Source organism: Daphnia magna, unplaced genomic scaffold (assembly GCF_020631705.1).
Source record: "Daphnia magna isolate NIES unplaced genomic scaffold, ASM2063170v1.1 Dm_contigs103, whole genome shotgun sequence".
Classification (NCBI taxonomy): Eukaryota; Metazoa; Arthropoda; class Branchiopoda; order Diplostraca; family Daphniidae; genus Daphnia; species Daphnia magna.
The window spans coordinates 114,565-250,452 of NW_025533124.1; the positions used below are offsets into that span (position 1 = coordinate 114,565).

The 135,888-nt window shown below is 38.7% G+C and overlaps 8 protein-coding genes, 4 long non-coding RNA genes and 1 pseudogene across 20 annotated transcripts in view; 6 read left to right on the top strand and 7 right to left on the bottom strand.

Annotated features, from left to right (window-relative positions):
- Window positions 1–3,939, bottom strand: part of LOC116915306 — an 11,844-nt gene extending 7,905 nt beyond the window's left edge. Inside the window, exons 1-8 of the mRNA XM_045166840.1 lie at window positions 3,799–3,939; window positions 3,589–3,738; window positions 3,426–3,523; window positions 2,834–3,179; window positions 2,403–2,482; window positions 2,233–2,339; window positions 1,956–2,107; window positions 1,694–1,848 (exon numbers count right to left, since the gene is read on the bottom strand). Of these exons, the coding sequence (XP_045022775.1) occupies window positions 1,694–1,848; window positions 1,956–2,107; window positions 2,233–2,339; window positions 2,403–2,482; window positions 2,834–3,179; window positions 3,426–3,523; window positions 3,589–3,738; window positions 3,799–3,939 (1,229 nt within the window). The remainder of the gene's footprint in view (window positions 1–1,693; window positions 1,849–1,955; window positions 2,108–2,232; window positions 2,340–2,402; window positions 2,483–2,833; window positions 3,180–3,425; window positions 3,524–3,588; window positions 3,739–3,798) is intronic.
- A 17,562-nt stretch (window positions 3,940–21,501) lies between these two features.
- On the top strand, window positions 21,502–22,369 carry LOC116916834. The gene is made up of 3 exons (XR_004390860.2): window positions 21,502–21,576; window positions 21,644–21,789; window positions 21,849–22,369. It is a non-coding gene; the product is annotated as an uncharacterized LOC116916834 (long non-coding RNA).
- Window positions 22,370–46,005: 23,636 nt separating this feature from the next.
- On the top strand, window positions 46,006–49,074 carry LOC116915304 (annotated as a pseudogene).
- Window positions 49,075–70,984: 21,910 nt separating this feature from the next.
- Window positions 70,985–75,105, bottom strand: LOC123466574 (secreted RxLR effector protein 161-like). Its single transcript, XM_045166835.1, has 3 exons — window positions 74,979–75,105; window positions 72,173–72,242; window positions 70,985–72,082 (listed from the first exon to the last, which is right to left on the bottom strand). The coding sequence occupies exon 3, from the start codon at window positions 72,062–72,064 to the stop codon at window positions 71,291–71,293; it is 774 nt and encodes a 257-aa protein (XP_045022770.1). The 5' UTR covers window positions 72,065–72,082; window positions 72,173–72,242; window positions 74,979–75,105; the 3' UTR covers window positions 70,985–71,290.
- A 13,633-nt stretch (window positions 75,106–88,738) lies between these two features.
- On the top strand, window positions 88,739–90,585 carry LOC116916764 (MOB-like protein phocein). Of its 3 annotated transcripts, none has more exons than XM_045181021.1 (5): window positions 88,739–88,757; window positions 89,652–89,815; window positions 89,873–90,082; window positions 90,142–90,253; window positions 90,297–90,585. In XM_045181021.1, the coding sequence occupies exons 2-5, from the start codon at window positions 89,676–89,678 to the stop codon at window positions 90,450–90,452; spliced, it is 618 nt and encodes a 205-aa protein (XP_045036956.1). In that variant the 5' UTR covers window positions 88,739–88,757; window positions 89,652–89,675; the 3' UTR covers window positions 90,453–90,585. The 3 variants fall into 3 exon arrangements, with proteins under 3 accessions (XP_045036956.1, XP_032777997.1, XP_032777998.1); XM_032922106.2 differs by lacking the exon at window positions 88,739–88,757 and adding an exon at window positions 89,282–89,592; XM_032922107.2 differs by lacking the exon at window positions 88,739–88,757 and adding an exon at window positions 89,303–89,592 and having other exon boundaries at window positions 90,312–90,585.
- A 9-nt stretch (window positions 90,586–90,594) lies between these two features.
- Window positions 90,595–91,484, bottom strand: LOC116916786 (ribonuclease P protein subunit p25-like protein). Its single transcript, XM_032922139.2, has 3 exons — window positions 90,953–91,484; window positions 90,772–90,888; window positions 90,595–90,698 (listed from the first exon to the last, which is right to left on the bottom strand). The coding sequence occupies exons 1-3, from the start codon at window positions 91,225–91,227 to the stop codon at window positions 90,596–90,598; spliced, it is 495 nt and encodes a 164-aa protein (XP_032778030.1). The 5' UTR covers window positions 91,228–91,484; the 3' UTR covers window position 90,595.
- A 310-nt stretch (window positions 91,485–91,794) lies between these two features.
- LOC123477705 lies at window positions 91,795–96,629 on the top strand. Of its 4 annotated transcripts, none has more exons than XM_045181023.1 (5): window positions 91,829–91,937; window positions 92,677–93,011; window positions 93,084–93,201; window positions 93,267–93,296; window positions 96,332–96,629. In XM_045181023.1, exons 2-5 carry the CDS (start codon window positions 92,692–92,694, stop codon window positions 96,503–96,505), a joined length of 642 nt encoding a protein of 213 aa, XP_045036958.1. In that variant the 5' UTR covers window positions 91,829–91,937; window positions 92,677–92,691; the 3' UTR covers window positions 96,506–96,629. The 4 variants fall into 4 exon arrangements, 2 of the variants coding, with proteins under 2 accessions (XP_045036957.1, XP_045036958.1); XR_006652698.1 differs by lacking the exon at window positions 91,829–91,937 and adding an exon at window positions 95,323–96,128 and having other exon boundaries at window positions 92,869–93,011; window positions 93,267–95,258; window positions 96,267–96,629; XM_045181022.1 differs by having other exon boundaries at window positions 91,795–93,011.
- Window positions 92,502–94,195, bottom strand: LOC123477706. Its single transcript, XR_006652699.1, has 2 exons — window positions 94,062–94,195; window positions 92,502–93,997 (listed from the first exon to the last, which is right to left on the bottom strand). It is a non-coding gene; the product is annotated as an uncharacterized LOC123477706 (long non-coding RNA).
- A 2,893-nt stretch (window positions 96,630–99,522) lies between the features above and the next one.
- On the bottom strand, window positions 99,523–101,364 carry LOC116935005. Its single transcript, XM_045181025.1, has 3 exons — window positions 101,020–101,364; window positions 100,843–100,956; window positions 99,523–100,781 (listed from the first exon to the last, which is right to left on the bottom strand). Exons 1-3 carry the CDS (start codon window positions 101,225–101,227, stop codon window positions 99,538–99,540), a joined length of 1,566 nt encoding a protein of 521 aa, XP_045036960.1. The 5' UTR covers window positions 101,228–101,364; the 3' UTR covers window positions 99,523–99,537.
- A 7,065-nt stretch (window positions 101,365–108,429) lies between these two features.
- Window positions 108,430–110,329, top strand: LOC116935671 (mitotic checkpoint protein BUB3). The gene is made up of 9 exons (XM_032942952.2): window positions 108,430–108,674; window positions 108,785–108,932; window positions 108,989–109,058; window positions 109,114–109,195; window positions 109,284–109,537; window positions 109,641–109,761; window positions 109,820–109,880; window positions 109,946–110,113; window positions 110,189–110,329. The coding sequence occupies exons 1-9, from the start codon at window positions 108,628–108,630 to the stop codon at window positions 110,216–110,218; spliced, it is 981 nt and encodes a 326-aa protein (XP_032798843.1). The 5' UTR covers window positions 108,430–108,627; the 3' UTR covers window positions 110,219–110,329.
- A 4,507-nt stretch (window positions 110,330–114,836) lies between these two features.
- Window positions 114,837–116,111, bottom strand: LOC116935678. Its single transcript, XR_006641455.1, has 3 exons — window positions 115,745–116,111; window positions 115,368–115,678; window positions 114,837–115,242 (listed from the first exon to the last, which is right to left on the bottom strand). It is a non-coding gene; the product is annotated as an uncharacterized LOC116935678 (long non-coding RNA).
- A 650-nt stretch (window positions 116,112–116,761) lies between these two features.
- LOC116935680 (mucin-3A) lies at window positions 116,762–119,252 on the bottom strand. 3 transcript variants are annotated; one of them, XM_032942959.2, is made up of 6 exons: window positions 118,912–119,251; window positions 118,603–118,851; window positions 117,650–118,531; window positions 117,179–117,585; window positions 117,009–117,101; window positions 116,762–116,909 (listed from the first exon to the last, which is right to left on the bottom strand). In XM_032942959.2, the coding sequence occupies exons 1-6, from the start codon at window positions 119,186–119,188 to the stop codon at window positions 116,895–116,897; spliced, it is 1,923 nt and encodes a 640-aa protein (XP_032798850.1). In that variant the 5' UTR covers window positions 119,189–119,251; the 3' UTR covers window positions 116,762–116,894. The 3 variants fall into 3 exon arrangements, with proteins under 3 accessions (XP_032798850.1, XP_032798851.1, XP_032798849.1); XM_032942960.2 differs by having other exon boundaries at window positions 116,856–116,917; window positions 118,912–119,252; XM_032942958.2 differs by lacking the exon at window positions 116,762–116,909 and having other exon boundaries at window positions 116,945–117,101.
- Window positions 119,253–124,049: 4,797 nt separating this feature from the next.
- Window positions 124,050–125,717, top strand: LOC116935681. 2 transcript variants are annotated; one of them, XR_004401368.2, is made up of 3 exons: window positions 124,050–124,770; window positions 124,891–125,102; window positions 125,490–125,717. It is a non-coding gene; the product is annotated as an uncharacterized LOC116935681 (long non-coding RNA). The 2 variants fall into 2 exon arrangements; XR_004401367.2 differs by lacking the exon at window positions 125,490–125,717 and adding an exon at window positions 125,165–125,338.
- Window positions 125,718–135,888: the final 10,171 nt, after the last annotated feature.

Sequence of the window (135,888 nt, forward strand, 5' to 3'; positions counted from 1 at the left end):
TGCTTCACGAACATCACGCCATACGCGAAGATGTGAGGTTTCATGGTGAACCCACTTTCTGACAAGAGTCAGACAAGTACCAGCTAACAAGATGTTCAGTCGCCTTTAGCTTGAATTGTCATTCTTAAACAGTAGACTTTTATCTTGTTGTCTTAGCTTATTCATCTTAATTCATTAGTTATTCCTCCCAACTTATTTTGTTCTTCTTTCCTCTTCGATCATCGCGAGTATTAGAATTATCTTCTCAACACGTATTCCAAATACTATACGTGTCGGCAAGTAGTATTGTTTCCCGTTTTTCTCCTATTATTCCCTCACGCTTGTACGCTCGCACTACCACGGTAAGATCAAATTACTTTGTCTCGAATCTCACGCTCAGTTTCCCGATTGGCCTCACGTCCATATATCCCTACTCGTTTAGTAAACCTTTGGCCTCAGCTTAATAATACGTAATCATCATTGTGGGTAAATACGCCTCTGCGTTTTTTTTACACAACCAAATTGTCTTAATTCCTAACGCCATTCACCCGAGAGGGAGAATGCTTTACACTGACAACAGAAATATTTCTGATATCACTAGTAAAAGTCGAGATATGACGATTTTAAAAAAGCACTAAACAGCCCTGGGCTCCCCTACCTTTGGCAAGGTACAGTATTCTGCACAAAAAGATGAACACCGATTTATTTGAAAAAAGGCATTTGTGGGTAGAAAATACTTATAGTTTACCTTTTTAAGGAGAGGTAAGGCGGTTTTGGCACAAAATCATCATAAGGGGGGTTGGGTAATATCAGTCCAGACACATTTTTTTTGCCCTAGGTATTAAATGTCTGGAAAAAGTGTAGACTGTATGATTGGTAGACTCCTCTACCCCCCGGCTAAGTAGAACAACTTCTGCAATACAAAACAGAGTTTTTCCATTACTCGTTATTGTCATTATCAGGTCGGGTAATCGGGTAGCATATGGAAACACAAAATTTTTTTCAATCAGTATGCTAGCTATCTGCTAGTAGATTGTCAGTAGCTTATTAAATACGTTTCCGTAGGTGACGCGGGAGATCCGCGTTCTAGAATTGGATGAGATTACTGTTTACAAAATTATTCCGGTAATGAAAATAGTGTATTTTTTTTAACGAATTAAATAATCATTAATATATATATATATATATATAAAATATATAAATATTTTTTTCCAAAATTTTAAATATAATATATCTCATCCAGTGTTGCCGTCCGCTCAAATTTTTAAGCGTGTGCGGCGCACCGCTCAACTGTCGTTGAGTTGTGTGGCGCTTCAATTTTTACGCTTATTTTTCCGCTTATTTCAGTGCGACACCTAGTGGTAAAAATTAGTACTTTCTTATAAGTTTGCTACTTTTTCATTCTAATTTCCAAACGTCAACTTAAAAACAAAATCAAATGTTCTGTCGGTCTGTTTCAAAAGTATAACAAAAATAGCATCATACTGTCATACATTCAATAATCAATAGAATAGTGTATAATGTAAATGGTTTGTACTTTGTAATGAACTGTAAATTAATAAGAAATAAAGTTTAAATTTAGAACTTGAATGTTCAGTTTCAGACAACTTGTTTTTATTTGTCAAGTTAATCAAGAGAAGAGGTAATCATAAGACAAATAGACAAAAGTGAAAAACGATTGTGATTGGTGTCATTTATTAAATCACAATCTCACCAGTCTTTGACAATCTTGTTGTTCACTTTTAAGAACAGTAACATCTCGAAAAGTATGTCAGTCAAATTCAAACGTCTTGGAGAGAAAATCAGACCTCCTTGGCGGAAAAGTCTTTCAACTGATGCCGATGATGGAAGTGTGTAACATTGTAACTTCTGAAAAACAATACAAATAAGAATCATTACAATAGTGTCAATGAGAATCAACAATTATACGACTTACTTATACATTTGTTGAATAATTGGATAGTTACTAAATTTACTAAGCTGTCACACAAATTGAGGTAGTTTTCAATCTCATCATCAGATTTCTTCATGCTTGTTTTCTTTGTGATAGAAGCAAAAGAATTCTTCTTTCGTTGCTTTTCTGCACTTGGGCCAGAAAGAGACGATGAAGTACCATCACTGCTTTCATCTGAGCTGTAAATGAATATATAGTATTAGATTAATTTATGGCTTCATCTTTTAATTTGAGATGTTCTTACGAAGAAGGCTGTTGCAGGATGCCCTGAAGACGCTTATATTCAAAAATTAGCAAACTCTTCGCACGTTCAATTTCTTCTTCTTTTTCTAGCCATGAGAGCTTAAACATGGGATTGGTTATTGTTGCTAGCCGGAGTTCATTGTCAGAGAACATTTTATCGAACCTAATGAAATACAAACATTATGAAAACCGAACAAATTTGTCATTGTAAAAACCAAAAATTTACCTTAAGTGTATGGCATCCAATAGACTATTTACTAGAGGCTGGCAAATAGTAATTGAAGTGTCATCCTTAAGAGACGACAACTTATTTCTCAACACACCAAGAGTAGGTAATAAATAGCCAATTCAAACGTGTATGTCAGCCTGTAGAACGTCCAATGCATCTTTAACAGGTTTCATGACGAAAACATATTCTTTTAAGAATAGTTCTTCATTAGGAGTTATGAAATCAAGCTTGAGTTCTGCAAACAACTTCTTCATTTCACGGTATTTGTTCTTCAATAATCGAACAAAACAGCTTACTGCAAAGTATTCGGAATTACAACGCGTATCGTTTTTAACAACGAAGAGTTTACCTAAGTGTCGCATGAATATGTCGAGGCTAAGAGTACTAGAACTTTGCTTTTTCCATAACTTCTGAAGTTTCTCGAAAACAGTTGATCTTAATTGTTCGAATATGAAGTCTTGGATTTTGTCGATATATTTTTTTGAAATTAAACTGAGGAGGTGGCAAGCCCACCGTCTATGCAAAGGTAGTGTCGCATTGTCGTTTGCAATCGTGGTGGTTACTGAATAGTCATTCAAAATATCTCCAATTTCAAAACATATCATCTCCTCATCCTCAGAATCATCTTGGTAATCTTGATTGTTCTCTTCTTCATAGTTCGGGAGCGTAGATGATGCACCCTTTTCGTGAAAACATTTAATGAAGTTCGAACCATTATCCGTCGTTGAGCCACGCAATTTATCCTTAATTTGGTATTCTTCGTGAATAGATTCAATCAGTTTGGCCAAAACCTCATGCGTGTGACGTCCTTTTATGCGACGGCACGCAAGGCAGACACTCTTTCGTGTCATGCTCGTCTTGTCAAACCAATGTACTGTTTCACCTAAGTATGATCTTCTTCTGCACGTCCACGCATCAATAGTTGTGGCAGCATCACTGCAATTAAATAATGCGTGTTTAAGTTGCTTGTGTCTATTAGCATATTCTTTTTCAAGTAATGTGGTATAGAACGTTCGGCCATGTAGCTTTAAGTGCGGGGATGCTACACCAGACATAAGTGACTTGAATTTCTCCTTTTCAACTACATAGAGAGGAAGTACATAAACGATGATGAAATTCTAATTAAAAATAAAATATATAAAGATATTGAAAACAGAAATGTTGTAGTGTAAATAGTTTTTACCAATACGTAGTTATCAAAGTCAGATTGTTTGAGAATATGCTGAATAGTTGGAGCACGATGAATAATTCCAATGTTATCTTTACTAGTCATCTTTCTAACAGCCAATTTCCACTTCTCTTCATGTTTGAGTTCATTGTTGGGATAATGTGCCTAGTGAAACAAAAACTAATATAATATTTGCATGCTATAATTTAAGTAACAATAGTTTACCAGATAATGACGCTTTCCATTGCCTCTTGAATCATCCTTGATTTTTAGATATTTTGGAGTCCCATCTTTATTGGTTTTTTGCTTACAACCTTTGAAGAGGCATTTGTACAAACTAGCTTTTTGGTTCGTTGATTCACCCATGTACTAAAAAAACTCTGGTGGAAGTCCAACTTTCCTCTCAGTGATACTATTATTACTATACATTACATAAATAAAATATTAACATCGAAAATATCTGTACACATTAAATGCACTTTTAAGCAATATTATTAAGTTACCTCACATTTCCACTTGCACTTTCAATTGGTTCTACATTTTCAATATCACTTCCACTATGCTCGTGTTCAGACATTTCATCTGACATAGCATTGAATCAAGACTAAAATACACGGGAAGTTATTTCTTCTTAACTTAACAGTTCAAATGGAATTGTAAGTTGTAAAAACTTGCATCTGAATCATTAAGTGAAGTGACAACTAAAAAGCCAAGTTCACTTGAAGTCAGAGAAAATTACAATGACTTCCTGTGGAATGCGCTTGATGGCACTGGCAAGTTTAAGCGGGAAGATAAGCGGTGCGCCGCTCAATTTTTTTAAGCGGTGCACCGCACAACTCATTTTTAGTTGAGTTGTGCGCCGCTTAACGTTTAAGCGTGAGCGTGTGCGCGCTTAAAAATCGAGCGCGCTCGTGGCAACTCTGATCTCATCAAATATTTACTTAATTATATTCGTTAGCTAGATTTGCTCTGAGAACTATTGATGCAAACATACTTTGAACGCCGATCTCCCGCATCGTCGATGGAAACATATCCAATAAGCCACAAACAATTTAAAAGCAAATAGCAAGCATACTGATAAAATGAATTTGGTTTTGAGGGGGCATATGCCCGTTGGCTAGTAGACTAAAGCCCACGTCGAGACTATCAGAAGTTGTTGTAGCCACAGCAAGATTTGATTCATTACTTCAAATGTTTCACTCGATTGGAAAAAATACTGTAAGTGAGATTCTAGGTCTTCTGCGTCATCCATTGTTCCCATTACGTTTGTCGTTACATTTTTCAGAATGGAGTACTGTCCTAGTAGTTCTCTGATTAATTTTGCGTTAGTTGTTCTTTCCCACTGTGATTCATTTAAGACTATTGCTTGCTTATCGACAAGATAATTTCTTCTCGTTGATTTCGGGAGAGGTGTTGAATTTGACAGTTCAACTTTTTCAAATCCTTCTGTGTTGAGACTCCAAAAAGCTATTAAAGGATTGATCCTCCCCCATCGACGAGACTTCAACTTCCGAGCTTGTTAAGCTTGGGATTTATTAAGCTGACAAAATTTTTCTGGATTTGTAAATTAGTTTGAATTAAAGATTTTTCAGATTTTCGATACCGTGGTCAAGCCACGGGTTTAATCATTTTTCTTTATTTGATTAAAATTTAGCAAAAAAAATACTGAAAGAGGTAGTTTTGTCGCAAAAGCTTATTAGCGAATCATTATTTGGCGGCTTCTTTGTTTTGTATTCAGTGCTCTTTTGATATTTGTTAATCGATCTCCTGCGTTCTCCATCCCTTTTAGGAAAGACTGCAATCTGCTGGTGACTATTTTTTCTGCTATTGTTTTAGCTCTGAAACCTTGATTTTTCCATCTTTCTGCTACTTCCTGCTGTTGCAGTATTTTCTGTTTCAGGTGCGTGATGGCCATATCAGCTTATCCAAAATCAAGGTCAGTCACGATTGTCAACACTGATTCGCTAAAAGCGACATCCGCTTTCTGTTTGAAAAACGGCGTTTTCTCTCAGAATCAGTGAGTAGCTTGTGTTCATTTTCATTGATTCGAGTAAAAGGACGAACTGGGATCTAGTAATGTAATTGACGGCTTTGTATTTGCACAGTACCTGATATACAATTTACTAAGTCCCTGAGCTGAGAAGGAGACAGAGAACAGTGAAATGGCGTGGCACTTAACAGTGGACGCTATCAAGAGTAAGAGAGTAACAGGTAGAGCAGACGACGTTATATATGAAGGATGGATCAGCTGAGAGGACTCTAGCGGTCTGAGCGACTGGTCTAATAGGTTTTGCAGCAGAGCCCTCTAGGTTGAACATTAGTTAATTCAACAGCTTTAAAGGGGACCAGCAGGAACATGAAGAACGGCCATAGGAAAGTGAGATATATAGCTGATGGCCTTCTGTTTCGTATGAGCCTTCGTGCTACCTTTCAAGTGATCCGATCCGGATGGAAGGTGATCACGTCATTCCCACTGGCGTCAGGTGACGCGTTACTTCTTTCAGGCACTGTTTCTTCCTCTTCAACTTGAGGTTGTGGGTCAATCGAGGAAGGTAAATCTTGTGCCTCTTTTTGTTGTTCTTTCTCGTTCTTTTGCCATTTTCTGAGGCTGTTTCAGTACAGCCTGCTACCGATGGCTGCGATAACTGCCGCTTCATAGTGGCGTTTGAAATGACTTTGTTCGAGCAACGTGAACAATGTCTGGTTTCCCGCGGCCGATTGCCGATATTACTTCATGTTTCATAGGTGTGGTCTGTCTCAACGCTCTGAACGGTCCTAGCCAACGGTGAAGAAGCTTTTCTGACTTTCCCGCTTTGCGAAATGGCTTGTAGACCAGCACTATATCTCCTGCTTGGAAAGATAACTCTGTATGGCGAGTATCGTAGTCTTCATTCTGTTTTTTCTTGAATTCGCTCAATTCTTATTTTACAATTTCTCTTGCATCAGCTAGATCAGTTTGTAGGCGATCTGCATAACACATTGCAGCGTACTGCAACTTCATGTGTCAGCAATGGGTTGGGATCGACGTCAAATTCCAGGTCGATAGGGATTCTGGGTTCATGTCTGTAGAGAAGAAAAAATTTTGAATACCCTGTAGACTCTTGTCTTGCCGTTTTGTATGCAAAGCATACGTATTGCAGAGTGCGATCCAATCACGTTGGTCACTGCTGACGTACATTGGCAGCATTTCTGCAAATCTATGGTTCTTCCTTTCCACCGTTCCATTTGCGTGTGGGTAATAACTAGAAGTGGTCTTGTGGTTTATATGCAATTTATTGACAACGGCAAGTATTAGATCGGAGGTAAAGCATTTTCCGCTATCAGTTATGATTTGTTCTAGATTTCCGTGACGCAGAAGAATTTGATTGACAAAAAATTCTGCAACTTTATCTGTGTTTCCTGTGGGCATGGCTTCTAGCTCAACCCGTTTTTTTAGATAGTCGACTGTAACGATGATCATCTTGTTTCCCTTCGTAGACAGTAGGAATGGGCCAAGTACGTTAATGATTACTTTTTTTAATGCCCCCTCTACTTTGATACAATGTAGAAATCCTGGAGGTTTGTCTGGTACTCCTTTTCTGCTGTGACAATAGACACAGCTCTTTACGTGGCGAGTTATGTCGAGTGCCATCTTCGGCCAAAAGAAACGATCAAAAATCATGTGTACCGTACGGTCGATGCCAATGTGACCAGACACAACGTCGTCATGGTATGCTTTTAGAATTCTCTCATAGTAGTCTACGGATACACACAATCTTCTGTAGGTTTTCCCATTCTTAAAAGTTTCCTTGTACAGCTTTCCGTTGTAAATAACAAAGTTTTTCACTCTTATTTTTTCTATTTAGAAGTTTCACAATTAGGCGATTCCAATTACGACACACTTTTTGTTTTCCGGCCAATGACTCGTCTTCTTTTTCGGAAAGACAGGGTAGGTGATTGCTCCCACGATGAAACAAGGTTCATCTTCTAACTCTTGTGCAATTGGTAGTGGATTTCTTGATAGACGTCTGCGTTGTCACGCTTTTTCCCACTGTGATACACAATAGGTCTGTCGTACTCCTGATTTGATATGCTCCAGCGTGCCAAACGGCCTGCAAGGTCTCTTTTGCTCATTAACCAACACAGAGCTTCATGATCGGTGACCATTTTTACTTTGCAGCCCCACACCAAACATCGAAACTTCAAGAGACACCACACTAGTGCAAGACACTCTTTTTCAGCAATTGAGTAGTTCACTTCTGATTTGGTTAGAAGGCGGCTGGCGTATGGGATGGGACGTTCTGAATCTTAAATGCGTTGGGCGAGCACACCTCCCATACCGCAACCACAGACATCAGGAAAAATCTCTACTGGTAAGTCGTAGTTGGGTTGCTCTAATACTGGAGCTGAGGTGAGTGCTTCTTTCAGGGCATTGAAGCTGTTAGCCTAATCTTCTCCCCACGCAAAAGGATTTTCTTTCTTTATTAGCGTAGTAAGCGGTCGCGCGATTGACGCGTTATGACGTCGGTAATACGAGCCCAATCCAAAAAAGCTTTGTACTCGCTTCACCTTTTTTGCGATTAAGTGGCCTTTAATGGGGGATGGGAAGTTCTGAACTGCTAAATTTTTTTAGGATCTGGCGCTACAGCTTCTTTTGAAATCACGTGTCCCAACACTTTTAACGTGTGCTCACCAAATGAGCATTTTGACCATTTTAATTTCAACCCAGCTTGAGCAAGGCAACCCAGCACTAAATGAAGTCGTTCTAAATGTTGCTGGATAGTTGCTTAGTAAATTATGACGTCGTTCAAGTATATTAGGCACGGCATCCAATGGAGTGTGAAGTGAACTAACCGTAAAGTTTAGCAGGATAGGTAAATGGAGAGCTTTTTTTTTGTTTTGGAATTTTAGATGATTCTGTATAACTTCGATTGGTTCCTTCTACTGATGTTCAGGTTCCTTTTTACATTTCCCCACTTTGGCTAAGAGATGCTCAAGTTCGAGTTTGTCATGAGACATAGGTTTCAAGATGAGCCCGCACTTTACCTGTTCAAAAGTGTTGTGTTCCACGCACCGTGAGCTTTTCCAAGACCTGCTGGACGCGGCGCTTGCTTTTCCCTGTTCATCGCCTCGTAATTTTGGTTTTGATGTTGTACACATGTATGACCATTACACATTACCCAAGTTCCTTTTTGTATATTTGTATTTTGGTTTGACCACTGTTTTATCGGTATTAGAAACAAACCGGGTCGTGCACGTTACCGGGATGTTTTCCCGTTATGGTTTTCCCGTTTCATTTGGTGGCTGGAGTTGGGAAAGAATATTTATCAACCTACCCCGTCATCATCCCTCCTTCTTCTCCAGGCTTCAATCCGAGGCACAGAATCAGTTGGAGGTTTACCAAGTTTTCTAGACTGTTAACTATCTGTTAACCGGCGAGCAAGATCTCCGAACTTCGAGGGGAAAACGAGGATGATTTTCCCGTCGGCTTTTTGTTTTAATTTCTTCTTTTTTTCCTTTTTTTTTGTATTATGGCCTTTCAATATTACATTTTATCATGCGATCTTTCGTTTTTCTTTTTGTGTGTGAAAGATTTTCACTAGGGTTTTGCCATAGGGTCACACCGGGTTTGCGATTAAACTACTTTTCTTGTGGTTTTCATATAGCTTCTACTTATTGATAAGAAATTTTTTTTTCGGGTACAATTAGACATCCGTGATACCAGCGTAGTCCTTTGGTCTAAGAAGGTTTTAGTCTCGAAGAATTTCTTTTCTGTTTCGACCGATTGGTGAGTCTACGAGGAAAGCCAAGTGTTGTTTACAGCGACAACGGAACCAACCTTGTCGCAGGCGAGCAAGAGCTTCGTCAGGCCCTACATGAACTAGTCTAACAACATCAAGAAATTCAAACAAAAATGTACTGCCTGCAAATTGAGTGGCATTTCTATCCCCCGCATGGACCCAATTTTGGCGGGGTGTGGGAGAGAATCATGAAATCCTGCAAACGGACCATGAAAGTTAGTGTGGGAAATCGTCTAGTCACAGATCGAGTTATCAGAACGGTGATTGCCGAAATAACAGCCCTCTTAAATGCCCGGTCGTTAACGCATCTCAGTATGGATCCAGAAGACCCCAACCCGTTGACACCTAACCATGTTTTACATGGAGGATCTCATCCGTATACTCCCTTAAAACTGGTAGATGCAGAAAACATCGACATCACAGCTAAGCAGTTTCTTCAAAGTGAAGCCATCCTCCAGTATTTTTGGAACAGATGGCTACGTGAATACGTTCCACATCTGGCAGAAAGAAGAAAATCGATTCGAAATCGGCCAAACGTCACCGACGAAGACTTGGTTCTTGTCATGGAGCCAAATACATTACGTGGACAGTGGCCGGTAGGCAAAGTGATTCAAGTTATGCCCAGTGGGTTCGATAACGTTGTTCGAGTGGTTAAAATCAAGATCAGCAACTAAAAAAACCTCTGCATTCGTCCAGTGACAAAGGTGTGTGTTATGGCTACGGCAAAAGAGCAGGATGTCTACGTGATTGATGAAAAAATTGGGTCGTCGGAGTCAAACTCGGTGTTGTAAGGTCGAAAAATACACTATACATTGTAAACCCTGGTATAAATAGTAAAATTGATGGGCAAGTTGTTAGAAAATGTAAGAATGTTAAAATGTCAAAAACGACGAATTTAAAATTGGTAAATAGTCAAATGTAAAATGGGATAAAATATGTAAACTCACAATCGTAATGTAATGTTGCGCACGTTCACGTGCAATGGGGACGTGACAACAGAGATGAGAAATGGAGGGTGAATAAATAGCGATGAAAAAATGACTAAGGTAAAAACGCAACGGCTTTATTCTTGATTGAAAAAGAGGGGGGAACAATGAAAGAGAGAGAGCTGGGTACTGTTTAACTTCGTTACTTGACTGATACTAATTACGGGGAGGTAAACGAGATGTCCTCGTCTACGACTTTTACAAATTACACTGAACAAAAGGCCCTTTTGTTCAGTGTAATTTGTAGTGATGTTACGTTATAGGATTTTGACTACGTTTACGTTATCCGTTAAATTAACGTAGCTTTGAAATTTATACGTTAAGTTAATACGTTATTTAATGCGTTGTTTGAAACAGCACGTTAACGTACGTTACACGTTATTTTAACGTTACGTTAAAGAAAAAAATAATTGTAAAATAAAAAAAGGATCTTGATTATAACATTTATTGTATTGGTACAAATTGCGTGGCTTCCTCCAAGTCAGATTCTTCAGATTCCATTTCATATGAATTCGAGTTCCAAATTTAAATCACATGGACAACCTTTTGCATGCTTTTTAAATTTAAATTCATAAATTGTGAATAACTAGCAGACTAAAAGTAAAAGAAAGCAACGTTTTCAACTTTTCAATAAGCTGGCAGAATGGATAATGCCCATTGTTTTGGTTGTCAACCTACAGGAATTTAAAAAAGGCAACGCTGTTTTTTTCTGCAAATAACGTCAAAATTTAACGCCTGAAAATAATATTACTTTTACGTTTATCCGTTAAGTTAACGGACCCTCAAAATAATACGTTAAAGCATGTTTTACGTTATCCGTTAAGTTAAACGTAACATCACTAGTAATTTGTACAGTGTAATTTGAACAGTAAGAATTAAAGCAGCTTGACTGAAAAGACGCTCCACAGGAACACTAGTTGGTATGCAGTATTGTGTTAAATAAAAATATTGTTCATTTGAGGATACCTATTAAGCATCTCAATGCTCATATCTTTATCAGCTATAAAATAATCTACCTCGTTTGGTTTAATTGTTGTGTTATTTGTGGTGAAGCTTGAAAAGTTTTCGGTGGAACTTGCACTTTTTTCAAAGAGTGGTGACTCAGCATCACTTCACAACAGCTTCATCTTGGTGATGAAGTGTTCTTTTTTCTTTGAGTCTTTAATCCAATTAGTTTTGAAAATAGGATACACAGTAGTTAAACAACACACTATAGACAGTGATGATGAATACTCAAGTCTACAGACGAATTTTCAGCCTCAGACAAAATTGTTGCCAAATAGAGAAAATTACGTGTTTGAAAAAGCGGGAAAAAGTTGTATACGTCAAACGTATACGTAAAACGTAAAAAAAAATACAGATACGTCAAGTCAACGTAAGTCACTTACTGACGCTCGCATCACTGCAAAAGAGGCAAGGGCCACTTCACACGTTAACACAAATAAGAAGGCCCTTGCCACCTACAATCCTGCCCGTGAGGGCAGCACTGTAAGTGACAGCGGGCCTACCTGTCCACAGGTACAAAAAAAATAAACTCCAAAAAGGAAACAAACAAAAAACAATACAAGCTCGCACCGCAAGGGCAAAACAAACAAATGACATTTGATAATTTTTACAACTTATACCTCCATTTACATTTTATACAGAGGATTTTACCTTTTATACAAGAATTTACTATTTACACTATATTCTTTGACTTCACGACACCGATTTTGAATCAGACGACCCAATTTTTTCATTTTTTACGTAAACGTCCTGCTATTTGGCCGTAGCCATAACACAGAGCTTCTTCACTGGACGAATACAGGGGTTTTTGTGGTTGCTGATCTGAACTTTTACGACTCTAACAACGTTATCCGATTCACTGCGAAGAACTTCAATCACTTTTCCTAATGGCCACTGTCCACGTGGGGTATTCGGTTCGATTACGAGTACGTCCCCGACGGTAACGTTAGGCCAATTTTAGTCCATTATCTTCTTTCCGTCAGGTGTGGAACGTATTCACGTAGCCACCTGTTCCAAAAATGTTGGAGGCTGGCCTGACTTTGAAGGAACTGCTTTGCTGTGACTTCTTAGTTCTCAGCATCCCCCAGTTTTAACGGAACGTACGGACGGGCTCCTCAATGTAGAAAGTGATTCGGTGTTAACGGGTCGGGATCTTCTGGATCCATGCTGAGGTGCGTTAGTTGCCGAGCGTTTAAGAGGCCTACTAATTCTGCGATTATCGTTCGTAGGACCCGATCGGTAACTATGCAATTTCCCACGCTGTCTTTCGTGACCCGTTTGCACGATTGCACGATTCTCTCCCAAACTCCACTAAAATGTGGTCCGTTATGGGGAGAGAAATGCCACTCGATTTGTTGACACGCCATCTTTGGCTGCTGCTCTTGGTGTTGTTTTACCGATTCCATTAGAGCCTGGTGGAGTTCTTGTTCTCCAGCAACGAGATTGGTTTCATTATCGCTGTAGACGACGTTCGGCTTTCCACGTAGACTCACGAACCGCGTAAAGCATAAAAGAAATTCTTCGAGAATGAGTCCAACGGAGACTTCTAGATGAACGGCTCTCGTTGTGAGGCACGTAAACAAGCACACCCAGCGTTTTTCGTGTCTATATCTTCTTCCACCGACTCGTACTGTTAGAGGGCGGAAGTAATCGACTCCCGTATATGTGGAAGGTGGAAGATAGGGAGTGAGCCGATGGATCAGTAACGATGCCATGAGTGGTGGAACGGGCTTCGATGATCTACGTTTGCAAGGCCAGCAGGTGTTGACAACTAATTTGATGACGTTACGTCCAGAGATTATCCAGTAACGTGTACGTAACTCCGTCAGCAATCTTTCGGACTTCATGTGGATATTCCGCATTATTATTCCGGATTACAATCCACTGTGTCAAAAGTTGATCGGCTGGAAGCAGGATGGGATGCTTTGTTGAATAATCTACTGGAGCCTGTAGTATACGTCCGCCTACACGTAATTGTCCTGTTTCATCCAGGAAAGGGCTGAACGTGCGTAGTTTCAACTTCAGAGGCAACTCCAAAGTCTTTCTTAAAGCGTAGATTTCTTCCGAAAATGCAAGTTCTTGAGTACGTTTAATGCAGAGTGTGAGGGCCGTCAACATTTCTTCGGCCGTCAACTCTCCCACGACTGTCTTGCAAATTCCCATCTTTGCTCTGGCGTTGGTCGCGAACCTCCTACACCAAGCGATAACTCTTTGGATCTTCAGCAAGCTGGAATATCTTCTTACACAGTCATCAATCGGGTGATTATCGTCCTCCGTTTTAACGGCGAAGACTCGAATTACGTTAACGTCACTTTCCTCTGGCTCTGTAATCTATTCCCAAATATCCCACTTCGATGGATCGAGTTTCAGGAACGATGGACCTTCGTTGAATTTCACCAACTCGTCGACGTTCTTCGGGTCAATGCCACGACTACACAGGTCTGCGGGATTGTTAATTCCGGAAACGGTAAGCCATTGTCTTCGATTCGTGTTCCAGAGGATCTTGCCAATCCGATTGTTCACGAAGGTTTCAAATCGGCAAGTGCGGGAATGGATCCAACGTAAAACGGTATGTGAGTTGGTGTGGAAGGTATATTCCCGTAAGTCAATTTCGAGTTCCCGACAGATTACTAAAGCGATGCTTAAGCCTTCAGCAGCAGCCTGCAACTCTAATCTTGGGATCGTGAGGACTTTTACTGGTGTTACGTGAGGTTTAGCCATGACGAAGGATACGTTGATTGACTGGCCTTCGAAGATGAAACGGAAACACGCCACAGATCCAAATCTTTTTGTGCTTGCATCCGTGAATACATACAGGTGCTGTTGCGTCCAACGTCCACGTTGATGTGGAAAACATCTTGGCACCGTCAGCAACTCTAGGTTCTCCAGATGCTCGTACCAGTAATGGAACCATTGACCCAATTCTTCGGGGATAGGGTCATCCCAGCCGATTCTTTTCTCGTACGTCCAGATGTCTTGCAGAAGTGACTTCATTAGGAAAACAACAAGAGCGACGTCCCAACGGGTCCCAACGGGTCGTAGACACTGGAGATAATAGTAAGGAAGTTCCTTTTAGTGAGAACATCATGGCTGGGCTACTTCCGTATCTTGAACGTCAGCATATCCGTTTCCCCGTTCCACATTACTCCAAGTGTTCTCTCGATGGGTAACTTTTCCAAATCAAGGTCCAGTGTTGGTGAGGCCAGACCGAACTCACGTTGGGCCGATATCCCCTTCCTTGATGAGGACGTCCACTTTGTCAGGTTGAAACAGCCAAGTTGTAAGAGTTTCTTCTTTTGGCGGGCCCATTTTACTGCCCGGTCTTCGGAATCGAAGGAGTCGAGGTAGTTGTCGAGAAGTTTCTTCGGACGCTATCTGCTGCCTCTGGGTACTGGTCACAATGATCGTCGGCATTCCGGTTGAGGGCGAAGATACAGGTCGTAGGTACTGATCCAAAAACAGCGACGGTCATTTGGTACGTTAACGGTGCTTGATTACTGCCAGGCGTCCGGTACACAAAACGGTAGGCTGCCTGATCTTCTACTGGGACATTCAATTGGTAAAATATCTTATCGATAACAACTGCATTATACTTCTAGGCGAAGTCTCCGTCTCGTTGAAATCGCCTCTCCAGAGAATAAAGTCCTTTCAAGGCAGTTGCCTGAGTGTCCGGAAGGTTTACGTTGTCTGTCTTCCACATTAGGCCGACTCTATAAAGATTGTCTACATTCTTTACTGTTGACTCGAGAATACGTTTTCCACGTAGATCGTCTTCGGAGAGAACAGGCTGCTCCATGTCAACGTCTTTCGCCTCCAGCTGCCAGAATTTCTTGACTAACTCGTTGAAGTCTTCGGAACGTTCCTCTGATACTATGTGGGCGATGAACGGACGTCCATCTTGTGGTGGGCCCGTTTGACCACCAAGCACCAACCAAACGGTGTTTTGAAAGCGATAGGCCCAATTGTTCCAGCCGGCGGCTTAACGGAATCCATGTGGTCGTGGGCTTCTGCTACGTCGAGTCCAATCAACACACCAACGTCTTCGGGTTGTACGTTCGGGACATGAATACCACGTACGTGTGTCCAGGACTCCATTAGACGAGGGTTGATTGGGGGGTTCAGCGTTACCTTCAAACTGTCAACGGCGTAGGCGTATTTGACTTCAAACCTGCTTGTTCCGTCGACTGACGAGAGGGAGAAGTTCACAAACGTTGCTAACACGTATGGTAACGTAATGCCCATAGTATGGTAACTAATCTGTGCCCAAAATGGCACAGATTATAAGTAGAGTATCACGGACAAATGAAATGAAATTCATTTGGCAAGCCGTTACTATGAAAGAGAAAAAAAATCAAAGAGTCAAAAGCCCCAAAATTTGATGCATCATCAGCTGATGATCCACAGGCTAGCATGGTGAATATGATGAAACAGCTCTATCAGGAAGGTGATGACTAATCTTTGTGTAATTCAAGGTAATATAATTGCGTTTGGTGAATCGACTTCTATGACTAACCAATGTCTCTTGTCGTAGTCGAATCTTCTCGACAATTTTGCGTAAAATTTTGACTATGCTTGCACGTTTGACTTGGCTCCATCATACGAGACAACGTTGAGGCGTTTAGGCTGTCCAACTAATCCCAATTTCTTTACTACGTCGCTCCTAATCAGCGTTGTGTCGCTTCCGGTATCCAGGAATCCAAAAGTGTCGACCCATCTTGCACCGACGCTAATACGAACGGGCACATCTTGAATCGTACACGTCGCTTTACCGTTTCCTTTGGGTTAGTGTCCCAAGGAATGAAGTCGATGTAGACGCTGCTGGAGGTGTTGGATCCGTTTGTTTCCTCAGTGGGATGAATTCGGAGCCGTGAAGCAGGGGATGGTGTCTTGATCCAGCACATCTACCAATGGTACATTTGATGTCTCTGGAACACTCCCTGCGTTCGTACTTGCCTGTGAGGTATAGTAGACACCTTCCGGACTTAAATACGACCCGTTTCGTGGGCGTGACAGACATAAACATGTTACAGCTGGCCAAGTTGTGAGCCCTGCCGTTACAAGCGAGGCACTTCCACTGGTCAGTCTTTTCGGCTGCTTTCTCGTCCGTCTTCTTTCTTCTGGTCGTCTTCCCATGGAATCAGCTAGTGGAGGTGATGATGCCGCTACTTTAGAGCCTTCCTCTTTAGAAACGTGTCCAATGGTTGACGTGTGAGAAGCGTTCGGTCGCTTGACTGGCTTCTTCTCATCAAACCGTACTTATTTGGACGTCGACGTGTTCAGAGACTTAAATACATTTTTACCATGTTGCTTACTCATGGATTTTACTGTTACCCAGTCGTCCAGGTCTAGAACGTTCAATTCTGCATCTGCCTTTTTTCTCTTCTCGTTCCTCTTCTTCTGCAGGTATGTCGTCAGCTTTGCTTCTATGGCCATCAGGGTAGTACGGCTGTGAAGTTCATGTACGTATCTCGATTGTGAAAGGGTCAACACTGCTCCGTGCAACCGGTTTGGCGAAGGTCTTGAGGTTCGTTTCATCTTTGCTCTTCAAAGGTAGAATCTGCAGCAGGTCGTCGAGATAGGTCTGGCCCATGACTTCGGTGCGGCCGTAGACTGCGTTGAGACGATTTCACATCAGGGAGTACATGGTTCCATCAACAAGGCACTCACCGATTTCGTCCCTTCTTCTTTTTACAGCAGCTCTTCCAACATGAACAGGAGGGCAGGAGAACCGTTGTATTCATTTTCATATAGGGCTCAAAATTTTGCCTTAAACCGAGCGTAATTCTTTGGATTTCAATCGAACGGCTGAATCGTGAAGCTCGGGGTACGTGGATGACTACAGCAACCACCATGAGAAGGGTTGGAGCTGCCATTAGCAGGCTGGTGCTCAGGGGACTTGTCCGAAGACGTGTCGTCCCCAATGAAAGGGCCGCAGGCTGGATGCATGATAGGTAGTGGTCTTGAAGGCTGCTCTCGTGAAGAGGTGTCGGTGTCAAGCAGAGTTTTGCGATGCAGAAACGTGGCTTCGAGTGACTTCAAGGTATTCCGGGCGGAAACGTCTTGTCTAGCTGATAGAGTCTGTGGTCTGCTAGGTATGTGTGCTCCTTGGTCTATGATGTGCTCCTTAATCGTTCTCAGGTGAAGCTTGCTGACGCCAATCTCTGTTCGAAGGCCCTCGATTTGTGCGTTTAAGTCTAACTTAACCGTTTCAATCTTCTGATCCATGTCGTGCAACATCTTATGTGAGTCTTTAACCAACTGAGTGTTGGTGGCAATTTCAGTGGACGTGACATGGGATCTGTCTATGAGTTTGCCTAGTTGCTCAACCATACCCTTTAAAGCCTTACTCAACGTTTCCGTGACATACGTTGCGTTGGTTTCAATTTGGATCTTTGATTGTTCCAACTTTGCTTCCAGCTCCAGCATTTGCCTCTGGAGGTGCAGGTCTAACTGGCTGTTTTGTCTGGGAAGATCAGTTGGCGCCGATCGCGTAGACCTCGTCTGCGATAACGTTGTGCTAATCGTGACGTATGAAGCCGACGTCCCAATAGAACTGACTGAATGATGAGACGACGTGGCATACCTAATGGCGAAGTTGAGGATTTCCACGTGGTCGGTGTCGAATTGAACCTCCCATTTTTCACATGCTTGACGTTGTGGATCCGTAATATCGGGCAGACTGTCCATATACTTGTGATGAAGATCTTTGACGTCTTCGTAGATAAGAATTAATTCTTCTCGCCATGCTGCAACTTGCAACTTCTTGAGTCTGATGGTGAAGTGAAGTGAACAGAAAAGACGAACCTTTCGGATGCTGTTGGGCCGCGGTAGTTAGCTTTTACCGTCCCGAAATAATCGCTCTGTCAACTCAGCCCGACAAACGACCACAAAGCGCTCCCCATTTGAGCTGGTGTATAGAACAACCCCGATCCTGTCTGGAGAAAGCATCTTCCCTTGGCCAATCAAACGACCGAAAGGAGTCAAACAATTCTTTCAACGACTTGCTCGCTGTGCGAGCAAAAGCAAATAAACTAATCCTAGAACCACAAAATTAAAGTAAAAGGCTACTCATACCGTGTAGAAAAAACGCCCGGTGAAAGGTGACTATAGTATTGGTACAATAAAACATCTGAAAAAAGGAAAGAACTAAGAAACTACTTCCCAAGTTCATAGGGCCGTTCAAAATCGTCAAAATGGTCTGCCTAACTACTGCGGTGGTTAATGCTAACGCGGCTGTTTAATGCAAACGTAGCGCAGACAAGACCATTTTGCTTCTCTCACGAAAGAGAATGGCGACTAGAAGACTCTTCGTCTGAAAGCGGTTCTAATGATGAACACCACTCGGATCAAAAAATGCTACAATTCCAAAAATGTTGAGAATAGATTATTTTTTTACCACAACAATTGTATTTAAAAAAAATACGGTGTGATTATTACAACAAAAAAATTGCGAAAAAACCGGGATAAATTTTCTCGTAAGGAACCATGGTGAAAGCCTGGAAAACCACCGCGTATTTCCAAACTTTGTTCCAGTAGTGTACATTATACACATAAAATGCTCAATAGAGCTAATATGATTTTTTATTTTGTTTGTCTCAAGTAGCCCTACCCTCCAGGATTAAATGGTTGGATTTTGTGTATAACAAAATTAACGTCATGAATTGTAGCTATTTGGTATTCTAGCTTAACAACTGTCAAATGTTAAATATTAAAAATATTTCGTACTAATCCCAAGGATAAAAAAAAAGTCAAACTATACTTGAATCAACACTAGTTTTCATATTGGCATTTCCCCCTAAGGCTTAGATTATTTCCTTTGTTTTTCTTTTTTTTTATGTTTTCTTTTTGCTCAATGTTTTTGGATAAGTAGCAGAAGATTCCTTTAATAATTTTGACAGCTATCGCTTTGGCTGAACTGACAAAAAATACAGCAGATGACTGTTAAACATTGCGAAAAACAAACACGTTATTTGGATCTAATAAGTGTGTAGCTACCATGTTTATAAGTGCCACACTAATTAAACCAATAGGAAAGTCAAAATGTATAGTGTCACACGAGTTGTATTGGACAAGAACAAACGAATACAACAAGTGATGACTTAAATTCTAGACAGTTATTCACTTTTAACTAATAACAATAAGGGATGACCATACCAAACTCGGAGAGCGTCTGAAGACTCCAGGGAACTCCTCCTACGGAGCCTAGCTCCGGGAGCTCACCCGATGGAGACTCATCTAACGCAGATTCGGGGCCGCGTTTTATACCGTCGCACGAATTACTCCCCTTCCTGACTGCATATCTGCGTATCTTTCTTAGAGCGGACTTCTCCCGATAATTTCTTCACCACGATCGCAGCGTTGTCCAAGGAGCGGATGACTCATCTCTGCGAAGAGATAACCAATATCCCTTTTCACCCGCGACAGGTCCCCCTTCTTCAAGACAGGCGACCCGACTGTACTAATCTTCTGCGATCCACGAAGGTTGATGAGACTAAAAATCAGCTTGCGTCCTCTTGGCCAATAAGGGACTTTTACTCCTTCGTTTTTCTTCTTTCCGGTTGCGCTTACTTGTTTAAATGTTTCTTGTATTTCCCGGATAGTCTTAAGGATTTTCCTTTTTTTTTTTTTTTTAATTTAAACCGCCTGCCTTCGGCCACGGAAGAGGCGCTGCAATCGCATATCTTCCGGCCGTTTGAGATTTACCATCCACTCGTTCGGGAGCCTTGTACACTTGAACCAGCTCCTGGCGGCGTCATCAAAATATTTTTCAAAATTATATTTTTTTTTTCAATATCACCCCATCTGTTGTGGGTAGAATGTTATTCAAAGCGCTCCATCCATTGGTGCGCATCTTCTTCTGAATTTTTTCAGAAGATTGGCGGGCTAATAAATTTTCTGACAGCTTCCATAGCTTGTCTTTGCGGCTGCTCAATATGCCTTGATGGCACTATAAATTGTTGTCCCCCGACCGGAACAACTGGACTCATCGCCGCTCTCAAATCGACCTCGGTTTCTGGATCCGAGTATAAGTCTCGACTGATTCACCCTGACTGTCAGCTTCTTTGGTCAAATGGTCCTTTGGAATAGGACCTTCAAAATTTAGGGCTTCACCAACAAAGGAAGTTCCACTCTCCAACGATGAGGCTGGGATAGGTGAAGTTTCTACCGGAATGCTTGACAGTTCTCGAAGCGGATGTAATCGTCGGCTGGGGTCTCTTAGGCAACTAGGTAGCCGTTGGTTTGTCCTCTTCGGCATCGGCAAACAATGACTGCAGCACGACTTCGTCACTTACTGGTAACGAGCTGCGTTCTTAACCATTGCCACTTAAAGCAAGATTTTGTTACTCACGGGTAACGGACTGTATCTCCACCAATTGTCACATTAAGCACGATTTCGTTACTCACGGGTAACGGACTGTATCTCCACCAATTGTCACACGAGTTGTATTGGAACAAGAATACACGAATACAACAAGTGATGACTTAAATTCTAGACAGTTATTCACTTTTAACTAATAACAATAAGGGATGACCATACCAAACTCGGAGAGCGTCTGAAGACTCCAGGGAACTCCTCCTACGGAGCCTAGTTCCGGGAGCTCACCCGATGGAGACTCATCTAACGCAGATTCGGGGCCGCGTTTTATACCGTCGCGCAAATTACTCCCCTTCCGGACTGCATATCTGCGTATCTTTCTTAGAGCGGACTTCTCCCGATAATTTCTTCACCGCGATCGCAGCGTTGTCCAAGGAGCGGATGACTCATCTCTGCGAAGAGATAACCAATATCCCTTTTCACCCGCGACAATAGTGTAAGAAACAAACCAGTTTATTCTTAGTTTATCAATAGTTTAGTTTTCTCAAACTTATTAAGAAAAGGGATTTTCAAACGTAAGATTTGGTCTTGAACATCGTTATCTTTCTGATTCATTATACAATTAGGCAACAGAAACCTCGACAGGCAACAAATAAACCTCTTTCAAGACGCGTTTACTTTGAGTGCATTTGAGTGAAATGGACCTATTACGCTAAAATTCTTCTGGTGATAAGACCCGTGTTGTGTAAAAAAACATCGGTTTTGATTGTTGGAGCAGCGAAACTTAAAGGAAATATAAATCCGTTAGAGGCGCTGTCCGAAAAGGAAACTGTTTAGCCTATCTAGTCTGTAGTCTTTGTAAAGTCATTTCGTTAGACGTTTTTTGTCTCTTGCATTTCAACCATTTGACTAGAAGGTACTACTTTCGGTGTTTATATGTATATACTATATATATCTATGTAGATGTTTGTGTTAATTCATAGGTTTTATGTATGACTAGAGCAAGGTGACTAGAGAGAGAGACATATGACTAGAACTGATTGTACTGCTGTTTTACCCACTGACATTTGACCTATTGTCAAACCTCCTGCGTTTTACACCTAAGACTGGTGAGCCGAGCTCAGTCCAGGTATTATTTATTGTGCTCATGCTTAGAATGTCCCTTGATTTATATGTAATGCTTTGCAGGATTGGTGATTTCATGTATGTAAGTTTATTCGCATGAGTTCGACAGAACTAAGAGAGAAAGAATACAGTCCACTCTCCATCGAACTATCAATTGTCGAAGTACATTCGCATATATTGTCGATATAGTCTTACACTTCGTCGAAGTACATTCGCATTTTTATCGAAGTACATTCGCATATGTTGTCGAAATAGTTTCGCATATTTGTCTGGGTAGTGTCGCTACCTGTGGAAAGTAAGTCAAATCGATGTCGATGTAAATTTTTTCCGGCTGAAACTAACCATACTCCAACAATATGTATGAACTGGTTCTATGATCCATAACAGTGTATCTCTTTCTTATAACCATATTCTTTCCAGAAAGCAATAGTCCTGTACGTTTCTCTCCATTAGTGCTCCTGGTCTCAAGTTTTTATTTTTATTAAGGGATTGCAACTGTGATTTATTGCCCGCTAGTTCTTTGGAACTTAAATAGAACATTTTGTTCGTGATTTTGGATTCAAATAAAAGGTTGATGTGGTGTATCAGATTTCCACTGCTCTCATGATCCACCGTATTAACTAGCCTGCAATTCGTTTCTTCCAGTAAAGTCCGACCACTAATTCAATAAAGCAAACCGTTAATTCTGAGGCGATTAAGCAAAAAGACTAGTCGGACTTACTGGATTAGTCAATAGTTAATTGATTATTGATAACTATTATGGGCCCAATCCCCACGTTTCCAACAATCGCCATAATAAACACACCACCCTGGGAGGTTGGCAAAATGACCCGACGTATTACTTGCCATAAGGCGCAATATCTTAAGGCATATAAAAACAAGGTCTAGACTTACCCTACCCTGCCCTGCCGTGTCCATCACCCCGTCTACCCTACTTCTTAAAAAAAAACCAAAAAAAAAACCGTTACCCTGCCAATAGGTGGCTTTCAAAATTAAAAACTGATTATGGTAAAACTGGTACGTGGGATGGTTAATCCGGGCATTTGGAAACTTCCTTAAAATGTGTTCCTGTTAAGCATCCACGGCATCTACATCATTGCAAATGTTGTTCTTTTCATCTATTATTTCTCGCAAAATGGAGCTTGGTTCTTCAATATGGACCTTTTTCTTTTGATGCAAGGTATAGAAGTATCTGTTTTTTTTCCCTTAAGACGATTTCCTTTTTACAGCTTCTGGGAGACATAGAGTTGCTATTTCTGAAATGCCATCTTTCTTAAATCTTTCGTTAGAAAAAAACGATATTATGGGTTTATATATGAATTACATTTTTATCAATATGCAGGTTCGCCTTCTTTAAGAACTGAAGAACAAGTAACATCTATTGAACTTGGTGTTGTGATACTATGTGCGTTAGGAAAGAGCTTAATAGGCTATTTTACCTTGATGACAGCATGAATATCTATTAAGAACTCAATCTTTTCAGGGAATTCACCTTCCTTCAACATGCTGGGGTATCAGCTACATTTCGGAATTTATCCGTAGCCATATTAAATTGGTCCCTCTCAATTATGGGCTTCCTGGCTTTCAACAAGAGGAAAAAACAACAGGAGTAGCCCGTCAAGTCTTTGTTCAGCCGGAAAGTCGAATAACGCGACGAAATACGATGATCCCTTTTGCATGCAACATCATGGATGACTTGATGGAACGAATCTCTCACGTAAACTTTTTCAGAAAAAACATGATTTTTAACAATTTTCTCAACTTTGGCAAATGTAAAAAACATCCCAAGAGAGGCAAAATGCAGGAAGCCTTTGCCTTTCTTGGCATGTTTTTTTAGTTGGGAAAATTATTCAAAATCATTTTTGAACGGCCTTGTTTTGCAAAAAATTTGTTGCGATGAACGGTGCATGGAAATGGTATAAAAAAGTTATCAAAAAACAATTTTTGTCTTTTTTGCCGCCCTAGATGATTGGTGGTATTATTACCAATTTTTCGTAAATTACGGCATCCCAGATTGGTTCACTGTCGGTAATGTTAAAGTAATTTTTGTAAAAGTGGGCTCCTGTTGTACCTTCATCGTCAATTTGTGTCGCCGGGGTGGTTTTCTGTTTTCTTCGAAAACCCCTTGTCTTCCAAATTGCTGGAGGTTTTTAGTGCTGGAGGGCAAATTTTATCCCAACTTAAAGTAATCTTTCAAATGAAAAATTCGAAAAATTGCCTTTTTAAAGTAAACAAATTTAAATTTATTACTCGCACTGTTTTTCTTTAACTCTAGAATAAAGACAACTCACTGATTTTTAGTTAATTTATTTTGTAACGGGAAAAGTACCGTTACCGCGTTACCTAATCAAAATACCGTGGTATGCAAAAAATGCCAATACTGTTACCGTGTGAATTTTTTTAAGTATCGGGCCCAACCCTTCAAGTTTCCTTTTAATTATACATTAAATTATGCATTACCTTGATTAGAAACGTATGCTTTCGTGGTTTTCAAATAAGTTACAGTTGCTGCAAGTGTAAGGAATGGCCAGTGCGTTCCTCACATCCTTTCTCTTTTCCCTCGCTTACGACTCTTTTTCCCCTCTTCCGCTGATAGGTCATCTGCCAAGGGTTCCGGCCATCAACCTTTCTTCTACTTAGCCTTCAAACTTGTGAAATTTTCACATAGGTGTTACATTTAGACGCAAAATTTTAACTCCCTTTGCGACATCTAACCCTAAATGACCTTGCTACATCGGATAAATGTTGCCCTGTTCCAGATTGTCAGTCAGTCTTCACCAGTTCATCCTGCAGGCGGCTTAAGTCAAGTCTTCTTCAGTATTCAACAGTCTTCATTAGTTTTCATCAGTTTTCACCAGTCTTCACCAGTGTTCTTCGGTCTGCAGTCGTAATCAGTCTTCATTAGTCTTTCGCAGTTCTCTCAGCTAACTAAGTCAGTTCTCATCTGTAAATTTCTTATAATCGGACTCGTCTTGTTAACTGTTATCTCGGTCTTTGGCAAAAACTTTGTGCAACAATAAACTTATTATCATCACATACAACTATTCCCCATATTTAATATTAAAACTAAGGAGGAACAGAAAATCCAGGAAAATCCAGGAAAAGGGGTACCCTTTTGCGGGGAACACTAGACGTTTTCCACCAGACGAGAGCGCCTCTCGCGGGTTTGTGTTGGTGTTAACTCCACGCACAGGCTCATTTATAGCCAGGTGGCCCTCGAACCACCTCGAACCACCTCGTGGAGCGGAAAACCACTCTTATGTCCTGCCCTAAAATCCTCGTTTTTTTTTTCTTATAGAGTTCCTTCTTCAGACCCCTTTTCTGAGAGGGAAAATAGCCATAGAGGAGCAAACAAGGGTCTATGACTCTGGATATTTTAATTGAAAATTTATTTGTTATTCGTTAATCGAATATTATTCGTATTCGCGAATAAAATGTCCTTTTTATTTATTATTCGTTTTTCGTATTCGTTTGTAGTGCTTATTCGTATAACAATATGTTAGTTATCCTAAATTTTCACCTTAATTTAAGTAACTGGATATCTAAAACTGTTGGAAGGACTATACCCACCTTTCAAACTAAAATATCTTGCAAACTAAGATAACTGATAGCTTGCGTCAGAGTGTTGAAAATAATTACAAAATGTAATTGTGTGCTTAGACGAAAACAATCACAAAATAAAATTGTTTTATTAAAAATATTAATTGTACTAAAACCGATAGTTCAACCAAAATATAACAACTCGATACCTATTCGCAAAACCCAACTAGATTCTCAATGAAAATCCGAGAATCTCCCGATGAAAAAGATAACCAAAACATATCTAAATTTTCGTTATCTGATCTAATCTAACGTTATTTTATCTGCCAAATGCAAAACACTGATTCTCGCCCATTTTGTACCGAGACTTTTCTCCATAGATGGTGTGACGTGAGAGTATCAGCACTAATTCAACATAGTGTCCACGACTTAACGCGAATGTTCGGATTGGCCATGACACACCTACTTCGCCTTTCTGATTGACTCTACCAAGGATCTTCGAGCGCCACCAAAGAAAGAAATTATATAATCTTAATCTACTGGGCTGCCAATCGCCAAAGTCATTGCATTATCAAGAACCATTTGTTCTTCAGCTTATTGCATAAATTTTTACCATGCTAATTTCTGTTTTGACAGATTTTTACTTTTTCGGATGACATAGTGGCAGAGTGCAACGTCATATTTTATTTTCTTATTTTTATGTGTGTTGATTACAGACATGCCACGATCGATTGATGATCGGGATCGATTTGATTAATCGATGGTTTTTTTTGTGATCGTTAGCGAGCGATTGATCAATTACTCAGATCGAGATCGAGATCGAAAGGTCGTTGATCAAATTCAATCAATAACAGAACGCCATCTATGATTCGCGAAAGTAATTTTAAATTGTCTTTGCAGACACACATGCCAAAATGAAATAAATCAGCAGTAGATTTTAGTTTGATAGAGGTCTCTTTAATTCCCATTTGGTTTACCAAGAGGATTTAGACACCGTTTATTTCACCCCCTTTATTTCCCTAAATAGCGTTCACGGGAGTAGTTTATGTGGTAAAAGGGGCGGAGCTTGACGAGTCATTTTTGGGTATATTGACACGTGGTCAATGACCACGTTATGTGATCCGGTTAGTATTCAATACTACCGGACGTGTGACGTCAGTGTCTCCCCCGTATATAGTCCTTCCCGTAGTCGTGTATCGTCTCTCAGTTTTAGTCTTGTTAACCGTGAATACAACGCGTCGCTACATGGTGGAGATGCAGAACCTCCGGTAAGTCTCTTTCGTGGTTGTGTTTCTGTTCGATCCTGTGTTGCAGCGGTGGTGGCTGTCAGGGACCCCTGAGAGTCGACGACCCAACTGGTCTTAGCACCTTAAATTGTTGGGGTATGGGGTCAGGGCTCCGACCGTAGGTCAATCGGGGGAAGCATAACGAAGGAGAGACGCCGGGGGGAAAAATGGTGAAAAGGGTTAAGGCGGTGCAGACGGGTACATTGAGGGAACGTGGATAGTGGAAACCGTGAGCCGAAGTGGTCGGCAAGAATCGGGGCAGTGAACCGTGAGCCGAAGAGTTCGGCAAGAAGCGGGGAAGTGACCGTGAGCCGAAGTGTTCGGCAAGAATCAGGGAAGTGAACCGTGAGCCGAAGCGTTTGGCAAGAATCGGGCAGTGAACCGTGAGCCGAAGTTTTCGGCAAGAAGCGGAGAAGTGAACCGTGAGCCGAAGTTTTCGGCAAGAAGCGGAGAAGTGAACCGTGAGCCGAAGAGTTCGGCAAGAAACAAGCGGTGTGAGGATTGCGGGAAGTAGATGATAGGAGAGGAGGACGTAAGGAGCGGGGAGAGAATCCGAGACGCTAGAGGACGGTTCGTGGCACGGGGTAGTTGGGGGATACCCGAGATCGGGAGTGCATCCCAGGGGCGGGCGAGGACGCGCAGTCGACCGTTGAGGGAAAGCGGAACGGAAGAGCGAGGAGAAATAGAGGACGGGACTAACGAACCCCAACAGGAGCAGCAACCAATATCCTTTCGGCAGGAGTATCATTTCACATTCAGTGAGGAGGAAACTGAGCGGTGGGAGGACGCTGAAGAGGAAGAAGGATAGGGGAACACGGAGAAGAGCAGCCGGAGTGGGATTTCACGGATTTGAGAAGAAGATCATCGAATATCAGTAGCTACATCCGGGGATTCAGAGCAGCTCAACAGCAAGTGGGCGCAAGGCACGCGATGGCCGCGCAGATAAAATTTCAATCCCCACCCACCTTCGGGGGGAAGGACGGGGAAGACGTCGTGCAGTGGATGCATCGATACGAAAGAATCGGGAGATATAATCGATGGGGAGATGACGAACTTCGCGACCACTTTGAGCTGTCGCTGTCCGGGGCAGCGCAGAAGTGGTACTCATACAAAGTGGCCGCGGGATAACTAGCAGCCGAAAAGGAGGATGGTGTAGGACCGCCAATTGTACCAGGAGTTAAAACACAGCTGTTGAAGCAACTCAATAGCAACAATATGTAAGTAATAACGTGTAAATTAAAATTCTACAAATTCTTTCTTAATATGTGAAATTAGGAAATTATTCTTAAATATGATTTTTGGAAACATCCGCCGCATGGATATAGCGTTTACTGGATTTTACGACGGGAGAACGTTTTTGGGGTTCATCGGGTCTCTAGGGGCAATTTTCAGGAATTTTTCAAAGGATGCGTTGGAATTGGGCTACCGTTGTCTTGGGAATTGGAGGTAAAGTACGACGATTTAACGTTTGTTCTTGGTCCATATCTTGGTGCTGTGAGTGCTTTTATCATCATTTCTTGTTGCGTTGCTGACTGTCACAGATATCTCGTAATGGATGATCAGGGGGTTCCATTGTCTGTAGGCGAAGAGGTTGGTAGTAGTGTTGAATCTGCTGTACGTAAGGGTATGGCGCAGGACAGTAAACTGCCGTCCGTGAAAAGTCCGCAAGTAGAGGTGGTGTACGATTTTATATGTTTTTTTAAAGTGAACGCTATCAAGTAAGTTGTTTCATCGATTTCATTGGTTGAATTCTGATTGAGATATATTTTGTGTCGTGTTTATTTTGTGTGTATAGTTGGAAGATTCAGGGTCGTTGTACTCGCAAGTCGAAAATCACGCCTTACGAATCTGGCAAAGGTAAACCAGGAAACATGATGAGTTTTGATTTCAAGGCCGCTAACGGAAAAAAAGATTAAAGGGGTAGCTTTTAATGATGCAATCAAGACGTTGGATAAAGAAATTTTCGTCGGCAAAATTATGCCATCTCCAAAGCGATGGTGTAAAAAAATTTGGTACACCAGTTGCTGGTTATCACAATTGTGAGCTGCTCTTCTTTAAACATAGTCACGTAAATTGCGTGATAGTTGGGTCTGTTTTTTTTACAGCACGCTTGGTTTGGTTTGTTTTTTTCCAGGGTTATTTTCGATTAACTTTTTGAAACTAGGAAAAGTATTCAATTGAGTGTTTCTTTAACTAGTGACTTTTTTTCAAATTGTTTCAAGGTGATTTTACAAAACGTAGAAATACAATTGACCCTTCTCCTGTTAAAACGAATGAAGGAAAATAGGAAAAATTGGAAAAAAATTGATTCGCAGGAAATGAGTGGGATTGGATCAACGTCATGAGTTGCTCATGCAGTCATCATTCGTACGTTTATCAAATCCGGTTTTGTCGCCTTAGACAAAATTCTAAAGCCAGTCTACTAAAATGTTTCGCAACGACGACTCCGAGGGTGAGTCCTCGTTCTGTAAATTCGCTTCGTTGAATTTTATGCCAACGCAAACACTAGCTCAGCATGGCAGCTATCTTCCGGTTTCAAAGTTGTCTCCGGCATTGAAAGATTAAGTGAGGATTTTCTTTGTTTTCGAAGTTTTGTTATGTTTGTTCTTTTTCTTTCTTTTTTTTTTCTTATTAGGGGTTTTATTCTTATACCAGATGGACTCTGTAAGTCCTTATCGTTCGTAAGTTTCGGCAAATTTCGATCTGTAATGGATCGAGCAGGACGTTTTTTTTGCAATCCAAGACAAGTGTGGGATGCTAACGGGAAAGGCGTTTGGTAAAAAATCCGACAAAATTTTTACTGCATTAATTTTGTGGACATTTGTGAAATTTCTCAGGCGAGGGTCGTTCCTCCCAATGGGGAGCGAAACGCGCTCCTTAACCACCAGTGGGAAATCATGTGTTCCACATACAGACAGGCAATAGTGCTATAATTTAGTGGTGTACCTTTGAAATCATTTATCTCTATTTTGTTTTTATAGGTGATTGTCCTCGAACAGGAAGAACTTTGTCCTGTAATAATCTTCCCCAAAATCACACTGGCACAAATTTGTCGCATCTCCGAGAAAAATGTAATAGGTGAGTTTGTTTTAATATTTTGTATAAATCAGCAACAAGTTTAAATTACTTATAAAAATAATTAATTTTTTTAGATGTAGCGGGTAACATCACTAAAGTCGTGGGTCCAACTTCACTGGAAACAGTTCTTTGTTGAAAAAAGAAATCTTTGTGTTTGACGGCTCATTGCAGAAAAATCAGCATGTAAGTGAGCTACCTCCAAAAGCATTTTTTAATGTAGTATTATTATCATTTCCCTTCTTCTTTCAGGTTATTGTTACTCTGTGAAACAAACACGTTAATCTCGTCGATGGTCTCGATATCTACTTAGTATCCGAACGCTGGAGCCATTTCACCCAGCGTCTTATGGCGAATGGTGTGTAGCACGGATAGGAAAATGGTGTAGTAAAAATAAAAATAAAGCTACAAAAAATTTTTCTAGTGTTACATAGAGAATAAGCTATCCAGTACAATTTTTTTAAATTTTTTACCTACAATATTTGGTGACTAGCATGCTAGTCATCAAATATCCGAACACCGCTTCGCCCTATGGGGTGTCAAATGTTTCCTGTGATTTCATTCACTGATCTCCCTTTACAGCTGTTTTTAGTCATTGATATTGAACACGAAAATATTTGTATTCTGATAAGGTTTTAATGTAATGATCGATGAATCCTTTAAAATGTTCATTTATTGAAAATTACTAAATGAATCAAGGCACCGATGAAGGGTTGTTGTGAAGTGATAAAGTGTCTCGAAGAAACACCTCTTCACACCTACGTCTCAAGAACCTCTTTGAAATCATTGGAAAGCAAAAAAAATCAAAAAAAATCAAAAAAACAGTGGTATGAATTAGTGTTTTTCAAACATGTTGCAACCTTTTAAATCATCATTATGTGATGTAAAATGTATTACGAACATTCAATCTGTTTTGGGCATTCAGTTTTGTGATGTGACTTTCCAACAAGTTAAAAACCGTTTTTCTTATTACACAGCAGGAAAACTGGGATGGGATAGACACGACGAGAGGTGTTTCAAAAAGCGACTGCTATGTAATCAATTACTGCTAATTGATTCCGTTGACAATCAGCTGTAAATTTTGAAATCATACTTTTGTGATATTCTGGGGCATTATGCATAGCAATGTCAGTTCAATTAAGTTTAAGAAAATTATTCTGGTTTCCTAGGTTTGCCCGTTAAGAAATGTGTGAAGCTTCAATTTCCCCCAGTATGGTGTGAAGTTGGTCGAAACTAACCTTTATTTTCCCCAGCACCTTTCTTAGCGGTTCTTTAACGGAGCGGGCCATCCTCTCCCAAAATCCACACCACCATGGAGCTAGGCTAGGATAAAACTTCCATTCTATACCCTTACTTGAGAGCCAGTTGGCTAGGGTAGAATCTTTTCTGTCACTAATTTTGCTGCACAAGTAAACGTTGACGCGTTGTCACTGTAGATAATTTTGCAATCTTCTCGAGGTGACATCATTCTTCTTAACGCGTATATAAAAGTTTGTGTAGTCAGATCAGTCACAAGCTCTAAGTGCACAGCTCTTTTGACTGCACAAGTTAACAAACACGCATGCACTTTCTTTTCGTCAATACGAGTTTTCTTTATATCATTCCCATCACTGTCTTTTTAAATTAGAATCACTTCTTCTAGCACATACATTGGGCCGAAGTAGTCGATCCCGATCACTTCAAAGGGCTGCACTTTCTTGGTTCGATCCGATGGCATTGCAGCAGTTTCTTCATTAAAGGGACGCGATTGAACTCGTTGGCACTTTACACACTTTTTTATGACACTTTTAATCCGTTGGCGTGTGATCCAAAAACGATTTCGTAAGAACTTCAGAATGTTTTGGACACCATCATGCTTCCGTTTAACATGAAGACAGTGAATCATCATGTCGACAATCCACTTGTTTCATGGAAGAAGGAGGGGCGGATCGATCAGCAGTTCTTTTAGGGACGGATCTACTCTTCCGGATGAGTTGCTCCTTTGCATCCCAAATGGGCCTTAGTGTATCAATACCGTGAAGCAGTTTACCATGTGGTTTTCTCTTTTGTAAGGACTCGTAGATTTCTGAAAATGACGAATTTTTAAATGAGTTTTAAGATGAAGTTCTTGGCGACGGCGATTTTGTGAACAGCGAGAAAGGAAACTTCCACTCCCCTGATCATTTCGGTTGCTTTGCCGGGCGATTCCTTCCTAAATATCCTAAACATCCAGGCGATGGTACGTAAAACTCGCAGATAACTGCTCGCTCTTGATACGATTACGTCAAACCAATCCGAAGTACTATTAGCTGCAAGGATTTGCAGTTTCTCCAAATAAGGGTTGCATTCGAACCTTGATCGATATTGGCGATAGCTTTACGCCACCCGTTTGGGCCTGCTAATTTTCCTCTTTCTCCCCTGGGGCGTAGGGGAAATTTTACCTAAAAATTTAAAATATTCCGAGTTCTAGATGTTCCGAATTCTAATATGTCTATATCCCAAAATTTGACGCGAAAATAATATGTTGTTTTTATACGACACAAATTTTTGATGTTTGTTACGGACTTGTAGCTTTACGGTAGAGCGTGCAGTGTGCGACGCGGACGATCCGTGTTCAAATTCAGGTAAGTACAGATAGATCCACATCTAGAACATGGAATATTTTAAATTTTTATGTAAAATTTCCCCTACGCCCCAGGGGAGAATGGGGAAAATTAGCGTGGGGTACGAGGGTATGAAAAAATAAAATATAAAAAAAGTATAAAAAATACGCGTGGGGAAGCTACGGTAAATGAATATTTTCAAAGTGGATTTACTACCTCAAGACATCATTTGCACCCCCATAAACAAGGTATGGTTAAATTCGTATAATTAAGACGAATCTTTCTATGCTAATTATAAGTTTCTATCTAAAAGTTAGGGATACTAGTATACTGCCAATGTTTATCATTGCAGAATAAACATCTTCTTTTGACCGCAGTATTCTGTTTCTTGTCTTTAGGATATTCTGTAGCAGTGCCTGTGACTGCTAGTTTAGCTGCCGTAGGTGTGGTGGCAAATGTTACTCTTTGCGTCTTTTCGCTTGCTTCTGGTTTTGTTTTCTTCTTTTCTTGGTTCTCGGCTGAGTATGCATACTCCAAATCTTCAGCTATTGAGTCGATGAAGGTAAAGAAATCTCTTAATGTCTTGTCGAACTGCCTTGTTTCGCCATGCCATCAGGATTTTAGTTCAATTGGCAGTTTTCTTGTCAAGATCTCCATAATTGCAAGAGTTTCTTTTTCACAAGGAATTTGTTCTAACTGAGATTGAAGGTTTGTTTCTAGGGGTGGAGGGGAGGTTTCGAGTTCATCTGCGGTTTCTTGTATGAATTTTTCGGCCTGTTTCTCAATTCTTACATAAAAAAAGTCGACACCTGGTTCGCCTTTCCTGATCATTGACTCAAATAGGGGTTTTATTCGATTCACATGTACAAGCTGAGTTTGTTTTCCTACGTCTTGTTGTATTTCTACAGTACTATTGTTGCTTACTTTCAAAATTCGAAAAGGGCCTATAAAACGTGGAATGAGTTTTTTACTAATTCCCGCCAAGGGCGTTCGCATACCCAGTAAAACTTTATCTCCTATGTTAAATTTTTGCTTTTTTATGCGTTTATCGTAATGGGCCCTTTGTTGTTCACTAGCTTGGGAAAGTTTGTTTTGACAAGCTGAAAGGCTTCGTGTAAGCGTTTCATAATTTGACTTTTAAAGTTTGAGGGACTAACTATTACTGGGGGAAGAGGACGGAGGAATTGATCAATCGGCATGACTGGATCATGACCGTTATTTAGAAAATATGGAGTCTCAAGTGTTGACGAGTGGACAGAATTATTATAAGCGAAAACAATGGGGCCTAAAATATCCTCCCGCCGCTCGAATCCATTCTCCAATTATTTCTTTATCATTTCAACAACAGTTTAGTTGAACCACTCTGTTTGCCCATTAGTCTGAGGGTGATAAGCAGTTGTTTTCATGCGTTTAATGTTTAAAGCTTTACAAAGCTCAGAAAATAATTCAGAAGTAAAATTACTGCCTCGATCTGTAATTATTGCTTTCGGGAGACCATGATGTAAAATAATTCGTACTACTAAGGCTTTACTAGTACTGAGGGGGATACAGTTGGTAAGAGGAATGACTTCTATCCATTTAGAAAATTAATCCGTGATTACTAATATGTAATTGTTTCCTTGAAATGAATGAGGTTTGATTGGACCCAGAAAATCTAAGCCCAATACTTCAAAAGGTCTTGTAGCGAGATCTAACGGGTTGAGATAGGCTTTTACACTGTGCACTCGATGTCCCAGCGCACAAGGTTCACAAGAAGGGCAATATTCCTTAACATTCCGTAACATGGTAGGCCAATAGTATTTGTCCCTTAGACGAAAGAATGTTCGCCTAGTTGCCATATGTCCTGACAAAGAACAAAGAAACAAATCAAAGAAATAATCCATTTCACTGACCAAAAAAGGCATCGGGCCATCTTCTTTTTTTCAATGTTCATATTGGTACAAAAACGTAATGATCGCCTTGCACAGAGAGTCTTTCTGCTGTTCTTGACACATTATGTTGTTGTCTGCAGGAATGACAGATATTAGATTCATCGGTATTCTTGAAAGAAAATTTGCATTCTCGTGTACTCGACCTGGTCGGTACTGAACATTGAACTTTATATTAGAAACAAAATCGCCCATCCACCTAGTCGCCCTGTTTCGTCTTTAAAAGTCTGCAACCATTGAGGTTACTTTCGTCTGTGTAAATCAGAAATTCCTTCGAAAAATCCGGGTATATTAAAATAGGTTCTGATATTAAACTTTGTCGCAAGTACTCAAAAGCTGCAATTTCATCTGTTTTCCAAGATACACTATCAATAGGTTTTCCTTTAGTCTGTTATAACAAGGGGTGGGGGAAAGTAGAGAAATTTTTTTACAAATCATCTGTAGTAACTGGCTAGTTCCAAAAAAGATTGTAAATCTTTGACTCTACCAGGTCTTTTTTAATTCACAAGGGTTTCAATTTTAGTAGAGTCTGGTTTTATTCCTTCAGCCGTGATTATATGTCCAAGATAAGAAACAGATTGCGCTAAAAATTAACATTTTGACAATTTCATTTTTTGGTGCGCGTTTTCTAAGAGGGAAAAAACAGTCTTCAAATTGGTAAAATGCTCTTCAATTATTCTTGAAAAAATTATTATGTCGTCAAGATAAACGAGATAAATCTTTCAAATAACTGAATTCATTAGTTTTTGAAACGTTACTGGAGCGTAAGTTAAACCAAGAGCAAAACGATTCCATTCGTACAAATTGTCATCGACTATGAAGGCTGTTTTTTCTTTGGATTCCTCCTCGAGCTCAATTTGCCAATATCCGGAGGTAAGATCTAATTTGGAAAAATACCTCTAACCCACCAGTAAATCTAAAACGTCGTCAATACGAGGTAAAGGAAAAGAATCTTTTTTTGTAAATGCATTTAATTTTCTAAAATTTAAACACAAACGGACATCCCCTGTTTTCTTACTTACTAATAGTATCGGGGCTGCTCATGAAGACATTGAATAACGAATTATTTTATTTTGCATCAGTTCTTCGATGATATTTTTAGCAATCTTTTTTTGTTTTTGCGACGTGCGATATCCCCTTTGGCGAATAGGACCTTGTACTTGTGTGTCAATGACATGTTTTACTAAAGTAGTATGGCCTAACTCACTTGTTTTAAAATCAAAACTATTATAATTATTTATTATTAATCTACGCAATTTCTCTTTGTTTTCCTCATTTATGTCTGGAAGAGCCGACTCAACGGCTGCTGTGTTGATTGGATCTGATCCTACGCTAATTGAAGCCATTGTTTCAAGTTTCAACAGGCTTCCTTGAAGGTCAGGAAATACGAAGGGTTCCTAACACTGTAAGTCGAGGTAGAAATATGGTTTTATCTGTTCCATTAACAGCCACCACACGGAGCGAACGATTAGGTGTCGTAGAGATGTTGATTCCAGAATAAGCGCAGACGGAATATTACAGCATATAACAAAATGACAAGTAATTAGAGGGTTGAAAGGGTGAGTTTCCTCTTCTCTAGTCCCTAGGAGACTAGTGAAATTTGGAGGAATTCTCACAGATTTGCTAATAACAAAGGGATTTTCTGTTCCTGGAAGTGATAAATTTCCGGGACTCGGTAGATGTACTGTTGTCATCCGTTATAGATAAACTGATGTTTCCAAAGTGCATCGCGCCCTAGACCGCAATCTTCAACAATTCCATTTACGATAATGAATTTCTGCCTAAGTGCTTGGCGTGGCGTTTCTTCTGCTACAAAAAATTGACGGTGATTGTGCCTTCCTTGACGAGGCGCCTGTCATTTATGCTGAAAAGATCCACATCTACCTATTTAGTGAAATTAATTAATTCCTTTCCTTCTTTAAGCTTATGAAAAATGTGCTACTAATAACGCTTCTCTCGGTTCCAGTGTCAAACAGCGCCTTTACAACAGAATTTCCTATTTTTATTCTGATCCTAGGAACTGTAACTGCTAAACTATTTATATGATGTAGGGTATTTTTCTTAGTTCCACCGAGGGGCCCAACGCTTACATCGGTAGTTTTAAGTTTCCCATTTCTTCAAACAAAGTGAGTTTTTTCCATTTCCGTCATAACCCTCTGGAGGACTGGGTTTCAAATCTTTTATCTGTGAGCAAAAATTTGCTCGGTGTCTAATTTCTTTACAACGAAAACATTTATCATTAGCTTGGCTCTCCCTTGCTTTACAATTGCTTATTGAGTGATAGCCCCAATCGTTGTTAAAATCACAAAAATATAAATCCCCTGTTTTATTGATTGGAGGGTTTGACTGTGGCGTGCGCTGTGAAAAACTCACGTTTCTTCTGGTGGATAATTGCCTTTGCATTTTCCCGTGTTTTCTTCTAAATGTTTTCGGTGAGTGTTTGATTCCACCTCTGTACTAAGGCGAGCTAAAGCCTCATTTACTTTATGCCATTCTCTATTAGGTTTGACTTATTTGGCCTGAAAAGCATTTAGTCTGGACCTAACTTGGGTTTCTTCTACTGCCATGGCCGTCATTTCAGCTTTTTCTATGAGTTTTTCAAAAGTTTCGAATTCTTTATACTTTAGTCTGGTTTGGACGTCGAAGGACATCCCTTCCAGAAACCTGTCCATCATGATTTGTTCTCTGGAAAAAGCTGTTGCTTTATCTATTGTGGATTTTATAGGATACACTAAGTGGAAGACCTTGCGTATACGGTTCGTATAAAGTCTCATATTCTCGGATTCCCGTTGCATATTATGAAAAAAAAACACTTTGCTTAGACCTGGTCTATGTAGAGTAGAAAAGTTTCATTAAACGCTCCTTTACTCCGTCGTAAATTTGTGCGCTAATTGGGTTTTCAAGTTTAAAGTTATCAAACTCATAAGCCGCTTCACCATACAATTTGGAGCGTAGTAAGATTATTTTTCGTGACTCCTCAAAATCGCCTAAAACCAGTACTGATTCTAGGTGTGCAAGCCAGTCATCAAAGCGACCGGAGCAATCATGGTCTACGTAAATTCCGACGTTACTAAATAACGTCATTGCTTGGCTTTGTTGTAACTTTTTATTTTTATCGAATGCGTCAGTAATAAAATTGTTTGTGTTTCCTATAATGTTTACTTTTGACGGACACATTACTAAGGGATTCATTTTAGCAATTGAGCTGGTAACTGAGTACTTTGGAGTTGTTCCGTTATTACTTTGCTTATTGTACATGCTTGGGATTTTTACACTTGGTCCACTTAACGCAAATGGTTGTGTATGTAAAGGGGTTGAGATAAGATATGAAATCTGAGAGCTATTTGTGAAAACAGGCTGTCCATTATGCTTCGTTTTCTGAGAGGAATTATTGCAACGTTTAGTGTTCGTTAGAACGTGTTGCACAATACAATAAGCTGTTTTATAAGCATCCTCATAATCCATTCCGGATTACATCAAACGGCTCAATTCTTTTACGTATATTTTAATGGACATGTCTTGGTTTGTTACTTCTGACGGTTGGTTTTGCATGATTTTGTTTGACTGGTCAATGATCGACGCTGGAGTAAAGGAGACTTTCCGACCTTGTAGTCCTTGATAAGGTAAATAGTTACACGGAGTGGACGCTAACTGTGATTGAGAAGTTTGAGTATTCATACTTGACTGTGAATGATTAACCACCGGACAAATGATTGTTGTGGTACTAGGGGCTGATTCAGGACAATCTAAGGGAATCTGATCAACTTGCGTTTCGATTTCCGCTATTACAATTTTGGTGGGTACACTGTTTTTAGAAGTTTCTTCCTCAGTTTCGAGTGTTACTACCGATTGGGGCACTAAGTCTGATTCTGGCTACTTTGTTGTTCTTCCGAGTGCACTGATTCATACTCTGAATCGGTACTTTCGTAGTATGACCCTAGACCTGAGTGTTTCAAGAGTTCAATTGTTGTCAAAATTGTGGGCTCGGTTAAGAGTAATGCTCTTTTTTCATTTCATTTCATTTTTTTTTTATTTCGAAGCAAATACTGCAATTCAAAAATAAAATCGTCAACAGGAATTTCCGTTATTCTTGTATTTCTGTATTGTAGATAAAACCATACCCGATCTTGGTGCTCTTCATTTATTAGTTCTGGATTTTGGAAAGCTATAGAGATATCTCCTGTGTTCTCTACCCTATCTGTTGTGTTTTTAAGGTCCGTAATCGCCCGATCCTGTTCTAGAAGTTGATTATATGATAGCAATTCTCTTGTCTCATCGCCTATCATGGGTTCGACTCCGGTTTTGTCTTGTGACGATACTTGTATATAAAGTACTTTGTTCCACTGATCATCATTTCTCAATTCTTTAATATCATTGGAATCAAGAAGATCAATATCGGATTGATGTGGGCTATCACTATCTAGTTCGACATCTAGATTTTCATTATTTCTCAAAATTGACGTCCACTTGCCTCCTGGTCGTAAGGGAGTGAACCTTTCACTACTGATCGAACAAATCTTTGTATTAATGGCCCTTTTCTTACAGATCTTCTTTCTAAAGTTGTTTCTAAATCGCTATCCTCATTTGTCCTCATCTTTTATAACGAACTAATTTCTAATAAATCATCTTCTTTTATAACTATGAAAAGTTATCAAAAATTTCAACCAAATAGTAAGCAAACAAACGAAGAGAAGGCAATAAGTAACACTTATTACCATAAAAATTTTAAACAAACAACAAAACAAAAAACACACGCTATTCCGCTTAACACGGAAGCCGAGTTCGACTCCACTGCACCAAAAATAAGGAAAAGAATAAAGAATAAATTGTTTTGGTTCTTTACAACATGTACTGTGTGTTAAAACCTATGTTACACCGAGTAAGTTAAAAGTGTTTTATGTTGAATAATGTAATGATTTTGTACGAACAGGTTCTGCTACAACGGGCGTTGAAATGTAGTACAACAATAGCTACAAGAAGCTAATAATATTTTTATGCTTTGTTTCTGTTTTACTTCACTTGTGTATTTTTTTTTTATGTTTGTGTTGTTTCTAATTCTTGTATTTAATTTAAATAAACATTTAAATCTATTTAAATCTAGATTCAGTGATCGGCCGAATCAATGTGAAAAGTGATTAGAATAAAATCAGAATAGAATAACACAATCAAAGAATATATTTTTTAAAAAATCAAAATAATTCAATGATTTTTTATTCAGAATCAAGAAACAAGAATCAGAATCAAAGATAATTTATTCCAATAATCAGAATCAAAAATATTTTTTTCCAATAAAAATCAGAATTAAGAATAAAAAATAAAAAATAAGAATTAGTTATCGGTTGCCAAGAAATGGTTTAGTCTATAAAGATGTTTAAGATTGGAGAAAATTTATGTGTTGGTTAAATTAAAGTCTGAACATAAATTTTTAGCTAATATAACGAAAATGGATACGGAATTTTAGTTGACCCATCTCAGAAAAGGGGTACTCTTTCGCGGAGAAAACTATTTGTTTTCCTTCCTACGAGAGTGCGCTCTTGCGGGTGTGTTGGTTTTCACTTCAGGCAGAGACTCATTTGTAGTTAGAATGCACTCGCACCAGGGGAAAACAAATCTGACGCTTTGTGTTGGATTACCGATTATCTACGCCCATTTTTAGATAACGATACGATATTCGATAAGGTATCTAATAACCCCCATCTACCGGCAAACAATTACACTGCGCACAGGAATACATCGATATTATAAACACAGATAACTTATTTTTTTAAAACTGAAAAGTGGTTGACTCCTACTAATAATCCCATCCCACTGGTTAGGTACTACCCAATTTAGTTTAAGATAAAAAGAACATGATAGGTGAGGTGAGGTTCAAGCCATTTATTATAATAAACCCCTCAAACGTTTAATTCCTCTAGGTGCGGTAGAGGTACATCAGGGACCGAAATGTTTATTACTGGTTCCCTTGGGTGGTTTGTGACCGGGGGAGGAGTTGGTGGAGGTAGCGGCTGAGGCGGACCCGAAGCGGGGCCGGCTGCTTGTACCGGTTGGTCCGGCGCTCGTTGGGTAGTCTGTGGCGGGCGTGTCCGCTGCTGATCAATGTTGCCTCCGGCCACTGGCGTCCGTTGTGGGTGGTTCCAGTGGCTCCTATGGTTTCTAGGATGTCTCCGGTAGGGTTGGATGGAAGGGGAATCAGTGCATCTGTCTCCTAACCGTCTATTGCTTTGGTTCCGCTGGCGGTAGTTCCCTCCCTCCTGGTAGTGTCTTAGTGTCTGTGTTAGTTGTTGTGGGTCGTTTATCGCCGCTAGTGCTACCTCAAGACTAAGTGTTCTTTCCCTGGCAGCAATAAGGTCCGCGTTCCCAGGTAGTTGATGCGAGGGGTAACGGAAGCGCCAAGTAGCAACAACCGCAAAGTGACGCAGCTCAAGACGATCCAACTCACGGGAAACCCAGTCTCTCTCGAGAGTATGGGCGTCGACGCAAACAAGGCCACTTGGTGGGACCAAGACTGCGGGTGATGACCCGGAGCTAAAGCCTTTATAAAGGTTAGTAAAAAAACGGTTCACGTGGAGCGTCCAGAAAACCTTGATTTCGACGCTCTAAACACGTGTCTGCTACCGGCCTAGCCGAGCAGTGAAAGCGTAAAACGTAGGGAAGAACAAGCAACAAAAAGAAAAGGCGAGATAGAATAAGATTGAATCGAACGATTATTAACCTCGGACCCTCAAAAGGGTCCGATCACGCATGTTTTACGTTTTACTTTAAGTTATACGTAACATCACTAGCTTTTCCTTACTTTTAATATTGAATATGGTGAACAGTTGTGTTTGACGATGATGAGTTTATTGTTGCACAACGTTTTTGCAAAAGACCGAGATAATAGTTAACATGACGAGTGTGATTAAAAGAGACTTACTGGCGAGAACCGACTTTAGAGTTAGCTGAAAGAACTGCGAGAGACTAATTAGGACTGAAGACGACTGCAGACCGAAGAACACTGGTGAAGACTTACCGACAATCTGGAAAGGAGAAACATTTATACGAAGGAGCAAGGTAATTTAGGGTTAGGTGTGGCAAAGAGATTTAATTTTTTTCGTTTAAATATAACACCTATGTGAAAAATTCACAAGTTTGAAGGTCAAGTAGAAGAAAGTAGGGATAAAGGCCGTAGCCATCGGCAAATAACCTATCGGCGGAAGGGGGGAAAAAGAGTCGTAAGCGTGGGAAAAGAGAAGAGGATGTAAAGAATGCGGCTGGCCAATCCTTACACCAGATAAAGCACCTTGGGCGCCTTCAGGATTTAAGGTTAGTTTTAGTTGTTATAGTTGCTGTTTTCCAATTTTGTTTACATAAAAAATAGTGATATCTAGTTTTTTAATTTTGAATTAGAAAAAAAGTGCAAAGGTGCCATCTGTTTTCCAAATGTTGAAGCACCCCAAACAGTACAAAATGGCCGATTTTTTACTTTGGCATCTAAGAAAAAAGATTCTAGTTGTCGCATAGTTTAAGAATTAAGACACTAAAATGGCGTGCATTATCATTTTTTACCTTTGTCATAATTTAAATCTACTAATTTCAGCTTAAAAATATCGTTAATGCTGTTTTTCGTTTTCCTTCCTTCCTATTGGTGGAAAAAATTCCAATAAACCTTTTCGGGTCCCTATCTGGAGGAGGAGCCTATTGTAAGTTGTGCTGCGTTAAAGGCCCCTAAACGTTCAGTAATTTAGTCAACTAAATACCTCAGGGATAAACAAAATTAAGAGTTAACAGGAGTTCTTTATGACCATTTAATTGGAAATGTTTTCACTGTCCATGTTGGGAATACACCGTATCACCAGCAACAGACGACCTGGACTGAGCGCGGACAAGAATGCCTGAACCATTTTACCATGTATGGTTTGAGTGGCCCTCGGTAGGGGGCCACCCCTTCCACATTCCTACCCCCTTGTTGGAGGTTTACCCTCCTAATAATGTTTTTGTTTTTTCTGCTTTAGCGGAGTACCTAGGGTCTCCAAAACCAAAAAAAAAATTAAGGAATGAAGACGGAAAAAATCAAAAGGGTGCAGAAAAAGGCGGCAGGCCTGGTGTGGTCCTGGAGCGGAGCGAGATACCAATGCAATTTAGAAATAGTGCCGAAGGAAGGCTCCAGATCCGCGAACAAAATTGCCACGCCGAGGAAGCAGCTGTCACATCGAACCCGGAAGACCCCTCCCGATCCTGATGAAGCATATGCCATTATCGGAATTAAAGGAGGCCGTCACCCCAAAGTATTCCGGAGACACCCGGTATCAACCAATCGACGAGGTTAGAAAAGGAGTAGGAACAAAGTCTATTCCAAGCGGGTTACCCACGGAGCAACCCGAGCCGAAGAAAAGTACCTCATTCAACCGTCTGATGGAAACCGGAGCCACTGCATCCCTCCTGGCTTAGAGTTAACGGGCCGCCAAAGCCCTATCTCATTAGAAAATACAGCGCGCGAAAACTCTTCTAGACGGCCCAAATCGCAAAACTACCCCAGCACTTCCACTCGACGTCTCGTCCACGTTCACACCGAAATTCACACCGAAAAGCCTTTTGGACGATCCAACCTCTAACCCGAACAACGACCCAACCCGATGAACGAACGAACCGCACAAAATCCAGGCTCCACATCCCGCGGATCAGGGGGAAGAAGAAGAGGAAGACATTCTAATAATCGATGAGGAACGCAACGACCTAATCAACCTTTACAAGAAATTTAAAAAATCTTGCAATATAAATAAAAACCATTCAGGAAAACCATATTCCTTTTTTTCTTCTTAACTTTGAGGGCAATTCAGTAATTGAACTCCACCACACAAAACAAAACTTTCTCACATAGTCTTTATATTTTTTTAAAACTTTCGGGTGGCCTCTAGCGTTTGAAATCAGAACTATTCTTCCTTTTTAAAATTATTTCATTTTTTCTCTTTCAGACTAAATGCATACGCCATCTAGCGTTCAGAATTACAACTTACCCTTATGTTTAAAAAAAAATCAGTTTCAGAATGGAACGTTTACGCAACCTAACGGTCAAAAGACCCTTTTTTCAGAAATGAAAATTTCTATTTTTCTTACCAAAATTTCATACCCATGCTATCTAGCGATCAGAAAAACAAACTATGATAATTTTTTTCTAGTATTTCACAACTTCTTCTTCCCAATGCTTGCAATCTTGCCTTGATAATTCTCATGTTATTTGAAAACTGTCTATTGTACCCCATTTAATGTAAAACCTTCCAAAAACGTGTTAAACCATTGCCTAAACTTTGTGACATAATTTAATACTGACAACAAGGTCAATCGTTCGAAGTTACGGAAAGCTAAGTAAGAGCCGAATTCCTAATTCCCCACATCAGAAACCCAAAGTAAAAATATTCAACTTATTTTTTTTCTCCACTTCATTCAGGGAAATCCAAAAGTGGGAACCCGGTGTGAACCACTAAGCAGCCAATAACTGAAAATTCGGAAAAACCCATCAAAATCGGATCTATCCTAAGAAAAAAGTTCGAAGATAGGAGCAAGGAAAACCAAGCCCCCTTTTCTTTTTAAATTTAGCTAGTTCCAGCAAACAAAAACAAGATGTCTCGAGCGGAGGAGTAGTAACGGGGGTACAGTGCCGGTCCAGTTATAGAACCGGCCTGTGTGTGGTTCTATAGCTGAATGGTTCTATAACCAAGCACCCGATCTTAGTGCCACCTATCGTCGGTTCTTTTATCCCTCAAACTTTGACGGTTTTAGAATGTAAGAGCACACAGCAGAGTGGTAATGCTGTTCGCTATAGATCTAGAGTCCCGTGTTCGAACCGCTGCTATGACTAACTCAAAAAGATTTTTAATATATGTGTAATATAGTCTATGGCTATGAATGGTGATATACTAGTGTATCTTCATTGGTGGGGGACCATTCACAGAGGAAGTGGTTTGATGAACTAGAAGAACTGTTGTCATACCAGAAGGAAAAAGAAATTAGAGTTGGTAGAAGGACTGGAATGGAACAAGATGCTAGAAGATAAGAATGAATAGTGGAAGCTATTGTATTCTATTGTATTTGGTAGGAATAACTTTACCGCCTATTATTATTGTATTTGGTATGAATAACTTTAACGCCTATTATTAGTTGGGTCATTGAACCGATGTACAACATTGCCTAAAAAGATAAAACCCATTACAGTAATATTTTTTTGCATGTTTTAAAAGGCAAAACCCATTCATTCCCGTCATAGAAAATCGATATAGTTCATAATACGGCCAACGGTGGCGCTGAAACACGGCAAAGAAAAATCGGTTCGATAACCGAGCCGGTTCCATAGCTAGGCGGTTTTATAACTGGACCGGCACTGTACCTTTTGCATTGTAGAGCTTTGAGCTGCGCATGTTAAGCTCTATAGATAGAGCTGCGGCTGTTCGGTCTGCCATTTGAAGGAAGAGATAGGGGGAAACAAAGGTAGCCATTATGAATTGCGTCTTCTATGTTTTTGCTCGTTGACGAAGTTCAAAATTGGTCTGCTTCCTGCTATTCCCTTCCTCTTAATTCCATACAACAACCTGCCACGCAATCTACGGAGCTTACCAAGGGAAGCTCAAATTGTTTTGCAGGCGTTATTACTCCTGGTGTACTTAATGGCAACACGTTCGGGCCAAAAAGGCCCCCTCACAAGGACGATGGAGAAAAAAAAAACTTAAAAAAATTGTTTCCATGACAGCAGAATTGGAAAACGAGATTGCCATGTAACTGAACTCCTAAAGCAACGTTACCAAAAATTCATCAAGGCCAGTGACGAAGCAAATTGCAAGTTTCAAACGCCACCGAGGAGCAGGACGAGCAAGACTAATCCACATTAGCGGAAATAGAAGAAGAAATGAGAAAGGCCCTCGCAAAAAATAAACGCAACGAGTACAAACACCAACTGGACGCCCAGTTTCAAGATTTGCAGAGAAAAGAAGGGATCAAACGGGATCAGATTTATACAAGCTGCTACAAGACTTCCTTACACAACAACAGCAAGCATTCGCATCACAAAAGCTACAGCACAAATAGAAGCCGCCACTAATCCAGTGGCAGGCGCTCCTACTCCAGTGGCAGCCGTACCTATGCAACAATCAACGCGACCACAATCCTAACATCAAAGGCAAAGAAACATTTCAAATGAGATATTCCCGAGTGGACGTCATTTTGGGAGAGCTTCAACGCCTCCATCCACTCGTCCACAATTTCAGATCTCCAAATATTCAACTACCTAAAATAATATCTCAAAGGGGAGGCGTAACTGTACTGGAACTAACTGCAGCCAATACAACATAGCCATTGCTGAATTAAAAAGGGTTAATGCCAAACCTCACATATGCAAATTAGACAGCCTTACTCCCGTCAAATCAATGACAGACGTATCAGCCCTGCGGAGACTATAACTCACAATCACATGTAAACGCCTTGGAGAAACTCGGAGTGCAAAGAGCGACCTCTGGGGGACTCCTCAGCACCAAATTAATGAAAATGATTCCTTTAAAATTGCAGAAAGAATGGTCAAGATCCAATGCGAACGACATAACTGACATGACAGCCCTTGAATTTTCTTTGGAGCTGAAAGGGGAAGAGTAAAAAGAGGTGGGAAAGATGAAAGACAGGTAAAAAAAAAAGAAAAGAAAGAACATATGAATAGGGGAGAGCATAAGGGGGTACGGTAAACTTCCATAAAAGTAAAATAAAATAGCATATAGCAGTTTGTCTGCTAAAGAAACTTCCACACATGACTGTATGTATCAGCAATGAGCCAATTTATTTTATTCACTAGATGAAAAATACCGACGATGTAGTGACCAACAATAATGCCATAAAACTGTGGCATCAGCTCGACACTCTGGCAAGTATCGATATCTATGCAACGGTCAAAGACAAGATGAAAGAGTATCTCATCAGTAGTGATACCTCTGCAGACATTTTGTCACGACTATAAACTAGGTTTACGCTTAGACCAATTGCTAACAAAAGCGATTGTGGTCTCAGTTTTATGAGTACAAATTTAATCAATTACAAGACATGCTACCCAAAATAATATCGGTTAAAAGTTAGGCAGACAAGTAAAAGACCTAGAAGAAGCGATTATTACAGAAGTACAAACCACTAACACAATTGTACATCTTACCAACTCAGTTTCAGCATTTAAGAATTGTGTGCGATACATACCAAGAATCTATGCAGACTACGGAACTACTCAAACTTCGACTTCTGGCCGAAGAACGAAGAATGAGGACTGTAAAACTTGAAACTCAAGAAACCAGTCCTAGAAAACCTGCTGAAGTATTTATTGCAACTCATCAACACCGAAGAGGAAATTATCATGAAGTTCGTCAGAATTCAAGCTGGTGGCAGACTCGAACACAACAAAACAGCTGGAGGAAAAGGCAGAATGTGTACTGTGATTTTCCCAACAGACGAACTTGTCCAAAAAATGCGAAAATCATCCCAGAAACGAGGACAAAACATTTATCAATATGTTAATGTTAGCCGCTCAAGAAGTTGATCACAACTTTCACATTTCTGAAGATTCAATGGAAGTTGCCGAAGTAACTGGTGTAGTATGCGGACTCCGGTGCCACCCACCACATGTCAGGAAATTCAAAAATGTTAAGCAGACTGTAAAAGTTTACCAACAGCTCGATAGTCCCAGGAGTTAGTGAAAAATGTCTCACAGTTGAAGGAATTTGAGATGTGGTCTTTACCACCTCCATTGGTGACCAACCCTATACCGGAATACTGAAGGATGTATTGTACGTACCAAATTAAGACATAAATTTTGTGTCTATAGATTCAGCCACGGAGAAAGGTGGTGTAAAATTCTTTTCTTGGAGTACGAGGTTTATTTTTTGAAAAACGGACGAATAAAATTCTTTCGAATAAAAAAACGTATTTTGAATAAGAAAAAAAATAAATTCTTATTCTTATTTTCGAATAAATTTTTATTCTATTTATTCTTATTCATAATTTTCGAATAATTCTTAGCATTATTCTGTTCTTATTTTTTGGTCGATGCGATCCAAAATTAAATAAAAAAATAGAATACAATATAAAGGTCCTACAAGTTTAAATTCCAGATTTTAGTCTTTGGTTTGAGTAATTGTTTCTGTTTAGCATTTGAAAATATTTAGTCAAATTGCCGATTACTGTCTGCTACCTGCATAGTTAGCCTACTACTAAAGCTATAAAAGAATACATTTTTGCGAAATTCCTGCATTCCAGATTTCAGTTCCACACGTGCCATCGGGCTGATTTTTTAAAGCTCTGTCCAGCTTTGTTGCAGTTTTCAGCCTATTAGACCTTCAGCGGATGCTAATTTGCACCATTTCGGAATTCAGCCAATCCCATTTCGTGTTTTAGTCCCATTAGGCCCTCTTGAGAAAAAGTGTCTTTTAATTTTAGCATTATTATTAGTGTAAATTTTTGCTTAAGTATAATTTTCATGTGTAGTTCGAATTTATTACGATTTTTTTAAGAAACTTAAACCACCATCCCCACAAAGCACAGGTCAGTTCCACGGACATCCACAGTTTATCCAACGCGGATAAGGTTGATAACCTACGGACATCCGTGGAACTGCCTGATCTCCGAACTGGATGTCCCTAGGGTATCGACTAAATATTACAAGACCTGCCGGGAAGATGCAGTCGGACATTATAAGAACATCCGACAGGACTTCTTTTAGTTATAAATAAGACATTATAAGCGAACAATATATCCGAGTCAGGACTGGAACCAACGTCTCCCACGTCGTAGTTGGAGTGTCTCACCATTCTGCCATCATTTCAATTATATTTTGCTACTGAATCAAAATATTATGAAATACTTGTGAAATGTTTGCTGCTGGGGATGCCCAACAGCTGTCTTATATAATTAGAAGCTTAGTACAATTTTTAAAACTTGCATAACTTTTATTATTTTCTTTCTATTATTTTTATTTTGCTGTTCTTGTTTTTTGTCAATCAAAAACAAAACATTAAAAAATCTTCGTGGCTGTTGAATGGACGTCCGTAGAATCACATTTTTGAACATCCATTTGCACTTCAATTGTTGCTTTCCGACGGACATCCCTGGAACTACTCGTAGAGTACATGGATATCAACCGGATGTTCGGCCATTAATCAGAAATTCGACGGCAGAAATGTGCTATGTCAGTTTCAAACTAATGTTTCTTAAATAAATGATTATAGGATGATGTTTACATTCAAAATCATCAACTGACGGCTATACTTGACACGGTAAAACGACATAAAATTTAAAGAATAAAGAATAATGAATAAAAATCCAGCAGAAAGAATAAAGAATCTCTCGACTTTAAACTAATTTGAAGTTTATGTTTACCGCCAGATAGTAACCTAATCTAGAAAAAAATCAAACATTACAGTTCTCTCATTACAGACCGCAAACGGAAACAATGCCCCAACGAACGTCATGGCATCTGTCTCCTGTGCAAACACCTACGGGGATCTCGTGGTGAAAACGGCCATGGTGATGGTGGTAGGCCCCAGTGGCAAAGAAACCAACTGCCATATTATTTATTGACTATGGTAGTCATAGATCTTGGGTAACCAGATCTATTTCCAAATTGCTGAATTTGAAGGTAGTGGCCGTGGAGAATATTGGCACAAGAGTCTTCGAACAGAGAAGGCCCAATCCAGTTGAACAAATAAACGCAATTGAACTGGTATTTCGGGACACCTGGAAGGAAGCCCCACTAGTCAAATTACCAGCCTTGGAAACAGACTACATTGGAGACACTGGACCTTACTCCCACACTGAATTCGCAAGGAAATTGTGGTTGGAAGATGGGAAAATGGTTGACGACAGGTTTGAAACCAACAGCTAGGAAAAAGAAGTCTGCATTTTAATCAGAGTCGACCAAATGTTCGAGAACTTTCCTAAAGAACCCGCTATCCAAAGTCCGTGTGGCCTTAGACCATACAATACAAAGCTAGGTCGCATAATAGCTGGAGCTTGGAAGGGAAAAGGATCAAAAAAAGAAAAGGGGATAATCCAGAAAATGCTTCAATGCATTAGCTTTTCAAAATACAAAACAGTACCATCAAATGCAGTCGGATGTCTCGATTTAGAAATTTATTTTACGAATCCTACCGAAAATATGGAGAAAATGGAAGCCGGTAAGGAGGACAAGGAATCTTCGCCTACCCAGCCGAGGCCTATGAAAGAAATTTCCAGTCAGGAGCTCAATCATACATCCAGAAGCAAAAAGGAAAAACGGAAAATCGTGAAAGAAGAATTGAAACGGCAAACAGACTTTGATTTATCCTTGTTTTGGAAACCGGAACATTTAGCCATCTTAGATGACTGTGATGCAGTGGAGCCAGACGATCTCCTCAGCTCTTATGGAGACAAAATCACCCGTCAAGAAGATGGGCGATACTGCACCCCAATCCCATGGAAGATGGACAAATGGAGGTTGAAAAGGATTTTCTGATGGCAAAAGTGAGATTGGAGAGTCTACTGAAAGAACTCAAAAGAACACCAGAGCTTCTTTCAGCCTATCATAAGGAAATCGACCAACTGCGAGTCTAAAACTTCGTAGAGGAGGCATATCTAAACTACGAAGGACTCCACACTTATCTGCCACACCATCCTGTAATCCTGCAGGACAAAACCACAAAAACAGTTCGACCGGTATTCGATGGGGTGGCCAAATCGAAGTATGGCCCAAGCCTCAACGATATTTTGGAAACCGGCCCGAATCTTAATCCCGGTCTGCTAACCGTCTTAATGACTCTGGCGGGAGTGAACGTTTGGGAATGGAAGCGAAAAATACATGTTTACTTCCGAGGTATCCGGTCATCAGCTTAGACCATGCTTTGTAAAACCTCCTGTGTTATCCTATTTACCACTGCTGTATAAACTGTTATAGTCCTCTATTCATAAATAAAACTTTATCTCATTACAGTTTACTGTTTTTTAAATATATAGAGAACACACTGGTGATGTGTTCGCGTGGGTGTATTTTCTTGTACAAACTTGTGTTTGTATATACAATATGGTCATTGAATGGTAACTTACTTTATTACGGTACAGACAATGGGAGCTCGTTTTCAAAGGCTCTTCAAATTATATTTTTATGATCCGAAGAAAAAGTAAAAAAAAAAATGACTTTAGTCATATCGGTGGAGAAGGATGAAAAGTTAAACGGGTAGTCCTGGAGGTCAGAAACGTACGAGAGGCGTTGATGGTCGAGGAAGATGCAAAAGTGAAACGATTCATCCGAAAAGGGGTGGTGAATCATTCGAAATTATCCTCTTTGAAAGTGATATAATTGTACAAGAAAAAGGTGGAAGGGATTGTTTTTCTAAATAAATCCATAAATATAATGAAGTTCGGTACGTATTGTATGCTAAATTTCGTTGAAGCGTAAGAATATATTATTAAGTTCCTGGACACTAGGTTACGGGTTCGTCGTCGACTGTTGGAAACCAGTTGTATTCTCAATATACAATACAGTACCCAGCCTTAGTGTCTCAACCCTAAAGGTTTTCGGGACTATTTTACATGGTGTCTTATGGTGGCGGGGTACTAGCGCAAAGGTTGTTTTGACTGTCTTTTTGATTGTCTGCTGACTTGTTCTCGCCACTGGAGCAACCACCTTCCCTATTTTTTCCACTGTTTACCTACTTTTCCTTGTGTCAAAAGAAGAATAGCTTTCAAGGCCTCTGATTTCCCGATTACGAAGCTAAGCTAACGATGTGCTGCTAGAAGGCAAGAGAATCCAATTGCTTGTAACGACTTCAGAGAATAAAAATGCAGAAGGTTCCACAGTCTTGTTATAGCAGTTAGAAATGGGCCTGGATTCGCACAAAAAAAACTGCGGGAAAAACCGCAATATGAATAACTGAAACTGGTTCGACTGAATGGTCCTCGAGATTTGTCTCTTCTAGGTGGTTGGAGCAGATGGCAGAGCTATTTTCTTTATCAGTACAAATGTGCAAATGCTGCGAATGGTTCTCTTGATAAGCCTCTTCATGGTAGTAGGAACAGCCGGTAGGATCCCTTACTTATTCTACGACGGATTGGTTGAATTGTTTTTCAGACGGTGGTTGAATGGAATTGTTTATATCAAGGCACTGTCTTGACCTTGATAACTGTCTGGTTCTTAGCTAACAGGGCTATGGTTCTTTTTTAAATAACTTAAATGTGCCTGTTACGTTTCTATAAACTCTTTATTTTAGAGCTAGAAAAGTTAAGCTAAAAACAGAAGATTTTAGCAGCGTTTTCGCATGCCAAACGGAAATAGATTGGGTTTAGTTTTCGCTTGTAATCAGTTTCCGTTCATCGCTATTAATAGTGGAGGAAGCCCAAGTATGAACTAGCTTGGCTAATTGGTCTGGTTACTCCTGCAGTTCACAAGGTCGGCAGATGATAGAACAGCTTGATCTCTTCATACTGATAAGTGTTTAGGTCCTCCGTCCACCACATAAGAATAGTATGGGAGGCGACGTCAATTTTCTATCGCTATGTCTAATTAGCCATTTTAAAAAAGTATTTTCATGATGTTCAAACTTTATATAAGCACATAAAATCATGCACCTTAAAAAAATTTTTTCAAAGAGCATTTATTATCCTTTGCCATGACCCGATAATTTGAAAAATGCCAATTTTTGGACATGTAAATATTTTTAATTCTTCATTGTTCTTTAAAAAATTAGCTTATTATCGAATTATTACTTAACCTAGTTTCAAAAATTGCTTACTCGGTTAACCCTCCCGCAACTTTTTTGTCACCACGTCGAAACGTTTTATCATTATTTCATTTCATAACAAATACTCCAAAAGGCTTATTCTTATTATTAAAGTTTTAATATATTTTTGTAACAGAGTTTCATACTTGATTCCCAGTTTTCATTCTCCATTATTCTTTGAAACTGTAATAGCTCTAGTGGTAAGAGAACCGAGTCAAACGGCCAGGTGTCTGATCTCGAAAAAATGTTTTATTTTCTATTTTTCCCTACAAAATTTTGTGGTAGCAAAGCTTCCGCTCAATCGAATAATTCGAAGACAACATTGGTTTAAAGAAGAACTTGATGCCAGCTCCCAGATCTAAAATTACTAGGGATTTATCATAATATCTTACGGGAATCTAATTGTGTGATTCAATAATTGCATGGTAAGGTAAAGCTGCCAATAAAATTAGTTTGTTTTCCTTGGATTGCTCATAGTGAAACAATTGGGGACACAATGATGTTTATTTAAATTTAACACCAATTACATTACAAAAAAAAACCGCGGCAAAAACAAAAGGGAAAAGATAACAGAAGGGGGGAGGAATCGGGAGAAGACTGACTCACTGACTGCCTCACTGGTCGACTGGTTACTCGACCGACTGCTGGTGAAGTTTGTCGGTCTTTTATACGGCAAAACAGAGAGTCGAATTTAAAGTCGAACGAGGTCAGGCGTGTTCAAAAATATAAGGTCAGCGGAAGAAGGCTGGCTTTACCGTTAGAGTAATAAAAATAGAAAGTGGGTCATTTGAGGCAAAAAATTTGAAGTCAAAACAGGGTAATAAAAGCAACGCGTAAAATTTTACCGTTTGAATTCTGATTTGGTCGGCGGATCGTTACAATGGTAATACCATAGTCTACTTTACTACCAATGCTATTACTATGAAAATTCAAAGGAAAAAAAGTGATTTGTGTATGGTACTTTATGAATGTCTGACTGCCATAAATACAGGTAGAGTTCAACCATCGAGGACCTTCATCAATCATCCAATTTTGATTTTTTCCGAAAATTCAATAGTTTATCAAAAATATTGTAAAGATTAATTGTTTGTTAGTACAGTATGTAGAATAGCCTGCAACACATACATTGCAAAGCCAAACTCCATTTTTATTGCTATGTTTTATTTGTGGTTTATTAAGGTTTTCTTTTTATTATCATCGTAATAATCAATTTTTGCATTCGTTTGTATTTGGACCCCAAAAGTTCAGTCAACAGGGGCACCTTTCTAAAGCATTATGACCTTCCGAAGCTACATAAGGCGTAAGGCATAAGCCCTTAATCTTTGAAATGTTCAAACTTTAGTCGTTAAGTTCGTATGGCATAAACACTAAATAAAACTTCTTTTTCACTCTTTAATGATAGTTGTAAATTGTTTGAGCGAGCGGAGCTCACGATGGACAGTAGTGATTGTTCTTAAATAAAAGTTAAGACATTAACTGTGTGTCGACCTTGTATTCAGCATATTGTAAGGAATGCATCAGCTCACTCTTTCTTGGAAAAATATCCTCCCTCTCATTCCTGGAAACAAGTCATTTTCCTTTCCATCCTTTCATTACGCTCACCTTGCGTTGGTGATCGCGTTGACTTTGTTTGTCGTATAAAACCCCATCAATTGTAATTCTTCGTTAGTCAACGCTGGGCTGTTCACCCAGTCTAGTGTTGATTCACCCCTTCGCGAGTCAAGTGTCAGGTCGTTTATTCGACCTGCTACTGGCTTGCTCGTTCCCCGTTTAAACTTGTCTTATTTGTGTCTTTGTTGTGCTTGACGCTGGCTATACGGCTACGGCCTGTATGTATGCCTCCAATCGTTTGAGACATTCATCGACTTGTTTGAATCATGTTAACATTTTACGGGAATATACCATCGAACTAAGTCCGCAGCTTCCCTTAATCGAGTAAAAGCTATTTACTTAAAGATGAAGTAAGTAGGGGTTTTACATATTGGTGGCAGCGATGGGATCATCATCACCATCGATCCCAACCACGAAGTTCTATCGACCGGAATTCATTGCTGGGCCTTCATTTACCTTACGTTCAAGAGATCGAGCCACTGAAAGAACAACCAAGAGCTGACATTCTACTCGCTATCGCTTTTTATTTTTATTTACAGATACGTTCGCTGGAACGCTCCGTTTATCGATGTTTCCCATCAGCTTTCATTTCTCACTGTTCCAATTTCAGTCATTGTCTTGTTTTGCTAGATTGCGGGACGCAATCTCCCATTTCCCCAAGGTATGTAAGGAATGCATCAGCTCACTCTTTCTTGGAAAAATATCCTCCCTCTCATTCCTGGAAACAAGTCATTTTCCTTTCCATCCTTTCATTACGCTCACCTTGCGTTGGTGATCGCGTTGACTTTGTTTGTCGTATAAAACCCCATCAATTGTAATTCTTCGTTAGTCAACGCTGGGCTGTTCACCCAGTCTAGTGTTGATTCACCCCTTCGCGAGTCAAGTGTCAGGTCGTTTATTCGACCTGCTACTGGCTTGCTCGTTCCCCGTTTAAACTTGTCTTATTTGTGTCTTTGTTGTGCTTGACGCTGGCTATACGGCTACGGCCTGTATGTATGCCTCCAATCGTTTGAGACATTCATCGACTTGTTTGAATCATGTTAACATTTTACGGGAATATACCATCGAACTAAGTCCGCAGCTTCCCTTAATCGAGTAAAAGCTATTTACTTAAAGATGAAGTAAGTAGGGGTTTTACAATATTTACAGCAACTCTGAAAGGGGGGATAAGCTTTTTTTCCCTTGTTTACCTCTTTTTCCTCTTGTTCCCCCTCTTTTTTTCTCCAAATTTTTTTAGTGGGACTAGGGAGAAGCTGTGATGAATTCGATGAATTAACGCCGGTCTCGAAGATTTCTTGAGCCCATGTTGTGCAGAGGACCACGACTGAACTAGTTTGATCTAATGAAACAAAGAAGGCTTATTAACACCTCGTCAATGGGTGGGAAGGTGGGTGAATGAAGACAGGTAATGTCTTCACTTTTATTTAAGAACAATCACAATTTTCCATCGCGAGTTCCGCTCGCTCGAACAATTTACAATTATTTGTAAATTAGTTCGACATTAACTGCGATTTAAAAGCAAAGAATCGACAGTAAAAGGAAACCCTAAGCGTCGGAGAATTCTTCCATTTTGGCTACGCGATTGCCTTTTTCCAACAGGTTTTCTTGCGATTTGACTTCACGGTCGGTCTTGCGATGGTTGACTCTCTTGCCCAATGACTCTGCTTAAGAATGGCCTGAACGGATGCTCCGGAGGCAGCTGCCTTGGATGCTGCTGCTCCTCGGGTTAGGTGGGCAGTGAATACGCTGGTGTCTAGACCTGCCGCCTTCAATTGGTCCTTGATTCCGACAGTTGAACTGCTCATCTGTTGAAAAGGTTTGGTTTTGCTTACAAACAGATTGTCCCTGTTGTCATCATTGCGTAGTGATGCCGTGAATTTAAGTACTTCTTGAGAGTGGTCAGCGGACAAATAGACGGATTCTCGGGCCATCGCTCGACTGTGACCCGATGAAGGTGGCTGGATCTTTGCTCCTCACAAATTTCGGGATCTGGGTGTTCCACGCACTCGTGAACAAATCCACCTTCATCGGCCATATTTTCTGAATCTTTCTTAATGCTGAATGCGCTAGCATCCGGTCCCCCGATGACAAGGGCCTTCGCGATTCCACATCAGCTAAGACATTCGTAATACGAGGAAAAAACCGCGTTAAGATCCAGTTTTCTGAGCTCGCACCATTCGGTAATACGTAAAGCTACGGCACAAAGAGCTGACGATCTGTTTACGCCAAGTTTATTTATATAACTTACGGTCCTCGTTTTGTCGATTTTAACTTCTACTGTGTGTTTCTGTGTTAGTGTTTCTGACAGTAGAGCTTTCAGCGTCGCAAGCAAGTCTAGTTCGTTGATATGGCAAAGTGTTTTGTCCGTTGTCCATGGACCACTAGTTTTTACCTCACCACAGACTCCCTTCCAGCCCGAAAGGGTTGCGTTCGAACTGTTGGAAATGGTTGGGGATTCTGTCTGAATCACTCGACCGGTCTGAAAATCTGCTTTTGGCGACCAACAAGCTAGATCCGCTTTTCACTCCGCGTTCAATTTGATGCGTTCATGAAAATAGTTATTTGCTGGTTTGAAACTAGAGATGCAAAGCGCCTGAAAGCCTCTGTATTGAGATTGAACTAAATCTACTGCGAAGGACGCCCAATTTAAATTACCCAAAATTGATAATATGTCCCGAAGCAATATTGAGCCTTTAAGGGAAGTAGACCGACAGGAGTTCCTAAGATCTGTCGCCTTCTTGCGTGGTAGAGAAAAGGTCATGGTTAGCGTATGAATCGTAAGCTCTATATACTCCATAACTTGCGCAGGCTTCCCTTTCAGTTCTTCTTCAATTACGATGAAGCCCAGCGATTCCAGAAGACGGCTCACGATCTTAAACTGCTTCCGAGGATTCAGCTCCAGACGCCTGCACGATGAGGATGTCGTCTAAGTATATGACTACACGGATTCCCATTCGTCGAAAGTAGGCTACGACCTGGTGCAAATGCTTGATAATAGTCAACGGAGCAGACGATAGACATAAAAATTCGTATACCCCGCTTTTCCATTGAAAACGTAAGAATCGTCTGCAATCCTCCCTGACAGGAACTGATAAATAGGTGTCCTTCAAATCGATCTTAGCGAGCCAATCTACCATCCTGGCTGTTTTTCTGATTGTCTGGATGTCCTCCATCTTAAAGTGACGATATGCTACAAAGTTGTTTAAGCCCTTGAGGTTAATAACGGGATGAAAGCCCCCGGATATCTTTGGGTTGAGAAATATCCCGTTCAGAAAACCTTCTCCCTGCGCTCTAATAACCGCATCTTTCTACAGAAATGAACGGATTTCTTGGTCACATAACTCTGACTAGATGTTAGTTATGGGGGCATTGTCTAAGACACGAATTTGGAGAGCATCCGACACAAAATCCAGACAAAAACCAAGGGATACAGTGCGAGAATTTCCATGGGTCTTTGGTAACTGTTGACCATGCACTAGCAAAACTAGCAATATGGCCACCAAATTAATTATGAAAGGCTAAAGGGATTATTTCATACCTGGAATTGTTTCCGTCGTTGCTCCTCTGATGAAAATTATGACCCTGCTGACGGTTTTCGGCATGGAGACGAGTCTGCTTGAGCGTGCTCTGAGTTTTGTCGTGGTCGACGCTTATTCGCAAATGTTGGTCCAAATAGCAGATCTGCTCCCTTGAATAGCTTGTGGTCATCCAGTATCCCCATGAAATTCGGGTAAACTTCTGCCATTATGTTGCGCCAATTGGTCATCAAGATGTCGTGGTACAGAGTGGACCACAGTTTTAGGGCCGTGCGAATAGCCCGAGCGTCTTTCTTGGTTTTTCTTTTACTCTTACGCCGGCTTGATAGGAAGATGAGAGGTTTAGCTCAATCTAAAACCTTGAAAGATAATTTGTGAAACTCTTTCTCAAGCGGGTTGATATTGGATTTGGAAATGTTTTAACGCTTACAAGCTTTCAGCTCGGTGTAAACGTCCTTGTCCAACTTCGGGTTAGTGAAAATGCCTCCTTATACCTTACTTTGGGCTTAAAAGCCTCCCTTGCATATCTGGTTCATTGACTGCTAATTCCCTTGACAATCCATTTTGCCAAGCTGGTAGATTGGACCCTAGAGAAGGAAAAACTCGCGGCTTGGTTGGGCCCGTCGTCGGAACTGGACGATGCACTAGAACTAGTACTAGAACTGTAGTCAGAACTGGAGCTATTTTGGCTAGACGAATTTGAAACAGACATATTGACTGCAATAGAGCTAAAGAAGATCTGAGGAAGGAAAGAGTAAACCAAGAAAACAAAAGCTTACCCCATCCCCTCCTTTCACAGTGGCTGGAAATATGCTGAACACAAGGTCGACACACAGATAATGTTGAACTAATTAACGAATAATGACTGTCGTTATGTGTAGTTATCAGGACGCACCTACATACTCACGTAGACCTATGAATGCGTAGTAGAACAACTGCTTGGAAATTGTTAGTTTGAAGCTACACACACTTTTTCAGTACTACTAAATTTGTGGATATTAAACCGGGGAAACCAGTTTGATGAATGGCGGGTGAGGGGAAACGGAACTCAATCCAGATCGACAATCGGTCTACCAAAGAAGAAGTAGTAGTAGAAATAGGAGCTCCTAGGTTTTGAACAACAATTTTTGCCTTTACACTATACTATTTAAATAAAGCCCTGGCTGGTTCTAACATGAGTGTCGAACCCCGTCTCATTTTACTTAACTAATTTTGACCGAATAATTTCTGAATTGGATGGATTCGCGTACTCGGCAAGGCAGGGAAATTTGTCAACAACTAAATTTAACGAAATTTTGTCGAGCACTTTACCAGCTTGTTGACTTTTTTTTCTATGTTAACAAGAATGATGCGACCACTGTTATCCAAATGAGTGCCAAAATAGTAAAAGGGTAAGAATAGTCCACTCAATTCCTTGCTCAACCGAGCCGTTTTTCGTTCAATGCCGTTGAAAGCGCTTCTTCCAGGGGCATTTTTAGCTACTAAAGACCACCAATGTTATGAGTGACAAAACGATGGATTGCCATTTGGTTAACTTTTCTATATCAAACGTTTTCATCTGTCGACAATAAAAATCGCGACTGCGATAAACTAGTCTATAACAGTCGATTGCGCCCATTGAAAAATGCGCAGGTGTGATTTGTCTCAATGGATTGATTAGTCGTGCGTGCCCATGTTCAGTAGGGGTAAGTGGAAAACCACGGTTTCCGTGAAGTAAAGTGAAGAGCCATAGTTCGATAATCCCCACACGAGGAGAACTAGTCATACGGATTGGTGGACACCAGGAAACTTTCTAAAGCTCTATACAACAAATGTTAAATTTATTTTAGAAGCGTTCGAATCACCAACGAGTGAACAATGCGAGCACCAGATGGCATTGTCGTAACCCACTTTTTTTGCTTTGATTGGCTCTCACTGGGTAACGCTTTGTTCCAATATTATGTTATTAAGAATATAGGCCTTAACCATGAAGTAGGCCTCGGTTTGTGATGTTTACCCGGTGAGTAAATTAACGATTTTACATTTTTCTGCGGGTCAGAGTAAAGTGCGGACATTGCCTATGGACTGGACAAATCGCGAACTTTTAGCGGTTGACTGGACCAAAAATTTTTTGTAGAAATCCGCAATTTCCCCATAGTCAGGGTTGTTAATATCCGTATTGGCTTCGATACCAACAGTAGAACCGCTTGCGATAGTCAGTATCGGGAGGCTATCGGCGATTCTTTTAAAAATGGGTATCGGTATCAAATATCAATCGATACTCAATACTGATACTTCGTTTTCAAACAAGTTTTCTTCTGTTACGCTGAAAATTTTATCACGTAGTTATTTTTTAAGATTCTATTGAAAGTAAAATTTTGCAACTCCCGGCGTGAGGTACTTCAAGTGTAAGAATTTGCACCTGAAAACGGGGTTGCCAGATTATTTTCTTGAAAATACTTTTATCTAGAGGAAGCTTCAGCGGTTAATTTTATGTTTAGATAAGTTAAGTTATGATTGCTTAGATTAGGTTGGGATTAGGTTGAGTTAGGGTTATTGAGTTAAACTGCTTGAAACAAACGGAAATATCGAAGAGCAAGAGAAATCAGGCAGAGAATCTTCATTGTGATTTCATCATCATTGTGAATTCACTGTGTAAGTACCATTGAAACGGTTATATTCTATATCACAAAAAATCTTGTGCGTGGAGGCATTCGTTTCTCTGATGAAACCTACTGCTTACGACCCCTTACTAGAGAAACAACAGCATCTTTTTCTCTTGGTTGTAGGAAGTTGACGCCCATGCATACCATGTTTTGAGCCAATGCTAACTTAGCTTAAATCACTATAAAAGACTTTATTTAAATTCTTTAAGTATCGGGAAAAAAATCGGTTTCGATATCGACGATACCAGCAAAAAATAGTAACGGTATCTTTTTGTACTCGAAATCCTGGATTGAAATGACGCTTCAATTCATTCACTTTCTTAACACATTTACTAATAACTAAAAATACTAAAAATTAAAAATCGGGGTTTTTCCCTATAGGAAGTGATCAGCATAACTCACTAGCGAACCTGGCGGGGAGTCTTTGAACCCCGTACTAAACATCCTCCGCTTTGGAAGAAGGACGATCGGGTACCTTTCCTATTATATTGTGGTCAAACCCTCCAATCAATAAAACAGGGGATTTTTATTTTGGTGATTTTCACAATGATTGGGGCAATCACTCAATAAACAATTGTAAAGCAAGGGAGAGTCAAACTAATGATAAATGCTTTTGCTGTCGTGAAATTGGACACCGAGCAAACTTTGCCCTCAGATAAAAAAATTTGGAACCCAGTACTCCAGAGGGTTATGATGGGAATGGAAAAAAAGCTACTTCGTTTGAAGAAAGGTGAAACCAAAAACTACTGATGTAAGCGTTTGGCCCCTCGGTGGAGCTAAGAAAAAATCCCAAACATCATATAAATAGTTAAGTATTAAAATATACAGTTCCTAGGATAAGAAACAAAACAGGAAATTCTGTTGTTAATGCGCTGTTCGACACTGGAGCCGAGACAAGCGGTATTAGTAGCACATTTTTTCATTAGCTTTAAGAACTTGAGGAGGTAATTAATTTCACTAAAGAGGTAGATGTAGATCTTTTCAGCATAAATGATAGGTGCCTCGTCATGGAAGGCACAATCGCCGTTAACTTTTGGTGTCAGAAGAAACGCCACGCCAAGCACTTAGGCAGAAATTCATCGTCGTAAATGGAATTGTGGAAGATTGCGTTCTAGGGCGCGATGCATTTTCTAAACATCAGTTTATCTATAACGGATGACAACAGTCCATCTACCAAGTTCCGGAAATTGATCACTTCCAGGAAACAGAAAATCCCTTTGTGATTAGCAAATTTGTGAGAATTCCTCCAAATTCAACTAGTCTCCTAGGGACTAGAGAAGAGGAAACTCACCCTTTTAACCCTCTCAATACTTGTCATTTTGTTAGAAGCTGTAATATTCCATCCGGGCTTAGCCTGGAACCCTACATCTCTACAACACCAAATCGTTCCCTCCGTATGGTGGCTGTTAATGGAAAAAATAAAACAATATTTCTACCTTGCCTTACAGTGTTAGGAACTTCAGACCTTCAAGAAAGTCTGTTGAAACAATGGCTTCAATTAGTGTAGCTTGGGATGCAATCAACACAGCAGCCATTGAGTCGGCTCTTCGAGACATAGATGAGGAAAACAAAGATAAATTGCGTAGATTTATAATAAATAATTATAACAGTTTTGCTTTTAAAAAGTAAAACATGCCATTCACACCCAAGAGCAAGGTCCTATTCGTCAAAGGGCAAATCGAACGTCTCTAAAACAAAAAGAGACAGCTAAAAATATCATAAAGGAACTGATGCAAAATAGAATGATTCGTTATTCAATGTTCCCATGGGCAGCCCCGATAGTATTAGTAAGTAAGAAAACAGGGAATGTCCGTTTGTGTATAGATTTTAAAAAATTGAAATCAATTACAAAAAAATATTCTTTTCCTTTACCTCGTATTCACGACGTTTTAGATTTACTGCAGGGAAAGAGATATTTTTTCACATTAGATCTTGCCTCCGGATATTGACGAATTGAGCTTGAGGAGAAATCTAAAGATAACACAGCCTTCATAGTTGACGACAATTTGTACGAACGGATTCGTTTGGCGTTTGGTTTAACCAACGCCCCGGGAACGTTTCAGAGACTGATGAATTATGTTTTACGAAGAATTGTTGGAAAGATTTGTCTCGTTTGTCTTGACGAGATAATATTTTTTTCAAAAAACACTTGAAGAGCAAAAGACAAAAGACCTTTTGGATTTTTCCCCTCTTAGAAAACACGCACCTAAAAATGAAATAGCAAAAATGTGATCTTTTAGCGCAATCCGTTTCCTATCTTGAACACGTAATCATGGTTGAAGGGATAAAACTAGACCCTGCTAAAATTGAAACCCTTGTGAATTACAAAAGACCTGGTAAAGTAAAAAAATTTCAATCTTTTTGGGACTAGCCTCTTACTACAGGCGATTTGTAAAAAATTTGTCTAGCATCGCCCACCCCTTGTTATTATAGACTAAAAAAAACCAACCTATAGTGTAACTTGGAAAAAAGATGAAAAAGCAGCTTTTGAGTTCTTGCACCCGTATTTATTATCAGAACCTATCTTGATATACCCGCATTTTTTGAGAGAATTTCTGATTTACACGGACGCAAGTAACTATTGCTTAGGAGCTGTCCTTTCTTAAATAAAAGATAGAAAGGACCCACCCATAGCATATGCAAGCAGACATCTAGATAAGAGGGAAATCAAATATTCGACAATAGAAAAAGAGGCCGCAGCAGTGGTGTTCGGGATAAAACGTTTCCGATATTGCTTATATGATCAATCTTTTGTTATTGTAAGCGATCACAGGCCTCTTCAATTGTTGCAGACCTTTAAAGATGAAACAGGGTGACTAGGTAGATGGGTGATTTGGTTATCTAGTATGAAGTTCAGTATTCAGTAGCGACCAGGTCGAGTACACAAGAATGTAGATTTTCTTTCAAGAATACCGATGAACCTAATATTGGCCACTCCTGAAAAAAACAACGTAATGTATTTGGAACAACAGAAAGCCTGTCTGGGCAAGGCGATCCTTAGGTTTTTTAAAAAGAAATGAACCTTGTTAAAAAGAGGATGGAACAATGCCTTCTTAGGTAAGGGAAATAGATCATTTTTTCGTCGAAGATGGTCTACTGTGTAAACACTATGAATCTACGTCGGGGAAATGAAAAAACTTTGGACAGTGTCAAGTTGTTGTTCCGCTTTCTCTTAGTAAGCAGCTTTCACAAGAATACTATGACTACCCTTTGTCAGGACTTATGGTAACTAGACGAACATTCCTTCGTCTACAGGATAAATTTTATTGGCCTACCATGCTACGGGATGTTAAAGAATATTGTACTTCCTCTTAACCTTGTGTAATAGTTTCTAGACTGTGTATTTGCCAGTAAACTAACTCTACTTAAGATGATACAACCATGCACTTATATACCAAAAGAATGAAGGTTAAGAAGGGAGGGGTTTACAATAGCTTTTACTTTTATCATAAACTATTATCCTCAGGGAAGGTTGCATTCATGACGACCTTCTTGCTGGGTGGGGTTGCTGTTTCTGGGAGGAGTTGCTGCGGTCTATTACATTCCTTCCCCCCTTCGACAAGAAGAAATTGGTCCTCCAATTTTCCTCTTGGTCATCTGATTTTCTTCTTCTCCTTACTTCTTTTCGGCATGTGGCGTGACAATGGCTAGATGAAAACTTGTTTTTACCTGTCACCAGCTTAACCTATTTTCTTTCCTTCACCATTTTCCTTGTTTGCTGGGCTATGTGTATATGGTTGGAGACACAAAATAGACCAGTTTCGGATGCTGCGTTGCAAAATTTTAAAAAATCCAGGGGGGTTTCGATTGCAGGGGGAGATAGGAAAAAAGGGGGGTTTTGATTTATTTACCCTAGTAATACTTTTCCAATTTAGGAAATGTTCTAGAATACTACACTTTAAGACATTCTGCGTCTTCTCCAGTCTTTATAAATAATTAATCATCCCTAGTTTATCCATTATCCCCATATCCACATTTGAATCACCCATGTTTACATATTTTCTTGACACTAGAAACGCAAAAAATACTAAACAGCATCCCTAGCCTTTTACTTAAATTAATTTTCATGGATAAACTAGGGATGATTAATTATGTGCAGGATGCTATATTGTGCAGTTTTTATCTTCATAGGTAAAGAATGGTTGAAATCCACATTTGGATTCTTTTGCGGAGATAAAAATCCATTTTGTTTCACATTGTTGAAGTGTCATCGCTTGTCCGAAGCCTTGCAGTCTCGTACAGATATGTAACCCAAGTGCTGAAGCAGCAAGAATGCCGTTACTTTGAGATAGAATCATGGCTTGAGTTTTCTTCATCGTTGAAAGTTGACAATATACATCGCAGATCTCTTTTGCAAGTTTGTTTTCGTGTTCCGTTTCTATACTTATTTTATGTTGCTCATGCATTTTTGAAATTTCGAATTTAACTTTGTCACTGAATTCTTCTATATTTTTGGGTAGACCGCTTTCTGTTTCACCTTTTATTGGTACCTCCGGTACTTGTTCTAGTGTTAAAGATGCTGCCTCGGGTATTTCTTGCTGATCTGTTTGTTCAGTGTCATCAAAAATTTCCATTATTGCATCTTCCGTAATGGTGTGCTCTTTCGTGACAGGAGGATCTTCTATTTTTTCAGTTGTTGTGGGAGGTGTTGTTGAATGGTTTATTAATTTAGTTGTTGTTGTTGTCGCCATAGTTGTCGTTGATGATAGTGTAGTGGACGTGGTTTCAGTTGAGGGCAATGTAGGTTCAGTATTTGCAGTTGTAGGCCTAGTGGTTTTAGTTGTTGGCTTAGTAGTTGTAGTTTTAGGTGTAGTAGTTGTAGTCGTAGGCTTTGTTGTTGTAGTTGTAGGCGTAGTAGTTGTAGTCGTAGGCTTTGTTGTTGTAGTTTTAGGCGTAGCAGTTGTATTAGTAGGCTTATTTGTTGTAGTTGTAGGCTTAGTAGTTGTAGTAGTTCGCTTATTTGTTGTAGTCGTAGGTTTCTTAGTTGTAGTCGTAGGCTTTGTAGTTGTTGTAGGCCTAGTTGTCGCTGGTGTGCTTTCAACGGTCGTTTTTATGGCCGTTGTGGCTATTGTTGTTTTAATTGTGGTTGTGCTTAATTTTGTAGTCGGTTTTACTGTCGTTGTGGTGCTTGAAGTAGATGAAATAGATTTGTGTGTGGTGGGCGTGTGGTTAAGTTTTCGTTCTTTGCTTTACTTTCTATTTTGAGAAGAGGTGGTATAAGTGGGAGTTGTGTTCCGTCCAATGATTGTTGAGTGTGAAGCGCTATAATGGCTGCTGCTGAAAGCGTCCGTATTTGGTGCGGATTTCGATATTCGAAGCTAAAATGTTGTTTTCTACTTGAACCGTGGCAATGTCCTAAACTCAGACGTCCTACTTTTAGTGTGAGACATTTTCTGTCTGACGCCGGTGAATGTAGGCCAGTTCTGTCTGTTGCCATGAGCTGTCCTGTGTGTTCGAAAGTGCCCCAAATTGAACTGGTGTTGGCGCATTCCTGTAGAATAAGCATCGTTGTGTTTGCCAGGATGCAAGCATTAGTGTTGAACGGTCTAATGGTGAAATCAGACGTATACTCGAAAGCTTGGCCTTTGTTAGTTACTTTACTGCAGTTTCCTACGGATACTTGTGATTGCACCAAGGGATCGTTACTTGTGATAAATGTTTTTAGTTCATCTTGACATTTTGTCCAATCTGTGTCACAATTTTACATAGTTAGTTGTTTTTCAAGCCCATGATGTGTGACACATTTCCCGTTTGGATATTGTCCATTTTTCAACAAACCCCAGGCGATCATGTCCCAGATGATATTTCCACTGCCGTGATTTGCTTTCAAAATACCTCCAAATATGGGTGAGTTGATTGTGGTTGTAACTGCTTTTCGTTGTTCTAATCGGACTTCTTGAATATCCTGCAATGTTACGTCGGGAAAATTTTCTATAACATCCGGGTTGGTATTTATTGTTTGAAAAAACCACTGCTGGTTTTTCCTGGTATCTCCTTCCAAAACACACTGTTCCAATTTTAAGGTTTCGCCGACCCCTACGGTAAGACACATTTCTGATTCTTGGGAAATTAGGTAGCTGTTCTCTTTTTCTAATATCCATCTCGTTGATTCCTCTGAACAGGCTGCAGCAAATACGTAGTCGTTTGTTGTTTCCATGATGCAGATATGAGTGTTTTGTACGCGTATGGTTTGATCGACAATGTACTCAAATTTCGATCCTGGTGGGAGAGGGTCGTCCTTTGAAAGTTGACTGTACGTTATCAAAGGATTTCTGCTTCCAGACTCGTAAGTAATGTATATTGTTGCATCCTTTTGTACGATTTTTCCATTTTCCTTGATTATTTTTGGTCTTCTATGCGCCAATCTTAGAGTTCCCCAGGCGTATGAAATACTGTAGAGGTGAATCCCAAGTTGTTCGTCTTCGACTTGGGTGTCGAAAAGAAAGTGAACTTCTTGAAGAAGAGAACGTTGTGGTCTGGATTTGTACAGTTCTCTGTAGTCTTCACATACTGGTGTAGCAAGGTTGGTATTTTTAAGGCATGTTGCGATTGTGTTCTTGGACGTTTCATATAAAATTTTTGTGGTTTCTGCAGGAAACGTCAAGTACGTTAGAGGGATTCCAACCACTTTATTTCCTATTGGTACGATGTCCTTATCAGGTTTGTTAAGAAAAGATATTTCGATTTGCCGACTGGTGTCGTAAAGGTGGCTGGAGTTATCCGACTCCGGTTCTCGAGGAATTTCCAGGTATCCTTTTCCTTTTAGTAGCGTCTGAGTGTATGAACTGTTGGTTGTTCTTTTTACCCCACACGATCGTATTTTGATATTGGATGAATTGTCCTTCCTGTTGGGTGGTGTTTAGTAATCCGAAAGGGCTTTCCATTGGACTATCTGGTTTCTCCTGACGTAGCGTGATCTGTCCCGCTATACAGTTGAGTGTTTGGTATTCCTTGATGGCGTACCATTTACCTTCTCCTGTAGGAGGGGCTGTGAAACTGAGTCCCGTCGGTCCGGTTTGCATGCTACTGTCACCACATTTTTTATCGTTGACCATCCGCCAGCATTCCAAAGGGGTGATTAGTATTGTTTCTTGGGAGTAAACTGTATCGAAGGATCCGATTCAAAACGATCCGGTTATTTTCTTTGTTTTAGTCCACTGTCGACATGTCCATCCTTTCCAAGTGGCTGCTGGTTTTTGCTTGGTTACTAAAGTGTAAGTAGTGGGTATCCTTGGTGTTGGGTATTGTGTGGTATGTTTGTTCTTTTGGTTCTCCTTCGTTCCTGCGTGGTTTGATGTCCATCTTCACTGGATTTATCAGCTGCTGCTTCCTTGGTCGGCCTGATCGGCGTTGGTGTATTGTTGGTCGTCGTTGGGCTTTAACATTTTCTGTTAGGTTTTGTAGTATTTTTTCTTCCTTAGTTGTTTCTTGTTTTCTTGGTATGTAAAGTTTGAGACGATTGGTATGTACCACAGATTTCAGTTTTTTGTTTTCAGTGTGCTGGATCTCGTAGTTGATATCCGAGAAGCTTCTTGAAATTTGAAATGGTCCGTTTCATCGATTTATGAATTTTCCTGCTGCTGGTGGCGCCTTCAGTAATACGTAGTCACCTATGTTGTATTTAGTAATTTTCGTGGTTACGTCGTAGTAATTGTTCTGTCTTGTTTGGGATTTGAAGAGATGTTCTCTTGCCAGTTTTTGAGCTTTTTCCCACTGCTGTGAATACACCATACAAGTATCTTCATAGGTCTCGTATCTTCTGTTAATCTTGATATCATTGGGCATTATTGGTTCTCGTCCGAAGAATAAAAAGAATAGTGTTTCTTGAGTTGAAGCTTGTTTTGCCGTGTTGTAAGCAAAAGTAACGAACGGAAGGTATTTGTCCCAGTTAGCAGGTTGGTCTGAGACATAAAAAGCTAGCATGTTACAGAGAGTTCGATTGAACCTCTCAACTAATCCATCAGTTTGTGGATGATAGGCTGTAGTCCTTATTTGTTTGACTTTGAATAGTTTACACACCTCTGGTATCAGGCTGAATAGAAAGTTAGTACCTTGGTCTGTTAGAACTACTTCTGGAGATCCGTATTTAGTAAATATTTTATTAACTAAGACCTTCGCAATTGTTTGGGCAGTTTGATTTCTCATTGGAACTGTAAAAACAAACCTACTGGCATAATCTGAAATAACTAATATATATCTGTATCCCTTAGCAATTTCTTGAATTGATCCCACTATGTCCATTGCGATCCTTTCCCATACTCCTTCAACTAAAGGCAAAGGGTGCAATGGTGCTTTACTTCTACCTACCGCTTTTCTTTTATTACACATCAAACAACTTTTAACGTATTCTATTACGGCGGTACGCATGCATGGCCATGTGTACAATTTTTTAAGTCTAGCCAACGTTTTTCCTACTCCTAAATGTCCTGCCAATATGTGATCGTGATTTTCCTTTAAAATTTGTGGCACCAGTCTGACTGGCGTTACAATTCTTCCTCTGATATCTGCTAATAATCCTTTTTCGTTTATTTTAAATTTATTTTTAACGTCCTTAGTTGGATTGACCTTTGCCATTTCTTTTAATATTGTTTGGCAATACTCATCTTTGTGTTGGAGTTTGATCCATTTTTCCGTGTCCTTGGACTGATTACTTTCCGTTTCGAAAATGACTTGTTTTGTTCTAGTTTCCTTGGTTTCGTTTTTTACTTCTGATTTCTCTTTTGTACCTGTTGATCTTGTTTCTACTTTCGCTAACGGCACTATTGGGGTGCGACTAAGTGTGTCAGCATTTTGGTGTGACTTTCCTGGTCGGTACTCAATAATGATATCAAATTCTTGGATCTTAAGAGCCCATCAAGCTAATCTTCCTGCTGGTTCTGTCTTACTCATTAGCCATCCTAAAGGTCTATGATCTGTAAATACGGTAAACTTACGCCCGTATAGGTACGTCCTAAACACGTCGATGGCGTGGATTATTGCGTATGCCACTTTCTCTGTGGTTGACCACTTTGCCTCGCGGTCGTTCAGATGTTTAGAGGTATAGGCTATAACGACTTCTACGCCGTCTGATTTACGAAGGTCCTGTCCGTCGGACTCCGCTAAATCCGCTGATTGAGGTGCAAGTTGTATTTGAGCCAAGACTGCTCCTATTCCATATCCTGAAGCATCCGTGTAGATGATAAATTCTCGAGAAAAATCAGGATAACCTAGAACAGGTCTAGTGATGAGACAGTTCTTAATACATTTAAAGACGTCCCTTTGTTCCTCCCCCCATTTCCATTCCGCTGACTTTCTAGTGAGCGCAGTTAGGGGATGGGCTTTATCAGCAAAAGCCCTAATAAATTTTCTGTAGTAGCTAGCTAGACCTAAAAATGAGCTCAATTCTTTTACGTTTTTGGGAGCGGGATATTTAATAATCGCGTCTAACTTTTTTGTACTTGGTGTTATTCCTTTCCCGGATATGATGTATCCTAAATAATCTAATTCTTCTTTAAAAAATTCGCACTTCTTTCTTTTTAACTTTAAACCTGCTTGTTTAAGGAGTCTAAAAACTGCTTCCAAGTGTGTTACATGATCAGTAATTGAATTACTGAACACTATGATGTCATCTAGGTAAACCAATGCGAATTTGTACAATACCGTTTTCAAGATGTTATTCATTGCTCTTTGAAAAGTGCTGGGTGCATTTGTTAAACCAAATGGCATTCGATTAAATTCGTATTGGCCAAGTTCACAAATGAAAGCTGTTTTGTGTTTATCGCTTTCTTCTATTTCTATCTGCCAGTAGCCGCTCAGTAAGTCCAATGTTGAAAAATAAATAGATCCGCACAACGCGTCAATTGTGTCATCTATCCTAGGTAGAGGCATGAAGGAGGAATGGAGGAGGAGCTGGTCGGGCAAATTTGTGAGGCGATGATGATATCTGCCATCTTCACATATCTCGTTACTCTTCCGCATCTGGTGGCAGAAAAAGGAACAAAAATTCTGCCCGAGGCAGATATCATCATCGCCTCAAAAATTTCTGCAGGGCCTTATGGGAGCTGCGTCTCCTCCTTTCCTCCTTCATGGTAGAGGGTTCTTATCCTTAACAGTAATTTTGTTCAAAGCTCTGTAGTCAATGCACATTCGCATCTCTCAATCTTTTTTAGGTACCATTACTATGGCTTCAGCAAAAGGACTGTGGCTTTCTCTTATTATTTTGTTACTTAGCATTACCTCTATTTTAGTCTTAACAACAAGTTTTAGGGATTCGGGTGTTCTTCGTAGTCATTGATTAATGGGAGCGTTATGGCCTATGTTGATGTGATGTTTCACTTGTGTAGCTAGACCCAAGTCGGATTCTTGGTCTGCGAAAAGATCTTCGTGTTTCTTTAGTAAAATTTCAATTTTAGTTTGTATGTCGTCTGATACATTGAGGGCTTGTTCTTCTTTTTCAGCAATCTTAGCTATCTGCTTAGTTTTATTATTAAAGTCTAATTGAGGGAAGGATTCTAAATTACGATAATCTTGTTGTGTAAGATCTTCGTCTTCTCTATCAATTGGGATTAGTGGTATATGGATGCCTGCTTTGCTAAATGTTACGCTATAAATGGGCATGGTATTACTTCCAAAATTATGTTCTACTCCAAAGTGATCATAACATATTTGACACGATGATTTCTAGTGTTAATCTTCACATTATTTTTAGATAAGAAATCTAATCCTAAGATGCATTGTTCATTTAAGTTTTTCATAACATAAAAGTGATGGTTAATAATATGATTATCGTTAATAATAACTGAAAATTCAAATATCCCTATCGATTTAAGTTCTTGTCCTGACACCGTTCTAAAAATAGGAGGATTCGCATTTTCTACTAGTTTAAAGTTCTCATTACACTCTAGAGTATCCAATATTTTACTGGATACTAAACTAGCGGCGGCGCCAGTGTCAACCAAAGCTATGATTTCCTTATTAAAACTTCTAACGGGAATACGTATCAGTTTAGGAATTTCTACTTCTACATTTGATCCTAAATTGTATGTTAGTTGGGAGTTACGGATTGGTTTTATGGTGTTTATCGGGGACCTTGGTTGTTGGTACGTGCCATATCTGTCCAATATTCTCTTGCAATATGTCCTCTTCGGTTACACTTGTAGCAGGATATTTCTCGATTTTCAGTGGTTCGAGGGTTGTTGCCAGTGTTCTGTTGCTGCTGTGTATGTTGGTTGCTGTTATAACTGTTAATTGTGATAGTAGGACACTTAGACTTCAGGTTGAACTAGTATATTGATTAGACACAGTTATGTGCATTAATACAGGTATATCACATATATATAGACAAAACACCTTAACAGTAGTTACCCACATGCATTGACAGTTCCAAAGGTAAGAGAGCCGAGCACTTCACAGCTTGTCACGAAGAGAGGAGACAATGCGTGGGCTAAACAGTATCTGTCCGTCTGCCGCCAGAGGATTTAGGTTTGACTGAAAATCCAACACTCTCCCTCAAACTTATAACCCTCGGCGTAGGTAATACTGGGTTTAAGTGTGTCTGTCTGTTTTTGGGTGAGTAACTAATTCGGAGATTTTCCAACACCAATTTTCTCTCTCATCATTGTGAATTTTGGGCTGGGTAGAGCCTTGGTAAGAATATCAGCTAATTGATCATTAGTGGGAATATATTTGACTTCGATCTTTCCTTCAGAGACCTTTTGACGGATGTAGTGGTACCTTGTGAGGACATGTTTTGTCCTCTGGTGAAATTCAGCGTTGTAAGTTAGTCGTACCGCTCCTTGGTTGTCGCAGTAAAGTGGGATCTTCTGCTGTTCAACGCCTGTGAAATCCTCTAGTAGACAACTGAGCCATACAATGGTTTTGGTGGCCTCACAGGCAGCAATGTACTCAGATTCCGTGGTGGAGAGAGCTGTACAGGACTGTTTCTTGCTGAACCAGGATTCGGGACCGCCGTTGAAAAAGAATATGCCGCCCGACGTTGACCGATAGTCGTTTTTGTCTCCTGCGTAATCGGCGTCCGTGAATCCGACGAGTCCGCTTCGGTTTCCACCAAGCCAGATGCCGTAGTCTGCAGTCCCTTTCAGATATGCAAATATTTGGACGACCGCGTCCCAGTGAGATGGGTCGGGGTTTTGGCAATACTTCGACACTTGGCCAACGGCGTAACAGATATCTGGGCGCGTCATGAGTGCAACGTAGAGAAGAGCGCCTACGGCTTCACGATACGGGTATGGAGAAGCAGTAGTCATCTCTCCCTCGCTCTTCGGGCGTTTGCTCGTGACTAGATGTGTAGATGGATCGGCTGGTATACTTCTGGGGAGAAGGGATGACATTCCAAAGCGTTGACATAGCTTTATGATCATGTGGGTTTGAGAGAGAAAAATTCTTTTAGTTGATCGGTCACGAGTGATGCTCAGGCCAATGTAACGGGTTGCAGGTACCGAGTTGACAGTGAAGTTGTTGCTAAGGTGTGTGCCTATTTGTATAAGTATATTTTTATTAGTGCTGGCAGCAAAACTGTCATCTACATGGGCAATCACTATTGTGAACTCGTCAGGGGTTCTTCTGAGGTAGATGCATTTGTCCGCAGTACAATTCTTTAATCCAAATTTGCATAGGACGCTGTTCAGCTTGTTGAACCATAATCTGGGCGCCTGTTTGAGTCCGTAGAGAGATTTTACGAGTAGGCAGACGTAGTCTTCTTTCCCTTCGACGACAAATCCTTCTGGTTGCCTCATGTATATCGGTTTGTCTAGGGTGGCGTATAAGAAAGCTGTCTTGATGTCGAACTGGATGACTTCCATGTCACGTGATGCTATCTCGCAGAAACAGGCCTTTACCGCTTCGTGGTGTGGAACGGGGGAGAAGATTTCATCGTAGTCGACACCAGGTTTTTGTTTTGTGCCTATTGCTACAAGTCTACCTTTGTATCGTTCTGCGACTGTGTCGTAGGCCGGTTTGATTTTTCCAATCCATTTGCAATTTATTGGTGAGCAATCGGGGGGGAGGGGGACAAGTTTCCAGGTCTGATTTTCAATTAGTGAGTCGTATTCCTCTTGGAAAGCCGCCATCCATTTTTCAGATTTTTCAGACTTGAGGGCTTCTTTGTAGCTTTGGGGTTCCGAGGACTCTGTGAATAGGGCTGAAGCATGCTTGGTTTTGAAGTCGTCAATAATTGTAGTTAGTCCTAGAGTTCTTCTAAATTCTTGGTATCTTGCACTGTACTGAGGTACACGATTCGATCTTCGTGGTAGCTGGACGATATCTTCTTCTTCTTGGTCAGGGGCATCCCCAGGAACTGAAGCGGCTTGTTGGAGTTCACGATCCTCATTGTCAACAGCTGAATCTTCTTCAGGTTGGGTAGGAGAAAGAATGAGGTGTTGCTCTTGTTCCATGTCAGTCTCAGAAATCTCATGTCCGACTGTAGTTGGCTTAGTTGACTCTTGGCCAGGTGGTGTGTCAGTCTCCTGTGATGTGGAATTTAAAAAAAATCTCGTATAGAACTGAATAAAGAGTGAGATTTTATCATTGGAAATTCAAGTAAAAAAAAAATACCAGGCTGAGGATTTCGGTCGCTAGAAAGAAAGAGTCGAACCGGGTGTAGTCTGGCTGCTTTTGTGTATGTTGTTTGTGGTCGTCTGTGATGTCACTGATAAGTAGATCCTCATCAAAGGTTACATCACGGCTGATGATAAACTTTCTGGTCACCGGATCCCACATTCTCCATCCTTTTGTCTCCTCTCCGTAACCAACCAGCCAGCATGGAATTCCTTTTGATTCGAGCTTCATGTGTTTGGCATCAGGTATATGCACATACGCTCGGCATCCGATAACCCTTAGATGGCTGATATCTGGTTTTTGTTTGAAGAACAGCTCATAGGGTGTTTTTGTAGATGAGTTTGATGATGAGGAGCAGGACAGAGTTCTGTTAAGTACGTAGATGGCGCTTCTCAAAAACTCTCCCCAGAGTTCTAGAACTGCAGGATCGCCTACTTTGAACATATTGGTGAATCTATTGCTCCTCATGTGTAGGCTGCTGCGAGTTGCTTCGATGGCCGTACGATTCATTCTCTCAGAGACGCCATTTTGTTGCGGGGTGTATACGTTACTGACTTGGTGAACAATGCCGTTAGCAGTGTAGTAGTCGTTTATAATGTTGTTGTTATATTCTTTTCCGCCGTCGGTTCTTACTATCTTGACCTTCTTTCCAGTTGCAGTTAGAATGAACGCGATAAATTTCATGAGGAATTTGCCCGCATCTGACTTCTTTCTTAGTAGTGCTGTGGCGGACCAGTTGCTGCAGTCGTCTTTGTAGATCGCGTAGTATCTTTCGCCTGTTGGAGTTGGGATTGGTATGATTCCGATGTCCGAGAGAAGGATATCGCCGACATCTTCAGATTTAGTAGTGCTTGAGGTGAATGGGGATCTGCATAGTTTGCCGAATATACATCCTTCGCATAGGTATCTGATAGGGTCTTTCACACCTAGATCGAGGCCAGCTACCGCGTTCAGTTTAATCATTTTTAGTATTGCTTTGTTATTGATGTGTACTAGGCGTTGGGGCCAGATCTTGAAGTGATGAAGGGATTTTTCAGAGCTTGTTGCGACCGTTGAAGAGGAGTCTTGATTGGAAGTTCTGGCAATTACTTTAAGATGGTATAATGACTTTCCGATTCTTTGGCCACTCATAATTTCGGTATCATTCTTCACAAAGGTGACATTGTTGTTGGTGAAATGGGCTTCGATGTGGGATTCAGTGGCGACCCCGATGGAGTAGAGACTTGTGCCTAGGTTTGGAACAAATAAGACATCTTTGAATTCACCGAGTTTTCTCTCGCCATGAACGTAGGAGTAGATTGGGACAGTGCCGATTCCAAGAGCTAGAAGTTCAGAGCCACCGATTCCATTTACTACCCATGATCCGTGCTGGATTTCCTTGAATTTGCTGAAAAAGGATCGTTGATCTGTCATGTGGTGGGTCGCCCCAGAGTCAGCATACCAGTCATTTGATCTCCGTGAGATAAAACAGAGTGATGACAAGGCACAGAATGATTTGTTGTCGTCGTTGTTACTGTAGTTGGAATCGCGTTTTTTGTCGAATAGGTCATTTCTGGCTTCTCTTCGATCCTCGTCCTTCTTTTCCCAGCAGTTGTAGGCTTTGTGGTTGGTTCGTCCACAGATGTAGCATAGTCTTCCGCCTCTACCACGACCACCACGACCACGGCTTCCACCTCGATTGGGCTGGCTGCGGTAGGTGTTGTCGTTTCGTTGGAATGATCCTCCGCGATAGTCGTGGCTGTCTCGATATTTTCGGTGGCTGTATTCTCCTCTGCTTCTTGTATATTTACTTCGTGCGGCGTTTGCGTCGGATTGCTGTTGTTTTGTTCTTGAAGGGTGCGAGGCGAAGAAGGCAGTATTAGCAGCGTCAGTTCCATATGTTTTGCTTCTCAATTCTTCAGTTATTAATCTAGCTGTGAGATTAGCTAATGTTTGTTGAGCCGGCTGAACACTTTCCCATGCTGATATGAAATATCTATAGCTGGGTGGAAGTGTTTGTATGATTCTTACAAGTAGTTCTAGTTCTGATACATTGATGCCAACACTCTTTAGCTCATCAGCCATCATCCGCATTCGGTTGATGTGGGCAACTATTGAGTGATCTGGTGGATGGTTAGGTGAAAATTAGTTAAACGATCTGTTGTTGTTTTAATTATTTTGAATACCAGGGTCCATTTTATATTGATGAAATTTGCCAAGTAATAGAGATGCATTAGCAACAGAGACTTCAGCGTACTGTAGAGTTAATCTAGTCCACATCTCATGTGCAGTGGTGGAGCCTTCAATGGAAGTTTGATAGGTTGGCTCAATGTTGTAAAAGATTATCGAGCAAGCATCAACATCTCTCTCCATCCATGCATCAATAATTGCTTGGTTTGTTACTACGATTGAAGTCACATCGTCTACTACCAATTCTAATGTTTCCTGTTCAGAAGAAAAAAGGAAAATGTTGTCAGTTACCTGTGTTTGGTCACAGTCTTTAGTTGTTTGTTCTATACGTGATGATGTATATACTCTGATAAGTTACCTGTGGTGTTTGAACCACAGTCAGTCAGTTTTAGTCCTATTCACGTTTCTTAAGTTACCTGTGAGTCATCACAGTCAGTGTGTTTAGTTTGTCTCTACATACTTCTTAAGTTACCTGTGAGTCTTCACAGTCAGTACCTTTAGTAAGGCTTACATACTTCTTAAGTTACCTGTGAATCTTCACAGTCAGTGAGCCTAGTTGATTGGTTGGACTTGAGTACTCGATAGATTTATGGATGCAACTTGTCACCATTGCCATTTGTCATACAGTCAGTGATGTTTTAGAACGAGAATCATGCTGTGTGGTAGACAAGTTACAGACAAATCTAAAGAGTCTTCTGTGTTGGGTTCTCATATTAAACAGTTCGATATTGTGCAGGAGTTCTAGTTATAAGTGGTTACCTGAGTGGGTTTTGTTTCAGTGCCCAATACTATAGCTTTCAACTTTTTCTTTCTGAGCTTCAACATGACGGCATATTTCCATTGAGGGAAGTTGATCCCATTGAACTTAACATAATCTCGTTTCTTGTCAGGGCTTTCAGTCATGTTGTCAGATTACGCGTCACCTGGGCCCATAACCTGTTAATTGTGATAGTAGGACACTTAGACTTCAGGTTGAACTAGTATATTGATTAGACACAGTTATATGCATTAATACAGATATATCACATATATATAGACAAAACACCTTAACAGTAGTTACCCACATGCATTGACAGTTCCAAAGGTAAGAGATCCGAGCACTTCACAGTTTGTCACGAAGAGAGGAGACAATGCGTGGGCTAAACAGTATTTGTCCGTCTGCCACCAGAGGGTTTAGGTTTGACTGAAAATCCAACAATAACGTGCTTGATGTCTGTAATTGTTTGGTCCGTTGTAGTTTCCTTGTCGGTTGGGGTAGCCGTTTCGATATGAGGGACGTTGGTGAGATGGAAATCTGGTTTGCCTGTATCCTGAAGAATTATAATTTCTTCGTCCTGACGAATTGTAATTTCTGTGGTAGGGGCTGTTGTCTGTGTTCCTCCTTAGACTTCTTTCTCGACTTGATTCTCGGCTGTTATGACTGTCAGCAAATCGCACTCGCGAATCACGTGATCTTGAGTAGCGTTCACTTGGACGTGGTCTCCCGTTTTCGTATTGGTCAGTTGCAGCTATGGTAACGTCGTTTTCCTGTGGGGATCCACGTTTCGTATTAGTACATTTTAATTCTGACAGAGCTTCTGATAATTTTTGCTCAAGTAGTTGGATTTTATCGTCTTGTTGTTTTTCGTGATGCGTTATCCTTGCTATGACAGCTGACATCTCCTTGTCGTCTGTAGCTTCTTTTGTGTGTAGAATTTTTTCAGAAATGAAAAGTTGTTTACATAATGCGTCAAAGTCTTCTGTGTTTTCTGGCATTCGTAGATAAAGTTTTGCTTTATACTTTGGTAGTAATCCTTGTAGTAGGATTTTGCTTTTTCTGTGATCCCTCATCTTTTTCACTTTGTTTAGTAATTGTCCTTCAATAATAGTTTGGTTATGATCAGCCCTTTCTTCTTTACCAGCGATGGTATCGTAAACATTATTTAACCTTGACACGAAAGCTCTGCAGTTTTCTTCCGGTTTTTGAGTTAATTTTGAAAGTTTTTTCTCCAGCGTAGCTAAGTCGTAGGTGTCTTGAAATCTTGTTATTAGTGCTTCTTTCCAATCCTGAAATTTAGATCATCGCCTTCCTCCTCAGCGTAGTTTTCATGCCATTCAAAGGCTTCGCCTTTCAATCGATCAGAGAAGAAACGTATCTTTTGATTGTCGTCCCATTCATTGTTTCGTGCTACGTGCTCGGCGCCGCGTAGCCACTCTGATATTAGTATATCAGTGCTTTTTCCTTTAAAGATTGGAATTTCCTTTTATGCCTTCTCTGGAGAATAGCTCTCCTAGGGCCTTCACTATTGGCTGAGTGAAGTACCTGTTCACTTTCTTTGCGTCTTCGTCGTCCTGCTCAGTTGCTGGAATATCGTCATCCTTGGGATTTTTCTTGCAGGTTTTCGCGAACGTTTTTTCCGCAGTCTCCTCGTCGTCATGTGTTACGCCCATGTCGACCTTCTTTTTTAGCTGTTGATTTTCTTGCTCCAAATAGATGATTGTTTTGTTTAAGTGTTCTTTTTGCGTTTTGAGGTTTTCTATTGTTTGTTCGAAATCGTAGTATTTTTAGCTCGTAGTGGAGTGACTTGTCTCCACTGTCTGTCGGCAAGTTCAGTTCGTTTATATCTCCCACTAGTTTGGTAATTTCTCCTGGTTCGTCCTTGTCTAACCTTGAGTCGTTGGAGTCTTCAGTCTCGATAAATTTAACTTGAAGGTTTTTGTATTCTTTCACCCGGTTTTCTAGAAATATTATTTGATTTTCTTGTCCTCGTACCCGATCTTGTAGTTCTCGAAGGTCTTTATCAAGGTTCTTGTTCTTCGAATTAAAATCTAGCAAGTTTTTCTTTAAATTGATTGTCTTTGTTGAAGCCTTGTTGAGTCTGTCTGCCAAAACTTTTATTTCTTTCTGGAGCTGTTCTGCTGTTTCGGATACTTGTTTTATCTGGTTTTCTGCAGTGCTGAGTTTCTGGATCAGTCTGGTCTTCTCACCTTCAAGTTTGTTAATTATTTCTTGCCCTTCGGTCTCGACAGCTGCATTGTTTTCCTCTTTTCTTTTTAGAAGATTCTGCAATTGGCTCTCGGTTGCTAAGGTGGTTTCAAGTTTTTGTTCTAAGTCGGCGATTCGGGAATTGGCTTTGTCAAGGGAGTTCTTCAGGGCCTCGTTGTTTTCTTGAAGTTGCTCTAATGAACTACTTAAAGTGTATTTGGAACTTTTTGCCTTCTTTTTGTTACTCTCCAATTTTTTTTGTGCGTTTAAAAGTTCAAATTTTAGCGTATATATCTGTTTTTGATCTTCAATTAGTGCAATTACTGACTCTTTCTGCAATACACTGATGGTACCGAACAAACATTCTTTTTCCTTTCCGTGTGTGTAGCTGTTGGAGTAAACTATCGAGTGTTCTGGTGTTCCCACCTTGTGCTACTATATCGTCTTTGAGTGTTTTAGTAGCATTTGCAATGGTTTCTGCCGTTACACCATCTGTTACTTTTAAAGTTTGTTCTAGAAGGTAATAAGTGTAAAAATGCAGCGAATTTTGCGTCGCCTGACTTGCTTCTTGTTTCTGTGTTTGTAACTGTTGGATATTTTCAGTTGTTGAGATTGTCTGGTATGATTTACTTCTTTCTAAGTCTTGCTTAAATATTAAGTCTATTAAGGTCTTCCAATGGTCCAAAAATTGTTCTCGATGGTGACTTAGGTTTGGGTCTTGGTCGGTTAAATCAGATTCTTGTAGTACGGGTTATAAAGGTAGTAGTGTGTTCTCGTTGAGAGCAGTCTTTTGTACAGGTGAATCAAACGGCATTCGCTTACCTCGATGGTGTTCCGATGTCGGTTGCTTGAAGACTTGGTGATAGAAGCGTAGAACACTTGCAGCTGGCAAATGAAGCACAGGTCAGAAACTTATCTTCCAGAGTCTCGTTGGGACCTCCAAATGTAATAGTTTCTAGACTGTGTATTTGCCAGTAAACTAACTCTACTTAAGATGATACAACCATGCACTTATATACCAAAATATTGAAGGTTAAGAAGGGAGGGGTTTACAATAACTTTTACTTTTATCATAAACTATTATCCTCAGGGAAGGTTGCATTCGTGACGACCTTCTTGCTGGGTGGGGTTGCTGTTGCTGGGAGGAGTTGCTGCGGTATATTACACTTGTGCACTGGGACGTCGAGTGCAAAATGTGAAAACCTATTTTAATCCGTTAGACCTCGGTACAAGACCTTTTGAAGTGTTGGGCTTATATTTTCTAGGCATATTTAAACCCCATTCACTTCAAGGAAACTATTATATATTAGTAATCACGGATTACTTTTTTAATAGGTAGAAGTAATTCCTTTTCCAACTGTACCGCCCTTAGTACTAGTAAGGCCCTAGTAGAACGAATAATTTTACATAATAGTACCCCAAAAGCAATAATTATCGATCGTGGTAGTAATTTTACGTCTGAATTGTTTTCTGTGCTTTCTTAAGCTTTAAACATTAAACACATGAAGACAATTGCGTATCATAATCATAAAAAATGGGCAAACGGAGCGGTTAAACTGTTGAAACTGTTGTTGAAATGATAAGGAAATATTTAGAGAAAGGGTTCGAGCGGTTGTAGGATATTTTAGGCCCTGTTTTTTTCGCTTATAATAATTCTCTCATTCATCGACCCTTGAGACTCCATATTTTCTAAATCACGGGCGTGATCCAGTCATGCCAATTGATCAGTTCCTCCGTCCTCATCCTCCGGTAATAGTCACTCCCTCTGACTATAAAATTCTAATTATGAAACGCTTACACGAAGCCTTTCAGCCTGTCAAAATCAATCTTTCTCAAGCAAGTGAACAACAAAAAGCCCAGTACGATAAACGCGTCAAAGAACAGAAATTTAACGACGGGGATAAAGTTCTGCTGAATATGTGAACGCCATTGACAGGGATTAGTTAAAAGCTCATTCTACGTTTCATAGGCCCTTTTCGAATTTTGAAAGTAAGTAACAATAGTACTGTAGAAATATAGCAATGGGTTTAAAAACCAACACAGTTTGTACAGTATCCTACACAAAAAGGTGAACACCGATTTATTTTGAAAAAGCCATCTGTGGGTAGTAAATATTAATAGTTTACCTTTTTCAAGAGAGGCAGGGCGATTTCGGTGAAAAATCATCATAAGGGGGGTTGGGTAATGTCAGTACAGACACCTTTTTTTGCCCTAGGTATTAAATGTCTGTAAAAAAGTGTAGACTGTATTATCGGTAGACTCCCCTACCCCCCCGGCTAAGTAGAACAATGTCTGCAATACAAAACAGAGTCTTTCCCATACTCGTTATTATCATTATCGGGTCGGGTTATCGGGTAGCATATGAAAACACCAAATTATTTTTATCAGTATGCTAACTATCTGCTGGAGAATTGTTAGTGGCTTATTGGATACGTTTCCGTCGGCGACGTTTTCGTCCTTATAGCATTATAAAACATGTTGTCAAATCAATAATTTAATTTTTTTTTTATTTAGATCACATTAGAATCACTTAAATTATCTTTAGTCCCTGTTTAAATTCGAATTGCTGTGTGCACACATTTGAACCGTGGATTCTTTAAACACTCATGACTATTAGTAATCTCACTAGAGCGCTCTGTTAGAAATTTTGTATTAGCAATCTTAATCTCTATAAATCATAAAATAGATCCTTAATATAATTTTGTATATTACATTTTCTCGTAGATTATGTCTCCTGGCTCTCCTCGCAGGAACTCTTCAAGCCAATCAAGGGTGCCAATAAAAGCCAAATAATGCACATCGGTATGAGATGATGAGGAATTCTCGATTATGCCATGGCAAAAGTATGGACTACTTAGGAAACAATAAGTGGTCGTTTGAACGTATTCCAAACTTGCAGATTAGCTGGCTTTCAAGTTACAGGAAATCTTTTGGTCAACTGTCAATTAGAAGAAATTAATTTAGAAACAGAATTCGCTAATCGCAAACAATAGTGGAATAGAAAGGATTCGTGATGTCGAATATCAACTTGACTTTGTTTACAATTCAACTAACAAGAAATATTTTAATTCATCAGAAGAAGCCTACAAACAAGTAATCGGAATGGGAAAAGTTGTATTACACTCATTAACGGATCATGATGCTCATCCGAGTAATGCATTGGAAAAGGACATCGAAAAAATTACCGACGTTATCCGGGCTGAAATCAGCGGAGAGGCACATTTACAGTACGAGACCGAACAATCTATTGAAATATTGAGTGGCTCGAGAAATTCGAGCTCTACAGTACGAAAATCGGGTGATGGCACACAAAACTGCTATCGCCACCGCACAACACAGTGGATGGCTTGCTGCCAGTTACTTTAATTTACCCACATGTAGCAAATTTATAGCCACTGGTAAATTGATCAGCGTCTATCGTCAATGCACCCTAAAAAATTCAACAATCACCACTGAAATCCCAAGCTGTGGTCCTCAGCCTAAACTCGGTGACTACACTGTAGACACTGAAGGATGAGAGCTAAAGCCTTACAACCCCTGTTAATGGCATAAAAATTTCGTCAACATTAACGGCCGAGCACACTTCTACAAAAACAGTTCTTTGCATCCAATTGTCCCCGGTGTAATAATCCAAGGACGTAGTTTGATCAACACTTTTCCGTACGAAATTGATAAGTTACTAGCACTAAGTTTACACCCCGCGCTAACCCTTCACCTGATGAGCACTGCAGCTGCAATCGCCGAGATAATTGCTACTGCTAAAGAAAAACATAGTATCGACCTTGGGAATCCTTTTCACATGAGTACTCTTCTTTCCTCTCTCAAAAAAAAAAGTTTCCCTGTCGTCCAAAATGCTTAATTGGTCAAGTAGTATTTGTAGTCATCTTGAAATGGGATTCATCGGATTCACTATTTTTCATTTTGGTGGAATAGGCTCCCATATAGCAAGACACATTCCTTGTTGTTCTTTTCTAAGTAATTGTAACCCTCTCACTTGCATCATCAAAAATTCTAACATTAATATAAAATTACGTCACCCAGCGTTATTAAACCCTCCAAATCAATTCCCACCCATTACCATTGTAAACGTACCCACCTCTAATCAATAACGCGCCCCGGAATTTTTCGCCCCATCAGCCTTTTTTCTACAAGGAGAGTCTCCACGAAATAAATTCCACCGAGACGCACTGAGACAAGCTCATCGAGAAGCCTCTGTTGTTTTGAATTGATTAATGTTGTTTTCGTTTGGCTTACTTTCTATTCCGTTTCAAACTTTTACCTTGATATATTGTGAGACGCCATCTTATGAAGCCGTATAGCTATGTAAAACAATTTTATATCCTTTTATTGTCCCCCATTTATTCTTATGCAACAATAGTTTTCTATACGCCCCTCTTTTCTTTGTAATTTTTTTCTTTAGACGTTTACTCTTCCAAAAAACCTATTTGCTTTCGACGATCGTTTCACATATTTTTCATTGTAGTTCCACCTCAAGAACTAAGTACAAAAGCCTTTTTTGTTAAAAAACGAGATGTTCAGTTCAGAGAGTTCAGTTCAGTTGAATCTAAGATTATTTCAGTTCTTTAGTGTTGTTATCCCAAATTTCTGTTCTATTTGGAATACAAACTCGGGCGGCGTTCCTAAATTATGTAACGCGATTTTAAGGGTTTTTTTTACGTTTCTAGACCTACAGCAACTAAACAGAGGTCACCATCCTCTACTGAGACGTAGTAAAGTCGATTCGCAATACAGCCGTTGAATGCGAAACGATGAAAGGGTTTTCTCGAATTTTCTTTCTCGGTCTACTAATAGTTCGGATAGATGGCGACTCAGGCAAATATGGTTTTTCCTTTGCTACGCACTGAGACAAGCTCATCGAGAATCCTCTGTTGTTTTGAATTGATTAATGTTGTTTTCGTTTGGCTTACTTTCTACTCCGTTTCAAACTTTTACCTTGATATATTGTGAGACGCAATCTTATGGAGCCGTATAGCTATGTAAAACAATTTTATATCCTTTTATTGTCCTCCATTTATTCTTATGCAACAATAGTTTTCTATACGCCCCTATTTTCTTTGTAATTTCTTCTTCAGACGTTTACTCTTCCTAAAAACGTATTTGCTTTCGACGATCGTTTCACATATTTTTCATTGTAGTTCCACCTCAAGAACTAAGTACAAAAGCCTTTTTTGTTAAAAAATGAGATGTTCAGTTCAGAGAGTTCAGTTCAGTTGAATCTAAGATTATTTCAGTACTTTAGTGTTGTTATCCCAAATTTCTGTTCTATTTGGAATACAAACTCTGGCGGCGTTCCCAAATTATGTAACGCGATTTTAAGGTTTTTTTTACGTTTCTAGACCTACAGCAACTAAACAGAGGTCACCATCCTCTACTGAGACGTAGTAAAGTCGATTCGCAATACAGCCGTTAAATGCGAAACGACGAAAGGGTTTTCTCGAATTTTCTTTCTCGGTCTACTAATAGTTCGGATAGATGGCGACTCAGGCAAATATGGTTTTTCCTTTCTTACGTGACAAAGTCTTGAACCCCCCCCCATCCTCTTGTTACAATCAGTAACATTTCGTTCAACCCCCCCCCCCCCTATCTTGTTACATAATTTATGAACGCCGCCTCTTCAACTCTACAGGTTTGGGAAATGGTTGTTAGAACCGGATCGTGGAACTGGGTCCAGTAACTGGTTCTAGAATCTGGGTCATTTTTTTTTTGGAACCGGTTTGGATTTATTTACCCATGGGTAAGAAAACGGACGATCTACGATCTGTCCGAACTGCAGCCAAAATAAAAAAGACCCACCCGATCATCAAAAAAGCTACCCGATTGACGCGGAGCCGATCCCTAGTCCACAGCTTACCCTAACCGGTCCGCGCTTTAACGCGAACTTGGTCTCAACGAGACGGTCTCGAAGGGTCGAGACGGTCTCGAAGGGTCGAGACCGTCACCGCTACATCCCAGTGGGTACTATCCCTGCTCTTTAATTGGCTCTCTCCCTCTCCTTACCCTAAAAACCCTCCATCCCTTCTGCTTGTGGTGTGTAGAATTTTTCGTCGGGTTGCCGCCTTCATTTGTTGGTTTTTAATGTTTATTTATATTATTTAGTTTATTGTTTGTAATTTATTTATCTATGCTAATACACTATTTTTAACTTAATTAAATCACAAATCGTTTTTCATTTTATAAAACAGGAATCAATTAAACATCGGTGTGTTTTCATTAGAATTATTGTGAATTGTGAACTACCCGAGTTGGAACCGATGGGCAATTTTTAGGGTAGGTCGGTGAGGTTTAACGAATCTCGGGTATACCCGTCTCCCAGTAGTACACGATATTAAAATGTTTTTTATTGGTAAAAATATTAGTACGGAATAAATAGATTTTACAGAAGTGGATATTTCTTGAATAGGGCTATCCATTTTTGTTGAAATTATTGCTTTAAAAGAAGAGATTCCAGTAGTAAACCGATTGACTATTTGGTTTGTTAGTCGGTGTGGTTTAACGGGACTTGAGAACTTCCTGTCCTAGCAGTACGTGAAATATCAAAATTATAATCGGAAAGGTATATGTCCAAAAATTTTAAAAATTATATGAATGGGTGTATCTTCATAAGATCTACCTCTTTCAGTAAAAATATTTCTTTAAAAGTACTTTTTGGCAGTGTTCCATCAAATGAAATTTTTGAATAAATTTTCGAATAGAATAACGCAAAAAATCGAATATTTAGTCGTTATTCGTCAAATAAAAATTTGACTTATTCGGGTTCGTTTTTCTTATTCGTTGTAACTCGAAATTGTACAGTATAATTTCGAATACAGTTTCGAATAAGTAATTTTATTTTTTTTATTTTGATTGCTGTTTAGTACAAATATTTTCTATTGTTAATTCCCACTAAATTCCATTTTTCTTATATATTTCAGAGTCATAGATCCCTAGTGTCTCCACTACGGCTATTTTCCTTCTCAGAAAAGGGCTAACCTTTTGCGGGGAATCGGGGAACACTAGACGTTTTTGCCTAACGAGAGCGCCTCTTGCGGGTATATCGGTATTCACTCCCCGCAGAGACTCATATGTAGCCAGATGGCGCTCCCACTAGGCGGAAAACTACTCTTACGCTCCGCCCGAAGATCCTAATTTTTTCGTATAGTGTTCTCAACTACTTTGGGCTCTGGATATTTTCATCGAAAATTTAAGCGTTATTCGTTATTCAAATGTCATTCGTATTCGCGAATAAAACGTCCATTGTATTCGTTATTCGTTATTCGTATTCGTTTTTACTGCTTATTTGTATTCGTTTACAAACCGAATCAAGTTTTTCCTTATTCGACAGAACACTGCTTTTTGGAGAAGTAAACCGATTCGCTATTTTTCAGGTAGGTCGGTGCAGTTTAGCGGGTCTCAGGTAATCCCCATCTCTCAGTAATACTTGAAATTTAAATAATTTTTTGTGGGAAAACTATAAGATTAAAATTAATTAATTTTACAGAAATGGATAGATCTTGATGTGGGTAGAGAGAACCAATCAGAGGGCCAGAATAGTCTCACTGCGATGTAGCAGTGACGGTCTCGACCCTTCGAAACCTTCTCGCGGAGACCAAGTCGTTTAAAACGGTACTACCATGGACTACTCTAACTTAAGGACGGGATTCTTTCCCTATCTCGCCTTGTTAAAGGGTGTCGGGTGGGCTATTTCCATGAAAAAAATATAAAAACATCTTTAAATGCAGCTTTAAAAGGCAATTGTAACCATCTATTTTTTTTCATTATAAAACGAATCATTTAAGAAGATATTGCAATTTTAATTTTGGTAGGAGGGAGAATTGGGCGGGCCGCCGGTGCCATCTATCAACAAAAAATCGCAAGTTCTTGCTGATTGACAACTGAACTCGAAATTGTCAGGTGCCATCTATCAACTAAAATCGCGTGATCTTGCTGATTGACAACTGAACTTGAAATTGTAGAAAGAAAACAAGCAATGAGTAAGGATTTTTGGCTCCCAGATGGCACCGGCGGACCGCCCAATTTCCCTATTTACTGATAGAAAATATTGAATATCTCTTTAAGAGTTTAAGGTTAATTTTCAATATAGGGACATTTGGTAAGTCAATAATAATTTTTAAAAATTTAATTCAATGAAAAATTAAAAAAAATTACATGGGTTACATAGGAAATGTCGAAGAATCCTGTCCTTAAGTTAGAGTAGTCCAAGAATACTAAACGTACGATTTTGTCCGCAGTATACCCGGAAGTCCGCGAAAAATCGTTAAATTTTTTTTGGCCAGTCTGCAGCTAAAGGTCCACAGTTTATCCAGTCCACAGTCCGTGTCCGCACTTTACTCTAGTCCGTTTTCTGCAGCATAGCCCACTGGATGTAATAGTTAAAGCCTGAGCCAGAGGTGAGCGAAAGTTATCTTAACTGAAGTTAACGGATCGTTAACGCGTTAAAGTCGGGACGCGTTAAGCTATTTTTTAGCAACATTTCTTTCAGTTAACGGGCAGTTAACGGCGACATGAAAACGCCAAAATTTGGAGGAGAATTTAACGCGTTAAAATTTTTAACAAAGTTAAACTTGAATGGAAAGCATATAATGCATAAATAAAGAAAATTTGTGGGCATCTCGGGCTCTCGGCAATGTTCTAAATGTTACGTATAATAAATTTAAATGTGTAAAGCTGGCAATACTGTTATTTGTATTCAAATTCAAGTCAGAATCGGATGTTACGTAGATTATAGGTCGTATCTTGTTATGAGTCGTGTATTGCTGGCGTCATTTAATTTGGTATTTGAATTGGAATTTTACGTACTTTTAGGAGCCTTGAAAACTGAAAGTGGTAATACATAATATTATTATTGAAATCTTATACTAATAAATCTGTAAGGTCTAACCATTCAATCATTGACATATAATAAATTATATGTTTTGCAGTAGCACAAAGACCAACTTCGAAAGTAATTTGAAGTATACGTATTGGTTTTCGTGAAGAGCAAAAGAATTTTTATGTGATTCTTTCCCGCTCACAGTGAGTACGAATGTTTACAACTTAGTTGTATATGTAAAAAAATATAGCTTATGTTGGATCTTGGTTCTTAAGGAAATTGGTGAAAGAATGGTTCGAACAAAAAAGACTGTATGTAGTCCTTCACTGACTAAGAGCTTAAAGGCTAGCAATACCAAATCTAACAATGACAAAGATCTGACTTCTTCATTCAACGAAGCAATTGACCAAGCTGAAAGTGCAAGTGGAACGTCAGCTTCTAATTGAACCTGAACCTTCAGCAAACGACACAAATTTGAAGTCATGTTGGGTTTGAAATCATTTCTTGCAAATTGAGTCAAAGCCAGGAAAAGCAGTCTGCAAACATTGCAAAAAGCTGATGACAATTTCAGTGTCATCAATGAAGTACCATTTAAATGTCAAACACAGACAAAAAATCCATGAAAATCAACCAAAAATCACAGATTACAGAACAATGACAAAAGAAAAGAAATTGAAACTCGATACCGCAAATGCAAACTTCATTGTTCAGGACCTACATGCAGTAAATGTTGTGATGGGGAAAGACTTTCGAAATGTAATGAAAGAAGCAGTTGGGCAGCAGTATCATGTTCCGCATCAAACGACTTTTAGTCGTTATCGAATCCCCAAAATGTACGAGGCATGTAAGCTTGCCGTCATAGAAGAATTTTAATCAGTTGAGTTTGTGTGTTGCACAACTGACATGTGGGTTGACAACTTTAAACACCTGGCCTACATGACTCTGACTGCCCACGTCCTCTGCCTCTACGTCAATTTTGTTAGTCATGATAAACGAAGATCTCAATAAAAGCCATATGGCCGTTTAAGCGTTATATATCTTTAAAATTTAGTTTAAAAAAGCGGTCTAAAACAGGTCAAAAGCAACAGAAAAATAACACGTTAAATATTTTAACTCAGTTAATTTCCTTTAACTAGTTAATTTCCGTTAACTGTAGTTAACTGGCGAGAAAAACACTTTAACGCGTTAAGGCAAATGAAAAATGCATTTTAACGCGTTAAGGATATTTTGACAAACGCACACCTCTGGCCTGAGCTCTAGAACTGTAAAAGTGACTCATCCCTCCGGCGATGGGCGGAGCTTAATCTCGAATGGACACTAGCACCACCATGAAAGATTCTTTGAACTTCGTTGAGCAATCGTCAGTAAAACAGTTGTTAGTTGTCGACTTGTCGTTCTGGTAGCGTTTGGACGTTAGAGTTGTTGTTGAAAGTGTTGAAATTGAAAGTTGCTGGTTGAGAATATTTGTCAGTGGAAGTCTCCTGTTTAATGGAATAGCAAGGATGTAAGTAAAACAAAAATTCTGAAGTATTAATTATATCTTTTGTTTATTTTTTCAAAACGTCAATCTATGAAAAGACCCTGTATTTTTTATTTAAAGGCTTCGATTTGAAATCGATTTTTCTTTCGCGGACGGCTTTTACCCAAAGATCTCGCAAAACTACAGTATGTGCCAAAAGTATCCGAACACTTCGCGTTTTCGGACCATTTTAGCATGGGTTCAAATGACGGAGCGCGCTTAACGCGATTGAGAGAAAGAGGGTTAACAAATCCACCTAAGTCAATGAAAATAATTTTGTGACCTAATAATAGATAAAGGTATCTAAACAGTTTTTTTTTTTTATTTTTATGACTTGTAGCCGCTAGCCGGCATATCAGTGCACAAGTATCCGAACGCGAGTTTTTCCGTCGTGCTTTTCTTATGGCAGTACGTGTCTTCTTTTTTTTTTCTTTTTTTTATTTACACAACAACGAAGACAAAAATTGCAAATATACGTAAAACGCAATTGTTATAAATGTTTTAAAAAAGTATGTTCATATTTGGAAAAATGTTGTTCTTCGACACCAGTAGAACGCGCTGAAGTCCATTCCAAGTTGGAAAAAAGGAGGTAGGGAGTGCGTCAAATTGATTGAACGGTTAAGATAGGGAAGCTCCCGGCTTTAACTATTTACATCCAGTGGGCTATGTCTGTACTCTCTGTAGTTACAACCTTGCTCTTGTTGTTGTGTAGGAATAAGACCAGGTTTTGTTTTTTCTCTTAAGTTATTTGAATTGCGATAAAATGGCGGATGTTGAGTGTCGAACGGAGAGAAGAAATCGACCGGGGACAAAGACTGTTGTTAGTATTCGTTATTGGTACTGTATCCGAATTTCTTTATTATTCATTTTCTTCAAAAGGAATATTATCGTTGGCCCGAAGAAATGTTTGAAGAAATGGACAGTACCTTGGCCGTCCAGCAATATATTCAACAACTTATTCGTAAGGATTTCACTGCAATTGATGAAATCCTTAAAGCCCCAGATTCTCAAGACGAAGGTGTTTGGAAATATGAACATCTAAGGTTAGTAATGATTGCATGAAAATAAACTTAACTGTAACATTATCATTCATATAATAGACAGTTCTGCATGGAGTTAAATGGTATAGCAGTTAAACTTCAAAATGAGTGCCATCCCGAATCATGTACACAAATGACTGCAACTGACCAATGGATATTTTTGTGTGCTGCACATAAAACTCCAAAAGAATGCCCTGCAATTGATTATACGAGACATACTTTAGATGGTGCTGCCTGTCTCTTAAACAGTAACAAATATTTTCCTAGCCGGTAAGTCTCTTAATGGTATGATTATCTATGTTGGATTACCTAACCCATAATTTGGTTAGCATAAGTATCAAAGAATCTTCTGTGGCCAAACTGGGATCAGTGTGTCGTCGAGTATACAGAATTTTTTCTCATGCTTATTTTCATCACCGTAATCTTTTTGATGAATTCGAGGTAATTTCTTAAAATTGTGAGTAATACCACGTTACATTTTCAGTTATTTTCATCGCAGAATGAGACTTTCCTTTGTCGGCGTTTCACCGAGTTTGTAACAAAGTATAACCTCATGTCGAAAGAAATATTGATTGTGCCGATTTTCGAGGAAGTTGATACTAGTAGTTTTATAGGACATGCGGCAGAGTCTGAAGCATAAGCTAGAGTGGACGAAAGTGTCTGAGGGGTTGATAGTGAATGGAACTTGCACCCCATGTGGCATGTCATGTCTAATAAATTTTTGTTTTTGTGACAAGTTCTAAATGTGTACTACACAACTGTTTATTTCATGATTTTTTTTCTTTATGGTGTACTGGTTTCCCGTTTGTTTCTCAGTTTCCGTTTCGTAGTTATTTTCTTTACCTGCCGGAAATTAATATTCTGAGATGGCTGGGAAAGTTGATATCTGAATCACCAAATGGAATGAAATACTATTTCCTGTTGTAGATCTCAGAAAAAAAAACTTTATAAATTTTTACCCTGGTACAGTAGAATCCAGTGAATCGGATGACAACAATACATGTAAAACTGGAATGTTACGAACAATTCTGATTGGATCAAGTTCATTGTTCTTGGGGTTCCAATATTCTTCACATCTAAACAAAGACAAATAATGATGTAATAGTAATATCAACTATCATCTATTGCCTGAAGCTGTACTTATGGTAAGAAATTTTAGTAATCTGATGCAAGTTTGGGATTTTTCTTTTCATGATTTCCACACAACTAATACATTTTCCAATCGCAGGTCCCACTCCTGTCCATACTTGGCTTCTACATTCCTCCATAGATTTTAAGGCATACTCAATGAGGTTGGTCATCTTACTACCTGGCCTTACTTTCATCCAAACCACACCAGGTGGCAAATAATTGAAAGGTAATTCAGAAAGGCTAATTTCTGGATCAATATTAACTCCTTTCACGTAATTTTCCATATCGAAAAATTTTGAATAATTGAAAATAAAAAACTAGTGCACTTGTTATATGATAGATGCCTCACTGTACTTAAAATTCACAAACTATGACGTATTTTAAATTTTATCAATCAATGTAACAAATAAGGTTCTCAGCTTGTTTCAGCATTGTCTGCTAGTTCCAACATGGTCGCAGACTATTCGTCGATCCTTAGCGACGAATCGCACCGTCACTTTTTCTACTGAGGAAAGTCGATTCTTATCGACTAGTCTATAGACCAAGATCGGATGCTGAGTTGCCAAGGCTGAATTCCGACCTGCGGTATTTGTCCTCTCGGGCCCTATAGGAGGGAAATGAAAAATAATATATTTAATTAAGTTGTAGTTAGTTTTATTACAAAATCTTTTGGAATCGTGTACTATACCTCTGTGCTGATATAATACAAAAAATTTTATCTCCAAAAAAGCTGTTATTTTTCCAGGAAACTTTTTGAAAGGTACTTGTTTACAATGTACCGTAGCAGACGTAAAGTGATTGACTGTGACAAGTGACTGTAGTGTCAAACTGTTTTCGTTTTTTATGTCATGAGTAGTGTAGTTTGTGATGTCGGTAATGAGTATTTGACACAATTAGTCTTTTTAAGTTATCTGATTAAGCTAAAGGACTTATTCATAAGGAAAAAGAAATTTACTTAGAAAAACTGTGCAAGTGCAATGTAGACTGTCCCTACGTACTGCCACAGACCAAGAATAGAAAGACTGTGATCGGCCTATACCTGCTGAGAGGATGCTCAAAAATCATGCTCGTGCCTGCCGGAAGTTGGCGCTGCCTCTGCAAGCCGTACTTTTTTGCGGATTTTTCCGTTTCCCTACTGATTAGATGCTTCACACACCCGGGATTTGTGAATAAACTAAGATAGATAATTTTTTTATTTTTATTTCTTAATTATAAGCAAAAATTCTTTATATCCCCTTATTCATTTGAACTGTATTGGCCCAACCTTATATACGCATAAAAATTTCGTTATAAAAATCTAATTTTCTCCTTGTTTTCTTGATATTTTTTTCTATCGTGAAACGCTGTACCTTGAGTCAATACGGAGAGAAGAACCCAGTATGGCTCAGCTTTCCGTATTGACGTAGGGTACAGCGTTTCACGATTGAAATAAACAAACAAGAAAATGAGGGAAAATTCAGAAATTTTTATGCGTATATAAGGCTGGGCCAATACAGTTCAAATGAATAAGGGGATATAAAGAATTTTTGCTTATAATTAAGAAATAAAAATAAAAAAATTATCTATCTTAGTTTATTCACAAATCCCGGGTGTGTGAAGCATCTAATCAGTAGGGAAACGGAAAAATCCGCAAAAAAGTACGGCTTGCAGAGGCAGCGCCAACTTGCGGCAGGCACGAGCATGGTTTATGGGGACGTATAGGCCGATCACAGTCTTTCTATTCTTGGTCTGTGGTACTGCCAAAAGAAATGTGGCAGAAAACTATCAGTGTTATTGAAAAGTTTTTACCACCTATAAGAGAGCATGAGCTTTACATGTATTTAATTGTAAGACGGAGCAGGGATACAAAAATGCAACTTAATGCAATCAAGACCATACATGAAGCAATCAAGTACGTGGAAAGTGGTTGGGTCTCTGCGCTCTCAGCAATCCATTTGGAGGATGGCAAAGTTCTTGTAAAAGCACAAGTTCACCACTCACAGTCTCTTAGAAAAAAGGAACTGATGCCTTGGGGAAGTATTAGTAGCAATAAAACCATAATTGCTGGCCATTGCCAGTGTACAGCTGGGTGAGTTATGTGTTCATAATTCATAGCATAAAGCAACATTTAACTAACAAACTACCTTACGTTTCATTGCAGGCTTGGTGGTGTTTGCTGTCATGTTTGTGCAGTTCTTTACAGTGTAATTAGTGCTACATCACTACCTTGCACTGCAAAGGAAAATCAATGGTTAGACACACACCCCAGACGTTCAGTAGTAAGTAAAATAAAAAGTTACTAATACATTTTATTATTAATCCTCTTTTTATTCAATATTGCTAGGCTCTTATAAACAAAATCGCGGATCTCAATACCAGGGCCTCCCCGACCCTAAAATGACAGGAGTGCAAATTTTTTTTCCCGGCTTTGCCGCCCCTTAAAAAAATTTATATACGAAAACATATAGTTGATTTTAACATAAGCTTTAGTTAACATCTGGATTAGTTATATTTCTGGATAAATAACAGTATCACTTAAAATCATACACGATACAAGATTGCTGATAAATGACGAGACACGAGAATATCTTGCAAATTGAATTGCAAATCGAATAGTGAGACTTAGATCGGCACTTTACGCGATTTTTTTTGGGCAAATTCCTCAATCGCTTCATTGAGATCAATATTTTCGACAATTTCTCTTTCGATTGAAATCATTGCTAACCCATCTAGTTTTTCTTGTCCCATTAATGAGCGAAGATATGTTTTTATTAGTTTCAATTTGCAAAAACTTCTTTCTCCTTGCGCAACAGAAACTGGAAGGGTCAGCAAAATTCGTAATGCAATCACAGTATTAGGATAAACTGACGACAATCCATTTTGAACGATAAAGGTCAAGGCAGCAAGAGGACAAGAATCAATTATTTTTCCGTCTTCGCTTGGTAAAGGAAATCGATGGGAGAGAGATCGCAATTCGATAAAAAGATCATCTGGAGAAATGTCGCATTTTTCTCCGACGGACAATGCGTTATTTAAGGCAGTACAACATGTTTTCAATTGGTAATCGTCAAGTTTCTGAATAGTTGGAATATCGTATAGAAAACGGAAAAGAGAATTGTGTTCATTTAACAAATCAAACCTTTCAACGACTGAATTAATGGCAGTGTCAATCACGTAAAAAAATATTTCCGTCCGAAACTTAGCCATTGGATCCAAAATCGGTTCATCTCTTGATTCATAATTGAATTGACGACGAGTTCGACGAACTCGGACTGTTGGTTCAGATGGAAAATTTGGCTCAACTTCTATTTCTTTTGCAAGTTCTTTACCAGTAGCGATAACTCCAGCGAAGCCCTCGTCGGATCTTAGATTGACGAGAAACTGTTTTGTTCGATCCAGATGTTTTGTGGCTTGCGACAAATCTGTTTCCACTCGTTGAAGAATTTTACTAGTAACATTAATTTCAAAAAGAACATCATGCCACAGAACAAGAGAGCAGATTCGACACTCAAAATTCCATTAGAAGATATGCGGGGTCAAGGCTATGACAACGGTGCAAACATGAGCGGTAGACATAACGGCGTTCAAAAGCGAATCCAAGATCTGAATCCGAGAGCTTTGTTTGTGCCTTGTAACGCGCACAGTTTGAATCTCGTTCTTAATGACGCTGCAAGCTGTTGCGTAGCGGTCGTTTCTTTTTTTGGCATTATTCAAGCCCTTTATGTGTTTTTCTCTTCGTCAACTAAACGCTGGCAAGTTCTTCTTCAATTTGTCCCTAACCTAACACTTAAGTCATTAAGTGAAACTCGCTGGGAAAGTCGTATCGATGCCATCAAGCCCCTTCGCTATCAACTTGGAAATGTGTATGACGCCTTACAGCATCTGGCAAACGATGAAACTTTAGTGGGGCCCAATGGAACAAAAACGCGTGCTGACGCATTTGCACTAGCAACAAACATCGCCAAATTCAACTTTATCTGCTCTCTTGTTCTGTGGCATGATGTTCTTTTTGAAATTAATGTTGAATGAAAATTCTTCAACGAGTGGAAACAGATTTGTCGCAAGCCACAAAACATCTGGATCGAACAAAACAGTTTCTCGTCAATCTAAGATCCGACGAGGGCTTCGCTGGAGTTATCGCTACTGGTAAAGAACTTGCAGAAGAAATAGAAGTTGAGCCAAATTTTCCATCTGAACCAACAGTCCGAGTTCGTCGAACTCGTCGTCAATTCAATTATGAATCAAGAGATGAACCGATTTTGGATCCAATGGCTAAGTTTCGGACGGAAATATTTTTTTACGTGATTGACACTGCCATTAATTCAGTCGTTGAAAGGTTTGATTTGTTAAATGAACACAATTCTCTTTTCCGTTTTCTATACGATATTCCAACTATTCAGAAACTTGACGATTACCAATTGAAAACATGTTGTACTGCCTTAAATAACGCATTGTCCGTCGGAGAAAAATGCGACATTTCTCCAGATGATCTTTTTATCGAATTGCGATCTCTCTCCCATCGATTTCCTTTACCAAGCGAAGACGGAAAAATAATTGATTCTAGTCCTCTTGCTGCCTTGACCTTTATCGTTCAAAATGGATTGTCGTCAGTTTATCCTAATACTGTGATTGCATTACGAATTTTGCTGACCCTTCCAGTTTCTGTTGCGCAAGGAGAAAAGTTTTTGCAAATTGAAACTAATAAAAACATATCTTCGCTCGTTAATGGGACAAGAAAAACTAGATGGGTTAGCAATGATTTCAATCGAAAGAGAAATTGTCGAAAATATTGATCTCAATGAAGCGATTGAGGAATTTGCCCAAAAAAAATCGCGTAAAGTGCCGATCTAAGTCTCACTATTCGATTTGCAATTCAATTTGCAAGATATTCTCGTGTCTCGTCATTTATCAGCAATCTTGTATCGTGTATGATTTTAAGTGATACTGTTATTTATCCAGAAATATAACTAATCCAGATGTTAACTAAAGCTTATGTTAAAATCAACTATATGTTTTCGTATATAAATTTTTTTAAGGGGCGGCAAAGCCGGGAAAAAAAATTTGCACTCCTGTCATTTTAGGGTCGGGGAGGCCCTGAATCTAAGTAAAATATAAATACGTATCTGAGTCGTGACTTAACCAATTCAAACTCAAACTTGGACTTTTAAGATAGTCTGCTTGAACTACAAAACATATTATCCATCTAGTGAGTTACATTGACACTATAAGAATTCGTCAAAAAATCAAAATACCTAACCCGAAAACTACTCAAACTTTCATTTAATAAAAAAAAAGTTGAAAAATCTAAAAAAAAGAATTTTTTTTTCTTAATTTTTTCCTCAAGTGCCGCCCCTCAGAAAAAGTCAAGGGTGCAACCGCACACCTTGCACACCCTTAAGGGAGGCCCTGCTCAATACGTCACGCAAGGGAGAAGAAGTGTCTGAAGAAACAAGAAGAATCTGTCAAAAAAGGAAACTTTATTCAAGTAACAGCGTTCCAACAATGACTCCTGAGGGAAATAAAAATTCTTCGTGGTCAGGTACAAGGTACAAGAACTTTGCCATCCTCCAAATGGATTGCTGAGAGCGCAGAGACCCAACCACTTTCCACGTACTTGATTGCTTCATGAATGGTCTTGATTGCATTAAGTTGCATTTTTGTATCCCTGCTGTCTTGCAATTAAATACATGTAAAGCTCATGCTCTCTTATAGGTGGTAAAAACTTTTCAATAACACTGATAGTTTTCTGCCACATTTCTTTTGGCAGTACGTAGGGACAGTCTACATTGCACTTGCACAGTTTTTCTAAGTAAATTTCTTTTTCCTTATGAATAAATCCTTCAGCATAATCAGATAACTTAAAAAGACTAATTGTGTCAAATAACTCATTACTTACATCACAAACTACACTACTCATGACATAAAAAACGAAAACAGTTTGACACTACAGTCACTAGTCACAGTCAATTTCTTTACGTCTGCTACGGTACATTGTAAACAAGTACCTTTCAAAAAAGTTCCTGGAAAAATAACAGCTTTTTTGGAGATAAAATATTTTGTATTATATCAGCACAGAGGTATAGTACACGATTCCAAAAGATTTTGTAATAAAACTAACTACAACTTAATTAAATATATCATTTTTCATTTCCCTCCTATAGGGCCCGAGAGGAAAAATACCCCAGGTCGGAATTCAGTCTTGGCAACTCAGCATCCGATCTTGGTCTATAGGAAAACTTACTTAAATGTACGCATTGGTAATTTTAAACATGTGTATTATTACTCATAAGTACATTTAGGGAACCGGGTACAAGTAATTTATTTCACAAGTAAATAAAGTAATTAGCAAAAATATAAATAAATGTGTTCGATGGTAAGTAAGGCGACAGAAATTAAAGCTTACAAATATATTTGTTCTTAAGTATTAATTATGATATTTAAATCAATGTTATTTACTATTTTGGCAATAAGTAATAAGTGCCTGAAGTATTTAGCAGCTACGCACTTGTATATATGTTCCCAAGTAATTATGGTTTCAAAATAAGTTGTACTTGCGTATTTATAATCGTAAGTAAAAATGTTCATTGCACTTATGATAAGTAATTAATTTCACATGTAAATTTGGCATTAAGAAAAATAAATCTTTTAATTGTTGGTGCAAGGAAAGTTGCTCCTAAGTAAACAAAGTGTAATAGTTTCTAGACTGTGTATTTGCCAGTAAACTAACTCTACTCAAGACGATACAACCATGCACTTATATACCACAAGATTGAAGGTTAAGAAGGGAGGGGTTTACAATAACTTTTACTTTTATCATAAACTATTATCCGCAGGGAAGGTTGCATTCGTGACGACCTTCTTGCTGGGTGGGGCTGCTGTTGCTGGGAGGAGTTGCTGCGGTCTATTACAAAAGAATTAAGTAAGTGTTGAAATAAGTAATTTTTGTTTTTGTTCTTATTTACTAAAAAATCTGATCTTAAGTATTACTGGCAACAAGTATTTTTTTTGTTTTCAATAAGTATTTACGTTCGCAAACATGTCGCATTCGCAAGTATAGGGCAGAGTCATAGAACCCATGAAAAAAAACTATAAGTCCAAATCAAATAAATTTTACAGATATCGATAGCCCTCATCAAAAGCTATCCATTTCTGTAAAAATTATGAAAAATTATTCATAAACAAAGAACTTGGGACAAGACGTTTTTTTATAGTTTTTGCGCTCTATAGATATACTCGACCCTATTGACAAAAGTAAAAAATATAATCCTTTTTCAATTTTTTTTTCCTATGAACCTTTGTTCAAAATTTTTTATAGAAATAGATAGATCTTGATGAGGGCTATCGATATCTGTAAAATTTTTGAAATTTGGACTTATAGTTTTTCCGGAAAAAATTATTTGAGTTTTATATATATCAGGGAAGTGGGGGTTACCCGATACCCGTGAAACCGCACCGACCTAAACATAAAATTGTAAATCGGTTTACTACCCTAGTAAAAAATTTTAATGTGATAATTTTGCACAAATTGATAGATCTTATCAAGAGCTATCCATTCCTGTAATTTTTTTTTTCAAATATAGAGCTTATAGTTTACCGATTATAATTCATTTAGTTTCACGTTCCGTCAAACCACACCGACAAAAATTTCTAATGGGTTTACTACTCGGTTAGGTATTTTTTAAGCAAAAATTTAACGGAAGTGTATAGCCCCCATCATCGGCTATCCATTACTGTAAAATTTTTTTATTTAGACCTTATATTTTTACCAATGAAGCTATTTTAATTTTGTGTACTGGGATAGAGGGATTACCCGAGACACGTTAAACCGCACCGACCTACCTACCTGAAAAATAGCTGATCGGTCATTACTCGGGTAGGTGCTTTTCAAGCGGTTTTCTTTCGTTCAAAATACCCACTTTAAAAGATATGGCTCAGCCTTAACTTAAAAAAGGGTAGGCAAGTGAAGAAAAATAAATATAACTATAATGTATTGCACAAAACCAGTCAAATAGAGCAGTAAAACATCCTACGTTGCACATTCTCCACAAATGCGAAAATCTCATTTGTGTCCAAGTTGGTCTGCTGCGGCTGCAGCGTCTTATGGAGAAACCAACTTCTTCATGTTAAAAAATAAGTTTTCATAAATATAATTAAGATTTCCCCCCTTTTCTTCCTAGCAGAGGGTACCCTATTCATTTTTTCATTTCCCAATTTTTTTTCTAGCCCTAGTTCTATCTGGTTTATTTTTATTTAGCTATTGTTTGTGAATGGTTTGTTGTTCATCCCCTTGTAGCAGACGAATTTCTGGCAGCAAACGAAATTCTTCGGCTAAAAGAGACGAGCAACTTACAAACAAAAATAAAATAAAAATAAAGTAGATAGAACTGGAGCTAGAAAAAAATATTGGGAAATGAAAAGATGAATAGGGTACCCACTGCTAGGAAGAAAAGGGGGAAATCTAAATTATAGTTATAAAAACTTAATTTTTAAAGTGAAGAAGATGGTTTCTCCATAAGACGCTGCAGCCGCAGCAGACCAACTTGGACACAAATGAGATTTTCGCATTTGTGGAAAACGCGCAACGCAGGATGTTTTACTGCTCTATCTAGATTAAACTAGATAAAGATTAGACTTGGATTTAAATTATTTATGATACAGCACACTGCAACTATTTTGTCATACAAACATACACTTTCCTCAAAATTATACAGGTTGGACATGACAACTGGACCACACATTATGTCAAACCTCATCCTGATAGATCCTATTTCCCGTTCAATATGAATCCTTACATTAGAAACCCCCCTTGAAACTTCCGTTTCCTTTTGTGTTAATTGGTCAGACGATTTGAACGCTGGAGTTGTTAACGTTGCTCCCATCAATCCTATCTCTTCTGCAACATCAAATCCCTTATCTGCTAATACTCCATCACCCTCTTTAAGATTCTCTTTGTAACCACTATGTCTAACCACAAATTGATCGGATTTTCTTCCAGTATATCCTTTTGAAATAAAATTGACTGTTCCATGGGGGGTAGTTGAAATCAAGTACTTAACCGTATTTCTGCTCTTGTAAGTAGAATAGGTTGCTGCTTGGTCGTTCCTGTTATGAGGTATTTGAATCTGGGTCTCAAAACAATCCATAATAGACACCGTTCTTGGGTAACTCCTGCGAAAGCACATTTGCATCGCTACATTCAACTCATCAAGAGTTGGCCAAATGATAACATAATTACGCAATTTAAGGTATATAGCATCTATCCAAGAGTGAAAATAACGACAAACTGTAGCAGAGCTTACATTAAAGCGGAATGCTAAATCCATCTCACTTAAGTTATGACTTAATCTAACTAGTGCTAGGAATAGTTGTTGTCTCTTACACAATGAATAATTGTTGTTTTCTGGAATGGCTGAAGACACTGCGTTGTAGATTATTTCAAAGGATTTTGCGGTAGTGAGACTAGTGTACACTTGCATCCACTTGTCGCTATTTTGGCACTTGGCGAAGAAATTGGATGTTATCGGACGTTGTGTGTACATGTGGAACTCTTGCTTTAAGGCGATGTAATCCTTATTCAATGTAGCCAACTGTGATTGAAGATTGATGATTTCTTCTTTAAGTGCACTGACTTCTACTGACTCAGTTTCTGTTGTAGGATTTTCTGAATTTGGTGTTAATTCTGGAAGGATAAGTGGAAGTGCAAATGACTCTTGCTCGATGTCTGCTATATGTTTCAAGCCAACTGACAAATCTAGAGGGCCATCATTTTCATTTGATTCCATGAGTTGACTGTGATCAGATTCAGCAACAACTTCAGAAGTGTCAGTAATGTTGTGGTCCATTACATTACACAATTTATCTATACAATTTTAATTAATACTGTAACTGTAAACTGTATATATTAATGAAAATGGTGATACCTCTGTTGATGTTGTATCTCTTCCTTCTTTGATATCGAGTAGAGTAGTTGTTGTCAAGGTTAAGTGTTGGTGCCCAATCAACATTGTCAACATCACGATAATATGATGGTTTACCTACAAACATAGTATATAGTTTTCTTTCTTAATTGTAAATGATAAGTTATAAATAATAATTACCCGAAACAAAATGTTTATGACACACAAATGACTTCTTTTTGAGGTCTCCCTCATGAATGTGTAATCTACTTAGCCACAACGACCTTCTTTCACTAAGAATATTAAAATCATCCGGGTTTCTATTGTCATAAGAAAGTGGGATTGAAAATAGCCGAACATCACTGGCATGTTTTGAGTGACAGCCACGGACAACACAGTTTCGGACCATTACACCCTTCAATGTAAGTACGATTTGAAGTACTAGTTGTAGCGAATTCTTGAAAATTTGGCACTTGAAATGTTGGCAATATCCTGACGTACAACTTGCCACAATAATTTTGCTCCTGGTAGCAAAATTAATGGGAGAAATCAGTCCTCAAAGTCGTTAGCCTATGTTAAATCTACCTAAACAAGGCTAAGTAAGACTACAAATGGCGGCTTGCAGGGTTGCCGGACTACATGAATATGGCTTTTCGCAACGTGAAAATGGTCTATTGGCTAGATCTGCAACTCGAAACATGTACATTTAGGGTTCAAATCTGAAGATGGGTTTAATTTTGATTTTGTTTGTTTTTTATATTTTCCATTTGCTCCTCGTATCGATACGTATCGATATATTTAACATCATCCGGTCCCTACTTCCCACTTTTTAAATATGTAATGGTGGCACAGTGGTATAGTACCGGATAGTACTCCGGGAGTCGATGGTTCAAGTCTCAAGATTTTCGAGGGAATGGACATGTAATATTTCTGCAAGGCTGTTTTGTTAAAAATATCTGTACTTTAGGAAGAAGAGGAGGATTCATCATAGTAGTAAGTATATCTATTATACTATATATTGCCGCTTATCGAGTTTTTATTTCGACCGCTAGATGGCTCTGATCCGATATTCAGATACATCGGAATCGGATCGTATCGATATCGAATATATAAAATTATAGATACATCGCTGTATCGGTATCGGTATCCCCAACACTAGTTTACAGGCATCAAGCATCAAAGGAGTTATTAACTATAAAATTTTTTACATTATTAGAGGGGGGGGAGACAAGCTTACACACGGAGACTTTGGGCTCTTCGTTTGCCCATTTAACACTAATAAACATAGTAAATATTTATATTTTCGTGATCCTTGTTTCACGAAGAATGCTTTGATGCGAAAAAAAAGATTTTATAACGTGCTTTTCATGTTTAATTTGTAAATGTCTATTGACCAATCCTCGACGAGCATGACGGCGGCCATTTTTTACGCGGTTTTTACAAAGGTATATGAAACTTAGGGCTAGGTTATCATTTAATTAATCTTTTTAATTAATTTATCAATCAACCATTTATACAAGGAAATAAAATTTACGTTATATTCATTGATTTAGTTCTCATAAACAGAATTTGGAGTTATTAAAATTAAAATTAATAATAAATCGATTCGAAGCCGAAAGCATCGACTAGTCGATAGGAGTCGATTACCACATTGTCCATTGGTTAGCGAGCAATTTTTCGCGTAATAGAGCAGTAAAACATCCTACGTTGCACGTTCTCCACAAATGCGAAAATCTCATTTGTGTCCAAGTTGGTCTGCTGCGGCTGCAGCGTCTTATGGAGAAACCAACTTCTTCATGTTAAAAAATAAGTTTTCATAAATATAATTAAGATTTTCCCCCTTTTCTTCCTAGCAGTAGGTACCCTATTCATTTTTCATTTCCCAATTTGTTTTTCTAGCCCTAGTTCTATCTGGTTTGTTTTTATTTAGCTATTGTTTGTGAATGGTTTGTTGTTCATCCCCTTGTAGCAGACGAATTTCTGGCAGCTAGCGCTCGGCCCCGCGCTAATCGGGGAGCTTTTTAGTCGATCCGGTGCGGTGATAATCTTAATCGGGGAAGAGATTTCGGTGCTCGGTGCGGTGATATCGGTGATCGGTGCCTTCCCCGATTATCAATGAATAGTGATCTAAATTGGCAGTTGCCCTACGGCCAACAAGAAAAAAATGTGACCCAAGTCACGTGATTCTCGTTGGCCTATCAGAACTCAAGGTCACTGGTAAGACTAATCCCCTATTGCTGTAGCGGTGCTATCGGTGCAGCACCGATTATAGCACCGTTCCGCACCGAAAAAAGAAATCCCCGCACCGAACTTCCCCGATTCATTTTAATCGGGGAAGCTTAGCGGTGTCCCCGATTAGAATGTAATCGGGGCCGAGCCCTACTGACAGCAAACGAAATTCTTCGGCTAAAAGAGACGAGCAACTTACAAACAAAAATTAAATAAAAATAAAGTAGATAGAACTGGAGCTAGAAAAAAAATTAGGAAATGAAAAGATGAATAGGGTAACCACTGCTAGGAAGAAAAGGGGGAAATCTAAATTATATTTATGAAAACTTAATTTTTAACGTGAAGAAGATGGTTTCTCCATAAGACGCTGCAGCCGCAGCAGACCAACTTGGACACAAATGAGATTTTCGCATTTGTGGAAAACGCGCAACGCAGGATGTTTTACTGCTCTATAGGGTACACAGTAATGATATCGGGTTTTGAAACAGGTTTCACTACCCGAATGCCCATGAGTTGAAATTCAAAATTATTACAATAATTTTAATGAAATTATACCATTGCTAAATTAATTAATATTCTAATAAATAAAAACAAAATTATAAAGTTAAAAGGCATTGTATTACGGAAAGGAAACAGAAAGAAAAATAAACAATAAACATAAATAATAACAAACACAAAACAAAAAAAATAACGGCTCGGGGTTTCGTGTAGAAGTTGCGCTTTATAACAAATTGAGCAGCCTATAGTCCGGTCGGGCTAGCAAAAAGTGTATGTTGAACCCCAAACAAATTGTAATAAGTGGTTTTTTACATGAGCTGTGTTTATATCCCTTTGATCTATGCCCTGTTAAAAAGCTCCCGAAAAATATTAATATTTAGTGTACTTATTTTAGTTTTTAAAATATGCGTGTTTTTGTGATTCGATTAAAACTATTAAAATACAAGAAAATAGAAATTTGAAAAAATGAACTTTGTTAGTTATTCCCTCATTTACATTCAGGCTAAATTTTGTTTACATAACCTTAAAAGTGTGAAATTCACAGCCACTTTTAGCTGGTCACCTCCTTCTTTTCCCCTACTAAAACGTCTCTTATGTAAAAATCATGACAACAGAAATCGTTGCCGATAGTGAACTATAGTTCGCTCCTCATCCGTTAAGGTCTCATTTTAATCGGCGGTTTATCCTTTACCACCCCAATAAATGATTTCCGGGAGCTAGTTTTACTTTTCAAGTTATTTCATGAAATATAAACCCAATTTTCCCCAAATTTTCTTACTACACGTTCTAGTTTCCGCCACTGGATGGCCACTGTTGGATACATGTAAACAATATAACAGAACGCCACAGCGTTCACTGCGGGTGTGGTGGAAACTAGAACGTGTAGTAAGAAAATTTGGGGAAAATTGGGTTTATATTTCATGAAATAACTTGAAAAGTAAAACTAGCTCCCGGAAATCATTTATTGGGGTGGTAAAGGATAAACCGCCGATTAAAATGAGACCTTAACGGATGAGGAGCGAACTCTAGTTCACTATCGGCAACGATTTTCGTTGTCATGATTTTTACATAAGAGCCGTGTAAAACACGGACGCGTTTTTAAGGGAAAAAAAAAGGAGGTGACCAGCTAAAAGTGGCTGTGAATTTCACACTTTTAAGGTTATGAAAACAAAATTTAGCCTGAATATAAATGAGGGAATAACTAACAAAGTTCATTTTTTCAAATTTCTATTTTCTTGTATTTTAATAGTTTTAATCGAATCACAAAAACACGCATATTTTAAAAATTAAAATAAGTACACTAAATATTAATATTTTTCGGGAGCTTTTTAACAGGGCATAGATCAAAGGGATATAAACACAGCTCATGTAAAAAACAACTTATTACAATTTGTTTGGGGTTAAAACCTAGCCCGACCGGACTACTATCTCTTGCTGCAAATTGAGGCCAGGGACCTGAACCCTACCAGGAGTTGTCGTCATGTTTTGCCTGACAGGGTTCAGGTCCCTGAACGAGATGGAGTTGCGAACAGCCCTATATACAAGTGCGTAGCTGCTAAATACTTAAGGCACTTATTACTTATTGCAAAAATTATAAATAATATTGATTTAAAAATAATCATTAATACAGTGCTGGTCCAGTTATAGAACCGGCCTGTGCACGGTTCTATAACTGAATGGTTCTATAACCAAGCACCCGATCTTAGTGTCACCTATCGTCGGTTCTTTCATCCCTCAAACTTTGATGGTCTTTGAGCGTAAGGGCACATAGCAGAGTGGTAAAGCTGTTCGCTATGGATCTAGAGTCCCGTGTTCGAACCGCTGCTATGACTAACTTAAAAAGGTTTTTAATATATGTGTAATATAGTCTATGGCTTGAATGGTGAGATACTAGTGTATCTTCATTGGTGGGGGACCATCCACAGAGGAAGTGGTTTGATGAAGTAGAAGAACTGTTGTCATACCAGAAGGAAAAAGAAATTAGAGTTGGTAGAAGGACTGGAATGGAACAAGGTGCTAGAAGATAAGAATGAATAAAAGAAGCTATTGTATTCTATTGTATTTGGTATGAATAACTTTACAGCCTATTATTATTGTATTTGGTATGAATAACTTTAACGCCTATTATTATTAGTTGGGTCATTGAACCGATGTACAACATTGCCTAAAAAGATAAAACCCATTACAGTAATATTTTTTTGCATGTTTTAAAAGGCAAACTCCATTCATTCCCGCCATAGAAAATCGATATAGTTCATAATACGGCCAACGGTGGCGCTGAAACACGGCAAAGAAAAATCGGTTCGAAAACCGAGCCGGTTCCATAGCTAGGCGGTTCTATAACTGGACCGGCACTGTACTTAAGAATGAATATACTTGTGAGCTTTAATTCCTATAGCCTTACTTACCACCGAACATATTTATTTGTATTTTTGCTAATTACTTTATTTACTTGTGAAATAAATTACTTGCACCCGGTTCCCTATGAGCAATAATATACATGTTTAAAATTACCAATGCGTACATTTACTTATGTCTTCCTATACTTGCGAGCGTAAATACTTGTTGAAAGCAAAAAAATACTTGTTGCCAGTAATACTTAAGATCTAATTTTTTCGTAAATAAGAAGAAAATTAAAAATTACTTATTTCATCATTTACTTAATTCTTTGTTTACTTAGGAGCAACTTTTCTTGCACCAACAATTAAAAAATTTATTTTTCTTAATGCCATATTTACATGTGAAATTAATTACTTATCATATAAGTGCAACGAACATTCTTACTTACGAATATAAATACGCAAGTGCAACTTATTTTGAAAACATAATTACTTGGGAACATACAGTAGGTGCCAAAAGTATCCGAACACTTCGCGTTTTCGGACCATTTTAGCATGGGTTCAAATGACGGAGTGCGCTTAGTGCGATTGAGAAAAAGAGGGTTAAAAAATTCACCTAAGTCAATTAAAATAATTTTGTGACCTAATAATAGATAAAGGTGTCTAAACAATTTTTTTTTTAATTTTTATGACTTGTAGGCGCTGGCCGGCATATCAGTGCACAAGTATCCGAACGCGAGTTTTTCCGCCGTGCTTTCTTATGGCACTACGTGTCTTCTTTATTATTTTTTAAAATATACCAAATATAATACTTTAAAAGTCTAACTAGGCTTTTTATGTGTACAAATATGTAATCTACTCCTTCCGGCCACTTGTTATGCTTAAACTTAAATCCCTTTTTAGTAATTAATTTTTCCGTGGCAGGCTATGTGTCATTTTCAGATTTTTTCCCGTCAGAAAAATAGTTACACATACGGCAACTAGGGGCGCGTTGTTTTTCTACTTGAAAATCATGCAAATTTAGGTAGCCTTTGTCTCTAAATGCGCGAAATCTCACAAAGAATGGCGCATACCCGCGCCCATAGTTGTCGCAACACATGTCGATTTCGGATGGCTGCACTCGGTGCGGTAGCCAGTGCACACTAGCTCGGAGCGAGAAGGGTCAAGTGACGTCATGCACTCCACCGGGTTGTCAGAAATTGGAGGTTACACTCAAACACTTTTTCACTTTTTACGCCGGCTGGAGGAAGTAGCAGACGAAAGAACAAAAGGCTCCTATCACTAAACAACACACTCTCTAAATTCGTCTGCTTGAAATTGCTCTGCACCGCTTGCACTGACTAAAAATGTTGGGCAAGAAAGTGCAGTTTTCGAGTGACCTCGGACGGTGCCGGAGTGCCACTGGAACGTACAAATTCGATGCACCGAAAAAGTGGATTGAACTAAGATTACCACTCGAACAGCTTTTTCTCGGGGCAATTCCACCAGTGCAGAAAAGTGCAGCCATCCGAAATCGACAACAGACTCTATCCCAGAACGGATAGTCCGATCTCCACCAGTCAAAAGATCGGATTATCTAGCGGCGAAGATCGGATCCATATCCGATCTAAGCTACTATGTAGGGATCGGCCCCGATTAGCCATAATCGGTTTACCGCCCCGCCCCGGGAAAAGGCAATCGGGGCTGAATCGGATTGCCATTTCGTCAGCAGGGGCGGGGCTGGGCAAAAATCTAGGTTAACCCACTTGCCCCGACGCCATTTGCAAAAATGGCACCTGAATTCAAACTACGAATTTGGGTCGGTTTTTATCGGGGCAACCGGGGTGAACTCCCCGATTTTAATCATAATTATCGATTTCAACTTGATCGATTATGTTTTTACGTCGATCGATTGATTGCAATCGGGGTTGCATCCCCGATTAGGCACCCCGATACAACCCCGATTGAGATCGGGGTTTAAAAAATTTCTCCCCGATCCCAGAACGCCCCGCCCCGAGCGCTGAATTTTGAAACCCGATTGGCAAAATGCGCCCTGATTAGGGTCGGGGCCGATCCCTGTAGGGGAACTTTTGAACGGACAGATGTCCGTTCACGGAAATTCAAAAATATTTGATGCGTGTTATTGCAATCGGCTACCGGCATCATTTGTTTATTTTTGTGTTTGTTTTTAACATTTACTTTAATTGTTTGTATTTTGTTTAGTTTATTATCGATGCAAATACATTGTTTTTACATTTATAGAATTTATTTTAATTGAAAAAAAAATTAATGATTTAACTAAGCAATGGTGGGTTTTTATTAAAATTAATGTAAATTGTCACCCAATATACCTTTAGGTCGGCTTCCGGGCCTGAAAAAACCGGTTACAAAACCAGGGTACACTACTTTGTCCCTTGATTTCCCCGTTTCGTGTTATATATTATACATATATATATGTATATTTATAATATTTTGCTTCATTTATGCGCCAATTTTTAAGTTTGTGGCGGTTGGTAAAGAACGTTGAATGGCATCGAATGGCTAGATCGGACATAGATCCGATTTTTCCCGCTAGAAGGTCCGATTTAGACGACAGCGAGATCGGAACATAGTCCGTTAACAGTTGAAGTTTGTGTTGCAACTACACACGATTCAGGATTTAGCGGGACCTTAAGGCAATTCAAGTAACTGCCTGCTAAACATCGACGAGAAGACAGCGAATGTGTCTAGATTTGTCAGCCAATAGCCAATTTTCTTTGTATAAATGGCAGAATCATCAGAAATTAAACTGAAGTCTACACCTGGAGATGGGTAATAAACTAGACACAATTTTGGCCCTAAGTTTCATTTACAAGAACCTTCATAAAAACCTCTGAAGTACTTGTGATCATAACTATTCTTGGAATGTGTACTCTTTTAAGGATTTCTGCGGTTAGATTTTGCCCTAATTCGACACCGCACCTTATAGTGTCTTCATGGGATGGTTCTGTAAGGCTGTATGACTGCTTTGCTAATAACCAAAGATTACGTTACAATCACGAACGTGCTGTCCTGGATGCATGCTTCCAGGTAACTTCAGTAATATCCTTCACTGCTGTAGGTAATGCATTTTCAGGCTCATGTAGGACTCAACACATTCTCTTAGTGGAGGGCTGGATGGTGTTTTAAAAATGTGTGACCTAACCAACAATTCAGGTATGTATTCTCTGTTTTGTTTTCAAACTAACTGCTAAATCTTTCTTTTATTCAGAGAGTGTTTTGGGAACCCATCAGGATGCAATCAGATGTGTTGAATATTCATCAACTGTTAACCAAGTGTTTAGTGGCAGTTGGTAAAATTTGTGTGTTGCAGTCATACTAATTATTTAGGGCTGTGTTTATATGTTAGAGGAATTAAGTGTTGTTTTTTTTTATTAATAGGGATGCTTCTATCAAATCGTGGGATCCAAGAGCAAAATCATGTATTGGAACTCACATTCAAGGAGACAGTGTTTACACCATGGCATTAAATGAAGAAAAATTAGTTGTTGGTACTGCTGGAAGACGTACATTAGTATGGGACCTCAGAAACCTGAGTACCCCTATCCAAAAGCGGGAATCTAGCTTAAAGTACCAGACAAGGTGTATCAAATGCTTTCCTAGTAGACAAGGATTTGTACTAAGTAGTATTGAAGGTAAATTTGTACTTTACAAATTCTAGCAACTTTGTCCATTTCTAAAACCAAAGATAAATATACAAACAGAACATCTAATGAAATATTAACAAACATGTTCTAGGTCGTGTAGCAGTAGAATACTTCGACCCTAGTCCAGAAGTTCAAAAGAAAAAATATGCATTTAAATGCCACAGGGTGAAAGAAGGAGATATCGAGTGCTGCTACTCGGTCAATGCAATCAGGTAAATGGTATTAAATAAAGAATTTTCCTCAATGGTGCTAAAGGTAGTGGCTGTCTAGTTTTCATAATGGTTTCAACACTTTTGCAACTGGAGGTTCTGATGGTCATGTTAACATATGGGTGAGTTTCATAAGATATCTAGTTTTGAAACCCAACTTTCATTCAACCAGATTTCATTGGTTTAGGATGGTTTTAATAAAAAGAGACTATGCCAATATCGGCGTTACCCAACGTCCATATCTTCTCTCTCATTCAGCTTCGATGGTTCCCTTCTAGCTATAGCTAGCTCATACATGTATGAACAAGGGGAACCACAGACGGGGATCCCAGAAGATGCCATTTATATACGCAAGGTAGTTTTTAATAATTTTATTTTCATCACGTCGTGCAATCGATTGAACTGATTCATTTTTATGAAATTTTTCTAGGTCCAAGAGCATGAAGTTAAGCCGAAATAGACGTATGTCTTTAGATTCATTGACTTCGTCATTTTTTTTTCTAATTGAAGTTCCGCGATGCTGTTTGATAAAATGATCAATCATGTTCACAAATACAAGGCCTACGAATTACCTTGATACTTAAAAAAATTGCTTTCAGCCTTCTTGTAGCATAGTGTAACAGATTCACTGGGTTAAGGGGTGTATTTAGTCACAGACAGCTTACACAACACACACACAGCATTAACAGCACTAACAACTAGTCTGAATCACTACATTGGACTGCCCTTCTGGCCGGCCATAGACGGGCTTTTGAGTCCTCTGACATCCGGCCAGAGTGGCAAAGTCCATGAACATCGCACATTTGCATCTCTTAGCATCCGGCGCTAAGCGACATAGTAGCGACATAGCTAAGTACATTAGCGCTATAATAGGAAAAAAGCAGTGTGCGGGGAAGAAACATCGGCATAGAACAGAGTTGCCCCGATCGCGCTCATTTTTCGATGCGAAATCAAAATCTCGATCAAAATTTTGATCTGGGATCAAATAATAGAAAATTGATTTTGATTTGATCTCAGACGTTTTGGATAGCCCTAAGCATAAGGTGAATCATCGTTCCCTCTAGGGGGGAAATCAAGAACCATTTATTAATTTTTTTAGCTGTTAACATCGTATTGTAAGTTTTGTAAATATGTTTAATCTTCATACTGTTTTTTTAATTTATTTTATTAACTAAGTTTAATTTCAATTTGGTTTTTTAAGAAAAAATATTTTTCAAATGGGACAATATTTACCGCTAGATGGCCAAAAAATAATCCGAGATCAGGGGGGAAATTTTTTTTCACAAATCAGATAATTCTCGAAATGATCTGAGCGGAGATAAATTTTTCTTTTAGCGAAAAAAGATTTGACCTACAAAGAAATGATCTAGGGGCAACACTGGCTTGGACATACCACAGTAAAAGGACAGGGAGAAAAGCATCTGTGAAAGACGTTTTTTCCCAAGACTGTACTTATTCCGTTTAGTTTACCAATAGGGGTCTAGACTAGGGCTCGGACTTGGGTTACCAGAGACCCGGCTTACTACTGGAACCCAGACTTGCCGTGAGCGCGCTCAAATTTTGAGCGATCTCAAACTCAAAATTGTGAACGGTGCTCAACTCGTTTTCCTTTTGAGTTGAGCAGCGCTCAAACAAAAAAAACGAGTTCCGCTCAACTCAACTCTCCGCCCATTTGATACTGCCACCTAGCGGTCGTTTAAAAACACACGGGCTAAAACGACAGTTACAGATTTCAATCACTCAAAAATGGGGTTAGTAGGGTGGTTCCGAAGTGGCTGTTGCGCTTTGGTACTAAACCGCTAGGATGGCATCCGTGAAGCACGAGGGTGATTTTGATTCAAAGTATACCACATGGGGTCAATTAAAGTATACTTGGGAAGGAAATCCCCCCCGTGCGTCACGGATGCAACCCTATCGATATGGTACCAAAGCGCAACAGCCACTTCGGTCCCGGGCTGGCCGTTATTTTGGTCTATTTTTCTGGTTATGGGCCTATTTCGGACGTTGAGCGATGAGTTTAGCGGAGAAAAATGAGCGGCGCCCAACTCATTCTGGCCTTAAGTTGAGTGCCACTGACAATACACACAAGAGGTTTGCCCCGCGTCAATCGGTAGCTTTTTCGGCGATATAGGGTCATTTGGTTTTTTGGATCGGGTTCAGCCATTTTCCAACCCATGGGTAAACATCTCTAAACTGGGTCAAGACAAAAAAAAGAACTTTGACCCAGTTCCCAGACCCAGTTTTCGACCAGGTTCTGAGAACCAGTTCCAAATCCGGTTCGTTGAACCGGTTACACCGTTTTTTCACCCCATTTACCCGGACTTTTCCCCAATTTCTACCCAGAAATATGACCGTTGTTCAAATGTCGTTGAACATATTTATTTTTTAACTAAAAGAAACAAGAATAAAATATTAAGGCGAAAATTCTAGCTTTTCTTTTAACAAAACTTAATTTCCTTTGGTTTTTGAATCAAGGATTTCCAAAAAAGAGCTACGGTGCTAGTTACTAGTTAAAAGGGATCATCGAATTATTCATTCTTCCCTTTACGGAACAATTAAATTAAAAGTGGTTTAAATAAATAAAAAGCAGACGGCTGATCCACAATGCAAGTGTATTGGCTACTAAGTCTAGTCTACAGACATAAATAAATAGAGGTGTGACATACCACTTGGAACAGTTGAGTAACGCGTGAAGGAAGGGGTCCAATTCACAGAATTCACTTAACTGAACTGACTGGTACCTTAAGCTGAGTCTCCGAACTCGGCAGGAGCTGCAAGGTACTCAAGAGGAACTAAAGAAACTAACGAACTAAACAGAACTAACAGAACTATGAGAGGAAAGTCACGGCCTTTTATATGGAAAAGATGCGGCCGTGACCCGAAAAAGGAAAACAATAAGGAGAGAAGGCTCCGTGCAAAAGCCACCCCCGACTCGAGTTGACAGTTCTGTCAACTCACTTAAGTCGAATTTTAGGGAGGTTAAAGGGTACCCATCCGCTAGGATGAGTCGCGGAGGGGTGGAAAGAATTATAGTTTAAAGTTGTGAGATTTAAGGGAGAAAGCGTGAGTTTGAGGTATAAATTAGGGTTTAATAGTCCTGTTTTAAAGCCGTCCAAACTGTGGCGACAGTTCGGACAGGTCACTTAACTAGGGTTTAAGGGAATAATTAGTAAAAATATTTCTATATCTACGGTTATTTATGCATTGTGATCTTAATCTAAAAAGGGGTTGAATGTTCTGGCGCGTGCGGTGCAGGTGCATTAGGGTGTCCCATATTTGGGCTTTTTTTTATTTTTTGAATTTTTTTTTTTATCGGGGTGTGTTTTTTGAAGAAAAACGTCGTAGTGCTATTCATTAAAAAAAAAATAAGTCTAGGGGTCCCCGTAGGCGAAAAACCGCCAAAAAGTGCCAAAAACTACGATTTTTGGTACTAAAAAATTAAAAATAAATACTTAGGTTTCATATTTCACTGCGTTATTCAAAACAACAATAGATGACCACCTTACTTATGACTTCATAGAAGAAAAAAAATTAAATATCAACTTGTGAGGGTACCCGTGAGTGAAATTCAATGTCTTTTTATTTTTTTCGGTGTTTTGATACAATCGGTGATAAATCAAATGAAATTCAACCTAACTGTTCTTTTCTCCAATTTAAAGATACTTGTTGACGATGGTTTTCTACAACTTGAAGTAAAAACTGTTGTTGTTCTTCATTATGGACAACATTTCTGAAGTCGGTAATCAGCTTAACTCCGCGCTCCGCGCTGTCATTTACTACTTCCATTCCATTGATGATGTCTCGAAGAAATCTGTAGTCTTCAAATTTTTCCCAGTGTGATGATTCAAATTGCATCCACTCTATTTCTTTGCTTGTGCAACGTAGAAGATGGAAAATGAGTCATGATCGCTGGTCGATGAGGTCAATCAAGGTAGGAATAGTATTCTCAAACTGTGGCATTTTCGGCTTGGCTGAGACAAAAAACACCATACTATGGAACTTTTTGTTGGCTTGGCTGAACAAAAAACGCCATACTATGGAACAACACAATATAATCCGAGATTGTTTTAATTTGAGAAAGTTCATTTTGATCCAGTTGAAAACGTTCAGACAGCATTTGCATCTTTAATGCGTAAATTGCTATGTGCATAAACCGGGCTCTATGATGAGGAAAATTAACGTGTTGTTCCATAGTATGGCGTTTTTGCGCTCCCGTCTCGGTAAAAAAATTTTAAAATTATTTCTTGTATCTTTTCCTTTATCTACAATAAATATTTAATCTTACAGCTAGATGTGCACCTACGGTTGACCTTCAATTCATAGGAGGAATGTGTCAATACCGGGAAGATGGTGAATCACAAAAAATAGTAGCGGATGCTGCGCTATCGTCTTGCAAAAAACAACTTTGGTATTTAACGGAGGAACTTGTCATTTTAGCAATTTTTGATGGAAGGAATTCTCATTTCTGGCGAACAATGATGATAAACAAACTGAAAAAGATTCCACGTCCTACATCATTTGTGTATAGTAAAATTATTTAGAGTTATTTCCATTCTCTGTAACCATACAGCTTTTACCTTCCTTTGGTAAACTGAATAATTTTACATTTTTCATTTTTTAAACTGCAGAATGACACTTTCTACCATGGTATAATAGGTTGAGAAGTTACCCCCACTGGGCCCTTCCCGGTTGGGTCCGATTACAGGACGTTGGGTGGCGCTAGTTGCCAGATTAGGCCGACTTTAGATGGGAGAGATGATCGTATTTTCAATTCTGTTATTTAGAAAATGAAATTTTTACAATAATTTATTTTTTTTTCAATATTTTTAGCTACATAGTTCACTTGTTTATATAACGATATGTTAAATACAATATTTTTAAAAAATTTATATGGGTTCGCTTTGCGGTTTTCCAGCAACAACTGCTTTGCTAGAGTTCACGAGGGGTATAAAAAGGATAAAGGGGGGAAAAATTCTGTTAACGAGCAGAAACCATGGCAACCAAGCAGAGGAACTATGTTTGCCGTCATTTACTCAATTTACGTTCGTTTTTATTTTGTGAAAACCCCAACGACGAAATATCGGTAATTATAATCAAACAACTAGGTTTTAACACATTTTGAACAAGTTTTATTGCTTCAATTGTTTCTTAGTTACAACTGTAGATTAGTCAGTAAGAATGGCAGTACGGTAAAAGTAAAAAAGAAAAAGAGACTAAGAAATCACTTTGGCTTGTTTACGCAGTGATTTTGACTTTGATTGTTGATTGAATTCCTTAACCCACTTTTTAGTTTCCAAATGATTTCTGATGATTAAATACTCTAAAACTAATTTTCCGACAAGTTCCTTCCGGTGTGTATCGCAGCAAATGGTGGGATTGAATTTATTTTCCTTCACCAGCCCACCCAGAGTTTCCATCGATCTCTCAAACCAGTCCAGGATGTTCATAATTTCAAGGAGACTTAGTGATGTTCCCTAAGTCAACCTATTTAATAGAACAAAGTTATTTTAGCTGTTGTATGAGAACGTGTGTAAGAATTTATGATTTCATCAATAATAAACTTAGTATGCAATAGTTTTGAAATGTTTTTTCCTAAAAACAAAAAGTACCTCTGCCCGGTAAGTTTCTTCAATTCGTCGTTTTCCTTGGTATACGACAAATTACTTGGAAATTTCAATTTGCTAATTCCCGTTTGCCAATCAATGTCCTGCTGAGTAGGTGTTAAAGGCATATCTTGAGCTTCATCTCCACTTACCTTATTTCCAAGGGAAATTGTAGCATCTGTCAATGTAGTCGCTACATAAAGTGGTGTATCTGTAGACTGCATCCTTCCTTCCCGGTTCCTCAACAGATTCATCGATATCACAATTTCTTTTCTTTATTCTGCTGTATGTGACTTTTGTCATGTAGGGTGGGCAATCTAGAGTAAAACAACTTTAATATTTTATTGAAGTAGATACTGTAATGACATGTAAACAATACTTACTAGGAAAATTTTTTTAAATTGCCCCCGGTTTCAGTTTCCAATTCCTGTGTTCCTTGAAAATTTTTTGTCCTGCAACATTCAAGAAATACCCTTTGTCTATGTCAGAGTCTGAAAAATGATGGACGCAAACCCACCACTTAAAGCAGTGACTATATAATTTTTTCTTGGAATATATTTCATCCATTGTTTTTGCATTTTTTGGTCTTTTGTCTTGAAGATCGCAACTTTTTCGGAGACAATTCAATTTTTTACGTAACCATAAGTGCACATTGGGACACAGCATTTATTTGGCATTTTTTAAAAACCGTCTTTCACTAACAAAAACACTTACAAAAAATTAGACGCAATTTTTTTTTCTAATGACAGCCATTTGTCTACTTGGTTGCCATGGTTTCTGCTTAACAGAACTTTTTCCCCTTTATCCTTTTTATACCCCCCGCGAACTCTAGCAAACCAGCTGTTGCTGGAAAACCGCAAAGCGAACCCATATCAATTTTTTTTAAATATTGTATTTAACATATAGTTACATAAACAAGTGAACTATGTCGCTGAAAATATTTCAAAAAATTAAAAAAAATAAATTTTTGTAAAAATGTAATTTTCTACTTAACAGAATTGAAAATACGATCATATTCCCAGAGTAATAGAGACTATGGTGACGTCGCCCTGTGGAAATTCTCCATAAGGCTATGTCTGAGCCGACGCCTTTAAAAAGGGTGACACCTTGCGGATTTTTCCAAGAACTAAACTGAAATTTCCCCGCGAGTCCGTGAAATAAGATTACAACATGCTGTCTGTAAAGCAACAAATCTCAAATGTAAAGTTACACTTAAATTATGCTACAAATTATACCATAATGCAAATAGTTGATGATTTATAAATATTTTTCCTTATTTCATGAAATGAAATAAATAAATAAATTGAATAAATAAATTGACGATAAATAATAATAATTGACGATAAATAAATTGACGCATGCAACTGTTTCAAAAATTGTCTTATTGTTTGGTCATCAAAGTCGATACATTTCAAAGGATAAAAGTCAAATATTAGAAAGTTATTATGAAGTCAATAAGTCATTATGAAAATTAAAATAAAATTTTATCATTTTGTAGCTTTTCCATATTTCCGTAAGTTCCAAAGTAGAAAATTAAAAATGTTTCATCTAAACAACTCACAAAAAGTAAAAGATTTTAAATTACAAATAATTTACATTTTTTACTCATAAACAGTTCCTTCATAGAGATAGAAATGGGCAACTTACTCCGTGAGTTAGATGCTTAATTTTCTCGTCCAGTTGATTTTTGGTAAGGGTTGCAACGTCATCCTTTAGCTTAGAGATGGTTTCTACGCAATCCTAATGAATGACGTAAAGGGTTTGTAAATATTTTGCTATTGAATGTACTCATTATTTAATAATAGATATATATTTACCACCGCATACTGACGCATTCTCGCCAATTGTTTCGATGACGTATTCAGTTTTTTGTCCTTTTCCTTCAATTTACATTTTAGTTTTGCTAAGTCAACTGTCGCTTTAACTTGATAACTCCTCACAATCTTCAGTTGTTTGTCCTTTTCCTGTACAAGCATCTTTAGTTCCCTTATCTGACATGGTGCACACTTCCCCTTTATTTCTTTATGGCATTTGCAGTAAGTTGGTGCCTTTATTCGATAAACTCTTTTTGGCTTTTTCCCCCTGACAGTTGGGGCAACAACTATTTCTGCATCCGTAGTTTCATTTGCTGTAGTTACATCTGAGCTGTGAGTAGTTTCTGTGGCTTCTGGTGGTAGAGACAACAATTCATTGGAATGAGGAACAGGAAGACTAACGAATAATGCTATGGAAAATTAAAACAGGCATTAAACAACAATTTTTTAAGAATACCAAAAAAATATGTATACCTTGGACAGCTTGAAGGTTTGTTGTTTTGTAGGTAATTATTTCTGTTTCTGGATCTTGTTGTGGCGGTGAAGCAACCAATTGAAATGGAGTAGTAGTAGGCCTATTACAACTAGCAGTGTCTCGTGTGGTTTCAGTCTCAATGAGAAACTTAAAAGGCTCACCAGTCTCCATCAGATCAATGCCACCAATGATTTCTGTTTCTGGATGTTGTAGGGTTGGTGAAGCAACCGATTCAAATGCAGTAGTAGTTTCACAACTAGCAGTGTCTTCTTCTACTGTGGTTTCTCTGTCATTGAACAACTCAAAAGACTCAACCGTTTCTGTATGATCACTGTCACCATTGAGTTGTGAATCACGATATTGATGTGGAGGAGAAGTAGTACTAGTACTATCACTACTGACAGAATCTTCTTCTTCTAATGTGGTTAAAATGTCAATGGGCAAATTTAAATTCTCACCAGTCTCCATTAGATCCCTGCCAGCAATTATTACTGTTTCTGGATCTTGTTGTGGCGGTAGAGCAACCGATTTAGATGTAGTACTAGTATCACAACTGACAGTTTCTTCTTCTACTGTGGTTTCAGCCTCAATTGGCAGATTAAAATGCTCACCAGTCTCCATTAGCTCACTACCACCAATGATTTCTGTTTCTGGATGTTGTAGGGTGGGTGAATCAACCGATTTAGATGTAGTAGTAGTATCACAACTGACAGTGTCTTCTTCTACTGTGGTTACAGTATCAATTGGCAAATTAAAAGGCTCATCGGTCTCCATTAGCTCACTACCACCAATGATTTCTGTTTCTGGATGTTGTAGGGTGGGTAAAGCAACCGATTGAAATGGAGTATTGCTTTTAGAAACACGACTAGGTGCTTGGTGGCCTGCAATGACATTTAATTTGAAAAATACAAATTTAGTTACTAAAAACTGATTGAAATATATAACAACTTACTTATAAGTTTCAATTTTTTGTTATGTTGGTTAGGTGGTGTATTCTCGGTACCAACAGTTCTTCTTAATGATTTGTGTCTGTTTGCTCCATTACCCAGAGGTGATGGTAGGTTTTGGTGATTGTTGGACGTAGAATGAACACTAGAAATTTTTGCTTGTATGCCATCACGTTTCTTCTGTTGTGTGTTGACTGAAAACAGTTGTTTCAGAGGAGTACGTTTGACTGCTTTGGAAGAAGCTTCATTTATACCTGTTTCAAGTAACGTTAGAACTTACTACAAGTTTTACAGCACAATAATATTGATTATACCCAAGAAATGTTTAGGAAAGGCAGAAATACTTAATCTCCATCTTTCATAGGGATGATACACTGTGCCATCTGTAAATCCTTTTAAAACATCTGACTGATCAAAATGCTTTTCACACAGGTACGATGTTTTCTTCAGCTCTGGAATGATTAATTGCCAAATAGAAAACTTTTTCTTTGGTACACCAAAAATACCAATTCTTTTGTTTTCATCCTGATAATTGACACCACAAAAGAAGCAACTTTTTGATTTACATTTCAACGGATTTGAAAGAGACATTCCCTTGAATTTTACCAGCCATGGGGTGGAAATCGTGAAAGGAATGAAGAATGATATTTTTGCTTATGTTGACTGAAGGCTACGCGTGGCGGCGCTGCGTTTAAGGGTGTAACGTCCGCCAAACAATTGAACCGCCTCTGGCCAAACAATTGAAAAAATCTGGAAAAACCTAGGACTTAGCCTTATGGAGAATTTCCACAGGGCGACGTCACCATAGTCTCTATTACTCTGATATTCCCTATCTTTCCCATGTAAAGTCGGCCTAATCTGGCAACTATCGCCACCATACGTTCTGAAATCGGGGCCACATCGGGGTAGGAGACTCCTCTCAGAGTGGAAGTACCTTCTCAACCTATTATACCATGCTTTCTACGTTCTTTGAATATAAGCTTGAATAAACTTGAAATATCGACTAGTCCAATAAACATATGAAAATGATAACAAAACCACATGTTCTAACGGAAAAATAAATTGCCGTAGCAGACGAAATATTCCATCGATTGCTGCGTTGCGCGATCTGGAAAGGGTAACAAAAAGATTCGAAAAGCCCTATACAGCACTAATAGAAGTAACAACTAGTCTGAATCACAAAACTAGACTGGCCCTCCAATGACTATGTGGTAGTTTGAAATAACCTGCTTGTGTATATTCTTTCTTTTTTTCTTAACAGAATATGATAATCTTAGAAAAAATTAGCAAAAACAGGAGAATCATCAAACGCAATTTTTGTTACCTTCCATACCACAACACGAAGAAAATTCCAACTGGCAAGGACTACGTGCAGTTGAGCAATCTTGGAGTAGGTCTGAAAGAAGTTTCAGTCTTCATCGATGCTACTGCAAAGGAATTGCGGGATGTAATTTTCAGGTAAGATTCATATACTTGCATACATCACCATTACACTAACCCTGATGCTGCATTACTTAAAGGACTTACCCACCTTTATCTGGACACCAATATGTCTATGGCAAATTATTCTGCAACACTCTGCCTGCTTCTTTGTTACTGGATCCCACATAACACAAGGCAGTCCGTCGGATGTCCGGGTCGGATGTTGAGTACATCTTTTTTATATCCTCCGGACAGCCCGATATCCGATTTGGATGTCCTACGGATGTATTTTTTTTTTGTTTTGACCGCCCTCAACAGCGCCGTCAGACATTCTAAGGATACCCGAACGGGCTTTCATTTGGCTATAAATATGACATGTATCGGACATCTTTTCATGAAAAAACATTAGGCTATACCAGGATTCGAGCTCGGGTCTCCCGCATGACAGTCGAATATTATTCCACTGTTCCAATCTACAGATATATTATGTATCATTTTCGAACAATACAATCAAATTGTTGTAAAACACTTGAGCTTTTTCGATAACAAATCACATACAGGATTTTTAAGAAGTCAAGATGATGTCGAACTTAGGTTAAACCAGAGGTGTATAAATTGAAATTAAACAATTTATGCTAAATATTTTTTGAATTTTAAACTTCAGCATGATTTATTAAGTTTAAAGTAGTTTTTTATTATTTGAAATTATAATCCTATCATAAGTATACTTGCTTTTAATATTATTAGATGCCGAATAATATTTATTTTCTGTGAGTTAATTTTCAATGGCTTGGGTAAGCTAAACGGAAAGCTTGTGCAAACAAACTCACGACTTTCATATATTTTATTCATTTTTTGTAATAAATTTTAAAATAAACCATCCGGCAAATAGATCATTACTCCTTTATTTTTTTAATTTTTCATTTTAAATGCTGGACTTCAAATAAAAATACGTTCAAGGGAAAAATTTGAACACGGTTAAGTTTTCCCCCTCTCAAGAAATTTTGACAATTAATAATGAAACTTAGTGATCGGCCCCAATTAGTTCTAATCGAGTTAACCGCCCCGCACCGATAAAGTGCATTCGGGGTTGAAATGAGGTGCCACTTTTTCAACCGGGGCGGTGCGGGGAAAAATTTGAGGTTAACCCGTTGCCCCGAAGCAATAAAAAAAAATGCCGTTCTTTCGGTTTCAGAGTTAAAATCGGGGCAAGCGGGTAGAACGAGCTATTATTATCGGGGTTGTTATCGGATAGATCGGGTCAATCGATAATGTTTTTTGCATTGATGAATCGATTGATTGCAATCCAATTGATTGCAAACCCCAATTGAATTCGGGGAGAAGAATTTTCCACCCTAAGCCACGCCTCCTTGGCCCGAAATGAGAAACCCGATTTGCAAAAAAGCGCCCCGATTGGCTCGAGGCCGATCCTTAAATGAAACAATTGAAAATCTTTTTGGCTGTTGGAAGGAGGTCCGTAGAATATAATTTTCGCACATCCATTGCACTTCCAAGGTGACTAGCCGACGGACATTCCTGGAACTACCCATTGAGTACATAGATATCTAACGGATGTTCGGCCATGATTCGGACATCCGACGGCAGAAATGTGCTATATGGGATATATCCTCGGAAATGGCCTATGTTCAAGTAAGTCTTCTTATTTATTCCATTTGGTGTTTTTCTATGGCTTCTACCCTGTTGATCGGTAAACATTGTTATAGAGAACTAATAATGCTACTGGAAGCATTATTCATATCATGCTCCTGGGCAGGAATTGGGAAATTAATGACGTTGACGTGAATACGTAGTTCATTTGAGAAAGAATCGTTAATAACTGCTCTATATTTTCTGAAGATAAATCAGCATAATCATCGTGGTTGGACTACATAAAGCTTTTACGAAGTTATGTAATAACAAACTCAGAGATACAGTATTTTCACACGAATTGTATTTGAAAAAGCACAAATGAATATAACAAATGATAACTTAAATCTAAACAATGGTTTTACTTACACAATAAAGGGGGTTAACCATTACCAAAAGTTGGAGAAGCGTCTGAACAACTCTAGGAAAATCAGAAACTCCTCTAATGGAAACCAGCTCCGAGAGCTTACCCGATGGAGACTCATCTAACGCAAATTCGGGGCAGCATTTTATACCGTCGCGCTAATTACTCCCCTTTCGGACTGCGTATCTCCGTATCTTTCTTAGAGCGGACTTCTCTCGATAATTACTTCACCACGATCGCAGCGTTGTACAAGGAGCGGATGACTAATCTCTGCGAAGAGATAACCAATCTCCCTTTTCACCTGCGACAATATTAAGCGTTTTAAAATGTAAGCATTTTTAAAATAAAAATAAATGGCTCAACCCTTCGCTCGAGCTTGTCCCCCCTTTTCTTACGCCGTGACAATTCGTCGGCTTCCATGCCACAACCAGTAGATTTTTTTTTACTAGGAGCCTCAGCTGCCAACTGCCAAAGCAAGTAAAACATTATTAAGTTATTTTGTTTTGCAGTGTTTTGTTTTAATTTTGTAAGATGAAATACACTCTCCGTTTTCAGTGATTCAAGTCTCTTAGGTTTTGTTAATGAAATGGATGATAGCATGGGATTCGTGGGGTCGGTGACCTGAATTTGAGAGATGTACATGACTATTTTGTTGTTGTTGTTTTTTTTTCTGTAAAATCTCAAAGGATTTTAAAGTCTGAAGTACAGACCCAACTGGTCAGCGGTTTTGTATTCGTCTCTTAGACAGCAGCGAGTTAGGTCGATATAATATGAAATAAAACTTACGTTTAGTGCCAGGCCAGAAATGGAAATCTACAATCCTTTGTGATGAATATTTTTTTACATACCACAAAGATGGCGTAAATACCCAAGAACTCAAGTAAGTACCTGGAAATTTTCTGTAATGGGAGACTTTTAATACATTAAAATATTTATTATGAATGAAACTTAGATGTTCATAATGAAGGGGAGAATATAAATGTAAGTTTCAACTTATTGCTCAGCCAAACGGGAATTACCGACATGCCGGATTGAAACACAATCATGGCCACCATGAAGCTGAACTGAAAAATGTTACTCTATTGGCGGAGGCTTTTTGGCGTGCCCTATTGGAAGGAAGGTTAACAAGGTATGTGTTTGAGGACGTCCGTGCCGAGTAAGTTTATTCTAGTTCATAATAAATAAATAGGTCACTAGTGTAATCTTATATATTATAGAATTCCAGGCGCTAATGTTGGTTACAACCAAAAGGTGCAACGGGCGATGATGCAGAGGGCCCAAAGAAGAGCAGAGTTATCAAACCCAGCATTCGTAGCGGAAGCAACGGCAATGTTGGCGGCAAACGATCGCTACAGGTATAAATAAATAAATATTTTTTTGCGTGGCTTATCTCAACGTATTACTATATTGTATTTTAGGAAAGCGCTAGGTACTGATGTAAATTTTTTGATGGGTTAGTGTCGACGGAGACAGCAAGAGCACTTGTTTTTATCAGCTTCCCTGCTATGCTGTCTCTCCTAAGAATATCTTTGGAAATATATTGTGACACGACATTCACCAACCTTCCCGTAGGATTTTCTCAGCTGTTTACAATTCATTTTATCAGCTCATGTACACGCAAGTGAATTGTCTAAACTTAGTAACTACTTTTAATTGATACTTTACCTTCCCTCCTGTAGATATTCCTTATAGCATATGTAATGATGACGGGCAAAGTTGAGTCACTATATGACTTGGTTTTTGATCAGATGGTCCGCAAATTGAACACCCTTATTCCAGGAGATAACACTAGCGTGCGTCTTATGGTAAGTGATTTTGAATTCGCTATTATAAATTCAAGCAAAAGAGGAAGAGATTCTTGCAGCACAAGGAAGAGCCAGGGTTCCTGGTTCCATTTTGGTCAGGTATTCTTTGCTTTTATACCGATTTACTTGTATGCCATTATGATTTTAACAATTTCATTCCTAATTCTTTACAATTTATGGTCAGGGGTGCAGTGAGGGTCTACAAGTTGCCTACGCACGTCCAAACGAACAAAACATTGTAAAACTATTAATTCCGATTGCTCTCTTACCATCCAAAAGCGCATTGGAGGGATTCGAGGTAGAATTTAGTTTTCATTCCCGCATTAATTTTTTTAAATGGTCATTTATTGCTTTTATATTATGGTTTTTTAAAGCACTTGAATTGCGTCTTATGCATTAAAATTTTGCCCTGACTTCGTTCCCTATCTCAAGCTGTATATTTATACATATTGTCGCGCGGTCACTCAACCGCGCTAGTATTTCGGCGACAAAGCCCGCTCTGGTATGCAGAGTGACGGAGTATGAAGGGCAGCCGCACGCTATTTCAGGGCAAGACATCCGGTCGCATGCTATATAGGGACCAAAAGTCGGGACGACGGGGGGCAGTTTATTGTCAGAATTGTTATTCGCATGTGCTTCGAGTTAATACACTTGTACCCTCTCCAAACGGAGTTGGGACAATATAATTCATTGGAATAAAATTCAAACTAATTTAGACCTTATGCTTCTCTGTATTATTCTTTAAATAGTTAATTCGAACTAATTCGGTGGCCTTACTGGAAGCTGAAGGCGAAGTTGTTAAGGAAGCATTCCCCAGAATTTTCGAATACTTTCAAAACTACTGGACGGTCATCGTAATTTAGAAGAAATTGTGTGTAAGCGGGGATGGAAGGCGGACGAAAAATGAAGTTGAAAATTTTCATCGTTGGTTTTAGGTAGTGCAATAGACAACATTAAAATTTTTTGAAATATTTTCGTTAGTAGACCAAGACTGATTTGCATGATATTTTTCCCGTATTTAATTTTTTTCCATTCAAAAACGTCATTTACAAAAGGTGAACGGGACGTTCTGAAATATAGCAAACTTGCAGCTAACAACAAATTAATAAGAAGACCTCACAACAGTTCCAAATCATTGCTATATAGACCGCACCATCATTGCAAATCAAGAGTTGCTGACAAGTGACTGCGTCAACGTATACTATTTCCTAGAGATGTGTTCTTATTTTTTCGAACCGGCACGTCAGTCGGGGACAATTCGCCAATGGTACGTTATTTAATACTTAACCTACCTTTGTAATGCTTCTAGTTGAAAACTACTCTATTTAGCGAGCACGAAGACAGCAAAGACCTGGAGTTCGTGGACGACAACCTGTTGTTTAAGAGGCTCTTTTGAATGAACTTATTTTTTAAAATGTTTAGCTTTTGTGCTGCTCAAATTTAACATAGTATTGTTGAAATCCACGTTCGATCATGGTTGTAATCTTCTGAACGAACCCAGAATAGTTATATAATTAAATCATTAATTGTTTTATTTTTTCAATATTCAAACAAAAAAATATATTTTATTTTTTAAGTTAAAGAACAAATAATACATCCATTAATTTCATTTTCATAAAACTATTTCTTCACTTTTTTTTGTCATGAAAAACAGGACCTTCGTTCCAGAATTGGATGCCGTAATGCCATAGGGACGGAAGAATCTTGTATTTTTTTTCTGAATCACGTAAAAAGGGAGCTACAAACCGTTTTCTCTCCCATGCAGTCAATTATTTCTGTAAAAAAAATTAATTTGAATAATTTCTGGGTATTTGGTGAATAAAAATTTATGGTAGTACCAAACACATTGCGTGGTATTGGTCGATTTAATTTTCCTGCCATCGCGGAATAAGAATAAGTTTGATAAATCTAACAGAGACAAAGTAAATAAAGAGTGTGATAATCGAAACCAATAAATCTTGACACCGTATACCGCCAATCGTAAATTCCACAGCCAGTTCACCCTCTTTCGTCGTATCAACTTTGGCTTACGGGAAATTCTCTTTCTTGAGTATTTCAGCATTTTTGAGTATTCCGGGGCAAAATCCTTAAAATGTCAACACGTGGTTACGCAAAAAGGAAACGTGAATAGTCATTAGACAATCATTCAGCCATAATCTTATTATTATGGCACATAGATTTCGACGAGAGCCGTTAGCCTCGACACGATGAAATAGAGAAAACTTACTCTCGTCAAAATTATCACTTCATCTTCTTCAATGCTGCATTTAGTGCTTGCACTCCCGTAGAAGCTCATGCTTCCGCCACTAGAGGTTTCACCGGGTTTAAGCCCACGTAATAGGTCCGAATCTCCTTTGCTACCTTCTGAGCTACTCATATATGGTTCCTTTTCCCAGCGTCTAGTATCACACCTCTCCGTGTGAAACTCAATCGAGGATCCGCTGGGATCCCACTGTCAAATGCACGTTCTCCCAGACCGTCACTGTCGCAATAGAATTGCCGAGTTCGTCTTCCATAGAACTCTCACATCAAATGCCTACCTGAGTTAAAACGTGTACCTGACCAGTGGAAAACGCAGTAGCATCTCCACCATGTGACAGATTCAACTGGTTTAAAGGAGTGTATTCGACTATCAGAAACAAACAAACACAGCATGTAAAGTATACAACACTAATAGAACTAACAACTAGTCGAAATCACTAAACTGGACTACCCCTCTGGTCGATCATTTTGGCTTTTGAGTCATATGACATCCGACCAGAGTAGCAAAGTCCATTGAAATCGCACATAACTTAGCATCCAGCGCTAAGCGACAAAGTACATTGGCGCAACGCTAGAATTGACAGGCAACAATGCTAACAATGCCATATCCCAAACCTATTTTAACTCATGCCTACTCCCATAAAGAAAGAACGTGAAGACTGAAGAGTATAAAACTCGATTATTAAATGTTTTCAATTCTATAAAGGTGAAAAAGTGCTATATGGATGCCTATCAGTAGCAAATTAATTAGTAGGTTTTAAGCCGTCATCTTAAAAAAATGACGGCAGATCGTTTCTTCGGTGTTAATTTGACGTTCGCATCGAAGAACAGAACCGCACAGACCTGTTTTTGAGAACCAAACCCGATAACACTAGATTGGTCCTTTTTCGGGTAGCTCACATCAGTTTACCTGATCGTTGCCAATCGGGGCTGATCCCTAGTGGTGTTCCTAAAACACGAAAGCGAAACAAACAGCGACTAAAACGCAAAACGCTGTGCAACCAGATGGTTTGTTTCGCGGTTAGCTGCTAAATGGCGTTTCATTCCCATGCCAAAGTGCGAAACAACGTTGCGAAAAAATGTGGGTGGTAAAGATGGGCGGTTGAGATACCTTATTTGTTCTTTTTTTTTGTTTCTTACACCCTACCCCTCCGTCCATATTTACTTAACTCTTCTTTTATCGTCAATTACTATTTTACCACGATGTGTCATACGATTACGCAACCCTATTATCTCACACTCTAAAGAAATGAATAGAGAAGACGTTTTATGATTCAGTCAAACGATGGGACTGAATGTTAATTTCCATGCCCAAGTAAGTCAGAGTGTAGCTTAATACCGAGTCTTTATTGTTAACAAGTTAAATAGGGTTGCTTACCGTATGCCACATCGTGATAAAATAGTAATTGATGTTAAGGAGAAAAATTAAGTAAATATGGGTGGAAGGGTAGGGGAAAGAAACAGAAGAATGGAACAAATAAGGTATCTCAACCTCTGCAATAGGCTCATACCATCCGCCAATACAAAGTAAAAAGGCGGGTTTTTGAGCTACACGTAAAGAAACTTACAGCCTCGACTGTATACATATTTTTCTTATTGAAAATTTTTTAATTCTATTTTATTTATTTATTTATATTTTGTTTTGTTTTGTTTTTTGTTTGTTTATTTGTTTGTTTGTTTGTTTATTTTTTGCTTGTTTTTTAGTATGTTCATTTTGCAATAGATTTTTTAATTTTTTATTTTTACAACTCTTTCAATGTGATTCACCAATCGGGTGGATAGTCATTAACAATTTAAGGTCATTCTTAAATACTATAACTAATTCAAATATATTTTCCCTTTACTACAAAGTTGTGCTTTAGACGATTCCTCAAGCTTGAATTGCAGATTGCCTGAGGCAAGATCAAACGTAAAGAAAGGTTTCCGTTTTAACAACTAAATTTACTATATCCGTCCAACGTTATTACATTTGAATTCAACGTTTTTTTTTCATCGCTTTAATTCTTACTGGCCTTGGCCTGTGTAATAAGTTTGAAGCTGAAAAGATTCTTTCTTTTCGGTGTCGATAGAAATATACTTTTTATTTTCATTGATTTTTTTCTTCGAATGTAACAATCTAGATTCTTTTGCAAATAGTTTAATTGTTTTTCATGGTAGAACACCATATGAGTTTTTCATATTTCTTATTGCCTCCTGCCTCTGTTTATGTTCAAAAAATCTATTTTCATATTTCCTTCAGGAAAACGAATTCTTGACCTCTACATACTTTGCGTGCCAGTTGACAAGAGAATCGATTATCCTGAGTCAGACTAATTTATATGAGTAAGACTTATTTTTTTTCAGCGACTACTTATGGTTTTTAATATTGAGGAGTTGCGTATCGCATACCATAGGACGAATCCTCACTCTGGGTAGATAAAAAAAGGAGAGCTGGTGACTAGATATAACCTTGCTCATGTATTGCAACCTCGCCTATCTGAGTAAACCTGGGAGACAAAGCCACTAAACACGCATATTTGTTGTGCTTATTTTATATTAACTGTCTACATCTGTTATTGTTTTAAAATCAATCTTTGAAATTTATTTCAGGGAAACGAACTCTTGACCTGTCGATACTATGCCTACCAGTTGAAAAGAGCATTCTACTTCCTCCGGGGAACCATTTCTAAAAGTATGTGCCCTATTAGATTGGTTTTAAACAACGTTGTGATATCTTCCGCTTTCGTAAGCGGTATCTGCTCTTGATGGTTGCATACCCTGCATACTCTTTCATTCAAAATCCACAAATCAGGTGCCATATTGAAACTACAAAAACCAAGTTTCAATCTTCTGACTGCTGCTTTACCTGGTTGATCGTTTTCGTATGTGTTTTGTGGGTTCCTGGGCAGTGTCGAGGATTCCACTGTATTCCAAAACAATTCCTTATTCCTTGAACTACATACCGAATGCCATCGGTTTTTAATCACAATTTACACCACATATAACTCTCTATAAAAAACCTGATGGGTGGCTACCTAGATTCCAAAGGATTTTCAATAAGAAATTGTCTTCTACCAGAATGGTTACTGAAATTGCGTTTGGGGATATACAGAATAGATTTAAGCGATGCTTTGATAACAAAACTAACATCGAAAAGTGTTGATATCGTAGTTACTTGTGGTTCATTGAATAATATTTATACAGTACCCACACAAAGTTTGGAAACACGACGAGTGTTTCCGCGCTTTTAACACGGCGGCTTACGGGCCGAAGTGTCTGCCTTTTTACGCGATAACTCACGTTTGAGTTATCGCAAAGCAAATCCAAAAAAATCCTCTTGTTGAGGAAAGAATTTCCTTTCACCATGATTTTTTGATTTTTTGATTTCTTCCCCCGGGCTAGGATTTCGTCCCCTCGCCACGAAAGATTGATCGGCATTGTTTATTAAAAAATCGGAAAAAATCAGCCTTTCATAAAACAAAATTGAAACTTTGTCAAAATGTAGATGACTATGTCGTCTATTGTTTGTAAAACTTTTAAGTAAAAATTCATATATTGGAATTTTTAATAATTTTTTCAGTAACATACACTTTAGCATGGAAACATATGGCGAGCGCGCCGATGTTTCCAAACTTTATACCTATGACTTTGGGGCTAGAATTCTATTCACAAAAATTTCAAAAAAATCATGGTGAAAGGAAATTCTTTCTTCAACAAAAGGATTTTTTTGAATTTGCTTTGCGATAACTCAAACGTGAGTTATCGCGTAAAAAGGCAGACACTTCGGCCCGTAAGCCGCCGTGTTAAAAGCGCGGAAACACTCGTCGTGTTTCCAAACTTTGTGTGGGTACTGTATATAACAAGAATATCTATTCTACTAGTGAAAGTATGACAAGAAATATCGAAATTGTAACATGATCGAATTACCGTACGCTGAAGGTAGGATGGATCGTTTGACTAAAAGATAGCGACAGCAAATCTGTGACTCCCTACAATTAAGGTAAAAATCAAATTGTTTATCAATCAAGAAACAGGAATAAACTAAGCCTTGTTTGAATTGCATCCAAATACTACATTGTTACATAACCTGAAACTATGTAAGGCATTTGCGTGAAAAAAAGAACACAAGCAAAATAATTAAATTACGTAAATTTAATAGGTAAAGTTCCACAAGTAAAAAAAAAATTTTTACTCTTTTTTTTTACAATCACTGAGGATAGGGGGAGCAGCTTCCGGTTCTTCCTTCAAAACAAAACCAACAGCCGATTGTTTCTTGAACATCGTATAATTCTTGAAGCTAGCAGATTTATGTTAAAACTTATGGTGAACTTGGTCTTTTAGGTGCAAGCTGGCCCCGTAAGCGATGATGGATATTTACCATTCTCTAGAATGCTTCTAATTCAAAGTTAATATGTCATTATTCTTCTATGAACTGTCTTTACAAGCGTGTTGATAAAATTTGCTGGAATACCTAAATACCATTCAATTACTAGGTTGTAATATGGCGTTTCTTTGTTTAATCATTGATTCTTGTTTCTTTAAAAACGAGCGTATGGCATTTTTGGGAAAAAATTATAAAAACCTGAGCAACAGAAAGCACGGAAAAATAAAAATTGTCGGTGTTCGAAGCTTTGCTAAGTGGTTTTTGGGTGCTCTTCTCGCTGATGACTCGTCGAAGCTGTCCTTAACTTTATCATCATCCGAAATGTAAAAAGAACAACGTGTCTTTTCTTTTGAGTGCATGATTCAGGTTCATCGTCTAAAAGAACTTTATAAACTGAAGAAACTTGTTTCACTACCAGTTTGTTTAACTTTTCCTTCTGTAACAAGAATTATGTTAAGATCATATTAAGGTTTAAAACTTATATCGCACACATCACCACTATCTCCAGTAACTTTGAATTTGGGAGGATTTTTATTGTGATCAAGTCAATCACTCACCTAAGAAGGTCTAAAGGAATGGTTGTTGGAGCGTTAATATATCAACAGTAAAATAAATAAGTAAAAATCTAATATAGTACAGCACTTATTCAAAGCCATTCGATTACCCAGAACTTCTTCGATTGAATCAAAGAACTTAGGCTTCTTTCATGTTTCATTAGCGCCACTCCCCTTTTGTTTAAATTTTGATATGCAAGTTGTGTAATCTTTACGTAGATCTTCCCACTTTTTTTTACAGGTTTAGTTTTAGTCGACACCACGGCTAGAAAATTCTGCTTCCTCTAATTCATTTGCTATAGAATGTCATATTAGCCTCTAACTTGTCTTGGAATCATTTTGTGTTTCCCAATAACTTTTCAATAAACCTAATTGTAATTGGTTTGATGTTTCAAAATATACTTTAAAATTAACTAGCCTAAAATAAGGTACCCAAAAAACTTCTGTAGCCTCAGAATCAATAGGAGTTTTTGACCTCTTGTTGTTATCCTCTCCAGATCGTGCTACACAGCCACCGATGAAACATTTCATCTGCTACGTCCGATTATTTGTTCCATTAGAAACTGTGTTGTTATGACAACGCCACACGTGTTGTTATGGCTCGACACCTAAAACAAAACAATCTTCATCATCACTTGTGTTTTGTTTTTTGGTTTGTATAGTGGACTGGTTGATGTTGAAGCTGAAAATGGAATGGTGAAATTATTAAGAGTTATTTCCATTCTCTGCAATCATACGCCTTCTACCCTCCTTTCGTAAACTAAATAATTTTACATTTAAAATTTTTCTTTTTCTGCAGTTTTATCCTTTCCACGTTCTTTGATAACCTGTTACTCTTTCACTATCCATTGTTCAGCTTGAAACATCGACAAGTCCACTAAACAAATCAAAATGAGAACAACATCACAAGTTCTAATGAAATAAATTAATAGTCGTAGCAGACAAAAATGTTGCAGCGATTGCTGCGTTGTACGATCTGGAAAGGGTAAAAAAAAATCTCGAAAAGCCCTATTGCTACTTGAATGGCAGTTTTCTTTCCCTTCCAGCATTCTTTCTTTGAAATTAGTTTTTCGGTTTCACTTTCAATCAACAGATTTTCCAATTGAAAAAAAAAATTCATATAGCTTTATAAAAAAATTATAACTTTGAAATTTTCTGCTTTGAAACAGGGTTACGATATTCTTCATTTACATATAAACAGAAAATACGCAAAAGAAACTTGCCCCACCAAGGTTGCTCAGGTAGTCTAAACCACCGTTGGAAAAGTTCAACTATTTCAGTTGACGTTGTCACCAAAACGGAGAACTGGTTGAATCATCTATCGGTCAGATGGTCGGTAGATGATAAAGATAGAAATTCACTGAAAAGTTGAACTAAAAGTTAACGCGAACTAAAAGTGAGTCATTTCGTCTGCTACTTCCGCAAACAAATATTGGGGTAACTGCTAGGGGCTCTAACTACACGGTTCCATCTTAGATTTCTACGGAAAAAGTCATACAATAGAAATAAATTCCTTCTTTTTACGAATTTAACAAGGAAAAATACTGAATTAAAAATATAGTTTAGCACTTTAATTGACTAGACTAATGGAAAAATGGCCGAAGCAGATATCGCAGAACATCATCACCCAGTTCAAGACAAACCCTCGCCAAAGAGGCAAAAAACAAAGCACCTGATCTAGCAAGTAAGACACTAAGAAACATTCCAACAACTCCTCAAACTGCCAGAAAATGATTAAAATCATTAATACAATTCAACAAAACACAGCAAAATCTAACTTTATTGATTTCAAAACACATTTGAACCCATTGAACTTCCATTACAGCATTTCTGATGGGAAGTACTTTGTCAGATTAAAATACTACATTTCGAAACCATCGTTAGAAAACTGAATGCATGATTACTTAAACTGCAACAATAATTAGAGTATGGTATAAAATTATAGTAGCGTAGGTAAAGTATCTGTAGTAATTGTCTTTAATCCGCCATTTTGCAGTGCATTGTCTACTGCTATGACATTTCGGCCTAACTAAAATAGAGGAAAGAGAGCTCTTCAGCGCTATTTCACAAAAAAGCTAGTAGATAGTGGAAGATAGGGCACGATCAGAATACAAATAGTAAAAATAGTACTTCACCCACGATTCTATGTTCTACAAATCGTGTTGCGTGTGTGCGTGTATATGAATATCATGGCTAAACAAAAATTCTCAACTTCAGTTAAAAAAGTGAAAAATAATTTTCTTTAACGTGTTTATGCAAAGTGAATGTGAAAGACACTTGGCTAACGTGGATATTTCATGCGGATACGCTAGCGGATTTCAAACAAAACAGTTAGTATTCGTAGGCACCTGGACTGTTCTTCTGCCATAAAAATTAATTCTTAACACATGGAATGGATATGGTAAACCTAAATGTATGTAGAAAGTTGTGTGTGTAGAAAGTACATACCCGTAAAATGTAAGCTCTTCACCAAAGTCTTTGAATTCTGTTGTAGTACACGGTAAAAGCAAGAATAAACAGAGTTTAAACTTTTGCCCTATTTAACCACAGAATACCAAAAGCTCTAAAGCAGGGTCTGAATTTGGTCAGATTTCATCCCAATTTTGTACATAAATATGAATCAACCGTGTTAAGTTTAATACGTTAAGATCCGATTCTTATGATAGAAGCGCAGTTCATTCGCGTGTTAAATCAATGGAAAATCAACCCAAATTTTTACTCTACCAAAAGACGAGGGGGTATCACTCTCCTAAATATATCTAATATGTGTTAAATATAAATATAAACTAGAATTTTCATCAGTATTCCTAGAATTATTATCCGATATAATTCAAGAAAATGGATAAAAAAAATCGCACCGACTTCGCACTGACTCTATTTTCCCGGCAATACGGTAAGGATTCGGAAATTTGAAAAATGACCGCTCGAGTAAAAATGTTGCCGTCGGGAAGAGGCTTTTCCATCAAACGAGAATGTAGTTTAATTTTTTCTTTATAATTAGCTGGTGAATTATTTAATTCATAAAATTATTTCGACAGGAATGTCATGCCTAAATCTTCCGAGTTTGACATGGGGGCAAATTCAATTGTGGTGCATTTCCCTTTAGCCAATGATGCCTCTAGCACCGCCGATGAAGTAATTTATTCTTCGTGGTATGATATCGATTCCAACTTCATATGCTTACTCAATTATGACGCAGAATAATTATATAACTGTCACTCTATTGGATCTTGGTCTAATAATAAGCACAATGGTGCCATAGTTCGGGCTTAAAGGAAAAAGTAAGCGAATTGATAATCCAACGCACTATGACAATCACTTTGATTTATTACCGCTTTTTTTACCTATAGGATGATTGAGCATTTGGACGAGGACCATGAATTTGACCTGACAGAAATGGAATGATTTATGCGGAAAAATCAGATGACAAAATAAAATATAAAAAATTATGCGATTTTATTTTAACATACAGCGCTAGCAGAAAATTTATTGCCTATAAAAAAATCAACCATAACTGATATTTTGAAGCGATTCCCGAGATTCTCGTCTTAAAAGGATGTTGTATGTAAGCGATATTTGTATCACGATATTTGAGAAAACGGTCGAAAAACATCCTGGCTGTTGAAATATTTAAAAAACTGTTGTTTGTTGAGCGATGTTTGAAGATTGTTTCCTCGAGCCATGTGATGATCTGATTGGATCTACTTAATTGTTTTGAGGAACTGCTTTTAGATCTAGGTATAAATTTTTCGATTTAATGTTTTCCGCTAAAAATAAAAATAATTTTCCTTAATGTTTAGATTCGGCTAATAACACAACTCTTGTTATATTTCTGTCTCTGCCGATTCTTGTTCCACCTCGTCCGTCTAGAGCCTCCAAATGTACCTTTACCGATATCAGAGACATTTCAACAACGCTTGTTCGTCGATTCCCAGTAAGTAATGGTTTAAAATAAAACTTAATAAAATGATATTAAACCATTTGTTTTTCTTATTTTAGACTGGTGCTAGTTTATTTATTTATTAGAAGCGCTCCAGCAATCAGAATCCAACGCCATAAATTCTTTACGGCTTATTCGTTTTTGGAGGACACTGCTATATTGAAGCTGATCTGGTTTTAATAAATAAGAATACTTCGTTCACAGAGAAGTCAACAGCGATTTTGTTCGCAGCTTATCATGTTTTCAATTAGGGTTTCCCTGATCGCCTAAACTTAGTTTATATTTTTCTGTGAAATTGTGCTTATTATGGACAGGAGAAAGTGGCTTCGGAGCATAGCATAAGAAATCGATTGTGTAAATCCTTGGTAGTGAATGATATCTTGCGAATCCTTCAAGTTCTGTCTCTGTTAGTTTTTTGTCCCTATATTTTTGTTCCTTTTGTCTTTGCATAACATTGAAAATATGAAACATTTCTATCAAGTTTTTCGCGATTTAGCAATAGATATATAATATCTGACCCAAAGGGGGGGGGGGCTTTTCTTCCTTATTTAAATATACGCCAAATCTAACTACCTTGATTTAATCAATTAACAATAAAAAAAATTTTAGTCCTATGACATAACAAAATGTTAAATAACAATGAAGGAAGTCTGCAAATATCAAGACAGTCCTTGAAAATCCTAGACTAGAGGAAAGGGGAACCAGACAATTAACCTTGTAAAAAAATAAGGGATGTACTTAACCTTTTCTAGAGCCGATAAACTATATCGGCAAACTAAAGCCAAGCCGACAATAGTATTCATTATTTTTCCTGGGGTCGTATTCCGAACGTCGATTTAGACTTGACTTGGACTTGACTTAGGCGTTTTTCCTACTTGACTTGAAAAAATTTTCAGACTTTAACCGAAGTTGAATTCAGAACTCAAAAATTTCA

Coding starts and splice junctions, on each gene's coding strand:
- LOC116935005 (XM_045181025.1), bottom strand. CDS start 101,227: ATGGTCCGAAACTGTGTTGTCCGTGGCTGTCACTCAAAACATGCCAGT. Junction 100,957..101,019: donor TCATAAACATTTTGTTTCGG/GTAATTATTATT, acceptor CTATGTTTGTAG/GTAAACCATCATATTATCGT. Junction 100,782..100,842: donor GAGATACAACATCAACAGAG/GTATCACCATTT, acceptor AAAATTGTATAG/ATAAATTGTGTAATGTAATG.
- LOC116916764 (XM_032922106.2), top strand. CDS start 89,536: ATGGCGGATGTTGAGTGTCGAACGGAGAGAAGAAATCGACCGGGGACA. Junction 89,593..89,651: donor GACCGGGGACAAAGACTGTT/GTTAGTATTCGT, acceptor TTTCTTCAAAAG/GAATATTATCGTTGGCCCGA. Junction 89,816..89,872: donor TGGAAATATGAACATCTAAG/GTTAGTAATGAT, acceptor TTCATATAATAG/ACAGTTCTGCATGGAGTTAA.
- LOC116935680 (XM_032942958.2), bottom strand. CDS start 119,188: ATGTCTCTTTCAAATCCGTTGAAATGTAAATCAAAAAGTTGCTTCTTT. Junction 117,586..117,649: donor AAACCTTCAAGCTGTCCAAG/GTATACATATTT, acceptor AATTTTCCATAG/CATTATTCGTTAGTCTTCCT. Junction 117,102..117,178: donor GAATGCGTCAGTATGCGGTG/GTAAATATATAT, acceptor GTCATTCATTAG/GATTGCGTAGAAACCATCTC.
- LOC123466574 (XM_045166835.1), bottom strand. CDS start 72,064: ATGTCATCCCTTCTCCCCAGAAGTATACCAGCCGATCCATCTACACAT.
- LOC116916786 (XM_032922139.2), bottom strand. CDS start 91,227: ATGGAAAATTACGTGAAAGGAGTTAATATTGATCCAGAAATTAGCCTT. Junction 90,889..90,952: donor ACTAAAATTTCTTACCATAA/GTACAGCTTCAG, acceptor GTCTTTGTTTAG/ATGTGAAGAATATTGGAACC. Junction 90,699..90,771: donor CTGGATTCTACTGTACCAGG/GTAAAAATTTAT, acceptor TTGGTGATTCAG/ATATCAACTTTCCCAGCCAT.
- LOC116935671 (XM_032942952.2), top strand. CDS start 108,628: ATGGCAGAATCATCAGAAATTAAACTGAAGTCTACACCTGGAGATGG. Junction 109,059..109,113: donor TGACCTAACCAACAATTCAG/GTATGTATTCTC, acceptor TCTTTTATTCAG/AGAGTGTTTTGGGAACCCAT. Junction 110,114..110,188: donor ATGCCATTTATATACGCAAG/GTAGTTTTTAAT, acceptor AAATTTTTCTAG/GTCCAAGAGCATGAAGTTAA.
- LOC123477705 (XM_045181022.1), top strand. CDS start 92,692: ATGTGGCAGAAAACTATCAGTGTTATTGAAAAGTTTTTACCACCTATA. Junction 93,012..93,083: donor CATTGCCAGTGTACAGCTGG/GTGAGTTATGTG, acceptor GTTTCATTGCAG/GCTTGGTGGTGTTTGCTGTC. Junction 93,297..96,331: donor ACAAAATCGCGGATCTCAAT/ACCAGGGCCTCC, acceptor AGGGAGGCCCTG/CTCAATACGTCACGCAAGGG.